The sequence below is a fragment of the Rhinolophus hipposideros genome, assembly GCF_964194185.1.
Source record: "Rhinolophus hipposideros genome assembly, chromosome: 8".
Taxonomy (NCBI): Eukaryota; Metazoa; Chordata; class Mammalia; order Chiroptera; family Rhinolophidae; genus Rhinolophus; species Rhinolophus hipposideros.
This window is the reverse complement of record NC_138054.1, coordinates 90,500,553-90,644,731: the sequence shown is the minus strand read 5'-3', so window position 1 is coordinate 90,644,731 and position 144,179 is coordinate 90,500,553. Positions and strand designations below refer to the sequence as shown.

At 42.5% G+C, this 144,179-nt stretch overlaps 3 protein-coding genes and 2 long non-coding RNA genes across 11 annotated transcripts; 2 read left to right on the top strand and 3 right to left on the bottom strand.

The window, feature by feature from the left end:
• Nucleotides 1-2,514: 2,514 nt before the first annotated feature.
• TNFRSF9 (TNF receptor superfamily member 9) lies at nucleotides 2,515-13,085 on the bottom strand (the record flags this gene model as incomplete). The annotated part of the gene is made up of 8 exons (XM_081054905.1): nucleotides 13,063-13,085; nucleotides 12,174-12,346; nucleotides 11,323-11,430; nucleotides 10,803-10,940; nucleotides 10,303-10,369; nucleotides 8,507-8,637; nucleotides 7,912-8,046; nucleotides 2,515-2,603 (listed from the first exon to the last, which is right to left on the bottom strand). Exons 2-8 carry the CDS (start codon nucleotides 12,274-12,276, stop codon nucleotides 2,515-2,517), a joined length of 771 nt encoding a protein of 256 aa, XP_080911031.1. The 5' UTR covers nucleotides 12,277-12,346; nucleotides 13,063-13,085.
• Nucleotides 13,086-20,921: 7,836 nt separating this feature from the next.
• On the bottom strand, nucleotides 20,922-23,136 carry LOC308501039. 2 transcript variants are annotated; one of them, XR_013993821.1, is made up of 3 exons: nucleotides 22,795-23,136; nucleotides 22,207-22,452; nucleotides 20,922-21,791 (listed from the first exon to the last, which is right to left on the bottom strand). It is a non-coding gene; the product is annotated as an uncharacterized lncRNA (long non-coding RNA). The 2 variants fall into 2 exon arrangements; XR_013993822.1 differs by having other exon boundaries at nucleotides 20,923-21,791; nucleotides 22,654-23,134.
• Nucleotides 23,137-27,152: 4,016 nt separating this feature from the next.
• Nucleotides 27,153-44,446, top strand: PARK7 (Parkinsonism associated deglycase). Of its 5 annotated transcripts, none has more exons than XM_081055346.1 (7): nucleotides 27,153-27,674; nucleotides 28,875-28,987; nucleotides 30,322-30,423; nucleotides 32,705-32,764; nucleotides 33,636-33,705; nucleotides 38,186-38,272; nucleotides 44,096-44,446. In XM_081055346.1, exons 2-7 carry the CDS (start codon nucleotides 28,898-28,900, stop codon nucleotides 44,254-44,256), a joined length of 570 nt encoding a protein of 189 aa, XP_080911472.1. In that variant the 5' UTR covers nucleotides 27,153-27,674; nucleotides 28,875-28,897; the 3' UTR covers nucleotides 44,257-44,446. The 5 variants fall into 5 exon arrangements, with proteins under 5 accessions (XP_080911472.1, XP_080911471.1, XP_080911470.1 ...); XM_081055345.1 differs by having other exon boundaries at nucleotides 27,153-27,712; XM_081055344.1 differs by having other exon boundaries at nucleotides 27,673-27,849.
• A 25,161-nt stretch (nucleotides 44,447-69,607) lies between these two features.
• ERRFI1 (ERBB receptor feedback inhibitor 1) lies at nucleotides 69,608-83,160 on the bottom strand. 2 transcript variants are annotated; one of them, XM_081057121.1, is made up of 4 exons: nucleotides 83,005-83,160; nucleotides 73,248-73,441; nucleotides 73,067-73,143; nucleotides 69,608-72,226 (listed from the first exon to the last, which is right to left on the bottom strand). In XM_081057121.1, exons 2-4 carry the CDS (start codon nucleotides 73,367-73,369, stop codon nucleotides 71,049-71,051), a joined length of 1,377 nt encoding a protein of 458 aa, XP_080913247.1. In that variant the 5' UTR covers nucleotides 73,370-73,441; nucleotides 83,005-83,160; the 3' UTR covers nucleotides 69,608-71,048. The 2 variants fall into 2 exon arrangements, with proteins under 2 accessions (XP_080913247.1, XP_080913248.1); XM_081057122.1 differs by lacking the exon at nucleotides 83,005-83,160 and adding an exon at nucleotides 82,558-82,905.
• A 13,146-nt stretch (nucleotides 83,161-96,306) lies between these two features.
• Nucleotides 96,307-108,373, top strand: LOC308501192. The gene is made up of 3 exons (XR_013993850.1): nucleotides 96,307-96,469; nucleotides 103,197-103,256; nucleotides 108,230-108,373. It is a non-coding gene; the product is annotated as an uncharacterized lncRNA (long non-coding RNA).
• Nucleotides 108,374-144,179: the final 35,806 nt, after the last annotated feature.

Here is a 144,179-nt window from a genome sequence, read left to right as displayed (position 1 = left end):
TTTATAACACATATAAGTGACCAATGATTATTATTTAGATTAGATTATTTAGATTATATAAAGAACTTCTGTGAATCAATATGAGAAAGACAAACGAGCATTTTAAAAAATGAGCAAAAAACATGAGCAAGCATTACACACACACGTACACACATACACACACACGTACACACATACACACACATACACACACAAGTTTAATGACAGGATGCTCTTAGTAATCAAGGAAATGCAAAACAAGGCCACAGTGAGATGCTGTCTTAAATCCACTACGATTGGCAAAATTAAGCGTCTGATGACAGCAGAGGGTATGGAGGATGGGGATCAATGGGACACTTTAGACACTGCTGAGCAAAGCATACATTACAACGACCACTTTGAAAAGCAAGCTGGCACCACAGCAGCCTTTTTTATTGTTCAGAAATATTTTCTGCCCCTTCCTGTGTGGAGATGATACTCTCTGCCCTCCTGATGCCCAGCTTGGCTGTGTGACTTGCTCTAAAAGTTAGCATCTAACCCACTGCATCTGAACTAAGTGTGTCCCTTTGTCACAACACCACCAATGTTCCAAGCAGAAGCTGCTCTCTCCACCTGAATCCCAGGGGCAAATGACACTGGAGAGAGCCACAGCCAACCTGCAATGGTCATCTAATGACAGCAGGAAATGCACCTCTGTTTTGTGGTAATCCATTAAGATTTGGGGGGGGTCATTTGTTATTTCTGCATAACTAAGCATAACTTACTGATATGTGTACTAGCCCAGATGCCGTAAGATCCAGAAATACCACCTTAAGAAAATTTCCCCCGAAGCTTCCTTACACAGGAAAACATTTAAAAGGACATGCATAGCAATGTTCATAATTATAAAAAACCTGGGAACAACTCACCTGTCCTTTGCTAGGAAATGGATTGATAAATGATGGTATATTTGTAAAATTATACAGCAGTTAAAAATGAATGCATCTAGCTACACACAGAAACGTGAATGAGTCTTACAAATAGAATTTTGAGTCATTAAAGCAAGGTTCACACAGCACAATACCATTTTCAGAAAGCTCAAAAATAAAAAACCTCAATAAAATAGTTTTAGGGTACATAATTATATAATAAATGATTTTTTTAAGCCAGGAAATAATAGATTCAACATTCCTGAGGGAGGTTGGCTGGGTGTGGGAAAGCAGGCAGAAGATGAAGGAGAGAAGCGGCGCACAGATGGGTGCTCTGACCATGACTTCGCCCTGTAAAGGGTTAGACATTAAATAGTTCGTGTTTTGTGGGCCTAGAGTCTCTTGTCACAACTATTCAACTCTACTGCTATAAGGCAATGGCTGCCGTAGACAATATGTACAAAACGGTGTTTTCCAATAAGACTTCATTTACGGACTCTGAAATTTGAGTTTCATATAATTGTACATGCCATGAGATATTATCCTTTTGACTGTTTAAAACCATTTAAACATGTGAAAACTTACTTAGCCCCTAGGCTATACAAAGGAGCCTGGCATCTCAGATTTCACCCGGGGGAGTTTGGCGACTCCTTCCCGAGCTCTCTGGTTGGGCTCAGGGGTCTTCATTCCACGAGTGCATCATACCTGTTTCATGCATTAGTTTATGTGTATAAATATTATTTTAAAAGTCTTTAAGAATTAAAACGAAAAACGTAAGCCCTGGGCCAGCCAGTTAGCTCAGTTGGTTAGAGCGCAGTGCTCTTAATAACAAGGTTGCCAGTTCAATCCCCACATGGGCCCCTGTGAGCTGCAGCCTCCACAACTAGACTGAAACAACTACTTGATTTGGAGCTGATGGGTCCTGGAAAAACACACCTAAAAAAAAAAAAAAAACCGAGAAAAAAAAAAACACAAAAAAAACTACGTAAGCCCTGGCTGGGATGGGAGTAGGACATAGGCAGAGCTGTGGGGCTGGAGAGAAACACAGGATATGTGAGGACATTTGAACTCTTTCCAAAACACTTGAGATTTTTTTTGCTCTTGACCCAAAACTTGGTCACTGTCGTCATTCTCCCCTGACAGTGGAGGAAGTCATTATGTTGAATGACTGAACTAATGGAAAATTTGGTTAGGGATATTTCCCACACCTTATGGCTTCTTGTAATATATTAGCGTGCGTGTGTGCGTGCGTGCATGCACACACATATATACACACACACAGTCTTGAACTGATTTTGATTATAACTTTAGCTGGACCATTGGTCTATGTGATTAAATTTAAAATACAATTCTCTTTGGATTTCAAAAAATCTAGCCCAAACCTGTCAAGCAGTATCTAAAAAATGTCCCTTTTACCACCAGCCAGCTTTGTCCCATCTTCTGTTCTGTCAAAAGTGGTACAATTTAAAAGGCCAACTCATCAGCATTTAGAAGAAGCTTGCGGGGGGGTTAACACTGGGTGTTATCTAGGATGGTGGTTTTCAGTGTAGAAAGATGAAAACAGGGTCATGTGTATTTGTCCTTTGAGTCTTCTCAAGAGCGTCCCCACAGCTTTTTGGATTTCAGGTCAGAGTTCACATTCTCCTTCTTCTTCTTCCGGGAATCGGCAACTACAGGCATCTTCCTCTTGGGCAGTTCGTACTGGCTTCATAAATGCTAAAAAGTAATTTAAAAGATATTTATGTTTGGTTGTGTATTTTAATCAATTAACATTCACTTTCTATAAATCACAGTCGGGGGACATCTCTAAGTAGCAGACATTCTCTAATCATCAGCAAGAGAGGTCATGACAAGAGTGAACTTTTTCTCAGGGTTATTGGATTGAAAAGTGTTTTTCTTTTGACCAAATACTTTGATTGGTCCTGAAAAACTGTAGTCTTTATTTTTGACACTGGCTAGAAACAGTCTTGAGCATGAAACGCATTAAAATGGTCATATCCCAAACACAACTGTAGTTTCAATGTTTCAGATAACGCATTAGAGACTCTTTCGCGTGAAGTGCTTATGGCACCAGGATGTGAAAGATACTCCCCCTCCTGCCATCTCTTAGTAAGTAAATGACTGATTTGTGCATTTGCTCCCAGGTTTTCTTTTACATGTTACTGTGAAATATTTGTGTTACTGCTGAGCAGCTTTTAATCCTGAGCAGATGTTTTTTATAGCTTGATAAAGCAAAAGGCCTTACCCCAATTTTACATGCTTGTTACCAAAAAAACAAAAACCTAAACCCAACAACTGCGCTATCTCTGAGAATTTATGAAAAACTGCTAAGACATTCAGAAATACCAATAGGATGTCATGTCCCAACCGATTGTATGAAGCCGGTAATACCCTGCTACTAAAACCAGACAAAGACAGTACTAGAAAATATACCTATAGACTAATATCTCTCACGAAGATAACTGCAAAAACTCTTAACAAGGTATCAGCAAATAGAATTCAGCAATATATAAAAAGAATCATATACTATGGGCAAATGGAGTTTAGTCCAGGAATGCAAGGGGGAGTTCAATATTCAAAAATGAATCTAAAAAAAATAAAAAAATAAAAAAATGAATCTATGAGATCCATCATCTTAACAAAATAAAGAAGAAAACCATGTGATCACTTCAGTTGACACAGAAAAAGCATTTGACAAAGCTCAATGCTCATTCATGATTTAATGGGGGAAAAAATTCTCAGAAAGCTAGAAATACAGGAGGAACTTCCTCGACTTGATAAAGAAGATCAACTGAAAAATCTATAGGTTCCGTCATATGTACTGGTGAAAAACTGAATGCTTTCCCCCCAAAATTAGAAGCAAGGGAAGTATAGTTACTCTCATCACTCTTATTCAACATAATACTGGACGTTCTAACCCATGCAGGAAGCCAAGAAAAAGAAATAGAAAGCATACAGACATGGAAAGAAAAAATAAAACTGTCCCTATTTGCAGATAGCATTATGGTCTATTTAGAAAATCCCAACAAATCTACAAATACTCCTAGAACTAATCAATGAGTTCAGCAAAAATCAGAGGCTACAAAATCAATCCACAAAAATCAATTGTATGTCTATATATTAGCAATAAATGTGGGCAAATAAAAAACTTAGGATACAATACCACCTGCAGTTGTTTAAACAAATTGAATACCAAAGCTTAAATTTAACAAAGCATGTACAGGACTTGTACACTAAAATCTACAAAATGCTGATGAAATAAATCAAAGAAAATATAAATGAATGGAGAGACATACTGTGTTCGTGGATTGGAATACTTAACATAGTAAAGATGTCAATTCTCCCCAAATTGATGGACAGTTTTAACACCATTGCTATCAGAATCCCAACTGACTTTTTGTAGATACAGATAAGATTATCCTATAATGTATATGGAATGCAAAGGAACGGGAATAGCTAAACCAATTTTGAAAAAGAAGAATAATGCGGGAGGAACATTCTAACTTCTACCAATTTTAAGACTTGTTTTATAGCGACAATAATCACAACTGTGTGGTATTGGCAGAAGAATAAACATGTACATTAGTAGAACAGAAGACAGAAACCAGAAACAGCCCCCACACAAGTACAGCCAACCGATTTTTGACAAAGGAACAGAAGCAATTTAATGAAGGACAATGTTTTCAACAGATGGTTCTGGAGCCATTGGATATCCATAGGAAAAAAAAAAAACTGACTCTAAAACTCTCACACTTTAAACAAAACTTAACTGAAAATGAACCATAGATTTCAATGTAAAACCTTTAGAAGGTAACATAGGAGGAAATCTAAATCTTTGTGACCTAGCACTTGGTGAAGCCATCTAAGATATGATTCCATAAATGAAGAAAAAAAAAGAAGTGGCAAATTGGACTTCATCAAAATTTTAAAAAACCTTTTTCTCTGCAAAAGACACTGGAAAGAGGATGAAAAGGCAAGCTACAGACTGGGAGAACACACAAACCACAAAGCTGACAAAGGACTTATATCTGGAAGATATAAAGAACTCTCAAAAGTCAACAGTAAAACAAACTAACAATTCAATTGGAAAAAGAAGCAAAAGACATGAAGGAACATTTCACTGAAGAAGACATACAGAGGGAAAATGAGTACATGAAAAGAGGTTCATGGGAAAGGGAAATTAACCCTTAGGGAAAGGAAAATTAAGACCACAAGGAGTTGTCACACTAGGTACCTATTAGAACACATGAAGTAAGAAACCATGGCAACACGAAATCTTGGCAAGGGTGAGGAGAAACCGATCTCTCCTACAGTGCTGGTGGAATGTGACATGTACAGTTCTCTGGAAAATAGTTTGGTGGTTTCTCAAAAACCTAAGCATATACTTACCATAGGACCTAGAAATTGCACTCCGGGGCATTTATCTTAGAGACACAAAAACTTAAGTCCACACAAAAACCTGTACCTGATTATTCATAGCAGCTTTAAATGCAATAGTCGAAAACAGCCCAAATGTCTCTCAGTAGGTGAATGGTGAAACAAACTGGCACAACCACACCATGGAGTACTAGTCAGCAATTAAAGGAAAAAAAGTAAAATATAGAAACACATAATGACTCGGATGGATCTCAATGGCATAAAACTGAGTGTAAAAAGCCAGTCTCGCAAGATCCATTTATATATTGTGTGATTCCATTTCTATAACATTCTTGAAATGACAAACTTGTAAAGACAGAAAACAGATTCGTGGTTGCCAGGGTTTAAGGGTGGCAGGGGCAGGGGGAGTAGATGTGATATGACAGACTGGAAGGAGGGAGATCTTTGTGGTGATGGAATCGTCCTGTATTTTGATTGGACTGGTAGTTAGGACCAATGGCATGGTTTTGACATTGTACTGTAGTTACAGAAAATGTAACCCCATGAATGGCACATGACACTTTTCTGCACTCTTTACAACTTCCTGTGACTCTAATTATTTCAAAATAGAAAGTTTCTAAAAATGTCCTAAAAAATTTCTAAATAGAATATAGTTCCATTGCAACTCACTGATTACTCACAAATACTTTTGAAAATCGTGACAATCAAAGAGCAAAGGTTCATGGGAAAAGATAAGGAGTAAGGATTCCTAGAGATTCATAAGGATAGACAGGCAACCTAATAGAAAAATGCACAAAAGACTTGATCAGGCACTTCGCAAAAGACGAAATCCCAATGGCCACTAGAACATGAAAAAAATGTCTCATATCACTAGAAATCATGGAAATGCAAATTAAAACCACAGTGAAATCTATCCACCCACCAGATAGATAAAAATTAAGAAATCTGATAACACCAACTTATTAGAGTAAAAACCAGCAAGAATTGGAGTAAAAGGAACTCTTCATATGCTGCTGGGAAAGTGCAAATGAGGTCCCAGTATGCTGGAAAAGAGTTTGGTATATCTACTAAGGACCAAACATATCCCAGCAATTTTGCTTCTAGGTTAAAAACAACAACCACACAGAAACACGTTTATCTATTACTACTACGGAGATAAGCAGACAAAAACATTCAAACACCACTGTGTGTAATAGCCCCAAACTGGAAACAACACAAGTGTCCACCAGTATTGGAATGGATGGACAACTGATAGTATAGTGATTGGATAGAAGAGTATTCAACAATGGAAATCAACTAAGGTAAATGCAACACTCGGATGTATCATAATGATACAATGTTGCATACGAGAAGGAAAATACAGAATAGATACAGTGTGATTCCACTTGTGTAAAATTCACAAGCAGCCAAATTAAACTGTGCTGTTAGATAGCAAAACTATATAAAAGAGCAAGGAAATAAATACTATACAAATCTAGATGTGGTTAGCGTTGGTGGTGAGGGACGGTTTTCATCTGGAAGGACATGCAGGAAGCCTTCTGGGGAGCAGATAACGTCTATTTCTTGACCCCAGTGGGGTAATGCAGGTGTTCATTTTACAATTTGTTCAACTTTACAAGCACGTGGTTTTTTTCTTGTATATTTCACAGTGTAAAGAGGTGTTATATTGTTTTCAAAAGAACCTTTATACGAATTAGTGCAGTGCAGCTGTGGATAAGACTTTAGTAATAAGTGTAACAACCTCCCAACGGACCCCCTCCGTGTTAGGATGATGTTTCCGGTTACACTGTAGCACTCTTGGAGCACTCCATCTATCCCTCTTATCATAGCCCGTATCTGTGGTTCTGTCCTCCAGGAAAACAAAACCAAGCCCAAACAAAAACAAAAACAAAAAAACCCAGGTTGCCCCATCTATAAACTTTTTTGATAAAATATTAATAGGTATCGTTTAGTGAGTGCTGAGTCTTGCCAGGCACTTGACAGAGGCATGCCGAGTTCCATATGGAAATAGCATCTCGTTCAAAAAGGGAATCCATTATAGAAGTTTCTCATTGAATCCAGATTGGTGCCGTAATAATCCATGAGGTTCAGCCCACTTCCGTCTTCCTCTGCGTTCTCTACGCCTCCTCTTGTTTCGCGTCTGGCTCAGATTAAGACGGTCAGTGCTCCCCGGGCAAACCTGATTTTCTGATTCCTCTTTGCCAGTGTCCTGTCTGCACAAGGGACTAGCTGTGTGTGTGCGCATGTATCCAAGACGGCAGCCTACTTAGATGGTCATTTTTCTAGACCCCTTAGCGGGGTCACGTCCTGCTATGGCCAGCTTTCTCCCCCTCAGCTCTGTTGACATGTGGGGCTTCCTAACTCCTCGTTGTGGGGCCTGCCCGGGTGTCACAGGATGTGAATCAGCGTCACTGACCCCTCACTGGATGCCAGTAGCACTCCCTCCCCAACCCCAGCTTGGGATCCCCAAGTGGTTTCCAGATAGTGTCAAATGTCCCCTGGGGGGCAAGGCTGCCTCTGCTCAATAACCACCGTGCTATGCTAATCTAGTTTCTGTCACTTACAAGAAAGCCACCACCTTTCTCTTTCTACTGTACACAACCTTGCCACAGGGATCTGGTATCCAGTACACTGGTGTTAGTCTTACGTGTCTTGAACATATACAGGAGTTTCTTCCTGCCCTGCTGGACCACGGAGAAATGGAGCGCCAGGAAGAACATCAGGACCAGCGTTGTCGTGGATGTCAGTGCAAGAAAGAAGACCAGGACCTGGGGCGGGGGACCTTGAAAAAAGAGCAAAAGGAGAAATGCATGCAGCCGTGTAGTTTTGCGAGTGTAGTACATGTATGTTTACATTTGTAAACCCCTGATTACGCAGAGAAGTGGGGCCTTGGGCATCTCCAGCCAGCGAACTTAGTAAGCTTGCCTGCACGTTAAGAAAACTAAAAAACAAAAACAAAAAAAGAAAAGAAAGAAAAAAAACCATTATAACAAAAAACATTAATAATCTTCCCAGAGGCCTTCCCCTTTACTCGGCATTATCTAAGGTGTAGTATCTGTTGGTACGTCTCACCTCGCTCTGTTGACTCATGTGTATCTCAGACTAAATGACAAACCCCTCAAAAAACGGGAGGTGCCTGCTGCAGGCCGAGGTGCAAGACCTCGTGGTATTGGGGTGCTTTAGGTTCCAGGGGGACAACCATGACACAATCACAGTGATTTAACAGCCAACACACCAGCTACCTGCATCTGTTGCAGAGACAGGCGTGGTGACAGAGGATGTCCCTGGAGAGAAGTCGGTCGAAGTTGGTCCACATACCACGTCCCTTTCCTTTGTTCCATTCACCAGTACAGACTTTCCATCCAAAGAACAGCTTAGACAATCCAATGAAAAGGGTTCAAATAATTAATTCAGGTACAGATCAGTGTAATTAAAAACATTGACATTTTCCACCCGGTCAAGCAGCCTAGTCACAAAGATTTGTGGTTCTGAGTTCATAGAGATATTCTGAAAATCCTCCACTTGACCATCTGGCTTCCTCCAACTTTGCCGCAGCTTTCGCTGCTTTCCACAATTCACCCCTCCTCTACTCACCTAACAGAACTCTTCTTTTTCCCCAGGCTGGGAGCTTTGTCCTGTGACAACTCGGTTTAGACTGCTTCACCTGGTTAGTCTCTCACCTCCTCTCCACCTTCCTTCCCCCACCCCACTCTGTCCAACTTCTTAAGCATATTGGACCATCTCTGGCACAAATGAACTTCACCTAAGGGTTAGGAGTTCCTAACCCTCTGATGTGTTCTCATCAGACACACCAGGCTTTGAGCCCTGGGTCTGCCCCTTAGCAGAATGACCTAGGGCAAGTTAGAAAGCTCTCTAGGGCGTACAAGTGGCTCAGTTAGTTAGAGCGCGAGCTCTGGGCAACAGGGCTGCCGGTCCGATTCCCACATGGGCCAGTGAGCTGAGCCCTCCACAACTAGAATGAAGTCAATGAGCTGCCGCTGAGCTCTCGGATGGCCAGATGGCTCAGTTGGTTGGAGCGCGTCTTCTCAACCACAAGATTGCCGGTTTGACTCCTTGACTCCCCAAGGGATGGTGGGCTGCGCCCCCTGCAACTAACATCGGCAACTGGACCTGGAGCTGAGCTGCACCCTCCACAATTAAGACTGAAAGGACAACAACTTGACTTGGAAAAAGTCCTGGAAGTAAACACTGTTCCCCAATAAAGTCCTGTTCCCCTTCCCCAATAAAATCTTAAAAAAAAAAAAAAAAGTTTCCAGGGCGGCTGGATGGCTCGATTGTTTAAGGCGCGAGCTCTGAACAACAGGGTTGCAGTTCGGTTCCCACGTGGGCCAGTGAGCTGCGCCCTCCACAACTAGATTGAAGGAAAACAACTTGGAGCTGATGAGCCCTGGAGAAACACATTGTTCCCCAATATTCCCCAATAAAATTAAAATAATTTTTAAAAAGTTTCCAAGTGCTTTTTCTTAATGCCTATAGCGCTCTGGCTGTGTGGACAGAGGGCAGCCCGTCAGCAGGCGAGCACCTGTCCCCAGACCCCACTTTGAGTAGCTCTGGTCTGGGTCACATAAGTCAACAGGAATATTCCCACATACACAGCTGGCAGCTTCTACTACCTGTGAGGGTCATGTTTGCCCATGTCCATGCTATGTTTTGGCGGGTAGGACATGTACTTTACTCTCTTTCTCAGTGCTGACACTGCAGGCTTAAAGATGAGCTGAGCAGTGGGGGCAGGTCAGAGGCAGCAAAGGGAGCAAAAGAACACAGAAGAACACCCAGGGTGGTACTGAGGTTCACTGGCAACTCGGGTCTATGCTCTGGGCATCATTTCTGGAGAAAATGCCCACTTTGTGTGTCAAGTCACTAGTACCCATGCTGTTCCCACTGTTCCCACGCTGCCAAATAGCATGTTATCCTATGTCTATACTTGATAGATTTTTAAAAGCTTCAGTGATAACCTTCATTGTCTTTAAAAAAGTTAACCCAGGTTGTTTTGTAAGGAAATGGAAATCATACATACTCTGTCCAAGGTCGACAGATGCCATGTTTCTGATCGTTAAATGTCCCAAAGTCACAGTCTTTACAACCTTGCGTAAAAATGAAAGCAATAATAAATAAAAACGGGAGATTTTCATCATTTCACAACTTTCCCAGTGATGAACATAAATCACATCATAAAGTCAGTAACTTAATTCAATCTACACAGATTGTTCAACCATTCTTGAAACAAAACCCCCACAAGACTGCAGTTGTTTTCTAATTGTACACAGTATGGCATCTGTATGTGTAGAAAGTATGAAAATGCATGGTCCTGGGGAATAACAAGTGTCGTGATTTCAAATTATTTCCACTGATTGAAAAATAGTTTGTAAATATCCTATACGTGACTCAGCAGTTCATGGCTTGTTACTTTAAGGGGCTACAAATCTACGTGTTATTTTATATTCAAAGGACCAGACCTCGCTAATGACATGTGTCTAGTTAACAAACTTGTGCTAGATTGCAGGTGGCCACACCTACCCTCTCTGGTTAACTCTTGACCTTGTTTGCAGTCGTCTTCACACATGGTGCACCCGGCCCCCAGGCAGTGGAACCCTGAGACACACTCACACTCGGCATCGCTGGTCGGGGAGCACAACTTCTTAGTCCTGAAAACACCTACAAAGCCCCCCAACATTACAGTACATTTGACCTCCAAATCTCGTATGTTGTGCAATAAAAACCAGGCTCACTCTACTTATGACGGTCCTGGTGACCTTAGAGTATACAGTTTACTGGAAAAAACCCCAATAGAAGACATTTTTACATTTTGCTAATTAAAATTTTCTCTCTTATCAAATGAATGTTTCCTCTAAAATTGAAAAAGCTCAATCCACAAGTAATTGTTATTACAGTCAGTAATTTTACTGGACCTGCCTCTTGACAGGGGAACCAGCATCTCTGATACTTAGGACTTTCAGTAGAGACCAGTACACTAGGGAATAAAAAGCTTGTCTTCCCACCATGTACCCAGGTGAAGAATACATCGTTTAAATCCTACCTGCACACTGCCTGCATATGTCACAGGCCTTTTGTCCACTTGTGCTGGAGAAACTATTTGTAGGGCAGGGAACGCAAATTGGATCCTTGTTTTTCCCACAGAAAGTACCTAAAGAGGGTAGATTACAACTGTACACGTTTGACAATGGACTGTTATCACCTGAAGCATTGTGAGGTTTACAAGAAAACTAGACTATGAAACAATGATTAGTCTTCTAGGGGCCACAGTGACAGACCTTATTTTGTTGATTGACTTTTTTAAATTATACACTTGCAAGATTGTCCTCAGCCTAATCACAGAATTAAGAGTAACAGAGTATAGCTATTGCAACAAAGAAATCCACAGAAAGAAAATGGTTTCCTTTATCAAATGAAACAGAACGATTTCTCTTGATTGATCCAGGAGATCAACATGATGGGATTCAGGAAGAGATCAATGTCCTTTATGGGTACACTAAAACTTAAATGTGGCTGCCTTTCCCCACTCTGTTCCCCCTGCTGCCTGCTGCTTATACCCTGCTGTGCCCCCAGATCAATCTCAGGTCCTCATACCCAAAGCTAATATTTACTGAGGTCTTACCATGTGCCGTGCACTGTTGTAAGCCCATCTCATGATCCTCCCAACAATTGTATAAAATAGGTTCTCTTTCTATCCCCAGATGACAAAGCTGGGGCACACGAGATGAAGTGGCATGGCTGTGTTCACATAGCTAAGCTGTAGCATGCCAGGGATACTTGTAAATGAATGAATAAGAGGTCATTGAAACAGAGCCGTTAGGCTCTGACTACCAGACTACCAGAACCATGTTTTCAACAGAACAGATCAAACACACATGTTCATTTGGTTCTTACCAGCTGGGCAGTTATGACAGGAGTCCTGCGTTGATCTCGTCCTCTTCAAACTCATGACCAACAGCACAATGGCCACCACATTGTAATAATAGCCACTTCCCATGATGAAATCTCGCGTGAACACACTACTAGCAGAGCAGATTCCGAAAGAATTTGAATCCACAGATACCACTCTGCAAAAGGTAAACATTTCCAAGAATGCGATGGTTTCTCCTTTCAGACTTACCTACATTTCAGCCATTACGTGTACAATGCCACGAGAACATCACTCAGGGTTTTTCAGGAACAATTCATGAAGGAGAATTGTGGGACAGACAACAAATTCACAGAAACTTCTGTGAAGACAAGCACAACTAAACACACAGCTTGTGCATGTTTGCCAAAGGCTAAGGGTTCCCTTGCCAATACGTTTTGCTGAAATGCAGAAAAAACAATAGCAAGAATTTTGGGGACTTTCATGGCTACTTAGCATTAGCATACAGGTTTCAACAATGCCAGTTACTTACTTGCTGCTCCTGAAATATTAGCCCTTAAAAAGAATGTGTCAGTGGCATCTAACAGTTCAGCTCAATGAGAAGGGATCTCATTTGTCTGAACAGCATGCGGAAATTTCAACACTTAACGCTCAAATGTTGAAACACCTCTCTGCTCAACTCATTATCCCATTTTTCTTAATAGACACATATTTGCCCATTTTGAGATTTGAAGCTTGGAATAGTAACAAAACTAAGAAATAAAAAAAACAACTCTCTTCAGGCTAGGTTCTTGATCTTTTTTTAATAGGCTCTGGAAGAGATGTTATCAGAAATTAGGAGGGGAAAAAAGTGGAGAAAAGTACAAAGAAAACGAAGCTTCTATTACCCCATCTCGAGTCCCCCAAAGGACAAACCTTGAGATCTTAGCGCCGGTGAAGAACTTTCCACTTGATATTCAAGCCTGGAGTTTCTGCAGTGAGAGTCATTTGCAGGTTAGACACACACACAGGGGCGGCAGTGGCTTGTCAGGGGGGCGGGGCTTCGTGGGAAATCCCCAGCGCTCTTTGCTATTCACTGACCACAAAATCGCCCTTTCCCCACTTATTTGAAATAATGGTATTTCAAATCATTTCTTGGAAGCTTCTCATTACTGTTAGGACATTTCCTCAGACGCCTTTGGGAAAAGGATTTTATCACTTTATGTAGTGTTTAAAATACTAGAGATTTGACAGATGAACATGTTCCAAATAAGGATCAGCCCTTGTGCCACACAGGGCCCCCTCCCTCTGTAATAGTGTTGCTGTAGCTATAGATGTACCAGGCATTAGGTAAGCACTTTCATGAACACTATCCTCAAAAGAAGCCAAGAAATTGATATTACTATTATTACTTTTTTTTTTTTTATCATTGAAACGAATCAGCAGGATGTGGAGTGGGGATTAGAACCCAGGACAACCTGACTCCTTTATATCGTGCTCCTTGCCGTGTGGGTGAGGTGAAGGAGGAAAGAGAGAAACCGAGGGGAAGGGCAATAAAGGGAGGCATAGAATTTATATGGCCAGGTTACGTTGGTAAAGTTGAGATCTAGGAAGGCTTTTTAGAAAAGCATTATTTTAAAAAGAAATTTTTTTTTTTTTAAAAAAGAAGAGGATGAGAGAAGGAGGGAGGAGGAGGAAAAAGGGTGTTTGAGAGGCTGGGTGAACCTGTCCTGCATTGAGTGTCCTCAGGAGGACATCCAGAGGAACTAACAACAAGAGTGGCTTTGACGGGGCCGGCCCGGTGGCTCAGGAGGTTGGAGCTCCATGCTCCTAACTCCGAAGGCTGCCGGTTCAATTCCCACATGGGCCAGTGGGCTCTCAACCACAAGGTTGCCAGTTCAAGTACTCGAGTCCCACAAGGGATGGTGGACTCTGCCCCCTGAAACTAAGATTGAACACGGCACCTTGAGCTGAGCTGCCACTGAGCTCCCGAATGGCTCAGTTGGTTGGAGCGTGTTCTCTCAACCACAAGGTTGCCGGTTTGAATCCCGGTGGGCTGCGCCCCCTGCAACTAGCAACGGCAACTGGACCTGGAGCTGAGCTGCGTCCTCCACAAACTGAGACTGAAAGGACAACTTGAAGCTGAACGGCACCCTCCACAACTAAGATTGAAAGGACAACTTGACTTGGAAAAAAGGCCTGGAAGTACACACTGTTATCCAATAAAGTCCTGTTCCCCTTCCCCAATCAAATCTTAAAAAAAAAAAAAAGTGGTTTTGACTAAACCAGTGGGTTTTCCAACAGGATGGGAGGCTTGGTCTTGAATTGGGGGATGAAGGGAGAGGAGGAGAAAGCTAATATGTATTAAACATTTGCTATGTGCTAAATAAGCACTTTATATGATTCTGTCATGCCACTGACCTTAGAAACTTTCAGTAGCTCCCTTTTGTCCACAAAAGAGAACCTGGACCCCTATAGTCCAGTATTCAAGGACCTCCTGGATCTGACCAAAAGTTGCCCTTTTTGAAAAGTAGATGTAGTTCATATAACTAAAAGTCACCATTTTCAAGTGTACATTTCAGTAGATTTTGGTATATTCATTATGGTGTACAACTATCACCAGTATATAATTCTAGAACCTTCTCTTCGGTCCAAAGAGAAACTCCATATCAATCCCTAGTCACTTCCCAGTCCTCTCCCCTTAGGCCCTGACAACCACTAATCTGCTTTCTGTCTCTATAGATTATCCTATTCTGGATATTTCATATTTGCTCTTTTGTATCAGTTTTACTTTTCTTAGCACAATGTTTTCAAAATACATCCAAGTCATAGAATGTATCAGTGCTTCATTCCTTTTTATGGCTGAGTAACCTTCCATCGCATGGACGGACCACATTTTGTTTATCCACTCAACAGCTGATCGTCGTTTGCGCTGTTTCTACTTTCTGACGATTATGAATAATGCTGCTGTGAACGTTTGAGTACAAGTTTTTGGATGAACATGTTTTCAGTTCTCGGGTGTAAACCTAGGAGTGGAATTGCTGCATTGTGTGGGAATTGTTTCACTTTTTGAGGAATTGCCAGACTGTTTTCCACAGCAGCTGCACCATTTTGCATTCCCACCAGCATTGTATAAAGGTTCCCATTTCTCCACATCCTTGCTACCACTTGTTATTTTTCTGTTTGTTTTTAATTTAAAAATTTTTATTACAACCATCCTAGTAGGCTTGAGGTGGCATCTCATTGTGGTTTTCATTTGCTGCCCTTACCCCAATTTTACCACCCCCTCCCCCATGTCATGGGAGCAGTAGAGTACAGCACATGGTTAAGACGCCAAGTTTCGCTGTCAGTCTGACCTGGATGGAATCTAGGCTCATCGTGACCACTGATGGTCATAGGACCTTGGGCAACATTCCTAACCTCCCTAAGTCTCAATTTTCCCAACCATACCTTACAGATATAGTAACATTGTATCTCATTCTCATTTAGTGAGGAGAAAATGAAACAATGAACAGGGTGTACTTAGCTCAATGCCTGGCATGGAGTTCTCAAGCACATAATCATTATTAATATGAGATTTATTGTTTTGAAATCTTTCTGTCCTAGTCTTTCACACTGATCACCAGCAGAACAACCCAGAGCAGGTAGCAACAGAGGAGAAAAATGCATGGACTGTCTACAGAATTTATTCCACAATTCTGAGAGTCACTTGCCCTTTGGTAATTGTGGGACCCACTCCAGTCACGTCAGTGGAGTTGGCTGAATGTAGGATTACAGTGCTGACGACCTCCTAACACTTTCAAAGTCACGATCTAACCAAGTGGCCTCCTCATTTACATGTGGTACTTCGTGTTTAACACGGCAGCATGACATTTAACGGCTATACTTTCAGCACTAAATGCTACTCATCTACGTTTTGGGTATTCTGTGGGCAGAGATATTACCTCCCCTGAAAATGACGTATGCAGTTTCCCAGCACAATAATTAGCTCACTGTTTCAAGCTGAGCCAGTGACATAAAAGTCTTCATGGAGCTCAAAGATTCTCAAGATTAGTTTCACCAGCCTGCAGTTCAACAAAATTCAGCACTTCAGAATCAGTCTCCTGAAGTCCATGACAGGTCATGCAGGTGTTTAAAGACTTTTATTAACATTCACATACCGCATTCTTGTTTAAGAAAATCATCATAGGAAAGCTAAGGCAAATTCTAGAGTTAACCAGGTGTACGTACTATCTAAGTGGGCAAATGTGTACTCTTTCGGTACAACTTTCATTTGCTTTAAAATACATATCAAATTGCTTTATTCATTTTAGTGTTCTAACCTTTCAAATGCAACCAAAAAGTTCACCTCTTCCATGAAGGCTTTCCAAACAAATCAGAGATGACCCCAAGCAAACATCAACACTTCAGCCGTTCTCGCAATAATATGTTCCATTGCTTTCTAAACATCTCATCCTAAGTCAAAGAATAGATTTTTTTATTTTTACTGACTACAGGTCGATTGAGTATTTCAAGGGAGTACGAGTATGTTTTGAGGCCAAAGAGCACGAAGGCTCAACTACTCTAAACAAGACAGAGGCAACATTTATAAGGAGAAGGGAAAACAGCCGCTCAAAATAAACTTACTATAAAATATGCTCTCGTCATCCCAGGACACATCTTAGAGGCAATCTTATCCGTGGATTGCCCACTACTTATACTTTTTATTTCCCGAAAGATCGATTCTTTCAATACGCAGTGTCCCGACCCCTACGCCTAGCATCCATCCAGTCCAGGCAATTGTCACTGTTAGAGATCTACGTGTATGACACCTGTGATGCTGAGGGGACTTCTGAGGCAGGGGAAGGAGCACATTACAAAGGAATTGGAAAGAAGAAAATGAGTGGAAAATGAGAAAAGCGGAAGGGGGTGGAGTAGGGAGAGAAGGAAGCGTACATTGTAAGGAAAGCTGGGATGTTAGCAGTCATCACATTCACTTGTCCTCCCCTGTTCACTTTCTCTGTGTGACGTCCACGTATATGTTCATGACTCATAAATTTTCACTTCCGACTTCAGACCACTTCTGACACTGCACATCCAGGGCAACAGTGCGAATGTAGGCCCACGGCCCACGTGTCCAAATATTCAGATGGTACATGTCAAGCTAAGTACACTGTTAAATAAAATACGTTCTGTCCAGGGCAGGGCCTCACAAATTTCAGACACACACACACACACACACACACACACACACACAACCAACGGGAGCCTCTGTGGCTGGAAATCTGGTCCAGGATGCGGACTCTCTCCTCGGCTCCATTGCCCTCGGAGCTAACACTGCCAGTCACCAGGTTCTTGTACTGTGTCTCGGAAACACCAGGGGACAGCGTTTCTGGGCTGTGCGCCAGAGGCACCGCCTCAGAGAGCAGGGAGAATACGGTGCTGGAGCAGGGAAAAGGCACACCGGTTTGTCAAATCCTTCTCAGATTCCAAGGACTGAATAGATTCCTGCATAATCCATGACGGCAAGAATCCTGTGGAACGTATAGTTTCCCAGAAGTCCCACGTGTCCACCTGCTCGATCCCATTTATGTCCCTGTTTGCGGTTCTGGAAGTCCTTGTGAATTAGCATGGAATTAACCACAGTTGCTCTTGAAGTCTGAGGAAGCCTTTGCAATATGAAAGTTCCTAATACTCTGACGCCTATATGTAGTAAGTCACATCAGAACTGTAATATGGGTTGTGTGTGTTGTAGTTTTTTGCAATTTATTTGTATTTTTATTTTTTTAAGGAGGGCGCAGCTCACAGTGGCCCATGCGGGGATCGAACCGGCAACTTTGGTGCTACCAGCACCACGCTCTAACCAACTGAGCTAACCAGCTTCCCCTATAATACAGGTTCTTTACTAAAATCGGCTACTAGAAAGACACTGAACCCCAGAACGGCACAGCTTTAATTATTATAGAAATATTTAATAAAATTCAATTAAATTTCTAACAGTAAAAAGCCTTATACTTAAACAATTTTAGATATTTCATAGTTATCAATTCTATTTCATTTGAATAAGTACTTTTGAAACTTTTAGAAGAAAAATCTTTTTAAAAGCAAACATGAAAAATAATTTTTAAATTCTACATACTTTTACATTGCCTACATACAAATCCTGTATACTTTGAGTAAACAATTATATTTTATTTTTTAATCTCTTACATCAGTACTATCAACAAATTATGTGAAATTCTCAATTATAACAAATGAAATGAAGGCAAGAAAAACAAATTTTATTTACTTTTTAAGTGTGCCATAACCACCCATTCAAACATTTCCAGGCCATCGAAGAATATTCAGGCACCTGCAATAATTAATCTGTCATCTTTGATATTTTCCAAACTTTGTCACATACAAACAATAAATTTTTTGTTATTTTGAAGATTTCTGTGTTGAAGCAGGTGAACAGAACATGTTTAACACTTCTTGACTTGATTTGCCATTTTTTAAATATTGAGACGTTTGGCCTGGGAGCCTCATTTCTCCACCTGCTCCAGGCCCCACAGGTGTTAGTGAAAGTGTTGAAAGGCACATAGTAGGCATTCAAGAAACCTTTATTGAATGAATGAATGAATGAATGAATGAATGAATGAATGAATGAATGAATTTAACTCCAGTCCCATAGTATGCCAACCTCTTCACAACCTAATGTTTTATTTCTCTCTCCCTTGGGAAATCATCTGGCGTGTAAACCCCAACCTGCGCTGTATAAATCCTCTCTCCTGTCCAGTCTCACATCAAATGCTTTTCTGCTACTGGCTGATTTACTGAGGGCTTACTACCCACAAGGCACTGTTCTGGGTGTTGACAGTTTCCTCAGGTGTACTGTACAACAGCCTTCAGCCCTGTTTTACAGAGGAGGACACTAGAGCAACCCAGAGAAGCTGAGTGGCACGCCCAGGTCTCCTGGCTGGTAAGGAACAGAGAAAGGGTTCAACCTTTGCTGTCTGGCTCTAGAGTGCACACTCTTACCAAGGGCTCTTAACTTTTCTGCGCCCAGGACCCTTTCATCTTGTGGACCCCATGCTTGTGGATCCCCCACAGAATAATGTTCTTAAGTTTTTAAAATATAATACAAAGGATCACAAAGAAAAGCAATTGTATTGAACTGTACTTACCAAACGTTTTAAGAAACCAGCTTGCACTGTGGTAATACATGGACTTCTTCATTCACATCTCCCTGTCATAATTTGAAATGAATCTTGAGTGTAAATGGTATTTTGGGGATATCTGCAAAAACGGTAATGTGACATGAGTGATTTCTACTGGCACAACACCTTTGGCTATGCTTTGTGAATTATTAAATTCAAAACAGAAGAAAGTGAATTTCCATTAGAGATTAGTGAAAATAAAAGATGTAATTGTCCCTATCCCAGTTCACAGATGCCTGAATTTTATCTGTGCCTTTCACGCTAAGGGAAGTGTCTTGTTTTGAGACAGACACTCAATCTTTAATTAGTTTGAGCTCTGGGAACTTGCTCTTAGTCCAAGAAGAGTCATTTTCACTTTATTTCTTCTTTTGAATTCTTATATTAGATTCCCTTTGCTGTACCTTCAGGCAAAAACTCTACCTATGTAATTTCTATCCTTGGCATCTTCACCAAGATGGCACAGTTTTATGGTTTATCACTCTCTGTGTTCCTCTCCCACGGGCCCTTCAGCACTGAATTTAAACAGCTTGTGACTATTGATAAATGTTGTCTACTACTTAATAACAGCTCATACTTATGGGTTGCTCCCTGCATTACAGAGGTGTTCAGCACAGTATTTTATTTAGCCGAATCAAATCTACCCATAAGAACTACCATTACTCTTCCAATGTTGAAGAAACAGAAGCTCAGCGAGTTCAAGTACCTGAGCGAAGTATTAATGGCAACACTTGAGAATGTACTATAGGCCGATGGTCTGGCTTTCGCCCTATTAACTCCTTTGATCCTCAGAACAACCCTTCGAAGTTATCTGTGTTGCACAGACGGGGAACCCAAGGCATGTAGAATACGGGATTCAGTCAGCGTCATGTAGCCAGCCTGGGGCAGAGCCGGACTTAAACCCACACTCAGAGCGCACGTACTCTCTCCCACCACACCATCCTGCCACGTTTCAGGAACAGAGAAGTCAGAGATGGAACCCAGGTCTCCTCATTCCAAGGCTACCTTAACCTTTGGCCAAGCGTTATGACTGACTCGAGAGCTACTCGTAATGGACCTCCTCATTCCTGTGAATGAAAAACAACATGTAGTGACTCAGCAGCCAAGACGGTCAAGTCAGTGCTTTGAGAGCTGAATCAGAAACCACATTTGGGCTCCTCTACGTGATGGACTGCTGACTCAGTCAAGTTCAACTTCAACAAATGTTATGGAGAGCGGAACCGATAGCCCATGGTAGCCACTTTTTAGAGGGAACCAGACTAGCAACAGCGACAAAAATACTGTAACCAAGAACTACTAAGTAAACAAGTGTTCTGTATTTTTTAATTCTGCTGGAGAGAGATAGCTGCCACATGCCACTAAGGAGGAAAATGTTCTTTGGGATGTAAGGGACAACTGTGATCGAAGCAAGATCACTCCAATAAGCAACGGTACCCTGAAGGCCAGGTTCAGCCTGCAGGCTGTTGGCTCCCTATTCCCTCGCATTCACCTTAGTCCATGGGAAGGAAAGTGCTATTACAATTATAAATATATAAATGTGCCCACTTATTTCATAATCCCAGCTTTTGTCAACTAACATTGAAGTATTTTTTCCCCAAAACACGACACAACATCAGGAGTAGGATTGTGTTTCCTTCTGAACTTTTTAATAGTCATCAGTATTATCTACCAAATAATGCCACTCACATGTCAATCGATTTCTTCCTCCACAAAAATCTGCCTCCTTTTCTTCTGGGTTTACACGATAATGGAAAAATCACTGGTTTTCATTTAGATTTGTTTCAGCTAAATGTCACCACACTAACTAAAGGTTCCGATGTACGTGTGTGTAAGTTGTGAACACTTTATAAATGGCTACTGGGTCTATCCCACTCCAGCCATTTCCAAGTTTCATTGTCAGTATCACTAAATTATTCTCTATCCCTTATTAATTCCATAAATTCAATTCCACAAGCATTTACTGAAGGTCTGATGCAAGTGTTGGCATGATCTGACTCGGTTACGTCTCCTGCCTCGCGTCCTGCCAACTCCCCTCTTGCCTGAGGCCCTTGCTATTCTTTAAGGTGCCAAACGTAGTCCTGCTTCAGGGCCTTTCCTTTGCTGCTCTCTCATCTGAAACGCCCTGCCTCCTGCTTTCTATATGACATGTTCTCTCATCTTATTCAGGCTTCCTCCTCAGAAAAAACAAAGCTTTCCTTGACCACTCTCTAAAAGAATACCCCTCCTCCTTATTCTCCTTTCCTTCCTTTGCTCTCCTTCTCAGTACACATTACCACTTGGCACCTACAGTTTTTGGTGCTTTGATGTATAGTCTCCTCCCTACGAGAAGATAAGCTCTAGGAGAGGGGACATTGTTTTTCCTCAGCTGTATCCCTGGAGCTCAGAGCAGTGCCGGGCATGTGACAGGCACTCAGGACATGCCTCTTGAGTGAGTTTCGCTGTCTTGCGAGGCATAGAGAGAGAAGGCACCACGCCAACAACCTTCACAGCCTGGAGAGCAATGAAGAAGTTTACACAAATAACTCCGATGAGGCCACACAGCCTTACAGATTCTCTAATAGGACAAAGAGCTATGGGAACGCAGAAAAGTTTCCCGGAGGGATGGGTGCTGCAATTGGGTTTTGCAGGAGAGCTAATAAATATTTCACTGCAAAGCTGGCACGGAAGCAAAGGGCATTCCCGGTGGAGGAAACCGCTGTTCCGAAGCACGAAGGAGGCGAAGTACAGGGTATATTCAAGGAACAGAGACAATGGGGGAGCGTGAAAGGTAAGAATGCGGAAGGCAGGGAAGGAACGATGCCTGATCAACAGCGTGGAGGGATTCGTCGTTGGCACCCCTGCTGGTGACCCTGCCTCCGACACGGGGGTGCACTCACTGCCCAAGGCAGCAGCTGCCCACACACACCTGCGCAGACGTGCGAAGTCCCCCAGGTACCGTGTGGGCACGCTGCGGGCAGCCGGTGTACCAGTGTGCGGGGTAAATGGGCCCCAAGCGAAGACACAGGTGCGGTCACACGAGCGAGGCCGGGGGTCGGGCAGGTCTGCAGGTGGACACGTGCTCCGCTGGGGCCTCACCGACGGCTTTGCCCGCGGCGCGAAGGAAAGGCTGGCCTGGCTCCTGCGTCATTGCAAGTTTCCAAGATACTGGAATCTGAAAACGTCATCCAGGCAGAAGAAGAACTTTTAAACACCACGACGGGAGATAATGAAAAGGCACTCAGCGCGCGGTGTCCCCACGACCTCCCCGGGTCCTGCGAAGCCACCCGCAGGCACCAGCCCTCGCAGCTTGCAAGGGGAGCGTGGTGTTCAAGCCTGTGATGACCCCCCCGTTGGAACCCTCCTCAGCTCTCACTCTCCTTCCAGAAGCGGAACACCCGTGCCGGCGGGTCACGGCGGGTGTTTTGCGGGGTGAGAAACAACACGTCGCTGCCTGAGCCGCCCATGAAATAATTAATGCAGCAGAGCCCGGACTTAGAGGCTTCAAGACACGCACGTCTCATGGGGCCGGGAACGGGTTCCCCGTCGTCGCGGCCCTGGGCAGCCGTGGGCTCGGAGAGCAGGCCCGTCTGGGACGCGGCGGTGGGACAGGCCTATTTCCTGCCGCGCGCGACCTGCCCTACAAGTTCGCGGGGTCGCCGAACAGAGGCCACGCCCGGGCAGCGGAGACCCCCACAGGACGGGCCGGGTCGTTCACAAACTTTTCGCCTCCCACAGGGAAGCGGCCCTGCGGGCGCTCTCGGCACAGGTCGCCCCGGGTTGCGGGGAACGTGACCCGAGCCCGCGGCGGGAGGCTCCAGAGCAGCGCGCAGGCGGCGCGGGACACGCCCCGCCCCTCACGCCCCGCCCCCTGCGACCCTCTCGGCCAATCCCGGGCGCCGCCGGGGGCCTCGCGCGCGGCCGTCGGCGTAGACCTGACGTCACTGCGGGTCGGCCAGCCCACTTCCGGCGCCCAGCCGGCCGTGGGTGTTGTGCGACGTCCCGCTGGCTGGGGGCGCGTTTCACACGGGTGGGGAAGAGGCGAAGCTACCCCCGGCCCTTCGCAGACCTCGGCGTCAGAATTTCCCCCTGGCGCCAGCGCTGCCTCAAATGTCAGGGCTCGCCCACTCTCCTCCGGTCTAACCTTTCGGGGGCTCCGGAGGGGAAATTCGCTGCTTCTGCCGGACCTTTCCGGAACGTGCCCTGAACCCAGCCTTTGGTGGATGTGGAAAAACACGTGTAGTTAGTGGCTCAGATGCCTTCCTTATGCCCGGTAACTTCAATGTAGCACCACTAGCCCCTCGTAACGAATAGGAAACAGGTGAACGTGTTCACTTCCTTGCTGTACAGGAAATTTCCCACTCACCGTCCGGGGAGAGGACTCGGACGTGAGGAATACGATGAAAATAGGAACAAAAAGGCGGTTGCAATCACGGCGTAAACTGTAGTGTTACGCGAATGTGACGTATGAGTCTAGAGCCGTGTGCAAAGAAAGGAAGGACCGTCCTGTGCGGTGACGTCAGGACGATGCGTAGCATTTATTGAGCACCTACTGTGCGCCAGGGAATCCGCGGTGACCGAGACACGCAGGTCCTGTCATCACGGGACCAAGGGGAGGCGGACAATAAGGACGCACAGGACAAGAACACACTACAATAAGTGCCATCGGCGAAATAAAAGGAGGCATTCATAGGAAATAAAGTGTGTCATTTACTAAGAGGAAGATTCAGTGACCCATGAAACCAGACACCTGGCGGCAGTTTGTTTGCTCTACGGCGATCAGGCTAATTCTAGGGAGGGCTGCTTTTGGCAGCAGGATCAGAAAGGCCGTGGGTGACTGTTGCTAATGTCAGGGAGGCAGAAACTTTACCTCTGCTTTCTCAGGGTCTCCGGCTGGGTCTCAGAATTAAATTGACCTGAAAACATTAAGAGGAGAAAAGCAAAGGCGTTTATTTAACACAAAGTTTTACGTGACCTGGGAGCCTTCTTAAGGACACGAGCACCCAAAGAAGGGGCAAAACTTAAATGCTTACACCCTGGGTTGGACAAAGAGTAGCCATTGTGAAAAAGTAATGAAAATAAAATGGGGAGACTAAAGGAAGGTCAGAGTTAGTTTTAACCAGGTCTCTTTGTGCCAAAGCTGCCAGCCCCAACTCCCTCTCTTTTCTCCTGGCGCGGGAAGGGCTGTTCTCACATGCGAGTTTCATCCTCTGCTTTCAGGAAGAGAAAAGTGGGGAGCAGAGTGCCTTGTTGGCACCTGTGGTTTTCCAAATGCCTTCAACTCGAAATAATTGATATACTAACACCGTATAGAGGGGGGCAGCATGTCCTAAACTCCTTCACTAATGTCATCAACACCGTTTCGCCCTGGTTGGCTTGTGAGCTCCACAAGGCAGGACAGCATTTCTTAGTTAAATGTTCCATCTGCTGCAAGACGCTGATTATTTTAAGCTCCTGGAAAATATGGAGAGTCTTTTAGTTTGTACGTCCCACAATGTATAAAGACTTGTCAAGTGTTGAATAAAAAGTGTAGTGGATAGCACACATTTGTTCTACGTGGAAATGAGACCAAACTAGGAAGTGTCTTCGTTGCCAGTCTTAGAGCAATGTTTTCGGTAAATGGTTTAAATTTTTGACTTTGTTCTGTAAACTTGTGATGACAAATAGGTATCAACTCTAAAGAGAGTGTAATGAGTGTTGCTGACTTCTTAATAAGTAATACTGATAGAGCCTGTGGTGGGTAGAGTGTGAAATTTGGCATCAGAATATCTGAATTTGACCAAGACTCTGCAGGACCTTATATAGTCATTTCACCCTAGACCTCAATCTCTGTACCTGTGGAATGAAAATTATGTTAATACCTGCCAGGAAGTCAATATATAATGTCTAAAACCAACAAACGAGAAGTAACAGTATTAGCATATTGTTTAAAAATACCAAGATAATCACCAGAAGAAATAATAAAGAGTTGAAAATCTGCCTCTGGAGAGCAGAGCTGTGGGGGGTATGAAGGACTGAGTCAGAAGGCTGTTGTTTTTCATTATGAGCCTTTTCATGCTGTATCAGTGAGCTATTGCTGTGTAACAAAATCTGAGTCCTACCATGTGCCATTTTGCTATGGTGATCGGCTTCCTGCACAGGCACAGGTTGCCTGGGGCAGCTGCTCCACACATGTTCATTTTGAAACCCAGGCTGAGAGGCTGAAAGCACCTTCCCTGGGGGAAAGCTCTTCCTATGGCATTGCAAAAGTACAAGAGAGCAAACCTAATCATCAGGTCACGCTTTCCAAGGCTTTGCTTTGGTCAGGTCATGTCTGTTAACATTCCATTAGCCAAAAGGACAAACCCAGAGTCAAGGGGCAGTGCCCTCCGTCCTTGCAAGGGAAAAGAGGAAAGAGTGAATATTTCTGAAAAATAATCTAACCTACCATGAGTAACATCTGGTTTTTAAAGCTGTGTGCATGTATCCATTCGATAAAAATTAAGGCTGACTTGGGTCCCTTTCAGATCTGGATGGTGCAGATGTCTCAGGAGTGTTAACTCAGGTTCATTCTCTGTCTTTCACTGCTGAACCAACCATTTGTCTTGCTAGTTTTATTCAGTCATGGTGATCTCATGCTGCAGCAGGGCCACCCGCATCGTTTTCTCCTTACAAGTTTACTATGGGGACTAGAGCAAAACAGCCTGTCTTCTCTTGGTTTTCCCTCCATCTCCCTAAACCTCTCCTTGGTTCTTGAAGCGTACATCTGACCACTTCCCTCCTCTCCCTTTCTGACTCTATTTCCCATTCTCTTTCAAAGCTAAAAGGCGAGGCTTTTGCCTGCTTCCTTTGCAAATAGCCAAACGTGAAGTTATTCCAGAACTCCTAAAACGTTTTCTTCTAAAAATGTGAAATGATTCCAGACACTTAAGATTTTTGCATGCGTGCAGTGTTGCATAAATTAACCTATTTAGTTTTTAAAATTAAATAAAAACTACTCTCATCATCATTGTAAGGCTCACGTGAGATCTATTAAAGTGCTTTGTAAACCAACAAAGAAAAATAAGTTTATTTCTTTTAAAAGAAACATGGTTTGAGTATCTAAAATTGAAACTTTAAAAACACTGACATACTTCAAATACTGTTTGATCTCATATATTACTGGTGAGAGTGCTAAGTGATTCAACTTGCATGGAGTTGCTCAAGTGTATTTCCCACTTCTGGCAATTTACCCTCCAGTTACACCTGCACAAGTAGGACATATTAATAATAAGGTCATTCAGGGCACTGCTGTCTGCAGAGAAAACGATTGGAAATAACCTGTGTTGTCAGCAAGGCATCAGTAAATAAACCATGGGACGTGACAACAATAGCCCACTTATCTATCTGGGGGGCCTGGGGGGGGGGGGTTGGAGGAAGTACTTCTTGAAATGGAAATCTCTCGAAGATACTCAGTAAGGCAGTGGTGGCGGGAGGGGAGTACAGAACAATGCATATAGTCAGCGACATTTCTATGAAAAAGAATGAAAATAATGGTATATGTTTGTATTTGCTTGTGCTTGCATAAAGAAATACCGGAAAGATGCCCAAGACACTATTAGCGTTGTTTCTTGTGGGGGTGGGGGTGGAGCTGCACGGGGACAGAGACAGCAAGGGGCCTGTCCGTTCAATATAACCCTTATCCTCTGGGTGTTTGAAAATGGCAAAAGTATCAATATTCAAAAACTTTCAAAAATAAAGTTTGAGATTATAATTTCAATACATTTAATCAAGTACTTGTTCGATGTATGTCCTCAGCATTGCTATAATCCTGAGGATGCAAAAAGCAGCACTGGGATCTTTAAAAAAAAAAAAAAAAAAAAACCTGAGAAACTAACACACGTGAAATGACCGTGCGTAACTAAATTAGTTTCACGCGGACTGGCGACCAAGCGTGGGAGAGAGAAGACCGGGAAGCCTTTGAAGAAAGAGTCCTGCTAGAGCGGTAGGCGCTCCAGGGAAGAGGAACAATGCAAGCAGAGACCGGAATGCACAGAGGAAACGTGAACAACAACTCTTAGGAAAGCGCTTGTTGGCAGCGAGGAGCGCCAGCTCCCGAGCCGCGCTTTGCGTTTACGGGTCGCGGCAAGAAGCGGGCTCAACCCTGCGGGTGGTGCGGGCAGGTCGGACCGCGCCATTCGGGGCGGGGGTGCTTTCGTGAGGATGCGTGGGCCCACGGGATTCTCTTGGCGCCGGGTGTTCCAACTGGAACCCTCCTAAGCGAACAATCGGCACGTGGAAAGGCAGGCCCTCCTCGGATTTTCTCGGAGGTGGGTTCGGCCGCCCGGACGTTACGTACGCGATACGAGCGGCGTGCGACTGCGCAGTGAGGGGCTGAGGGACCGGGCCTGGCGGCGCGCGTCTGCGCAGTGAGGGCAGGTGAGCAGGCCGGCGGAGTGCGTCTGCGCAGTGCGTAGGTGAGGGCCCGAGTAGGCTGGCGTTCGAGTGTGCTCGCGTGGGTCCTCGTTTGGTCCGGTTTGGGTTCATTTTTTTCCCTGGCGCAGAAGTGCCACCGAAGGGGCGGAGGAGCCGCGTCCGTGGGAGGAGAGGCGAGGTTCGGGTCGGGGCCTGGGGAGCGCGGCGCGTGCGTAGGCCGTGGCGCTGCGGGCGGCGAGGGGCCGCGGGGCTGCCGGGCTGGACGGTCCCTCGCGGCGGGGGCGGGGCCTCGGCAGGAAGGCCCGGCGGGCCGTGTCCCCGAGCCCACGCGCACCCCAGCCGGCGGCTCGCGGCGTCGGCGGAATGTGCGGCTTTCTGGTATTAGCCCCTGGTTGGACTTGCATACGCTGGCGGAGGAGCAGCCTGAACGCTTCCAAAATTGTGTGCACAGCGTCCCACCAGTGGGAACTCAGTTAATCCTGTGTGTGTGGGAATCGTTTTATTAAAGTCTATTTTGCATGGACAGCAAACGACAGGAAAAGAATAGGCTGAGACCTATTGAGACCCTGGTGGAGCAGCTGCCGTTGACAATGACGGAACGAAGTGCGAAGAGAGTCTACAGCCGGGCGGCTTTCAGGGAGGGGGGAATTCCAGTTTTCTCCATTAACAATAAAAATGTGTTCACATATTTTAACACTGATACCCCCCCCGCACCAAGTGTTTAGTACAGTTATTGGAACTAGAAAAATCCCCTCCAAAAACCTTAGACTAATTGCTAAAAACTGTGTATTTAGGTTTTTTTGTCCATGAATTGACGTTTAGTCGTTTCTCTGTAAAGTAGTTTTATCTTTTATCTTCCTGCATAATGTAAAATACAAGACCCCATGCCCTTGTGTTTTAGAAAATTTCATTTGCATTATATCATTAGCAATTGAATTTTAAAATCATGGTAAGAAATTAATTCGAACACGTGTTAGCAACCCTGTTTTCATCTCAAAAAGACACTAATTGAAATTTTATTCCATAAATCAGTGTTAACCTAAAATGCTTTTTTCATATTCCATTGTGTTTATCAGAACTTTTCCGTGGGAGGCACTTAGTTACTCTGCTTTAAATGTTTGTAAACTTAAGAATTTTGTCTAGTCCATGGTCGCAATGAAAGATTTTTGAAAAATCTTTTTTCTTTTTTTTTTTTAAATTAAGTCTTTAAAAACTACAACGTAAAAATGGCTTCCAAAAGAGCTCTGGTCATCCTGGCTAAAGGAGCAGAGGAGATGGAGACCGTCATCCCTGTAGATGTCATGAGACGAGCTGGAGTAAGTCCCTCAGCGTTTTCTAGCCCTCCCCCTTTTAAAAACTTTTTTTAAAAGTTATTTTGAATAAAACAATAACTTATGAAATATTTCCAACATACACAAGAGACTATAATAATAATTAATTACCTGTTTATTTTCTTCCTATATTAATACTAACATTTTGCCACATTTCTTTCAGACCAATTTCTTGAAGAACAAATGCTTTAAAGAAAGAAAGCATTGCAAATCACTATGTAAATTTCCCCAGTCCTGTTTCCCTTCTGTCCTGGGAGGAACCTGGGAATATGATTCCCCGTACTTAGCTGTCCACAAATGTGTAGAAAATGTTTATTATTTTTTAGTAAGTTCAGATATTTCAATGGAGATTGTGGAGTGTTAGCATTAGACTGTAGTTCTCATAGATGTATGTAGTATATAACCCCCTAAACACTTAAATAGCGTTTACTGAGTGCTACGTATCATTCTTAGCACTTAGATAAACACACAAACTTGTTTAAATCTTACAACAACCCAATGAGTATCACCATCCTCATTTTACAGTTGAAGAAACAAGCACAGAGACACTAAATAAAGTGCTCACATCGTTAAGTCGAAGAACGGGGGCAGACCAGGGCAGTCTGGCCCCAGAGTCTGTTAACCCTCCATTACTTTGGTTTTCACAAGTGATGATACATATGGGTCCAGGTGGTTTATTTAAAATTGCTGCTTAGTATTATACTGAATGAATATGCCGCAATCTAGCTTTCTGAATTTATTATTATTACTTTGTTTCACATCATTACAATTCTGTAATATTCTTGTACGGGCTTCAGGCTCTATGCCTAAAAGTGGACTTCCTAGGCCATAGGACAGCCCCGAGTTGGTATGACTAGATTTTATCAAATGGCTGCAAAGAAGCAACATGGGAGACCACTAGCAGTGACAAAAAATTCCCATTTTCCTGTAGCAGCTCTTAGTATTGTCAATTTTGTAAATTTTTGCAAGATTATTTCTACCTTAAGAAAGTACCATGAAGTTGAAATGGCAACAATAACTTTAAAGCAAGATGGATTATTAATAGAATAATTAAGTAATTTGTCGGCCAAACAAGAACACTTGTAGGAGAAAGGACACTAACCAGACAAGGTGCCGGGACATGTCTGTAAAACAGCATTGTCCCAGGCAAACTGGGACAGACCTAGTTATTAAATATAGTTTGCTAGTTTATTAGCTTAAAGGCAGCATGGTTTTGTTGTGGGATTTCCTGCCAAGTTATTTTAAAACACAGGGCAGCTGTGAAAATGTTACTCTATGTTTCATTGTTCTTAAATATCATGATGATGTCTTTCTCTTAGATTAAGGTCACGGTCGCAGGTTTGGCTGGAAAAGACCCCGTACAATGTAGCCGAGATGTTGTCATTTGTCCTGATGCCAGTCTGGAAGATGCAAAAAAAGAGGTTTGTTCTCCAAACTTGGAATTACTTGTCTTACTGCTTTTTTATTAGTTTCTCGAAGTGTCTTTTGACTACATCTAAGGCTGTTGTTAGTATAGACTTGTTTTAAGAAAGTTTCTTTGCTTGAATGTCTTCTCCACAATGAGCCCTGGGAAGTGGAGCCCTGAGCCTTTTACCTCTCTGTATCCACAAACCTGGCAGTTTCCTGATTCCTCCTGCGCTCAATAAGTGGGTGGGGGGGTGGATGGAGGCTGGGACGCTTCCATCAGTATTCTTCTGGCTCACACTGGCAGCCCTTCTTCCTGTTACAACTTGGACTTAAAAGAATCAATGGCCACATTCCCCATTCATTTCTGATTCTTTATTTGAAAGCTATTTTTTACCTTTTTCAGTGACACAGAAGTAGTTAGTGATTCATTTCATGTGGGACAGTTCACACTTGATTAGTGGTTGGATTAAGGGAGGAGGAGGAGTTCTACTTAAATTGTGTCACCAGTATTTTTAGAATGATGGTTCTTACTATTGAGGGCCAACTGTCAAACTCTGCGGTCTCTTTCCTCAGAAGCTTGCCCGCCCACATGTGCACAGACACTTTTGCACGCCCTTTCGTGGGGTGCAGGCTTACCTGGCCTGTGTGAAGGGAATGAGGGCTGGATACCCTCTTGCAGCGGAGAGTTGGCGGGAAAGGAGGCAGAGCCGCTCATGGATGGTCATTTGTTTCCTGGAATGATCCTGGAGTATGGTTCCCCGTACTTAGCTGTCCACATATGCATAGAAAAAGGTGTATTACTTTTTAGGTTCATTTCAGTGGTAGATTGTGGAGTGTTAGAATATTGGCGTTTACATGTAAATTGTTGAAACTTTCTAAAGAGCACGTTGAAAGGGACAGTGGAAGTAAACATTCCTTCTCTTCCTTTTCATCCTACCGTGTCTGGGTGTTTTAGAACAGTTGTTACCTTTCATGTCTATTCATTTGTCAGTTCGGATTTTAAAAGGAGTGAAAGAAATACTATACTTTATATATTTTCTTTTTAGTTTTTAATTTTGCTTGGTTTTAAAACAACAGTAGTATATTTATAGTCGTTAAAAGTAATTCTAAATACTAAATGTTACTCTAAATATCTACTAAATATAATTTGCTTAGTGACTAAATTTTTTTTTAAAGATTTTTTTGGGGAAGGGGAACAGGACTTTATTGGGGAACAGTGTGTACTTCCAGGACCTTTTTCCAAGTCAAGTTGTTGTCCTTTCAGTCTTAGTTGTGGAGGGCGCAGCTCAGCTGCAGGTCCAGTTGTCGTTTTCTAGTTGCAGGGGGCACAGCCCACCATCCCTTGTGGGACACGAGGGGTCAAACCGGCAACCTTGTGGTTGAGAGCCCGCGCTCCAACCAACTGAGCCATCCGGGAGCTCAGCCACAGCTCAGCTCAAGTTGCCAATCTTAGTTGCAGGGGGCGCTGCGCACCATCCCTTGTGGAACTCGAGGAATCGAACTGGCAGCCTTGTGGTTGAGAGCCCACTGGCCCATGTGGGAATTGAACCGGCAGCCTTCGGAGTTAGGAGCATGGAGCTCTAACCGCCTGGGCCACCAGGCCAGCCCGGGACTAAATTTTTAAAACAAAATTTTTTAATACCTGAAAGTATTGTTAAACCAATTTCCATCTTGTAATTTCAGATAATTTGAAATTATTAGATTTCTAGGATGTTTAGATGTTTGCGATACTGAAATATTGTCTCCTCCCTAAGTTTTATTTTTCATCAAGTTAAAAAAATTTTTCTGTGCCTCTTACTTAAAATTTGTTTTTGTTTTGGTTATATTTTATTATTATGCACATTCTTGTTGAAAAACAATTCATACAGTATAGAAATACACAAAGTCACAATATTAAATGTCTCTTTTCCATTCTCCCCTCCCCTCCATGCTATAGCACACCCCTTGGTCTCTGAGTGTCTGTAGACTGTGCACATATATCAGGGGGTGTATGTAATAGACACGTACATCTCCATGCATATAGTTTTTGTTTTTACTAGAATGAGATCTTGCTGCACCTGCAGTTCTGCAATGTGGACGCCCTTTCATGTTACTGTAGACAAATATTCTGCCTTTTTTGCTACGTAGTTACAACAATATTCCATGATAGGGATGCACTTTAATTTATTTAACTGTTCTATGAACAGTTTCTTGCTATGAACCATACTTAAAATATGGAAGTGTTACTGGCTGTCACTTTAGTGCACATTTCAAATGAAAATGTTTTTACTTTTTTTATTTTTTAAACTGTTGCAGGGACCTTATGACGTGGTGGTTCTGCCAGGAGGTAATTTGGGTGCACAGAATTTATCTGAGGTAAAAACTATATAAAGTATTTCCACATCTGCTTGTGTTCTGTTGATTTTGTTATTAAAATATTTCAGGAAGGAGGCTGTGAATAAAATAGGACTAGGTGAAATTAACAAAATGGTGTTCTAACTTGATTTTAAAAAACCATTTCTAATGGCATTTAGAAGTAAGCTGAATCGGTGGAACAGTTATATATGAACAGATTTGGTGAATACAATCCAAATGTTAGACTATCCCCCCCTTCTTCCCCAGCAACAGAAGAAAAATTGTGTGTTTTATGAAGGGTTAAGCATAGAAAGATAGGAGATTGGCTGTCTGTTCAACAATTGGGATTTAGGAGGTGGTTGCAGGAGTGAGAACTGCCAACTTGAATGAAAACTGGCATCCAAAAAGAACACTGCTTCTTCATTTTAAGCCTTAGGTGAGGAGTCAGCCTACAGGAAGAGAGAGAGGAGGGCGGGCAGGGCTGACCAGCTCAGAAGCAGGTCTAATTGGACATCTGGGACTGTAAGCCTTCCTGACTGTGCCATGAAAACACCGAGCCACCACATTTCGTCACTTCCATGTCTTTTCTCCTTAGATACAAAATGGCAAGGGTCAGTGTGCCCAAGGAAAATTGCTTTTCTCATGTCATCCTTAAACATCTTTAAGAAAAGGATGCCTTTCTCTTCCAGTAAATGCCTTGATTGGGTTCAGGAATGTACAAACATTATGAGTTTGATAATTTTTACATTAGTAATTTAGAAATATTGTTGAAAAATGGTTAAATTTAAGATCTTGTGGTTTAAGCTAGAATCTGATTCTTCCAAAGGTTCTAGCTGGAGGTTGGCTTGTAGCTTGATGTTAATTCGATGTGTTTTGGGTTTTCTTTGAGTAGTCTTCTGCTGTGAAAGAGATACTGAAGGAACAAGAGAAGAGGAAGGGCCTCATAGCCGCTATCTGTGCAGGTAACGTGCAGACCATTCGTGTTTAAGTGTGTCGTCGGTTTTCTTCAAAAAATACTACAAGACTTTGTTCCAAATACTTCTCGCCCTTCATAAAGCGTGAAGGGCATCTGGGTCGGCCTATTTGGTTTGGGTGGCATGAGCTGGTGTCATTTCAGTAATGACTACAATTATTTTCTTCCTCTCCATGCCTCTGGTCTACATTCTGTGAAACGTAGTGTTTTCTGTGTTTGGTTGACCTCGGAGGAAAATAAGGCCCTCTGGAAATCAGTAAACAGCTTGTTACAGCAAATCTCTGTGCCAGAAAGTATTTGTGCCAGCACCCAGTCAGCAAGAATCGGCTGGAGTAAGCATAACAGGTCTGCCCTGTGCTTGCCCTGTAGCTGCAGAGGCCTCTGGGTACTTTCTGCCCAGGCCTTGTGCTCAGAGCTGCATTGGGGCTCTGAACTACCTGCCACATCATTTGGGGTAAGCTTGTTGGTGCTTCGTAGGTGTCCCCACATCTTGCAACTTAGTAACATTTTGATTTTTGATCCCATTTTACGAGTAAATCCATTCTTGCTCTAATATCAGATGGTGTTCTGCCATCTTGCATTCTTTCCATAGTGTAATTTTGACCAGTGCCTGCCTTACTAAATATAGGTCTTTATTAAATGTTCGTCAAGAGAGTGAATAAATAAATGACTGAATGGATGGATTTGATAAGATGGCACGGTGTTGTTTAGTAGGCTTTTTAAAAGAAGTTACAGACTAGGGATCCTGGGGACTGTGCATTAGAGCCAGGGTTCTCACTGTTCATTCAGGGGTTCGCAAGGTCAAAGCAGATACTACTAAGACGTTATTGGCCTTTGTCCTTGTTGTCACAGGAGTGTCCACAGAGTGTGACGTCGCCATGATCTGGGCGTGGCATGTGTGCTTGAGTGTTCTGTGTTGTAAAAATTTCCCAGTTTTAATTTATAATGGGTCAGTTATTGATGGATACAACCCACATAAATGCTCCAGGGGTCCTGAGACCTAAATGTGTGAAAACCACTGCTTTCGACTGGGAATGACGCAGGGGTGAGCGCCCTGCAGGCCCTGTCCCTGGGTCCTGCTCAGGAGCAGCCCGTGGGACTCAGGGATTGGTCTCTGCTGACAGCACCCCAGTCAGTGTAGCCCAAGACCCTCATCCCTTTGTGGGGAGGAAGTCACAGTGCCTGTAAGTTGTGTGAGGACTGAGTCCAATTGCCCCGCCCCAGCCTCATTGTTAGGTGCTCTCAGCAAAGGGAGAGAGGAAGGGTTTGGGCCGGGGCTGTTCTCTTAGGACTCTGCTGGAAGGAAAAATCACGAGTCAGTTTGTCCTGTGTCACGAGGGTGGCAGAATTATCACCCACATCTGGTTCACTGTTTTGTGCCCAGGCAAGCTTGAATGCTTAGACTTATAATCATTTAAATCATTAAAAAATAAACAGTGTTTGTATTGTTGAATATCCTGCACTGCTCTTCTGGGTGCTGCAAAAAGATAGGAAGAAGTGTGAGGTTAAGATGGCAATTCTTAAGTGTTGCAGTTAGGAATCGGTAGCTGTTCATTGAACTGAAAGAATACTAGCCTAGCCCGCCCCTAATAGTGAATGAGAGAGGCCGAATTGGAAGGGAGACTCTCATGAGAAGAAAATGAAATGATACTCACTCTGGGTGGGAAATGGGAAGGGGAAGGAAGCCTGGCAGTGAAGGAGCCAGCGGTTGTCAGAGGTGAGTCTAGGTACACTCTCAGGGACGCCTGGAGGGGCTCAGGGGTGGCCCCGGTGTTCTTTCTGTTAGTCACCACATGGTGGCGCTGGTGGCTTTCTCGGCTGCCAAAGTCCTCGTGCTCTCTGCCTCCTGCTCAGAACTGGATTCCTGCTGCAGACTCAGCAGCATTTTCATCCGTCAGAATTTCAAGTAATAGCACTGACGTATCTCTTCTCTAGTTTTCCAAATTGGATTTTTAAGCCTCAGAAAGCAGTAATCATGAGCTTACCGTATGAGTAAGACATGACCAGTAAATTCCTACTTTCATCTGGAACATACGTAACTGTAGGCAGCAATTTTCTCACCTGTGGGGAGCGGCCTAGCAATTCCTGACTCTGTGCGATTGCTCTCCACACTGTACAGTCGCTCTCCTCACTCTGTGTACAGTCGTCTCCTGTGGTATTCGTTCAAGTTACAATTGTGTAATAATGATGCAGTTTTTATACACTTTTAAATTTGCTGCCATACATAGCTGTCTCATATTGAGGATAAAAACAAGTAGGTGGAGAGTGATATCAAATGTGTTTGAGGCTTTTGATTTAAGGAATGTAAGTCAGGGTGGCGGATGGCTCAGGTGGTTAGAGCGCGAGCTCTGAACAGCGGTTGCTGGTTTGATTCCCACATGGGATGGTGGGCAGCGCCCCCTGCAACTAGATTGAAAACAACAACTTGACTTGGAGCCGATGGGTCCTGGAAAAACACACTGTTCCCCAATATTCCGCAATTAAAATAAAAAGAAAGAAAAAGAAATGTAAGTCAGCACTTGGTCTGAAACTGACGCCTAATACTCGGCAGAAAGCTTATGTAATTGCATATTTATTTGATCTTCCTTTGTAGCAGCTCTGATCCTGTGATTGGAGCAGCCTGTTGGTACATTACACAACTGCTTTTTACTTGGGGTCATGTTGAAAAATGGAAGGTCAACAAGAGCAAGTGCGGGGGTTTGTTGAAGCTCAAGTGCAGACTGCCGTAGGGTCTTGGCTGCAGTGCTGACCACTCGGGAGGTCAAGGTGTGGTTCTAAAGCATGGTTTTCTAGGTGTGACATGAGGTCTTATATATTTTTTTTGTGGCTTAGAGAAAAAAGTAGAATGATTACTTTTTAAAAAGTTTTAAGATAATATAATAAAGGTTAAAATCTTTTCGGTTTTAGTCCTTATTTGAGGACCATTACGTATAGAAAATTATGCTTGTGATTGTCAATGAAGTTGACCATTTTTAGTGAATACATTTTGATAAAAACTTCAAGTTAGCAACTGCGTATTTTTAAAAACTTTATTTTAAGAGGGACGGCATAGAGGATCACAAACTGGCTGTTCATGGCTCCTCACTTACGTCATTTTAATAAAGAAACGCTTCATCTGAGTGCCTTCATCTCAGACCCGTAAACATGTCACAGGTATATCTTTCAGGGCTTGGCAGTGTTCTCTTCATTTTAATAATTTTACCACCTGGTATGTTTGGATGGATGGATTAGTGCTAGCTTTATTTTCAAGTAAAAAAATAAAGTTAGTCCATAAAATAGTGAACTCCAGAAGTTTGGAGAGCACCAGTTGCCTGTAATGTGGAACTTAATTTTTCATTTGCTAAGAGGTTAGCCCTTGGTGGTTTCCCGCTGTAGTACACTGATAACATGTACTGCCTGCTCCTTGAGGGGAGGCCACAGTCTGTTTATCTGTGTGCTCTTTGGAGGGAGGTCATGGTCAGTCTTGTTGATTAAATGGTTACTGAAGTGTTTTGAGTCTGTACACTTTTGTCAGAAGTACTCAGCAAATGATGTATTCTATACTTTAGCTCTCATTTTAAGAAATGTTTAATTTCAAAATCGTAAGTATATTTTAGATAAGAGCTTCGTGAATTTTTTTTTTAAGATTTTTATTGGGGAAGGGGAACAGGACTTTATTGGGGAACAGTGTGTACTTCCAGGACTTTTCCCAAGTCAAGTTGTTGTCCTTTCGATCTTATTTATGGAGGGCGCAGCTCAGCTCCGGGTCCAGTTGCCATTGTTAGTTGCAGGGGGCACAGCCCACCATCCCTTGCGGGAGTTGAACCAGCAGCCTTGTGGTTGAGAGGACACACTCCAACCAGCTGAGCCATCCGGGAGCTCAAAGGCAGCTCAGCTCAAGGTGCCGTGTTCAATCTTAGTTGCAGGGGGCGCTGCCCACCATCCCTTGTGGAAGTTGAGGAGTTGAACCAGCAACCTTGTGGTTGAGAGCCCACTGGCCCATGTGGGAATCGAACCGGCAGCCTTTGGAGTTAGGAGCACAGAGCTCCAACTGCCTGAGCCACCGGGCCGGCCCAAGCCTCCTGATTTTGAAGAGTGTGTCATACGGGATGTCATGCGGGGTCCCAGCTCCTGCTCCCCACATAAGAATGCAGGACATGGTGAGGCCCCACTTGCTAGCTGCAATCCGCCTCTCTGCAATCCGTAATCCACACTCCGCCACGCCACGCCACCACACCACCACACCACCCTTTGCTATCTTAGCCACGGCAGTATGTCAGTGGCTAATGGCTAACCGGTAACAGCCAATGGCCACCTAGTCACAGCTGATGACCATCTAGTACCCGAGCCAGCACCTTTCTATGTGAGGCCGAGAGCCTGGAAACTGCTTTCTGGGGCTCTGTCCCCACAGAATACTTTGCTGTTGTAATTTTTAACACGTGGGTTTTTCTATATCTACATTTAAATCTTTTTATTGATCTTCTTTTTAGGTCCTACGGCTCTGTTGGCTCATGAAATAGGTTTTGGAAGCAAAGTTACAACACACCCACTTGCGAAAGACAAAATGATGAATGGAAGTAAGTATATGCTTATATTTTAATAAGACCTTTTCAAAAAGCTATAATTTGGCATTGTTTCCCCGCCTGGTGTAATCTAATTTGTAGAGATCCTCTGCGGCTGAGGTGTGGTGTGTTCCTTGCTCTCTTTGCGAGGATTTTAACCAGAGAGGGAGCTAAGCGGTGGGATAGAGAGGCCTGTCTGGCTGTGCCCTGGTGGGGGTAGGGGGCTCTGCCAGAGGCCAGCCGGATTCCTGACTGGCACAGGTTGAAGGGATTATGACACACATTTAACTAGTATTTTTACTAAATGCTTTGCTGGCAGCCTGAGGATAAATTTTAAATCTCAACTGAGTTTCAGAAAGTGCCCTTTGCCTCCAGTCCAGAGTAAAATGGACATTGTTTTCTTCCTTCAGAGAGTGCCCAGGAGGCAGGCCTGCTTGCCTTGGTGACATGTTTCTTTTCTAAATACCAGCTGGACATTTAACTTCTATTAATTTATTTTTATAATAACTTATTTTCATGGTAAAAAATGCAGACAGTGTAAAAGGGGGTGAAGTAAATACATGTTCCTTTTCTCTAACTCGCCACCCCTTTCTGCTTTTCAGCGGTAACTTCTGTTCAGGTTCCTTGTGTATCTGTACACGTCTCTCTGCACACACTCATTAGCCCTCATGGTTTCACAGTTTTACTCAAATAACAACTACTAAATACATTGTTCTGCACCTTGCTTTTTTAACCTAAATCTTAGATTTTTTTTTTTTGTAGTTTATCAAATAGTTCTCTAGTTCTCTTGTGTTGCTTATTATTTGAGACTGTAAAAGAAGCATGATATTGTCTCTTCCAGGAGTTAACAGCTTGAAGAGACATATCTGTCAAATTTTAAAATACAGGGCAGCATATAATTAACAGCAAAACAAGGTATAACACAAGCACTGAGTATACAGCTATGTAATGATCAGAGCTTCCCCTGTAACAGCTCCTGACATTCAGAGCACCAATCAGGTGGCATCTTTGTCACACAGGTGGTGTCTTCCTCTGCCATCTGAGTCTGGAGTGCACGTAACAGAGAGGCAGAGACCCTGGGACTTGCAAAGGGAAAGATCACACTAGTATGGATAATTGCAAGAGAATCAGAAGTTTCTAGTTAGAAGCCAAAAGTGGTGCACCTGGCATTCAGCTAGTGAGGAAACTGAGTCACTGGTTCTGTTTAAAACACCAACCAACCAAAAATCAGTGAATCAATAAGATGAAATAATACCAAAGCTGATTTGAAGAAAACTGCAACCGATACACTTTCTCCCCTATCAGTCTTGTTCTGGGCTTACCCTGAACTAAAAAAGTAGAGCAACTAACATCGTATCTTTTCACAGCAAAGAAAAGTAATGCAGTTTTCATTACATTGCTGTTTTTTAAAGTCATAGACAATGTGTTTTAGAGCAGTTTTAGGTTCCCAGCAGAAAATCCAGGAAGTCCCGTACCCCACGCCCCCCACGCCCCCCACGTGCGCAGTGTCCCTCACACGAGGTGGTACGTTTGTTACAATGGGTGAAACACTGACACGTCATCGTCACCCAAAGTCCATAGTTTACATTGGGTTTCCCTCTTGGTGTTGGACATTCTGCATATTAAATTTGATCCAAAATAGTATTTTCTTGAAAACTGACACTTTTTTATTTTAATTGCTAGCAAAGATACTAGGTTATCAAAACCATCTATGTGAAAATTTAAAAAGGCTCCCGCTCCTGGGCATTTTTTAATGTGGGAGTTTAATTTACTCTGAGGTAATGGAGAGGTTTTGGAGGATCAGAAAGAACAGAATCAGGCTTCCTGTAGTGGTGACATATTAGAAGGAAGGCTTGAGTGGAAGCCATCCCTCCATCACTTGATGGGGTATGTGTTGTTTCTGTGTTCTTACAATGCCCGAGAACATTACGGTCGGCTGGGAGTAGAGGAAGATTAGACTGTAAGCTCTCATGCGTTCGGAGTACATTCACAGGCATGTTCTCCGTGGGGTCTCACAGTCCCCAGTGCCCTGCAAGCGTGTGTTGGAAACAGGCCCAGAGAGGCCAGAACTCAGGCCCAGCCTCTGCCCCAGTGAGGTTCCCACACGCCTTCACGTTCCCTGGCATTGATGGCTACTATAAGGAACAAGTATTTGAAGTTTCTGCCCTTTCAGAACATTCTGCGAGGTGGAGCTGTGATTACTTCTTAGAGGTATCTTTGGGTGAGGCCCTTCTGGTCGTCACCTTGAATTTAATACATGAGTGGGAAATTTTTACACAAATAAGCAGTCTAATCCGAGCGCAAAGTCTTTCCGTTTCTCACTTTTTAAGTAAGTTGTGGCTTTAATGCTTCTCAGTTCTCATCTGTCCGTTGTAGTAAGCCTCCGAAAATGCCTGTCACTGAGCAGTGAGGAGGGTGTCTCTGGAGCCAGAGGACCACTCACTGTGCGACCAGATGGGTTCCTGAACCTCTGAGCCGCATTTCCTCGTCTGTCGTCCGAGAACAGTAGCAGCTGCTTCTCATGGTTATTGATGGGCTCCTGAGTTAATGGGTTTAATGTACTTAGAGCCTTGCAGCGCTCCGCCATGCTGGGACACAGCGGGGACAGGCTGCTCTCACCCTGCCACTCTGTGCCAGCGTTGGTTTGATTGGATTCCCACGAGTCCTGTTAGGTTGGTGACATCCCCATTCTACAGCAGAGAAGAGTGAAGCTCAAAGAGGTCAGGCAGCTACTAAATGGCAGACCTGGGATTTGATCCCAGACCCACTGTGCTCAGGGGTCAGCGGCTTTTCCTTAAAGGGCCGGATAGTAAGTATTTCGGGCTTTCAGGGACTTCAGGTCTGTTGGAGCTCTGAAGGAGCCGCCGACCAAATCCGTGGGGGTACCCGTGTTGGTGGCTGACCACTTGCCCCTGGCCTCCCCAGTTGCTTTTTCTCTGAAGAGACTTTCTGCTTTGGGGGTGTTTGCTTAAAGTTAGAAGAAATGAACGCCCTGTGCCAGATGGAATATGAGGCATGAGTGTGTTCAGTTTCCCAGTTGGAATGAACCCGGCTGGGTGGTGAGTGCGTGTGCGTTGCTTTTCTTTGTCTTCGCCACTAGGAGGCGGTAGGTGATAAGTGCAGACCTTTTGTTCTTCCTGGTTGAAATTTTGAGAAGAACCGTGGACCATCTTTAAACATCTTTAACCAGTTTAAGCTGTATTTGTAATGTTTTACCCACAAAGAGGTTGTTCAGTGAACCCTTTAGCGCTGTGCCTGGTGTTACCACAGTCAAGCAGCTCATCCCACAGCTCTGGCAGACCCAGCTCAGCTGGTTTTCTAGTTTAGCATTTAAAATGACCTTGGCCTGCTTTCTCCATCAGTCAATGAGGTTAGACTATGAAACCCTTCCCCCTCAAAGCAGGGCTCCTCTTTTTCTCCACAGTAGTGACTAGGAAATTATTGACATAGTGTGTTTCAGTTTTTTCCCCTTGGTTATTCATGATAGTAAGACAAATTATCACAGGTGGTGTTAATCCACTTTGAAAGACACGGACACCAGTGCGTGGGTTCTGGAGCCCATCGTACCAGTCGTCAGGTGACGTTTTCTGTCTGTACTGATGGAACAAGGCTTTCCTGAGGTGCTCCTTAGGCTGTGGGCGACGGCATAGCCGTGGTCTGCACTGCCTTGGGGGTGCCGGGCGGAAAGTGGTCAGCAGAGTGCCTGCCTGGCTCTCCCTGCAGTGACAGGACGTGGTAGGATTTCACAGAGGAGCCTCCTCAGTTTTAACCCCTCCCCTAAACCTGTTTGTCCTTCGTGTCCCATGTCACTACGTGCCACCACTACCCACCAGTTGCGCGGAGCAGACAGCTGGGAGTCATCCTTGACGCCTTCCCGTGTCCAGTTCGTCACTGAGTTCTGGGCATTTTATCGCCAACCCTTCATTTCCTCTCTATCGCCACTGTCCCCTTCCAGGTCACAGTTAGCTGCCACCTGGATGGCAGGTTCTCTTCTGTCTCCCTTCCGGTCCCTTGTAGTTCAGCCTCTATGCAGGCCAGACCCAGGGGGCCCGTGCCCCAGGACATGGAGTTCAGTCTTTAGGTGCAGGAGAAAGTCGACCAAGGGTCTGGTGGAGAGAACTGGATAAGCCCTGATTTGCACTTGGGAAAGGTCACCTCTTTGGTGACGCCGAGCATGCAGTGGTAGGAAGGCAAGGCAGAGGGGCTGTGAGGCGAAGATTGTCGTTAACGGCCTGGGCACACGCAGAGGGAACGGACGGACTTGCCTTCGCCTTTGCCTTCATCCTCCTGATGTGTGGGCGCCTCTCCTTGGTGCCGTCGATACTCCAGGCCAGGCAGAGGCAGGTGAAGGCCCAGCCTTTACAGAGTGGGCAGTAAACAAGGAGACTGACACATAGTTCATAGACTGTGTCCATGCTGGGGGTGCTATAATTTGGGTGACCTGGTTTCGAGGGCGGTCACAGGTCCCACCTCCCAGGCGTTGGTGCGGAAACCCAACGAGCACGTTGCTGAGAAGAGCTTTCTGGGTGAGGAAGCAGCCAGTGCAGCCCCTCCTGGTGCAGGAACAGCCAGGGTGCTCAGTAACCAAGAGCTCCAGGAGGGGAGTGATGGGCACAAGTGGGGGCATCTCTGTGCAGTGGGCCGCCTGGGGGCGGGGCTGGGGGGCCAGTTGGAGGAATCCCAGTGGTGGGAGACTTGCTGAATGTGGGAAGAGCACATTTCCTATTATTGTATTTACAACAGTGGGGCCAACTGAGGGAGGACACAGAAGGAACATAGTACCTGAGAAGGGAATATGGCTTCTCCCTCCACACAACTTCCCCCGCCCCCAAAAGTTATGCTGTAATTGTTTTCGAGACAGTAGAGAGTGTGTGTGCATCACACAGGTAGTTTCTACCTTCAGCACTTTAACCCTCATCCCTCTTTCCCTCCAGTGTCTTGTAGGGAGGAAAAACAATTTTCCCTCTACCCTTCTGAGTCCTTGGCTGAGAGCCCTGTAACAACAGACAGATTAACAAGAGAAAAACACACAGAAGTTTACTAACATGTCTGCCTCCTGAATCCATGGGAGATACCCAGGGAGAATGAGGACTCGTGAGGTGGTTTGGAATTCCGACTTAGATATTATCTTAGTAGGGAAAGGGGTGGGGGGCGGAGGCCTCTCGGGGGAGGGAGTGGTTTTTAGGGAAGGCGACTGGGCCTTAGAAGAGCAGATGGGAGGTAGGATCGATTGTGACAAAGTCTGGGTGTGGTGTCGACTCCCGCTCTCCTGTCCTGTGCCAAGAGTCCATCTTCCCTGGCTGATGAAACTCCGGGAGGCGGGGAGGGGATGTATGACCATTGAGCTCCTAGAAGATCTGCGTTCGGGCTGAAAACGGGGTTCGGAGAAAGCCTCTCCCTGCATTGGCTGGTTTTCAGGAGACTTCCTCTCAAAATACTATGTCAAAGCCACATATTTGCGGTGTCATGTGCTGAACTCCTGCAGTCACTGCTGCCCTTCAGTTTACAGAATTGATGCCGAGCATTTATTGTGATAGGAGTGTGAGCAATTCGCATTTACCGGGAATTACTAAGCAGCTGCTCTCGCCTTTCGTGTGTGTTTGTTTCCTGTCCCAGTTGTTGGTCTGGCCCTTTGCTGTACCAGCCTCCTTCGTACCCACATGCTGCCCTCTGAAGGGTTGGGAGTGCCTAGTTGTTTCTGAATGGCTGCCTGCAGTGGTGTGTGTTTTCTCATTTATCTAAGTGAGGCCAGTGACGCGCTGGGACGGCTTGGCTGCTAAGTGGGAGTCACTGTTGGCCAGCGCAGCCCGTCAGGATGTAACCCTTTTCTCGTCCAAGGTCATTACAGCTACTCGGAGAATCGCGTGGAGCAGGACGGCCTGATCATCACGAGCCGGGGGCCGGGGACCAGCTTCGAGTTTGCTCTCGCCATTGTCACGGCGCTGAGCGGCAAGGAGGTGGCCGAGCAGGTGAAGGCCCCGCTGGTCCTTAGAGACTAGAGCACAAGTACCCCCAGTGGGTCACAAATAGGCCGCTTGTCACCACTTTCACTGAGTTCACTTTAAACAGAGGTGGGTGGTTACTCTGCGGAGACCCGTCGTGAAGTGACACCTACAGATTCCTTGCCCTACAGTTGTGTCCCCACATTTCTGAACCTTGATTGCAGAATAAACAACACTTAGCAAACTATTGGTTGTTCCTTCATTTGTCTCCCGTTTCTTTTGTGACACTAAACTCATTATCAGGTTCATGTGCAGCTCTTAAGTGTTGACACAGCGACTGATATAAAAGAACAGTGAACACTGTTATTGTGATACTGGGCTTTGTAGTAAATACCGGGGTGCCAAAAAGATGTATACAAGTGGACACTTGGGTCAGCGTTGCTCAAGCAGGAGTTCGCCGTCATCAGAGTTGTCTGGACGCTGATGGGAACCGCTTGGAGCACCTCTTGTCATTGCAGACATCAAGCGTGAGGTGTATTCATCTTTTGCTATCGGTATATATTGAGTATTATAATTGTAATAGTTTTTTTCCTTTCTTAAAATGCGAATCCCTTGTTTTGGCACCCTTTGTGTGTATTTGGTCTTCTACTTGCCTCTGGCACAGAGCTCCCAAAACCTTGGAATTTCCTGAGCCCTGAGAGTAATCAAGTGTTTCTTGTCATTTTAATAAGGTGGCTTTTGGATCCCACCAGAGGGTAGGGGCTGGTTGTCAGTGGAGCCAACCATGTGGTTAGAGGGTTGGAACTTTCAGCCACACCGACTTCTGGGGAGGGGCTTGAGGTTGAATGAGTCACCAACGGCCAGTGACTCAGTTATGACTGTAATGAAGCCTCCATAAAAACCCAAAAGGACAGGTCCCTTTTTCAGAGAGTTGCCACATTGGGGAACCAGAAGGCTTCCACATGCCACCATGCTGGGCCCCAAGCTCTGCGAGGACAGAAGCTCCTTCCATCAGGACCTCCCCTGTGTGTCTTCAATCGGCTGTTAATTCATACCCTTTCATTTTAACACCTCTTGTAATAAATCAGTAATCTAGTGAGTAAACGGGTTTTCTTCTGTGAGCTGTTCTAGCAAGTTAATGGAACCCAAGGAGGGGGTCAGACCCCAGCCGGTAGCTGGTTGGTCAGAAGCACAGGTGACAGCCCGGGCTTGCCAGTGGCACGTGCAGTAGAGGGCGGCCTTGGGTGTAGCCCTTCAAGTGTGGGATCTCCATCTGTCTCTGGGTAGTGTCAGAATCCTGTGGCTGCTCCGACACCTGCTGCTGTCTAAGAATTGCCTGGTGTGGGGAGGCCTACACACACACACACCCATGGGAATTGGTTCTGGGGACCTCTCCCAACACATTTTACACATCAACAACAGAAAGCATGAAAGCAGAGATTTAAGAGGCTTGTGATTTCTCTCCCATTCAACCAATGAAGTTGGCCTTGATGGTGAATTTTGGTCAGCCAGTACTTCTTTTTCCACAGTAGAAAGTCCTCAAGCTTTTCGAGGCTGTTGCAGCCTCTGTTTCCCTTCCTCAGGTAACAGCTGCCAGCTGTTCACTGGGTGAATCTGCCCAGCTCCCACGGCAGTGGATAAAACACCAGGCAGGGCAGAGCCTTCTCTGCCCCGATCACAGACCAGTCAGCCAGGGGGACTCAGGTCGGGGGCCTCTGCCCAGCCTGGCGCTGTTCTCTGTGCTGGGAACCCGGAGCTGCTGGCAGCCACCTGGTCTCTGACGATGGCTCCAACACGAGAGGTGGACAGCTGGGCTGTTCCTTGACCCAAGATCCAGCTGTACCTGAGCGAGAACACTTTCTGGACTTATGGACAGGAGCCGACAAGTTCCCGGCTTTCGTGTATGTGAGACCTTACTTGTAAGTGACCGACAGTGGCGGAGGAGTTAAGTAACAGTCAGGCTGCTGCGAACACCTGAGCTACTACCACCGTGTTGCCCCGAAAAGAAGACCTGGCCGGACCATCAGCTCTAATGCGTCTTTTGGAGCAAAAATTAATATAAGACTTGGTCTTATGTTAATGGCATTGTTATATTAATGGCACTCTGCTGTACCCCCTAGTCACCGCTGCCCTTTCTTGGCCCCCTCTTGTTCCTTCCCCACCCCCGTCCTGTGTACCAAAGGAGGATAGTACCAAAGTCAGCAGACTTTCTGAAAAGCCTAGATTGGAAATATTTTAGACATGTGGGCCAAGTCCCTCTCACCACTTCTCTGCCCTTACAGCCGGAAAGCAGCCACAGATACTTCATGTGATAAGCATGGCTGTGTCCCAACAGCTTCGTTTACAAAACAGGGGTGGAGGTGGGGGGCCTTGGGCTGTAGTTTGCCAACCCCTGGACCAGAAGGCAAGGCAGATGTTAATTTTTTTAATGTGAACATGTTATTGCACGTTTTGATATGCGCTGTCACAATACAAAGAATGCTAAAGGACAGAGAGCAGGAGTGGCTGCGTGGGGGTGGGGTGGGTGGGAGGGCAGGTCTCTGAGGACCGGACATTGGAGCTGAGACCTGAGGTCGGAGTGGAGGTTGGATTTCATTTCTTCAGCAGCTCTGTTTTGTCCCTTCTACGTACCAAGCCCTGTTCCTGGGACTGGGAATAAACCCCTGAGAGAGAGACTGTCTCCATAGAGCTTATATTGTGGGAGAGAGAAAAATACAAATTTGAGAATATCTACATTCTATGAAAAGATGTAGGGTAAGAAGGCAGTGGCGAGGCTATTTTCTAAGGGTGCTGAGGGAAGGCCTCTCTGAAAGGAGACCTTAGAGGAAATGCAGAGATTTAGGTGTGAATGAGGCAGGTGTCTGGAATGCTGAAGGGCGTCCAAGCAGAAGAAACAGGCCCTGAGGCAGGAGTGTTTGGGATGTGGAGGAACAGCCAGGGGGCCAGGTTGAGGGGGACTCGGGGTGAAGCTGGAGGAGAGCCGGAACCCAGACTTTGGGACAGACTGGGGATGGGAACGACTGGAGGCAGCCCTAGGCCTGTGGTTCAAAGGCTCAGGGGTGAGGCCCAGGGTGGGCGGCTGGAGGCCCAGGAGGATGGCAGAGGGGGGCGCCCATGTGGGTGTGAGATGGACAATCCCCACATCTCTTCAACACAAGGTCAAACGGAAATTCCAAAGCTGTAAGGTGGGGTAGGTGGGTTTAGAGTTCAGGTAGATGGGTTTGAAATGTCTATAAAATATACCTTTAATAAAGGAAGAAAAACTTGAGACCTGTCACATGGAAAGTGACAAATTACTGCTGACCCCTGAAAGTCAATTTGGGGTTCAAGGTGAGCATCTGTGTCTCCCGAATTACAGGGTGACTCTCCCCCCTCAACCCCTATCTCTGAATAAGATCTCAGGAATTTTAGAGGGATCTGCAGGAAGGGGGCTGTTGAAAGCCATTAGCTCTTTGAATTTTGATTATCTCTTTGGATTGTTGTGCCCTTGGGGCAGCCAGAAAAGGTTGTTGGGCAAGATGAAAGCATTTAAGAGAATCTTTAGCCCTGGTGTGGTAGTGAGTATTTTTTTCCATAACAGTGTTTGGGGTGGGGCCCCAGGACCGGCTTTATCTACACCTTGGGCCCTTTCTGACCAGGTCAAGAATTACTGGCTTTAGGCATGTTGATAACGTTTAAAAGCCCCCGCTCCGTATCTGTCCACTTTTCTATGCTAAACACACCTGCTCCCTTCCTTCTAGGAAGTGAGGGGCTTTGGGGCAGGGTGTTACGCAAACAAGGAAAGCTTGGGAACTGAAGTAGGAGGGGTTCTGTGTACGTTTGAAAGTGACCTGGAGTAGGAATTGAGGTGTGTGGCCCCTCCAGCTTGACTGTTCTCTGCGTGAGCCTGGGTGGCTCAAATCGGGGGACTTGGGGCATCATTCCATTCCTCACATTTGTTTCTGGAGCTCCACCTGTTTGCCCATGGCCACCTGGAGACTTAGGGGGCAGATCACGTTTAGAAATCACGTCTGGAGCCCAGAGCTCAGCCCCCTCAACCGAAAGGAGAATTCCTCGTATAGGATGCGCTCAGAGCCCTTGACCGGCTCTTGGCCGTTGCTTTCCCAGTGCGGGCAGGAGCTGCCAGGCTCCAATCCCTAAGGCCCTGGCCAATGTTGCTCTACAGTGTTGCTCTAGGGAAGTGACCTCTGAACTGCCCTTCTGAAGGGAGAGTTAGTAATTGACTTTCAGATACTAGGTCAAAGCCACACAAATGAAGGGTTTGGAGCGATTTGTTTCCCAGGTGTAAGATAGTTGAACAGGGAAGGGAGTCAGGGCTTATTGAGCACCTACTGTGTACAAAACATCCAGCTAGGTAGCTAATTGCTTTCACACTTGACAAAAGGGATTCTATGTCACTGTTCTGCCTCTTGGTTTTTCACTTATTGTATCTTATAGAAATTTTTCCTCTAGCTATTAGGTTGGTGCCAAAGTAATTGCTGTTTAAAAGGTTAAAAATAATTGCAAAAACCGCAATACTTTGGCACCAACCTAATACATCATTCAACTCAGCCGTCAGTGACAACCTTACAAAGTGACCATTGTCATCCATTGTCAAAAGGAAAAGAAAAACCTAGTCTCTTTAAAGGTCAAGAACCTGTCTGTCCTGTGCTGTAGGATTGTGGGAAGGACCAAAGGCCACAATAAAGGGGGATGCACGTTTCGTAAACTGTGAAGCATTAAATGAAAAGTGGCGTTTCACAGTGGCCAACTGTGTCATCCTGGAGTCTGGTTACTTGTTCTGTGTCCTAGGGTGTTGGTTCCCTATGAAGTGAAGAGAACCAAAAAAAATTTAAATGTTCCTGCAGAATCTTTGCATAGTGCTTTTTTGGATTTTTTTGTTTGTTTTTTGTGTTTTAAATCCCCTGTCTACTCTTAGGGACCTGGTGTCCAAGAAGCAGTACTGCATGTAGATAGCCACTGTCACTCACCGTCTCGTTCTAGCCACAGCATCTTCCCCTCTACAAGTGGAATCAGAGTCAGTGAGGTGCCAGGAAGGGGCCACAGGAAATCCTGTTTGCATCTGGGCTGGACACACCCCACTTGCTCCTAGTGTGGGGTCCTTTCAGAGCTGGTGCTTCTCCCCAGGACCTGGAATCCCCTGGGACCACACACTGAGGAAGTATTCACCATCATCACCATCACTGTCATCATCACTATCTGTCGCCATTATACTGTCGACATAAAAATTGTCCAGACCTGTAGAGAATTTTTATGAGTTTATTTGAGCCAAACTGACAAATGCTGGGAAGCAAGGTCTCAACTGCCCCTGAGAATAACAGTTTTGCAGCTTCTTCTATGCATTTGAAATGAAGAAAAATGACATGGAGGTGGGAGAAAGCAAGGGGGGGATTGGCTTACAGGAGAGTAAAGATCCTCTGCTCCCTCTGCGGTGGTTAGGGCTCATTTCAAAGGTGTGTTAACCTGGGTGGGCAGAAACAATGGACAGAGCTGGCTGAAGACAAAGATAAACCTTTTACTAAAGAAGCTGCATGCCTGGGGCGTGACTACCCACCTGACCGGCCCAGTTAGGAATTTCTGATGGGATCACCCTGGGAGTCTACTTTCCGGAGAACCCTTTTTCAATCTTCAAAACCATCACTCTTATCCTCCTCCTCATCATCTTCACTTCCTGCAGCCCCCAGGGGCTGTTTCAGTTCCCCAAACAAGTCCCAGGCCAGCCAGAACCCCTCCACCCCCCACTGGGCCTCACAGCTCAACTGCTTTCTGTTGCCTTTTCACTTCCTCATGTGACATCCTCAGGTCTTCTCTTTTAAAAAAGTATTTTGTTTTTGAATCCAGCCTGCTATTGGAGATTTTTGCTTATCTTAAAAATAACGTTCGAATGAAAAGTTCATTGTTTTCAAAAATGAAGAAGAAAAAAGTCGTAGGTGACGGAGGAGTCATCTACAGACTTGGGTCACAGAGCTTGGGTGGGAGGACAGAGTCTGAGTGAGGCAGCTGGAACCTCACAACTGTCCTCATCTTAGCTGGAGCGGTTTTTTAAATGCCAAGCAGAGTGAGTGTGCGGTACAGAGTGCTTGGCTCAGGTTTCTTTTTTCAAAGGGAGAATAATATTTCACGGTTTACTGCAGAGAAAGTTGTGCTTTGTTTTTTAACCCAAAAGGAACACAGCCAGTGCCAGCCCTAAAGTCCAAGCGTCCTGTCCCCAGGGTTTGTCATTCCAGCCGCCCTTCCCTCCAGGACTTAGGGTGAGGTTTTGGCCCTGGCTGACTTGAGCCTCTGCCCCCCAGGTGTGTGGTCAGTTTCAAACAAGAAACAGAATTCTCTGCATTCACCCAGAATGACTAGCCCTGGGGACGTAGGGTGCTCAGTGGCAGCCTTGACATAGAAGGCAGGTAAAAGGTGATGGTATGGAAACTGCTGCTCAAGCCTCAGAGCCTGAGACATCCCTCCGATTGGCAGTAAGCCGTGAATCAATGCAAAAATGAACTGCAATTCACCAGCAGGATGAGATCACCCTCTTCTAATACTTGGTCATGCTTCTGCATCCCTTCTCCAAGAATGACAGCCACTCCGCGTGCTTCCGACAGAGTAAATCATCTCCGGATTGTGGATAACACTAAATTGTTAATCCAAGAGGCATCTAGCTCACTGCCACCTGCGTCTTAAAACACTTTTAGGAATTTAATTATACAAAGGCTACATCAAGTCAATCCCAGCTCATTGGAAAAGATTCAAATGATACGTGAATGCAACACTTGAAAGTTCCGTTTCATGTCCTCCCTCCCCCACAGCCCCTCCCTTTCCTCCAATTCACACTCTGGGGTCTCTTCCAGTCTGTTTTCCATGAACTTACAAGTGTGTAATCATACACATTCATACCCACACACATTACATTATGTTGTAATATAAATATGCACATTACAGTTTTAAATATTTTAAAATAGATAAGTAGGGTCCTATTGTGTACATTCTTTTGCAAATTGAATTTTTAAGAACTTGATATGTCTTAGAGATCTGCTCATGTCAGGTTGACTGTTCATGTAACAGCTGAACAGGATTCCACAGCACAGCTGGATTAGAAATGATTTAACCATTCCTCTACTAATGCATTTCCCCCCGATTTTTATTGTGGTAAAATACACATAACAAAGTTTATTATCATCTAGCCATTTTTAAGTGTACAGTTCAGGGGCGTTGAGTACATTCATATTGTACAACCATCATCACCATCCGTCTCCAGAACTCTTTTCATCTTTTAATAACACTGACACTCTGTCCCCATTAACCACTCACTGTCCCTTGCCCCTCCCTCAGCTGCTGGGAAACCCCTTTCCACCTTCTGTCTCTGAATTTGACTACTCGCGGTACCTCATGTGAGTGGACTCGTATGGTATTTGTTTTTGTGACTGGCTTATTTCTTTTATCAATAATGTGTTCAGGGTTCATCCATGCTGTAGAGTGTGTCAGAATTTCCTTCCTTTTTAAGGATGAGTAATAGTCCATTCTATGTCTGTACCACATTTTGTTTCTCCATTCATTTGTTGATGGACACTCGGATTGCGTCCGCGTTTAGCTATTGTGAATAATGCTGTTATGAACATGGGGGTACAAATTTCTCTTTTGAGACCCTGCTTGCAGTTCTTTTGGGTACATACCCAGAAGTGGAATTGCTAGATTTTATTGTAATTCTAGTTTTAAGTTTTGAGGAACTGCCAGATTGTTTTCCACAGACTGCGCCATTTCGCATTCCCAGCAACAGTATACAAGGGTTCCAGGTTTTCTACATCCTCACCACAACTTTTTGTGTGTGTTTTTTTAATAGTAGCCTTCCTAATGGGTGTGAGGTGCTATCTCATTGGCTTTGATTTGCATTTTCCTTGTGATTAGTGACGTTGATGTCTTTTCATGTGCTTATTGGCCATTTGTATGTCTGCTTTGGAGGCATGTCTATTCAGTCCTTTGTTCATTTTTTAATCGGGTTTAGTTTTCTTGTTGATATTAATGGATTTTAAGGTATTTTTACAGTTATTAAATATTTTTAAAAATGTCTTCAGGAATATACATTTGTGCAAGTGTGAATATTTTTAGAGGATTTTTCGGATCAAAGAGCAGACATGATGATTTTGATACAGATGACCAAGTTGCCCTCCAATCTGCCCGTTTCCGCCATGCTCAACAATACTGGTTATTAGCCATCTTCTTACTTAAAAATCTTCGTTGTGAAATAGCGTATAGACAGAGAGTAGGTGAAAATGCAGAGGTACAATTTTAAATGCATGCCTGTTTACCCACCACCCATGTTAAGGAAAAGAGCTTCACCGGTGCCTGATGGGGTGGTCTTCCCTAGCAACACCCCCACCTAATACCCAAAAGTAAGCCCTTTCATGAATTCAGTGCACGAATCATCTGGTTTCTCTGTTGTGCTGTTGGCGAACATTTCGGTCGTTTCCAGTGTTTTGCATGTATTTCCTGATGCAGATGTATAAGAGTTTCTCCAGGGTGGACACCTGGTTATGGACCGCTCGTTCTTTTTTTGTTTGTTCTTAAAGATTTTATTGGGGAAGGGGAACGGGCCTTTATTATTGGGGAACAGTGTGTACTTCCAGGACTTTTCCCAAGTCAAGTTGTTGTCCTTTCGATCTTATTTATGGAGGGTGCAGCTCAGCTCCAGGTCCAGTTGCCATTTTCTAGTTGCAGGGAGCACAGCCCACCATCCCTTGCAGGAGTCGAACCGGCAACCTTGTGGTTGAGAGGACGCGCTCCAACCAACTGAGCCATCCGGGAGGCAGCTCAGCTCAAGGTGCCGTGTTCAATCTTAGTTGCAGGGGGCGGAGCCCACCATCCCTTGCGGGACTCAAGGAATCAAACTGGCAACCTTGTGGTTGAGAGCCCACTGGCCCATGTGGGAATTGAACCGGCAGCCTTCGGAGTTAGGAGCAGGGAACTCCAACTGCCTGAGCCATCGGGCTGGTCCTGGACCACTTGTTCTTGATTGCAGAAGTGACAAGGGCCCTTACCTGCTTTTGTTTCAAAGATCCCTTGGCACACTAGTAAAGCCTGTGGACACCTACTTAGAATAACGTTTAAAAATATGTCAAATAAAATACATAGGATTACAAGGGAAATCAATTATATTAGAACATAGTTTTCAAAATAGTTCAAGAAAACAAATTTATGTTAAGCAATCTATGTTCTTCCATTGAACGGTAGTGTTAGCAATTGGTCTAATAGCTACCATAATTTAGAAGTTGTGATGAGCATAAATGATATTTTGAGATATCTGCAGCAAGTTTAACGTGATATGCAAAAAAGTCTGTGTTCTGTTGGCGCAAGTTTACTTCACCAATTTCCCCAATACTGCTTTAGTTTGGTTCCTAATAGAAGAAATACCAGCTTTCAGTTAGAGATTTTTGAAGATACAGTTTTTCCCATTCAAGCTCACAGCGCGACCTGAATTCTTTCCATGCACCCAGGTTAGGAATCTCTGTACTAGGAAATGCTAGACCATTTCCTGAGCGGTTTTGGCAATTTACAATCCATGAGCAGTGAATCAGGTTGACTGTTGTTCCATATCTTGACATGCTAGCTATTGTCCAACGTTTTAATTATTGCCAGTGTGGCGGGTGTGAAAGGCTTTTTTTTGCATTTTCCCTATTACACGCGAAGCGTCTTTTATATGGTTTCTTTGTCTGTGTAATGAATATCTTTTGCTCATATTTCTGTTTTTTTGTCTTTTTCTTTTTGACTTGTAGGAATTCTTTATATATTCTGGATATTAATCACTATTATTGATATGTGTGGCAAATATCTTCTTCCAGACTGTGGTTTGCCTTTTCACTCTATGGTATCTGTGATAAACAGAAATTCTTAATTTTAATGTAGTAGAATCTATCGATTTTTGCCTTTATTGTTTGTGCTAAATTGTTTTCTGTCTCAAGATCATAAATATGTCCACTTGTGTTGTTTACTAAATTATTTAGTTTTGCATCCCACATTTAAGTCTAAGCCTCCTGGAATTAATTTTAATTTTGTGTGTGTGAGATAGGGATCTGATTTCATTTTTTTCACATAGAGTTCATTAGTCGTCCCAGTGCCAATTAGTGAATCTTCCCTCTTTTCCCCACCAATCTGCAGTTCTGGTTCTGTCCTAAATCAAATTTCCATAGTTTGTCTTCATCTGTGGGCTGTTTGATCAATCCATTGGTCTTTGCCGGCATCAGTCCCCACCGGCTAACTTCTCTTGTGGAGGTAATTCTCCCGACTTCTTCAGGAGTATCTTGGCTATTCGTAGCCTCGGCTCTTCCAGGCAAATGTTAGAAGCAGCTTATCAAGTCTTCACAAAAAATGCTGTTGGAATTTTTATTGGGATTGCATTAAATTTGGGCAATGTTGACATCTTTCTTATATTGAATCTTTTTATCCAAGAACATTGTATACTTACCATTCATTTAGGTCTTTAATATCTAATGTCTTTCAATAAAGTTTTGTAATTTCTTAATAAAGGACTTGCATATCTTTTATTAGATTTATTATTAGGTTTCTTTCTCTCTCCTTTCCCTCCCTCCCTCCCTTTTGATATTGTAAATACATTTTAAAATTTGTTTTCTGGTTGCTGCTGATATATAGACATGCAGATACTTTTATATACTGATGATGTATTCAGCCTTTTAAAACTCTCTTATTCTAATATAATGTAGCTGTAAGTTATTTTGAATATTTTATATAGATATTCATATCATCAGTAAAGACAATTTATTTCTCTCTTTCCAATCCTTAAATGTTTTATTTTCTTGCCATTCTACCCTTGTTAGGATCTCTAGTACAATGATAAATTCAAGTGATTAAAATGGGCATGTTACATCATGTTGGATTATAAAGAGAATTAAATATAGCATTTACTATAGAATTTTAAATTTATTTTTATTAAACCTTTAGTGTTTTTCAGTCTCACTGAAAATCCACGATTTGTGGATCTCTTTCTTTCCTCCCTCCTTCCCTCCCTCCCTCCCTCTCTCTCTTCCTTCCTTCCTGTTAATCTATAGGAATTTATTAGGATTTCTAGATTTGAACCTTGGTATAGTTCAACAATTCTGGAAATTTTTCACTCTATTACCTTTTCCAATATTGCTTCTTCCGCATTCTCTCTGGTCTCTCCTTCCAGATAATCTGATTTACATCATTTCATTTTATCTTTCGTATCTTTAACCTCTCCCTCATATTTTCCATCCTTTTTCTTTTGGTCCTTTATTCAATGTAATTTTTTCAGATCCATCATCTAGTTCATTAATTCTTCACCTGTGTCCAATCTGGTGGCTGACACATTCATTGAACTACTAATTTTTTTTTAATTTAAGTTTATTGGGGTGACAATTGTTAGTAAAGTTACATAGATTTCAGGTGTACAATTCTGTATTACATCATCTATAAATCCCATTGTGTGTTCACCACCCAGAGTCAGTTCTCCTTCCATCACCATATATTTGATCCCCCTTACCCTCATCTACCACCCACCTCTCTCCTTACCCTCTGGTAACCGCTAAACTATTGTCTGTATCTATGAGTTTTTGTTTCTCATTTGTTTGTCTTGTTCTTTTGTTGTTTTTGGTTTATATACCACATATCAGTGAAATCAGGGTTCTCTGCTTTTTCTGTCTGACTAATTTCGCTTAGCATTATACTCTCAAGATCCATCCATGTTGTCACAAATGTTCCTATATCATCTTTCCTTAAGGCCGAGTAGTATTCCATTGTGTATATATACCACAACTTCTTTATCCATTCGTCTATCGAAGGACATTTTGGTTGTTTCCATGTCTTGGCCACCGTAAATAAAGCTGCAATGAATATTGGAGCACACGTGTCTTTATGTATAAATGGTTTCAGATTTTGGGTAGATACCCAAGAGAGGGATTGCTGGGTCATATGGTAATTCTATTCGTAATTTTTTGAGGAACCTCCACACTGCCTTCCATAGCGGCTGCACCAGTCTGCATTCCCACCAACAGTGTATGAGAGTTCCTTTTTCTCCGCAGCCTCTCCAACACTTGTTACTATTTGTCTTGTTGATGATAGCCATTCTGACTGGGGTGAGGTGATATCTCATTGTGGTTTTTATTTGCAATTCTCTGATGATTAGTGATGTGGAGCATTTTTTCATATATATTTGCCATTTGTATGTCCTCTTTGGAGAAATGTCTCTTCAGGTCCTCTGCCTATTTTTCAATTGGATTGTTTTTTTGTTGTTGAGTTGCATGAGTTCCTTGTATATTTTGGATATTAGCGCCTTATCAGAGGCACTGTTTGCAAAAATCTTCTCCCATTCAGTTGGTTGCCTCTTGATTTTGTCGATGGTTTCTTTTGCTGTGCAGAAGCTTTCAAGTTTGATATAATCCCATTCATTTATTTTAGCTTTTACTTCCCTTGCCTTTGGAGTCAAATTCATGAAATGCTCTTTGAACCCAAGGTCCATAAGTTTAGTACCTATGTTTTCTTCTATGCAGTTTATTGTTTCAGGTCTTATGCTTACGTCTTTGATCCATTTTGAATTAATTTTGGTAGATGGTGACAGATAGCAGTCCAGTTTCATTCTTTTGCATGTAGCTATCCAATTCTCCCAGCACAATTTATTGAAGAGGCTGTCTTTTCTCCATTGTTTTTTTTTTTTGTTTTTTTTTGCTGCTTTGTCAAAATTATCCATATTTATGTGGTTTTATTTCTGCGTTCTCAATTCTATTCCATTGGTCTCTGTGTCTGTTTTTCTGCCAATACCATGCTGTTTTGATTATTGCAGCCCTGTAGTATAAGCTACAGTCAGGGAGTGTGATACCTCCAGCATTGTTCTTTTTTCTTAAGATTGCTTTGGCTATTCGGGGTCTTTTGTGATTCTAAACAAATCTGATGGGTTTTTGTTCTATTTCTTTAAAAAATGCCATTGGGATTTCATTAAATCTGTATATTGCTTTGGGTAATATGCCACTTTAACTATTTTGATTCTTCCAATGTATGAGCACAGAATGTTTTTCTATTTCTTTGTGTCTTCTTCAATTTCTTTTTAAAAATCTCTTACAGTTTTCAGCGTATAGGTCTTTCACATCCTTGGTTATGAACTATTAATTTTAATTACTACATATCCATTTTCTTTTAAAGTGTTTTATTCATTTTCAAATCTATTTGTTCTATATACACATTTATTTATTTAAACATACTAAACACATGTATTTCATGTTCTGTGTCTGGTAATTCTAAAATCTGAAGTCTTCGCAGTTCTGTTTCTGCTGTCCGTGGTTCTTTTTTTTTTTTTTCTTTTGATGCATATTTGGTTTTGCTGGGGGTCAGGGACAGGGCGGGGACATTCAGGGCTTGGCTGCCATGGTCTCCTTCATCCATTCCAGGAAGGGCGGAAGTTGGTGAAGACGCCGGGCATACTGGGTCGGGCCCAGGATGTGATTCACATCCAGGATGTGGCCCCAGGATGTGGTTCCTTGGAGCACACCATCACAGATCAGCAGGCCCCCTGAGTCACCCACACAGGTGTCCTTGCCACCCTGCAAGTGGCCAGCACACAGCATGACATCTGTCACCTTTGGAGGCCGGCTTTGGCACACACATCATTGGGCAGGAGCTTGAGGTCCACAGTGGAGGACATCTGGGTACTCGACTACCAATGGATCCAGTTTGAGGTTGCCCCACAGAGGCATAGCAGGTGCTCCCCAGTCGGGGTTCCTGGGTGAGCAGGTCCAGGACCTTCACAGTGTCTGTTATCTGGCGGGCTCTGCCAGGTGGAGCAGCCTGAGGTCGTGGCTGCCTGTAGTCGTCTCCTGGATAGGTGGGGTGGTTCTTCAGGAGGCCAGGTTGCACTGAGGGTGTGGGAAGCTCTCACTGACCTGGACAAACTGTGCTGTGTCTTCATGCTCAAACAGGTTGTGGCAACCCAGCCAGAGCTGGTAATTAATTACTGGGGAGAGGGACCAAGGGAATGAGAAGAGAGGAGGGGAAAGGGAGATGGGGCAGGGCAGCATGGAGGCGGATCCCAAAGGAGAGAAAGAGAAACAAGGAAAAAAACTGAGCATGAAAGCTTTAAAATCATGGAGAAATAGAGACAGTGAGAAAGCAAAAGAATGTGACAGTGGGAAAGGCAGATCCAGAGACAAAGAGAAAGGGAGTAAAAAACAGAGAGCTTAAAAAGATACAGGGAATGAGAAAGGCAGAAGGGAAAACAGAGATAGAGGGAGCAGAAAGGAGGTAGGGTGAGGAGGAGAAAAGACAGAGATGGTGAGAAACAGACCAATGGAAGAAGCAGGAGTGAAAGAACAGAAAAAGGGAGGAGAGTGAGAAGTAGGCAAAGTGGGAAAGGGATGGAGGAAGTAAAGAGAGAAGGAGAAACAGGCCTTCGTGGTTCTTGCTATCCTTATTTCCTTGTGGGTTTCGCTTGGGAAATGTTCATTTTCCTCTTTTATTTTTTCTGCAGGAATTCTCCGAGGTTTGGGCTGTGGTTAAGTTCTTTCAGAGAGGGTTTACATTTGCTACTGAATGTCACCTGAAGGCCCTATCATTCCAAGACACATGTCGTGTGTGGTTTCAGTTTTAGGGGACTAGAAACCATTCAATGTAGAGTGAAGCAAAAAGGGGTTTAAAATAGGGAATTGGGTGTTTATAAAATTGCTGGAAGAACTGGAGGAGTGGTCCTAGGCTGCTGTTGAAAGCCACATGACCATAGTTTTGGCCCAGGAAGCGGGGATTGGCGGTCACTGCTGCTACTGCGGCTGACACCCTGGAACGCTGCATCTGGCCCCTGCCACAGCTGTCTCTTACACGTGTCTCCACACCCTGATCGCCAGTAGAGAGAGCACCTCTGCCTCACTTCCATTTACCAAATCTCATGCAGGTCTGAGCAATTGGCACGACCGAACTCACACCTAGAACCTCGCTGCAAAGGAGCCTCAAAAACTAAGCTCTTGCCAGCCTCTATGATACAGGAGTTGGAGGCGCGCTGAGTCCTGGGAACTCCCAGTAGTTTCTGTTCTGTAACAGCGCGTCTCTGGGTAGCCTTTTGTCAGCATTTGCCTGGTGTATCTTTTCCATCCCCTTATTTTAAACCTGCGGGAGACACTTGTGACCGGCTACTGAACACTCATTTCTAACTCCCTTCTCACTTGTATACTTTTACTACATAGGCTGCGGGTGACTTGCCTCTCTTGCCAGGTGACAACAGTTTTGATTAATGAAACACAAGCAGAAGTCTATTGAGAGGTCTGGGAAGGTTTTTGGTTTTCTTGAAAAAGGAAGCAATGGGACCACTGTTGCTTCATCCCCCTCCCTGCCTTCAATGTGGACATGCCTGGAGCCTTGGCAGCCATTCTGTGACTATGAGGAAACATTGCTGGGATACCATCCCTATCCTGCAATACCAGCAGCCACCTGCTTCCAGACTTCTGCAAGGAAAATAAACCCACTTTGTTAGCAACTGCTAGTTGGTGTTTCTGTTATTTGTATTTAAAATATATAAATTTGTTCTTACATGTGTCTTCTATGAATAACGTAGATTTTGTTGTGCTTGCTAACTTGAAAGCCTCTTGAATTTTTAAATGGGAATTTAATTCATTCCCCTTTTGTGATTACTGATATGTTTTGACATATTCCTGCAGTCTTATTCTCTGGGTTTTTTTAAATATTACATTTCCCCCTTTTTCTTACCAATTATTAGATCGATCTTTTTCTTCGGGTGGTTTAGAAGTGGACATGCAATTTCCACTATCCCAACTGAGATAACTTTCTGATCTTTTTTTCTTTTTGTGTGCTGTACTTTGAGTACTTATCTGTCTTTATATCCATGTTATAATCTTTTGCAGTATCCAATCTGCTGTCAGTTCTCCAAAACAAAAACTTTTTCAGATGTAGCATTTTTCAGGTCTAAGATTTCCATGTGGTTCTTTTTTGCAGTTTCTATATCACTCCCAAAAATTCCCTATACCTTCTCACCCACAGTATCCATCTTTACCTGTAATAGCTTTGACATATTTATAATAATGATTTTAGAATGTTTGCTAATTCTAGCATCTGGGTTCTCTGTGGGTCTGCTTCTATTGATTGCTCTTTCCTCTTGACTGTGAGTTGCATTCTTCTGCTTCTTTGCATGTCTCATAAATTTTGATCTGAACATTATGGATGATATACTGTAGTACAATGATTTCTGTCATTTTCCTCTGAAAAATGATGAATTTTGTTCCAGAAGGCCATTACATTACCGGCAGATAACCATGCCCCTGTGGCAGCTTGTTTCTAGGCTTTGTGAGGGCAGATTTATTTCAGTTTTGCCCTCAATCTACGATGTGGCCCTCACTTCTAAAATGTGGCCCTTCTGGGGACTTAGTCAATAGCCTAGGAGGTTCACCAAACATCTCTAACTTGGCTTAACTTGAATGCCAAGCTTTGTTTCAGGAGCTGAGCAGCTGCTAAAATGTCTCCTCAGTCTTTTGGCTTTCCAGTTGTCACTTTCCAACAAGCCCTTTTGGAGAAATGACCTGTACATGCACAGTTGAGAATTCAGCCAAGGGTTTTAGGGGTGTTTGTACACAGACTTTAGGACTTCATCCTTTCCAATATCTGCAGCAACCCCCCCTCCATTTCCCAGCTACTCTGGCAGCCCCGAAATCCAAATTCTGTTTCTTTGGCCTAAAAAGACTGCCACTGTGTGTTTGAACTGTATTTCCTGTGCTCTGGGAAACTTAAGGAACGTTCTTGGGGGAAAGCATGTTACACGTGGATCTCCACTAGTTTGTTTCCCGTCTTTGCTCTCCAGTACCTTCACTTAGTTGCTCTTTGTATTCTGTCCTGAGTTTCTAATTGCCAGAGGCAGGATGGTTAATCTGATACATGTTTCTGTGCTGTTACCTGAAGTGGACCTTACCCTTTAAAGCTTTAATGTACATTTAACAGTATTCAGTAATATCCAGAATCAACCAGTTCTATCCTGTTGTCCAAAAAGACAAAAATCTTAGTCTGTTTTCCCTTCCCTCCTCTTTTTCCTCCTCCTTGAATTAACCTGGGACCTTAGTTCTCTATTATTATTCATTTGTTAGTTTTGTTAAGCGTGAACCATGATGTAAATGTCACTGGAAGTTGTGATGGCTTCCAGTCTGCCACTGCCCACCAGCTGCTGCACCTTCCTCCTTCTTAGAGTCTCTTTGTCTTGCTGTGTTTCCATCCTTGAGTTTTTCAGAGAGCAAATCTGAGTTTGCTCAGAAAATCATAGACTTTCTGAGGCTTATATGCCCCAGATATTTTATTCTGACCTTTTATCTGAATGTGAATTTGGCTAAGTTCAAGTTCACTTTTTCTTAGAACCTTGATGAGATCGCTCTATTTTCTCCTAGGGTCCTTTGTTGCTGGAGCTCATATAATTCTTACTCCTTTGTAAGGTCACTTTCTGCTTGTTTTTCCCTTTGGAGGGTTTTGGTGTTGTTGTTCTTGTTCTTGTTTTTGTTGTTTTATCCTTGGTATTCTGAAGTTTTGGGAAATGTGTTTGGGTTGGTCTTATTTTCAAGTGAATAGTTTGGCATCAGAGGGTCCTTTCCACGTGAAAGCCTGTGCCTTTCTTCAGATCTGGGAATTTTTCTTCTATTATGTTTTCATTATTTTTTTATGCCACTTTCTATTCCTGTCTTCAGATTCTAAATGCCTTTTAACTTTCTTTCACATTTCCCCCCCAAAATAGCCTATTTTTGTCTCATGGATGAAATATTCTGTCTAATCTCTGAGGATTATTTTAACATCTGCTTGTGAAATGTTTGCATGGGTGCTGGTCACTGTTCATTGAGTTTTTTGCTTTTCTCGGTATTAATGTTCCTCAGATGTTTGGTGATTTTAAACATCATGTTCTTATTTGTGTTTGAAAAGCCCATCCCCCTGTCTGTGGAGGCAGGCTCTGATGGCATGAGCTGGGAAGAGGAAGGCCTGTGCGTCTGGACAGAGTGTGCAGCTGGGCTGGCTGGAGGCTCTCATCCAGGGGGGCTTCCCATTGCGCCCAGAGTTCTTGCTCCCTGAGGCCTTGCTGTGTCTCGCTAAATCCCATGCCCTGGCCTGTAGGTATACTCACGGATGCCACTGGGCATAGGTGGGGGTGGGTGGGGTGGGGTGTGCTGGGGGAGGAGCTGGCTGGCTGACACTCCAACTGTGGTTCTCTAGGTAGTCAACCTGACTACCGCCCCGGGCTCTGTCCCGTTCCATTTCCATCAACACCGATCTTTCTCAGAAGTCTTGGAACTGCTTTCACAGAAATCATGTCTTACGAATGTTTTAGCCTTTCTTTTCCTTTGATCCTATTTCTCCATCAAACCACCCCTATCTGCTCTGTATCTCTCACGAATTCCTGAAATGGCCTGGTGTGCCAGTAGACATTTTTGTTTTTTTACGTATAGATTTATTCTTAATATCAGAAGATTTCAGTTGTTTAGCAGGGAGGCAGGAGGCCTGCGTGCATTCAGCTATGGGTGGACTCTCCATAACTATTCAGTTACATTCCTGGCTACAAACTATAGAACAGGAGAGCTGCCCCACTCTGAATAGTGTTGCTTGTCTTGGTTGAGGTTCAAACCAACCACTTGGTTGAGGTCTTAAAGGAGAAAGACCTGCCAACCTCAGGATTTGTAACCACAAAAGGAGTTGAAAAATTGTCCTCAAAATTAGCAAATTTTAGAAGAAAATTGTAGAAGAAAAATTGAGAAGTGTAATCCCCGCCTGAAACCAGTTATGGAGAAGCAAAGTGGTAAACAAGTCGAGGGAAATGCACGTGGACTTCTAAGTCAGCCATGCTTGTGTCAGCAGGCGCTGATGTACAAATAATATGGCAAAGTTTTGTGTGCAACTCTGGGTGTGGCGTTTATGTATGATTCAGAAAGGATAATATGAGTTTGTATAGGTGGAAATGGGCATTTGGGTGGGGTTTAAGCAAGGACGGAATTATAATGCATGCCGGGTGGGTGGTAACGCCTCTTTTGGCCTATAAGGCTGTTCAGAGAAAACTCTGCATCCAGAAAAGTGCCTTTCGGGAATACTGAGTGCTTAGACTCCTTAAGAATACGATCTAAGAAAAAAACATCCCATGACTTACGGTCCGTAGAAATTATCTACGGACTGACACTGCAGGATTTAGAGGAAAGCATTTTAAGTGAGCATTTCAGATCCGTAAATCAATTTCTTTATGAGATCCTTATCAACGACAGATGACACGTGGCAATCTATTTATTCTTGTTCAAGTTTGTGGATCCTTGCAAAAGGAACAATTGAACTGATTCAGCATCCACTCAGCTTGGAAGGGGAAAAAAAATGCAGCTTCAAAAACAAAAACAAAAACAGATTTCTGGCTGCTGTCCTTAAAATCCTCCTACACAGCTGATTAGTGACAGGATCAACAGCTGTTGGGTTCCACGCTCCCACAGTGCGACTTTCCTCCCTCAGCCTCTGACTGGCATGTGCCCGCCGCAGGTTTGGTCTTAGTGACAGTGACGTTAGCGCCGGGCTCCGTACAGGCGTCCTTTCTTTTGAATGAAGCCTCTTGGTTCTCAGGCCGAGTCGGGTGACGTCACACCACAGCGCTCCTTTCAGGGTGCCCAGCACTGCGCCGGGCACATGGCCGGTTTCTGATACCTGGCCCCTGTCAACCCCCTGCGAGCAAGTTAAATAAGCCCAAGTTCCATCACGCGAGACAGCTTGCAGGCTGCAGCGACACTGCGCGGAGGCACACACGCGGCTTGGGGACGCGACGTTGTGCGTGTCCGCCCGCTCGCTCGGGGGCGGTGCCACGCGGCCGGTCCTGTGCTGGGTTAGGGGCAGGCGGCAAGTCGAGGTGAACACTCCCAAAAGGTAGGGGCTGGAACGTTGATGGCAAGATAAAGTGGTGGCAATGCTCTGAGAAGAAAGAGCTGCCAGGTTAACTGGACTCTTGCTGTGCTCGGAATGTGGTTGTTACAAAGTGCACGGCCGTGACGCGCGGAGCGCGGCGCCTCCCCCACCCGGCTGCGCGGGCAGTGAGAACCGAGCCCGCGCGGTCTTCACAGTTCTGGGGTCACGGGAGCCGGCCACCTGGGCTCCGGCAGGCCGCAGACGTGTAATTAGGGGCCCCGGGCCCGCGTGATGCCAAGTCCTATCACGCGCCCGCTGCTGTGGCCGCGCGCCTCCCGGGCAGCGCCGCGCGTCCCAGCACCGGGGTCCATCCCCAAGGGGAAAGCTGCGCCAGGACAGCACTTGGTGCACCAAGGCTCGCACAGCCGCGGATTGGGCGCCTGCTTCCTGCGCGCCGTGCCCGAAAGACAGACGCATTAGCCTTACACAAGAAGGGAGTGTGCAGAAGTCGTGCAGTCCCCGGAGGGAGGCGCTGGGCTAAACCCTCCCACTGTAAAATGAAGAAATGTGCACGCCCCAAGCATGTGATTAAGATGTTTATTTGACGTGATCCAAAGTTATTTCCGAGGAATGAAGGTGGTGTCTTTCTCCATAAGGACACCAAGTCGAGGTGGCTGAGCCACACATGTTCCCAAGGACGGGTCCCTCCCCCTCCCCCTTTTACGTAGGGAGGGCATGAGCAACAGATGTATGTATTGTCCTGGATACTGTTTTAGTGAACCTGCTGCAGGCTAACTTGCTTGGGGTTCCTGGCAGTTTTCTGGAATCACAGGCTGAGGGATGATGGGCTTTGAGAGGCAGCTCTTTGTAAGCAGGTGAACACCAGGACTTGGAAAAGGCCTTGGGTCTGTTCCCAACCCTCTCCCCATCTCCAGACCCCACCGGCTGCCCCGCCAGGTGGTGGAACAAAGGGTTGGTGCAGGGCGGGAGGATTCCCTCAGGTGCAGAGACCCATCCATCCAGGCCAAGTGGGCTGCCACTGAATCCTGGTAACATGGAAGCAGAGTGGAGCTTGTTCAAACATGCTCCGGCGAAGTGATTCTCAGCAGCTCAGGCACAAGTATCTGAAAGGTCGATACTTTCAAGTGAAAAGAAAGCATGAAAATGCACGTCCCTCAAATTGCATTGACATAATACCCCCCTCAAATTTCACTGAGTGACAAGGAGTAAGAGGCGAGGCTGGCCAAGTTTGGATGCATTGGGACCTTCTACCCTATTCTCTCCTGTCTCTCCTTTCCCCAAATAAAACCCAAAGCTTCTCCTAAAAGTTGTGATGTCCGTGCCGAGACGGAAAGGGCCAGAGCATCTGTCCAATGATCCAGTCTACAAAGAAAACGTGCCTCGGAGTGTATTTTAGTTCGAACCAAGCTTGTTTTCCTCAGGACAAGAACACCTCAAAACTCTAGTCCTGGTTTGGAAATTCAGCTCTCCTCCTGATTTGTTTACACATTTCAGATCGAAAGATGTGGACACTCAAGGCTGTGTGTATCTAAAGGCCTTTAAAAGACACACCATTCGCAAACCCTCAGAGTTTGAAGTACTCTCTTTATTACAGCTAATGCAAATTAATCTTGCAGAAGATCTTGGCAGATCGAAGTTAACATGTAGTTTATCTTCTCAGTCACCATGACCATAACGTATAGTTACATGGCAACATACAAGGTGTGCTCAAAAAATATGGTGAATGTTTAAAAAAATGTATTACAGTAAGACACATTGCCACTAATCCCCCTCAAATGTTCCCCCTTGCTTTGAACACACTAATCCCGTCCTTCTTGCCACTTTCTGAAGCAGTTCTGCAAGTCCTCTTTCATGAGTGTCTTAATTGTGCTGTCATGGCTGCCTCGATGTCCTGAATCGATTCAAAACGTCTTCCTTTCATTGTCATTTTGACTTCGGGGAAGAGCCAGAAGTTTCACCATGCCAGATCTGGTGAATAAGGGGGACAAGGACACATCGCAATGTTTCTATTTGACAGAAATTGCTGTACCAGAAGTGACGTGTGACACAGAGCCTTTCCATTGTGATAAAAAAAAATATGGTGAGTGCTGCTGCCACGTGCCATCCAACGGGAAGTCAGGGATCTTCAATAAGGGAAGTGGCACGTTGAACCTTAGTAACAGTGTGTGACAAGTGTCAACTTGTTCAGTGCAGTCAGTCAGGTGTGAGCTATGGTTGAGAGAAGGTGGATTTAAAGTGTGCTGTATATCATCCTCCATCATGACAATGCTCTGTGTCACACATCACTTCTGGTACAGCAGTTTCTGTCAGATAAAGATATTATGGTGTGTCACCATCCACCTTATTCACCGGATCTGGCATCGTGTGACTTCTGGCTCTTCCCCAAAGTCAAAAAGATTCAGGACATGGAGAGAGCCATACAGCACAGCTAAAGACACTCATGAAAGAGGACTTCCAGAACTGCTTCAGAAAGTGGAAAGAGGGGGCGGCCGGTTAGCTCAGTTGATTAGTATGGTGCTGATAACACCAAGGTTGCTAGTTCAATCCCGCATGGGCCACTGTGAGCTGCGTCCTCCTTGAAAAAAAAAAAGTGGCGAGAATGATGGGCTAAGTGGGTTCGTAGCAAGGGGGAGTATTTTGAGAGGGATTAATGACAATGTGTCTTTCATTATAATAAATTTTTTAAATTTAAATATTCACCATATTGTTTGATCATGCCTCGTGTTTTTAAACCTTTGTTAGCTTTTCACAGAATGCCTAACAATGCCAAAATTGATTTGTAAATTAATTTTAAAAGGTAGGACCCAAGTCCATTTTGATAGTAACTATTTCGAGATAAAATACTTTGAGTGTTATGACATTTCAGTTTCCTGGTTTTGATAATGGACTATAATTATATGTTATCATTGGGGGAATCTGGATAATGGGTACAGGAGATTTCTCTGAAACTTTTTGGGAGTCTATAATTATTTCAAAATAAAAAGGTAAAAAAAAAAACCCTGTATATGCAATAACCATGCTAGAAGCTTATTTTTAAGAAAAAGTCTCCATATATATACCCTAAAATTATAAATTATGTGATGAAACTAGAACTAAAATAACTTAATATATATTGTGATTTTTGAACCAGCAGGCAGATGGATGTATGGATGTAATTCTTTAACTATGAAACACTCTGGAAGAATGTATGGGCCTTTTTTAGAATAGGGCCCCTAGCAGTGAAGACACATCCTCTTAAAGATCGTTCTTTTCTACATAGTTAAGACATCACTTGAGACCTAGAGAAAAATAGTCAACATAGAAACAAGATTAAACTTCCAAAGCATGTGGAATTTAATAAAAAGATAGGCTACACATCCTGATTATTGCAACCTGGGCAGACTTAAACTTTAGCTTTATCCAAATTCTGAGTTGACTTACAAATGAGTCTTTCTGACCACAACGCCTGCTTTCTGCCATAATTCCTAATAATACATCCCCTGGGTTCGTATGGTGTTGTGCAGTGCTGCAGCAGGGTCCCCCATTGATGGAAAAGTGAGGCTCAGGGAAGCTAAGGGGACCCTTCACACAGGATGTCCCGACTTCAGGACAGTACTTTGTTACTAGGGGATATCCGCCTTCAGAGAATTGGGCAGTGCGTCAGGGGGCGGCTAACAGCTGTTTCTGCACCGGCACTGGTCTCGGCAACAGCTAAGTGTGTAGGGTGGGGCTGACCTATGCCATGAGGAAGCTTTAGAATTCATTGTGCTTGGCGTTCTGGGTCAGGTCAAACTGGTGACCGGTGCCGTGGACGGTTCCGGTCACGTGGCATTAGCATGGCAGCACAAATCAGCATGGCCAGGAAAAAATAGGAACGTGTATATTCTCCCCCAAATCAAAGAAAAGCCCCAAGTGAGAGGGAAAATATGGAACTAGATAGTCTTGACCACAATGCAAAAAGGCAGTGAAGGGGGAAGGGCAAAACGAGGTGCAGAGTAGTGGAAACGTGTTCAGACCGTCAGACATTCTCTGCGCTGTTGGGGGGAGGACGCACAGCTGGAATCTCAAGTCACGTGCTGCTGGTCTGCCTCTCACCTGAGGTCCCAAACCTGCCGTTTCTCTCTAAGTATCTTTCAAAGCCAGTTTTTCTCCATCTCCACCTCCCAACACTCATCTCAGGATAGCGTGTCCTGAAGTCTCCCCGTTTTCCAATCTGTTCTCCGCAACAGCCACTGTCATCTTTTTGAAATAAATCAGATCACATCACTCCCTTGTGTAGATCTTTAAGGAGCGTCCACTACCCTTTCCCACCGTCCATCCTACTCCTGCCCTAACAGCTTCTAGCTTCTGGAAAAGGCCCAGCCTTTTCTTTGATGCCCCAGGGTCTTACCCTTGTTTCCTTTACTGTTCCTCCCTCTTCTTCACTCGCCTCCTTCAGTGTCTATTCCAAGCCTTCAAATCTTACACCTCAGAGAGGTAGGAGCCCTTGTCACCGCCGTACACTGCTTTTTAGCATTTACCATAAATTGTAATTATGTTGCACTTTAAGTTCTGTAAGGGCAGGGGTGTGTTTGTTCTCAGTCAGCATCCAGCATGTGGCTGGTATTCAACAAATGTCTGTTGAATGAGCTCCCCAAGCCCATTTCTTCATCTGTAACAGGCCAGAAAGGACATCTGACTTTCAGGATGATGGAGAGTAACAGATGATCACCACAGTAATTATTGTGGTTTATAGGCAGTTGTCAGAGACTAGTCCCTATTGTGGGTATTACCCCTCCCCCCATTTTACCAATGAGAAAACTGATGTGCAGAGATTTTTAAGAATCTGCCCAACACATAATCAGAAAGAGGTAGAGTTGGACTTTCAGCCCAGATAGATTTCCGAGTCCTCATTCTGGACTCTAGAGAGTATGGAGCACCTGCACATGCTCATTTAAGGTCATCAAGAGCTTCAGTGTCACCAGGCACCCGGAGTGTGTTGAGAGCAGGAGGGAGAGCAGCTTGATTTTAGCTACAGGGCAGAGGAAACTGAGAACTGGGCGACCTGCTGAGTGCCTTCACGGAAGGCATTCCAGGTTCCTCCTGCATCCCAAAGCTGCCAGGTGGACTTGCCAGCTCTGTGAGAGGCGGGGCAGGCCGGGGATGGCCTCCCATCAGGCAAGAAGCAGAGCCTCCCAAGGGCCCAGAGTCATCCGGACTTAGTCTTAAAACACCAAATGAGTCACATCAAGTCTCTCAGAGCCGGTTTCTTCCGGTTCCTTCCCCTGGATGGGGCCGACCCTCCCCAGATGACACCTGTTTTGATAGTAATATACCAGCCTCAATTCACATTCACTTTCTTATTAAAGGTAAATACAAATAGCTCATTTTCACTGTGCATTTGTACATTTGAATATAAATTGCTCAAATTATTTGTCATTTTAGGGAATGACAGTAAATTTCAAGTTTAACATGTTAAACTGCGAAAAAACAAATCTTCCCTTCTGCTTACAGATGTAATGTTGTCAAATTACTTGAGACATAAAATTCTGTTGAGTTTAGGCAAGAAACATTATTAACGGTATCATAAATAAGTATTATAACTTTATTAAAATGAAAAGACAATATTCAAAATAATGCAACAAAAATGAATAAAATCCTTTGTCCAATACTGTACACATAATGCAGAAATCAGTGCATTTTTCTAAAGCACGTTTTTAACCTTCATTTAAGTTCATACTAAAATATAAGCTTTAAATAGCTCAAATAATATCATTCAGCAGTTTAAACTGTAAACAGTCTGTTGAACTGTTAAGAGAACATTGCAGTAATGTACCTGTTAGTGAGCACCTCCTCTTTTGTGCTTAACTATACACGATAAATACACCGAAGCTGTGGGAGTGGGAGCGCCAGCCGTGTATCTTGCTGCAGCCAAGGGGCGCGGCCAGCTGTGCCAGTTTTCAAAGGAAACGGTGCTGATGTGACCTCTGGTATTAAGACACACTGCGCTCTTGGTCAGAAGTGTTTTACTGAAAAAGCAGACAGTCCCCAGGAAATACTGAACAGGAACCAGCAACACAAGGCCAGCTTGTGTTGTGCTTGTTTATTAATACAGTCTAAAAAACAAAAACAAAAAAACCACAACACACATCCCCACACAGTAACTCTCAATCATAGTGACTCGCTTACGCCTGACGTTCTCAACACTGGCGAGCAGTTCGGGTGCCCCGTTTCTGTAAGGCGCATGTGACAGACAGTGGGCCGTTTCAGTGGGTGGAACAAAGCAGGAACTGTAAGGAAAATGGACTCATTCTCTGATCTTCTCAGTTTTCAAGATGTGAGACATGTACAGGTGAAAAATATGGTTGCCAAATAAACCGCTATCCCTCCCCTCAACCAAACAGGAAGCCTTTCGGTCTTGGGACAATTTTTAAACTAGGTAGGTAGGTAGAGAGCCACAGTGAGAATGTACACTCTGCCCTCCATGGAAAAGACAACTTGCAAAAATAAATGAAACAAAATATGACAGGCCAAAGAGCCAGAAATCTTCAAACTTACTAAGCAAAAATAATTTTTTTAATGATTTTGATCTAAACACTGCATTTTCCTCCGTTTGCTCAATTTTCAGTCTATCAGGAGCCATTCTCCAGCTTGAGTTTTTATCATTCTAAATATATATTACTCTAAGACAGTAACTAACTGGTTAACCTGCAACTACGGTCTCCGATTACACCCCGAGTTTATGCAGAAGGTACAGGACGTGCGCGACGGAAAGGCCTCCCTCTGCCCTCCCCGCCGGCCCAGCCCCAGACCAGGCCAGACTCTTCTCGGTGCTAACGCTAAGGAAAGCAGGAATCCTCAGCACAGCAGTACCTCACACCGGCTCTCGGCCTCGCTCTTTAACAGAGAGTTCAACTGTTTTGTTCTGTAACCTGAAACGTTTTCCCGTGCACGTCAGCCACACTGGAAAATCGCTGGAGAACCGTCCGCTCCCGCGGAACGTCTGCTGACCCACGAGCCAGAGTCTAGGGAGACACGACGTAGGACGAGTGTTTCCGCTTCACGTGCCCCCCCAGGTCCACTTTTGTTTTGGAGTCCAGCTTTTCTGTGGCTGAGACGACACTGCAGTCAGCAGGTAACGGCTGGATTTGGGCGCTTGTTTCTTCTGCTTCCCGAAAGAATTTTTCGTATTTGTCCAGGTACGGTGGCCTCTCAGGTAGTAGGTAATAATGTGTTGAACTGACCTTCTTCCCATTTTCAATGATGGGCAGGATGCAGGGAACCTTACTGGCAGAGCCTTCGCTGTTCTGTCTTTGTAGAGCTTTGCTGCTGACGTACTTGGGGTCGGGGGCAAAGCTCTGTGTGGGGGGCATGACCCCATTGAGGTAAGACGGCAGGCTTTTAGGACTCGGCGTGCGGGAGTTACTCCGGGACAGAGGTTCCCTCGGGGGCACTTTCGGAGGCCGGTCTTCGTCACTGTAGGTGCTGGACGTGACCTCGGCCGACCACCTCCTGTAATCTGGCTTCAGTGGCCTGGGAGGGATGGGCACCCGCGGGGGGACCTCAGGTTTGTCCTCGTCGGAGTTGGGAGAGGCCCTGTGCAGGTAGCCGGATATCCTAATGGCGGGCTTGTGAAAGGACCCAGCCGGGCCTGAGTGAGACCGCCGCAGCCTGCGGTGGCTCTGGGGCGGGGCGGGGTGAGCGCTGTGCGCCCCGGCGCCCGGCTCGGCGGCCGGGCTGAGCCCCGCTGCGGACGCCGCGGGGGCATCGAAATAGGCGTAGTTGATCTGGCCGCAGCCGCGGAAGCTCCGCCGGCCCGGGACGTCGTACTTGAGGTCGGACGGCGAGCAGGCTTCCAGGAGCAGGTCGGTGTCTGAGCTGGTGAAGAACTCGACCTCACAGTCCGTCTCGTCCAGGTAGAGGCCTTCGGGCACGGGTAGCGGCGGCAGGGGCCGGGACCCCCGCTCGCACAGGGCCGGGCAGGGGAACACGGAGGGGCCGGCTTTGATGGGAGTGAGCGGAGGGGGAGAAGCGCACACCCCATTGAGCGAGAGTTTCTTAAGACCACAGACAACTCGATCCTCTTCGTGTGGTCCCAAGTGCTCACCTGGGGGAATGAGGAGAGGGGGCAAGCTGGGCCTCTGAGCGGGGCCGTTCTGTGCGGAGCAGAGGCCGTTCATCGCAGCAGACGTGGAAGCGCGCCCTGGAACCAACGAGAGACGTCAGTAAGAGTCCCGCCGGCTCCCACCCGCGACCACAGCCCCGCTATGTGTGCTCCTACGGCTTCTGCCTAAATGAACAGAGCGCCGTGCCTGCGGGAACCGAGAACACCCGTGCCACAGCCACAGGCGTAATTAGAGGCTGGAGATTGTTAACAGCGATCTGGTTCAAAGAACAGATGATCTCGTCTCTCTCGGACATGTGCACGGCACACACCCACGCTCCGCGGGCAGGTTTTGTGACATGTGCAAAATTCGCAGAAGATGAACAGCATGTAATTTACATGAATGCCAGACTCGGCCAGCCTAGTCATTTACTGTGCGATCACACCAGGTGCCATCGGAATCCGGAATCCTGCGAGTGAGTGCACTGTTTGCCATGTGATAAGCAGCTCTTGATAAAAATCTAAGGCACATAATGTTCGCCATTAAAAGTACTATGTGGTGTATCATATACTTTTCTAAGTTTTTTAAATAAACGCTTACACTACTTCATCACTTCCGAACAGGCAATACTAGTAACAAAAGTGAGAGGTCTTGTCCAGTACCTGAAAGTTCAGTGTGTTTCATAGGTGGGGTTAGAACTGAATTCTGGATTTGAAAAGATCACACTTCCACACACATATCAGTGAGTGGAGACCTGGTACCCATGGTTTGAGAACAGGTTATCTCCAGGATCTGTTGCCACTAGGGGTCAGACTGTTGTTGGAAACAATTCAGATCCTTTCCTCATTTAAAAAGTCATGCTGGAGGACAAGCTAACAGCCCAGACCACGCCACCTTCTGCGCCCAGGGCCAACTTCCCGGATTTGCAGAACACATACCGAGAGATGTTAGGTGCGCCTGACCAGGAGCGTTCAGACTGTAGGCCATGGTTATTGGGTCAATATTGAAAAAGTTACTGAAAGGAAAGGAAAGACATCTTGGTCATAAACAAGTCGTGGTCCTATTCTCCATCTCATTTCAATATCCCAAGATTCCGGGGGCACGGGGTCCCGTACATACTTTTCAAACTCCCTGCGACTGGCCCAGTAGGACTTCATGTTCCCCATGGCCTGGCCATCATGTAGAAACCCAGTTTTCAACGGGACCCGAATCTCCTGAGCAGCCACTCCTGCAGAGGACATCGTGCCTTATTCTGGGATGACTCCACACTTGGGATCCTAGGGGTTTGTTGGTCGACTGGTAGCTTTCGTTCCCTAGAGGGATAAAGAAGAGATGAGAGCATGAAGGAAACAACTCAGAAATACCCACGAATAGCTAATATTGGAGATTTGGGGGGGATGTTGGAGAGAAAAATTTAGTTACAGACTTTCACTTAATTCTGACATTTTTACACTCATTCTTACTTCTCGTGAGGGTGTTTAAAGGTGGACGCTAAAAATACTGTTTTTCATAAATACTAATCCAAGATGTATAATGTGTTCAGCAAAGCGAGAAATAATCGACCGCCCACAAAAGAGGGCCTCCTGGTGCAGACTGACACTTGCACAGCAAACCCTGCTCGCCTGCCAAAGCACACAGACCTTTCTCCAGCCTCCCGACACCGACCTCCAGTGTGTGCTTGCACTGGGAAAGGAGTTCATCTTCCCCTGAACTAAAAGAGGAATTTCAGAAACCACTGGATCCCATACTGCAGAACTCCTACTATTCACTGCAACCTGATGACACTTAGATCATAGGAGACTCTCCAGCTGGCACCTGATTCCCCCACAGCCCAGCATTTATTTGGATTCTCTATTTCAGGGTTGGCCCTGGGAAGACAAATTCTCCAGTTATTACTTGTTCACAAGAATAAAAGAAATATATGAAGACACTAATTTCCATTATCTTGTAAAAATCAAGTTCTGCAAGATTACTGGCTTCGGTGGAGGCCTGGGACAGCTTCCTCCTCCCTTGTAGAGACAATCTTAAAGGTACATTCCTCACATTGTCATCTGAAGTACCTAGCTGCTGCGAGGCCTGGACGACAAAGGCTAAGGAAGTGCAAGTTTTCTTAATCTAGTAGTTCCTCCACTTTAGGGACCACCCCCTCCTCCAGTCAGATGTACCTGTCTGGGGTCCCCACAGCCTTTTAAATTCTCCTTTTATTACTCATTATAGCATCAATGCTAATGTTAATTAGCATCATCTTGGCTGTCTTCAGATAATTCAAGTTTGCTTAGAATACGGTTAGGACATCATGTGTCAGCTATCTGTGTAACACTGACCCCTTCTGAGATGTATGCACATAAACTTGGTAACACTTTCATTCTCACCAAACATTTATGCACAGGTTTTGTTTTGTTTTGTTTTGTGGACAAATCTGTCACCTGTTGCTAGACTGTGAGCTCAGACAAGAGGCTCCGTCCCAATCATTAATTATCCTGGGCACATTAGCAGGAGTTCAAGAAGGGAATGTTTGTTGAATGAATGTTTGTACAACACCACCTATTATTGATAGCAATTGTATGTATATAATGTGTAAGGCATGGGGTTTTTTTCTTTTAGCTAAAGATCTAAACAAATACTTTGCAAGTGTTTATTGTTTGTTTTTTCCACATAAGAAGGAATGGAGGGACAGTAATGTTTCAGTGACAAAGTAGGGATGGATTCCAATTACTGAGTCTCAGGTTTTTGCTCTCAAAGTCAGCTGTTTTGACACACTAGGCAGAGATAAATACGTTTAAAGTAATATTTCAGATAGTCACACATTATTTTTCTTTAATTGGTCTCTCAGATGTGATTAAACGGAGGGGAAAAACCCGTCATTTAAGAAATCTAAGTTATTGGGAGGTCTTTTATTTTTTTTAAAGGTCGCTTTTTAGATTATTGAAATGAAGCAAATGTATTTTTCCCTTCTTTACCTGACTCAAGTAAAGCTATACAAAAATTTAAAAACCAATTTTTAGGAAAAGATCGCTAGGCACTCCCTCTGTGTACTGAGTCCTATGTTTCCCCAGGTGGTGTTTCCCAAGCACCCCACAAGCACTGGAAGGCTGTAGGGAAAGGATCTGTGGAAATACAAAAATGAAAGGCCAGATAGGAAGGAGAATATGGTATTTAAGTAGTTGGAAAGCACACGTTTGAAGATGGTTCATCCAGATTACAGGAAAATGCTGCGGGGGATTCTGGAGGCCCAACCCCCACCTGTCTGCAGGCCAACAAGTACTACGAGCAATTACTGTGTGTCAGCCTCCTAATGCCATCTAACTCTTAGCTTTCAACAGAGCGATTGTGTAACTATCGCCTCTGCTGAAATTGCCTCAGAATTCTAAACTTACATTTCAATGGTCCCTTAAAATTATTTATATGGTCTAAAAAAAGTTATTTTTTATTCATTGTTTCCATCACCTACTTGTTAGCTTTCTTAAGAAAAAAATTGTTTTAGTATAAAAAGAATTGTGTTCACTAAGCCAGCTCACTTCTGACCACAATAGTGTCTTTGTGTATTCATAGAAGGTGACCTGCCTCTACCATTTCAATGGGGAATTGTGAATGGGCCATGTTATGAAACCGTCGGAACTTCCTACTTGCTTTCATGGGAGAAGACAGAAGGGCAATATAATTGCATGTTTTCTTCTTTTAGAAAATAACTTCAAACCGTACACTCAAAAAGGGTAACCTGCCATAGGTTTGGAAGCAAACTTTTAAAATGTATCCCTTACATTGTATATGGAGGGTATGGAATCACCTGAAATTCTTTTATACCTCTCTCAGATCTCTTAAGTATTCAATATATATGCTACTGGGGGGGGGGAATCAATCAATTTGGTCAACCTCAAGTTAAAAAGAAACACACTGCTTAAGTGACATTTAACTAACACTGCAGTGTCTCAAACTGTTTCCTCTTAACCGTAAACCTAGCTCTGCCTTATAGTTCATTAGGACGACAGCTGCAAAAATATACCGATGTGGGAAAATCAGCATCAGTACAGGATGGGATTCTGTTATGAAATGCAAACATGAGAGCTACTGCTGATCCAGGCAGCATGGGACAGACCAGGATCTAACTTACCTCGGGTATAACAACTTTCCTAAAATGCATAAACTAATCTTTCACCTTTAAGTGTGTCCGAAACAGTTAAATCCCAGATGCGAACGACTTTTTCCTGTTAAACATCACTTGATTTATTTATTTGATTCAAGAAAAAAAAAACCACCCTAAAACCATTTCTCTTGAGATGGTCCTTTTATTTTCTCTCTTTACCCCCATCACCTCCCTGGGTTCTGATCCACTTGTACAGCTTCAACTCTTCATCGACAGCCCTGACTCAAGCTTCCACTTAGCATTTCCTATTGTCTGGTGATCTTCTTTCCACTTGGACGGTCCTCTGGCATCCTCAACTCTACAAACCAAATGCCTTCTGTCACTTACTTCACATCCCTTCCCCCTTCCCAAACCAGTTCAGGGTCCAGGAGGACCACACTTCTCCTGGAGGCACCATTTTTAACCTGAGTTACAGCCAATACGCATTCAGTTCCTGAGTCCTGTGGCCCTACTGCTCCATGGTTTCTCAAATCTGTCTTCCTTCTGTGTTCACTGGACTGCTCTGCCCTGGGTCTGAAAGCAGCCAATCCATCCCACACACCAGTCCCAGATCAATACTCCTGAATTACAGTGGAAGAGCTAAGATCTTCCACTGCTTAATATCTAAATAAAAGGGCCTCAGTCTGGCAGTGAGGCCTCTACTATGAGGCCCCAATCTACCCTTGTCGAGCTCTTGCTTCTCTTTCCCCCAGAACTCCACTCCTCCTCTACGGCCATCTCTTAGACCACTTTCTCCACAAACCCGCCGAGCAAAGCCTGCTGTTCTTGGATTATTCTGCGCTGTGCCCCCCATTCCTTTCTCATCCTCCAAAACTCCTACGACAGGACCTGTTTGTCCCTGGAGATCCTGGCATCATTCATTTCTAACCAATATTTATTAAATAGATATTGAGAAAATATTCATCTCATTTTTAAAAAGTTACAATGAAAACTTCACATGTACTGTATGTAAATCAGTGAGGAACTAAGGGATAAAAACAAAGGATTGTAAGGGATAAACTTAATGTGTGCTGTAACAAGTTTAGGATATGTAGCAGGCAAGGAATTTTCATTAAATTCATTTCCAAAATCCAAAGTGGACAGTCTGCAGACTGGGTAAAAATTATAAGTTTAAATGGTTAACAATGTAACTTTCTAAACTGGTTTCTGTTACTGTATATTTACTTAAGGCAATCAGGGGAGTGCTTTCTGAAAACTACAAATTTCACCTTCCCTTACACACTACTCCTTCTGGATTATATAGTGCATCTACTATGTTTTTGGTGTTAAAAACAGAAAAGCACATTGCATATTCTCTTTTTTTTTTTAATGTTCAAAATGGATTTTTTTTTTTGCATTCCTTATTAAGGTGAAATCATATGCCTTTATCTTGAGGCCAGTCTCTTTGAAACTTTTTTTAACAAACCAGGCTACCTTAAGACAGTAACCTAGATCTGCTCACCTTGCCTCCAGATCTCATTAATAAATGTCAGAAGCAATCCCCAAGAGGAGGAGGGGCACATTTTTGTCACACAACTCATCCAGCTCTGCCCAGTGCTTCCTTATTTAAAAGTGTGATGTAATTTCCTTCTTTCAATCTGGTTTTAGAACCTGATTTCTGTTTATTCAGGGTGATAAATGGTCTTTTCAGCGGCATTTAACAATTACCTACCTACCTATTCCCATACCCAGGGAGATACAAGGTAACTATATTTAGAGCCAAACTTTGTAAAAAGAAACCGATTTAGGAACATGACAAATCCTGATTTTATTTTTTTATGTTCCTTAGTGGAGTTTTATTTTACTGACAAATCCCATGATTTTAGATCCTCCCCAAATAAACCAACACGTGCATGCTTGCTTACCTTCCTTTTGAAAATGGCTAAAATAATCACGTTTGGAAAAAAATAACACAAACAAACAAAACCTCGCCATTTTTATTGTGATTCATGTCTAAAGCACTAGTAGCCAAGCTGAATATTCAACTGAGCTGTTTCGTAGAATTTCATTTATTAATATAAGAAAACTTACTGATTCGATATTCACCTACATACTCAGTGTTTACGAGTTGTAGTGTTGTGTGACCTATTTCCTGAAAGCAAAAGACTTCAAAATCAAAGGCCCCCATTTGATTTTTTCCCCAGGGTTTTTAATAGGCTATGGCTTGGGGAAAACTTTCCTTCACTGTACCTTGCCACTGTGAAAAGCATAAACAGCCTTCACATTAAAAGTATAGGTGACTTAATATAATCCATCAAAAAAAAGCATAGGTGACTTAAAACATGTTTTATATTATGTTAATAAATTGTAATTAAAATCCTCCGGCATGAATTCAAGCTAAACGTGCTGGTTTTACTAAAGATGGAAGAGTCCAGCAGGTCTGGATGGGCATTTTTGTCCTCCGTGGCTCCACCCCTCATTCCTCTTCAACAGGCCTAGTACACAACAGCCCATTTGTACGTGGTGAAAACTGAGGCAACAAGGAAAATAATTTATCTTCCGATTGTCAAAATCAAAGCTAAGTGACATAATTTCTTGAATAATTTGGACTATTTTCTTGCTAAGTATTTTAAGAAATGGCAAGCTAACAAAAAACCTATTTGTTGAATTTCCATAGTTATCAATAGCCTTTTGATTCACTTAGTCTCCTACACAATTTTAATGTGACAGCAGATACATTCTTTTGTCCTTTGTAGTTTTCCTACAGAGTACTACAACCAGTAGCAACACACACACGCGCGCGCACATGATGGAGAAATATTATTCCTTTTAGACACACATAATAGATTTCTCATTATAAAAGACAGGTGAATTCTGTTCCAATTTTAACAACAAGTGCAATGGCCTAATGATGGATGGAAATCGGGTCTTTAAAATCTCAAGTTTACTTAAGGAACATTTAAGTCACCCAATGGGTAACTTTAGATTGTTATAATGAACATAACCAGTAAGAATAATAGCAAATTCACTGGACACTTATCTGACAGGCATTGTTCTAAGTGCTTTATGTATATTAACTTATTGAATCCTCTCAACAACCCTATGAGATGGGTTACTATTGCTACCCTCATTAACAGAAGAGGAACTGGAGGCAGTTGAGTAACTTGACTTGGTCAAGGTTGAGTGGTGGGGCTACTTAAACCAGGGAAGGCCTCTCACCACCACACCAGCTCTGCAAGCCCCCACACACTTACACCAGGGGAAGAGCTGACCCACTACAAAGCTCCAGTTCTGAGGGGAGCTCAGACAGACTTCTCTGGCGATTTGCAGCTTGGTAATAGTTTTTCTTGGGTAATCCTTAGACTATGAAAATTCCTGTTTTACTTCAACTCCCTCAAATTCTCCTGTAAAAGTTATTAGTTGCAGATTTGGCCTATGTATCCTTTAAAAAGGGTGGGTTCAAGTATTACTTTTACATTCCATGCCTACTTCAAACAATTCTTCGGAAGCCCTCAATCTTGAATGCCCCGACGCCCCACCATCATGTATCCATTACCCTGGCGTATTTGACATAACATAAGCCTGTCTTGACCAGAAAAAGGGGCTACTGCATCTCCCCACAGGCCTCCTGTAACACTCTCCCAGCATGCATCCCAATGATGCCATTACAAATATTCTGTGTTTGTCAAGCACTCGACAAATTACAAAGCACTTTCTAATCATTATCTCACTTGATCCCCACAACATCCCTGTAAGAGGCAGGGATTATAATCTCCATTTTGCAGATGAGGAAATGAAGTGAGGTTAAACATCTTCCTGTTACTAGCAAAAAGGCCATCCCAGCTCTTCTGCCCTAGAACCCAGCATTTTCCCCACTAAACTTCCACTGCCTCACCTTTCCAGTGTCTTCATTTCAGGCAACCACCTCACTTCTCCTAATAGTTTATAAATGGGGAAACTGAAGCAAAGGATGGCTAACTGAATGCTCAGGACGTAAGCGTTAGTCAATTTCAGAGAGAAAAACAGGAACTCAACTCATAGTAGTTAACTGACAAATTCTTAGTGGGCAAAGATTAATTATTTTCACAAATGCTTATTCTGGACTAGATATTATGCTTGGTGACAGTGACATGGCTGCGGCCGGATGAAGCTTAGTCCAGTGAGGAGAGCAACAACAGTAAGAAGCAAACAACAATTTCAGATGGTGGTAATTTCAGATTCAGTAGGAGGGTAAAGAGGCAGGAGAACATACTTACCCCGGTGGTTAGGGAAGGCCTCTCCAAGGCGACTTTTTATATTGAAATCCAAAGCATGGAAAAGAGGCAGCCATGGGAAGTCAGGAGAGCTCTCCATGCACAGAGAGTAGTATTTTTTAAAGACAACCTGTAACTCGTGGATTTTCCCATTCCGTGGGCTTTTAATAAGAGCTATTGGAGCCTTCTAATCCTCACCGTCCTGTTTCCTCTGTTAAACTATAATGTTTTGTTGGCACTTTGGAGTTGAAAAGGCTTTTTCAGATAGCCAGAGCCCCATTATTTTAAAAATATTGAGGCTTGGAAGATTGGCCTTTTAGTAATACTGCCCAATTTTATGGTATAAGGAACTGGATTAAAGTATCAACAATGACTCTGAATTGCAGAATCTTTTGTTTCCCTTCTGAAGTCTGAACCCCACACTAACTTTTCCCTACCTTAAAACTACTCTTTTAGACTTACATTCAGAACCCTGAAACTCCCCGGTTTTATCTCCCTTCACAACACATGTGTTTATACTGTGCAAACAATGCTAGAATGCCACAACTGGATTTTATCTAGGGAGTTATTCATTAGCTTTTATCAAGTATGGCCAAACACCAGCACCAAAAGATGCCACAGGAATCCTGATGATGAAGTAGCCACTCACATCTATTCAGATTGAGAGCAGAGCTGTTTCTCTGGTAGAGGGAGCCTCTGACATTCAGATTCCTGGAATTACCCTCGGCACCACCTCCTCCCTCCTCTGCTCACCTTTCTAAAGCAACCGATGGTATGTGGACATTCAGGTCAGTTTCAAGCATGTTAGAGTGTACCTGTAATTTAGCAACTTGCTTTTAAAAGCTACCATCAGTATTAGCAGAAAGGAACTACTATCTGGTTCAACTTCTGAGAAGCAGCAGTTAAGAGTATTTTCACACAAAAACTCAAGTCTACAGTATAATTTTTAAATCTCATAGAAAGATGTTTCTGCCAGTATCTTCTGCCAACTGGAAGTAGGAAAAACAATTCATTGAAACAGTAATTTTATCTATCTGTCAAAATATGAATAATTCAGACATTTCCTAACAGTCATAAAAAAACAGATTTGCTTTGCAACCCTTATCAGTGATGGATCCAATCCTGCTGAGCTTTAAAGTATAAAATATGCTTTCGTGCAATTATTTATCAACCATCAACTATGTGCAAGGGTGCATAAGATAGAAGCTGGACAAGGCAGAGTTCCTGCCCTTAAGAAGTTTGCAATCTACTACATGTTAGGTTATGTAAATCATTAGTCCAGCATCTCTATCACCTAGTAGCCAGTAGCCACTGGAACACAGATGAAAATAAAGTCGAGTGAAGGGAGGGGGATGGCAAATAGTGTCTGAAGTCCGTGCTAAAACCTGTATGGATTTCTCTGTACCTATTTCCTAATACCTGGACGAGAGCTTGGTTACTAACATACTGGTAACAGTCAGTCAGCATGTTAACAAGAAACCAACTTTTATTTTGGTCTTAGCAAAATCTGGTCATTTCCTGAAATGGGTACCTTGCCGGTCTTTGGTCTGTTTAAATAAAACTTCACTTAAAACTATCATTACAGACATGCAAAAAAAAGAAAGAAAAGAAGAAAAGAAAAGCAGTTAAAAAAACAAACAGCAAGACTAGGTATGGTGAACTTAAGATGTTTCCGTCTCCACAAACGTACACCACTGCATTCTTACAGATCGGTAAAAGCTTAAAACTTTGCAGAACACTTGCTCTCCAGAAAAAAAAAAAAAAAAAGAAAAAAAAAAAGCGTTTCAACCTCACCTTTCTTCACCCCTGACAGTTGCCTAGAAACCAGTCCTGCCCTACCTGTGTTGCAGGTGTCCCTCAAGTCACCAACACATCTCTTTTAAAGCTACAAGTCTCTATTCTGACTGCACTTAAGTTTATGACTAACAATCTATTCATATTTTTTATCAGGTAGGAGACTGGTTTCTTTGAAGCAATGACGAAACCCTAATAAAGACTTAGCGAGGACCAATAGGACACCAAGCGCGGCTAAGGAGTCATCTCATCTGTAATGAGACTGCGATACACGGATAAATGCACACGTACACACGAGAAACACCCGTGGAGCGCTCACGTTTGGAACGGAATTCGGCGGTTCCTTTCCTTCGGAAGCGGTATTTAGGCAGCTCCCCGCAGTCACACTGCTGCGAGGGGAGGGGGCCCGGCCGTGCCGGGGGGGCTAGAGAGGACCGGCCGCGGGCCACTGTCGTCGCGGCGACGACGCGGTGGGGCCAGAAGTGGGGCCGGTCTCCGGCCGGCGACCAGCCCCCGCAGCCTCTGGGATGGGGCGCCGCGCACCCGGTGCGCACCCGCGCGGGGAGGACGGAGGACGCCCGAGGCCGCCGCCAGCCCGCGGGCGCAGGACCCCGGATCGCCGCCCCGTCCCCTCCGCAGCGGCCCATCCGCGCGCCCGGGCCGGGCCCCCCCTCCGCGTCCCCGTCCGTCCCCGGAGGCTCCGCGCCGCAGAGCCCGCCTCGCGCCGGGCGCCGCCCTCCCCGGCCTCAGCCCGCAGGCCGCTTACCCCCGCGGAGCCGCGGCTGCCCCACGGCGCGGCCCCGCGCATGTCCGTCCCGGCCGGCCCCGCGCCCGGGCTCAGGGGCGCCGACACCGCGCAGGCGCCTCGCCGCTCGCAGCCGCCGCTCCCGCTCCCGCTCGCGCTCCTCGCTCGCACTCGGCCGCCGTCGCCGGCCGGGCCGCCAGCCTTTAAGGCAGGAGTGACGTCGTCGCCCCGCCCCACCTCCCCCGCGCGGCCAATCCGGGCCGCGAGCTGCTTAAAGCGGCGACGCCGCGGCTGGGCTCGAGCGTGGGGTCCACCCGCGTCGCGCGGCCCCGCGGGGCCGCCTTTGTCTCCCAGACGTGTCTGCGGGGCGCCGCGGCCGCTGCCGAGCCCGGGGACGCCGTACACGGACTTGTCCCCCGACGTGTGCGGGCAGCCCGGCCTCGGCCGTGGCTCCTGCCTCACCCCAAGGCGGCGCCGTGCCTCGCGCGGAGTTTCCCGTCTTTTCCAGCCGCGGGGACGGTTTTTGCGTGTTTCCTTCTGTCGGCGGGCCGCCGCAGCGTGGGGGGGCGGAGGAACCGGGAGAAGGAGCGAGGAGGCTTCTCGGACGGGTCTTAGTGGGGCCGCGTCTGCCCCTCTGCAGGCCCCACGGCCACCACGAGGCCCGCGGGCCGCAGAGTGGGAGGGACAGCGAGGGGGCAGCGTGGGACAGTATGCGGTCGCAGGGGACAATTAGTGTGACAGTGTGGTGCGGCAGCCTGGGGCATCGGGACAGGGTGGGACAGCACGGGGCAGCGCAGGACAGTACGGGCCGAGTGGGACGGCTGGAGACTGCAGGGCAGCGAGGCCACCTGGGTGAGGCCCTTTGATCGAGAGTGGGGAGGGTCTACCCAGCCACCTCCCCTCTGACCACATGTCTGAAAATCCAAGCCAGACCCTCGTGGCAGTTGCTCTGGCCCGGGCCGCCCACGGGCTTCCAGAAGGAGCACCTTCACTCCCAACCTGGCGTTCCCTGGAGTTCCCAAAGTTGAGTGACCCATGCCGACCTCCACATCTCCTGGCATAGGGGCAGCCATTGATGCCTCAGGACAAAACGCCAGCGAGCCCGTGGGAGGAGGTTTCTTGGCGCGCCAGTGATGCAACTTAGGCTTATAGTTTAACCGTAAAATAAATAATAGAAATGATAACAAACCAAGAGCAACTAAAGTAAGAAAAAAAGCAAACAGACAGAAACCCTCCAGTTTTAACTAGAACAAATGCCCTGAATTGTCCTCTATTGAGTGGAGGCCAGAGACCTCTCGCTGACCTCTTTAGTCTCCGAGGAGCCCCTTGTTGCATTTCAGCAATAACGCCTGATAGCTGTACATTTCGCACTGCCTAATGGGGCTAGTTTAACATATTGAATGGGAGATTCCAACCTCATTATCAGGTTAACTATTAACTTCGCACTCCATGAAACCATTTGCCTTTTCTACCCTATTATTTACTTACATTCTCCTGAATTTAATTCAAAGGCCTAATTTTGAATCCAAGTCCTTAACACACACACACACACACACACACACACACACACACACACACACACACACACTCCTCTGAAGTATCCCTTTGCCCTCTTTCAGTTGCAAGATAAATGAATGTTTAGCAGAGATAACGCTATCCTTTCTGACCGGAGGGTGTGGGGGGGGGGGCCTCCTTCTGGACTGCAGAGAGGCTTTGGGCCATTTTCATGCCTAGTCTACTTATCAACAACGGTAATTTCATCTTTTTGTTAACTTATCTTCTTACTTCCATTCATTTAGTATTATTTTAGGATGATGGAAATTAGTCACAACTAATTGTGGGTTTTCTTTCCCATTTAACTAGGTTTTTTGATTCACAGAAAATCCTGCCCACCCCCTTTTGGTGTCATTTATGTTGATGGCTTACCCATATGCTGTTATCAGTGTAAAAAAAGGATCAGCGGGAAAAGTTGCCAGAGAACATCTTTTCAGACTTCACAGTGCAGCATTTACTGAATGGGGGCCTAGATGAGCTCAAGTTTCTTCCGAAAGGAACCCTAGTTACGCTACTTCAAGTTGCTACAATACAGGGGTAATTTGTGCTGGCCTTATTGGCATGCTTTTACATCTCCCTATTCATAAAACAGTGATAATCACCAGGGCAACCATCAAACACACCCCTTCTTTAGAGAAAGAAGATCAACAGGATACTTACTATATGGTTGTGAGCTGTATGATGTGCTAATGTTTGGGTAAATTGTCAAAAAACATGAAATCACATGAGTAATATGTGATTAATCTGATTTTTTTCTTCTGCTCTATTTTAATCTTGCAAAATAAACATCATGATTTATTCATTTGGGGGGAAAATCCAGTTGTAGCTGATAGCCTACTGAATTTTGCCTACAATTATAGTCATATAATGTGGCTCTCTCAGCTGTGAATGAATTACATGAGGAAACTTATACCCCACAAGTCTTTTATCTAATAGTCTACTAAGGATATTTTGTAATACTATACATATGTCAATAATAGAGTATCTGGAGGGAATTGAAAGGAAAATGCTAAGCAACTTGAAATATTAACAAATTGCATTTATCAAGTGATCATTCATTGACTTCTAACGGATTAGAATACTAGTTTGGAGGTTTAGGGGAAAAATATTCTCTTTGTACTGAACCTAACTTTTAAAAAATTATCTCCAGTAAGAAAGAAATTTAAAGTCGGACAATGTTTATGTTTTTTTAATATCTCTCGTAGTCCATTTAATTTTGAAACCACTTTACAAGGAATTTATATTAGCTGATTGTTTTTCACATTGAACCCCCTCAAACATCTAAAACGTTAGACTTACATCACATTGACCCAGATTGTCACTGCACTTGCCCTTCTTTCAGTGTAAGAAGAAGCTGTCCTTGGAGTGAGAACAAGGGGAGGTTCTGGCTCAGAAACCCTAGACTCTGCTTTCCTAAGGACATTGCTCTTTTCTCTCTTCTCCCAGTCATCCCACAAGTCATGCGTAGCTGTAAACATGCTGGACAGGGAACTTTCAACGCTTCCAAATTTACATTTTGATACTATTTGAATCCCACAGGCGTGTACACATTTTGGTATTCATTCTTTTTGATTATAAATGATGTTGTGTTCCTCCTTTTGAGCAAAGAAATATTTTAAAATGAGACACTTTCTGCATTACCCTTAGTCCTAGAGCCTTTACTTTTGTTCATTCACAATATAAATGTAACTATGCACTTTTTTTTTTTTTTTACTAATTTATAAATAAGTGTGCAGTAAAGAAATACATGACAAGGGAAGAATTGCATTTCTTAGAGGTCAGTTTGTTAGTATGCCACTTTCTGTTTTGGAAACATCTGGGCACAGATACATATATTTATATATCCAATAAACTTTGTGGATTACTTTAAGACACACATGCTGATAAGAGCCAAGATTCATTCATGAGGAATGCCTCATCACAATCGAAGTCTCCACTGAGCTTTCAACTTTAGCAGCCATTTGAAAAGTGGCACAGAAAAAGATTTCTTTAAAATTTCAATTTTCCTTTATGTAATTAGGGATACTACACCCCTTTCCTCGCTTTTCCTCAAAGAAAGAGAGAGAGAGAAAGAGAGAGAGAGAGAGAGAGAGAGAGAGAGAGAGAGAGCAGGCTGGTTTTAATTTATCTATTGTTTTATTCTCTATTGTTTTAAGTGTTAGCTTAACTACTTTTTCTTAGTATGTGTTTTACAGAGGCTTTTTGTATAGTTGCTTATTTTTAATTAAGCCACTTTTCACTTAATATTCCCTCAATACACATTTGATACTGTTGGTGATTATTGTGTTTCTGGTTCTATTCCGTTTCTAGAACTTATAACCATCAGAATTTTTTAGGGCCCTATAGATACATTAATTTAATATGTACACGTTTACAAGACATTTTTTTCAAATTTCTTTTAAATCCTAACCTGAGTTTATTCTTCAAATGTTAACATTACATTTTCTCCCAAGTAAGTGCTGTAGTTCCTATTAGCTGGCCAGTAGGGGGTGCTCTAGTCCCTTGCAAAATAAATAAATAAATAAAACATTAATGTAAACTCTTCATAAGAGATTTCAGAAATGTATTTCACTCCTTCATTGCCACCAACACAGATGAAATAGGTTTATATAGATGCAAGCAAATAGTTCGGCATATGTATGGAAAGTAAAATTGTCATATTAAGAAAGGAAACTTTGAGATGTTCATTTCTTTAAATTTAGTTCTAAAATAATTTGGTATTATTTTACCAAATGGATCCCTTGGTAACAGATACTTTCCTTCATTCTGGATAAAAGAAGAATAAGAAAAATGGTGCAGTGATGGAGAGCCCAGGCTCTGGAATCAGAGAGTTTGGGTGTGAATCCCAACTCACTGGCTGTATGACTCAGGCAAGCGACTTAACCTCTTGTAAGCTGGAGATAACTGGTTTTTACTCCACAGGGCTACTGGACAGATAAATGAGATTATACATGTAAGAGTGTTTGGAACATGGCCTGGCCCCCATCAGGGTTCGATAACTGTTAGTTGTTTTTATCAACATGGTTATTCTCATTGTTATTGTTCTGTATTCTTTGAGAGATTTTTGAACACCTTTCATTGCAAGATTCCAAAATTCTCTATTGCTTATTAGTATGCATGATTTGTCAAGGAGATTGTTTCATTAAATTCCAGGAGCATAAATGATTTAAAAGATAAAATGTCTTACTTTATCTGCAGTATTTCCACATAAGAGGCTATAAAATCTTAAGCCAAAGAGAGGCATCAGTCATAGTGAAATTTCAGGCACCAGCAGTTCTTGGGGAGATATGCTATGAACAGGGAGAATCTTCTAGCATCTCTCAAGGGAAAGTAACAAGTAGCCTTATGTCTAAGAGCATTTACTTATAAGCCCATACTCATAAATATCCACAGACATGTTTCCTTTAAAAAAACAGATTTAATTTGTGCATAAACTTAAAGTGTCTGAAGAACTTTTCAATTTGAACAGCTTTCCCACATTCTCTGGAATGCCAAGACAAAGGGACCTACCCAGCGACTAGGTACAGTAGTATTGAACAGAACTGAACAAGTGCCAACACTTCTTGGTATTTCTAACTTTATTCATTCATACATTTATTCATTCATCCATCAGTAAATATTTATTGAACTCCTACTACATGCCAGTCCACGTTAGGTACCCAGCAGTGAGCGAGAGAGACACAATTACTGTCCTCAGAGAACTTTCAGTTGTGGGGGTTATGGATAAGCACAGGAGAAGTGGGGTGTTATGGTGGGATAGGGGGCTGGTGATATGCTATGGGTCTGCTATTAGGACAGGCATCAACCCAGACCTGGGGGAGTCGGGAGAACCTTCCAGACCAAGTGATGTCTTCAGCAGTGGGAAGATGAAGGGGGATGAGGAGGAGGTTGACAGGAAGGTAAGAGAGGAGGCTGGACAGGTTAAACAGAGGCCCGATTTTACTTGACTGTATAAGCCATGCTAAGAAGTTCAGACTCTGTGCTACAAGTAGGGGAGCCATTGGAAAAGTCTGAAGTGGACAGTGACATGTTTAAGTTTCTGAGTTAGAGAGGTCACTCTTGTGGCCATAGGTATTATGTGACCAAAAGAGTTGTAATTTTGGGTTGGGGTGCTACGTTGCCTTCTCAGTTCTGACTTATCATTTCTGGCTAGGGCACTGGTTCTCCTAACTCTGTGACATGGAGGCTTGAAGTAATTCTGAAGCAGTTGAACAACAAGAAGGGGGATAGAGAGAAAGAGAAACAAATGCAGGGTTTAGTCAGTTCCTTGGTCTTTACCCACTTAGGGTAGCAGGAGTGGTGTCTGTGGCTTGTTTGGGGAAATACAGGTTGATGTGCATGGTCTACAATTAGTCCTTCGGTATCTACAACACTGGCCAAGTTACAAATACCCAGTGGAGACACCACGAGAACTCAGGGCTTTAGGTTTAATATTCCTTTTATCAGGGAGGATATGAAGTTAAATCTGTTACAAAGGTTAGATAAATGTTGGTTGATACTTTAGTTAAATTTTGCCAGTACATTTGTCACCAGAATTTCTTTTGAGTTGTGTCTGACCTCTTCCTTAGTCAATCAAAGACTATGGAATTTAATTTCCAGGTTATACTTTTCTTAAAATAATGATTGTGAATGACCCGTACTTTAAAGGTAGATTTTTTTTCTCTATAAAAAAGCATATTTGATTTTGTAATTAAGACAGTTGCTATCCTTCTGTTGTAAAGCATGTGATTGTATCATTAACCTGAGGATGCTGTGATTAATGAAAGCTGTTTAAGAAAAAATGTGATTAAGAAATTTAATAAAATCTACCCCTATTAATGCATATTGGCATGTCCATTAGAGGGCACCTCAAGATATCCAGGGTAAGCATTATAATCATTCAACACATTCTTGCTGAGAGTCTACCATACTTCTGAGGGTTTCTACTTTTTCAAAGTAAAATTCAGAAAAATGTCCACTCATTTGAGCTTTCTGGTTGCTTGTATTTTAAGTCTTCTTTAACACTTTATAAGCATTTGCTTCATCTCATTAGAGTATCTGATCCTTTACTTACTATTGTTTATTTTCTGTCTCCTATTGTTGACTCTGTTGGTCATAGGTACAAGCTTAAGTTGTAGGAGGGAAGGCTTGGTGAGTGCAAACAGCCTAACTGACACAGAAATGCAAAAGAGTCTTCAGAGCAAGGCTGTAGATTCTACCTCCTTAGAAACCTTTAAGAATCAAACAAATTCCCTAACCAATATTTTCACTAGTACTCTAAACTAAGGAAATAAACATAAATAGAGAAAGCTATTTTCCCAAAGATGTTCAATGCAGTTATTCACAATAGTGAAAAACTGGCCTGTTAGTAGGACAACTGGTCAAGTAAAATACAGATTATCTATTCAGCTATTAAAATGATGCTTATCATGATTTTGTACTTAGAATAGTCACTAATAATAGCTAACACTTTTATAGCATTTACTAAGAACCAGGCACTGTTCTAAGGCTTTATGTATATGAATTAATTTAACTTTCACAACAACCCTATGAGGTACATGCTTTTCCTATGCCCAATTTATGACAGAGGTTAAGTAACATGCCCAAAGTTACAAAGCTAGTAACTGTGGATTCAAACCAAGGCCATTAGTTTACTTTTCACAACTATAAATTCTCCCAGTATCATGTTTACTGAAAAAAGTAGAATACAAAATTGAATATAGAATATCCTCATGTGATCAATTAGGATTTTTAAATTTGCTAATGACAGAAAACCCAACTCAAATTTGTTTAAGAAAAAAAAAAGGAATTCAGTGGTGGTTCAGTAACGCGAAAGCCTAAGGGTGTGTAGCTGTATGTACTGCTTTATTCAGGTGTTCAATGTCCCCAGATCAGGACTTTCTTTAACTTGTGGCTTTGTCCTCTTTTGTATTGATTGTGTCTTGTGATTCCTCAGTGGCATGTTGGCTGCCAGCAGCAACAAGAGGTTAGATGGCTGTAGGGAAACCCCAGGGTCATTCAATTAAAACAACAACAAAAACAAAGATCTCCTTTAGTGGTTTGAACAAAAACCTGGGCCGGATTCTCACTAGTACAAACTGAAGGCCAGAGAATGCAGGGCTCTGATTGGCCCAGCCTGAGCATAAGCCCACCCCTTGGAACCAACGATAGAATCAGCTCCATCTGAAGCACTTTGAGAGTGAGGAAGTGTTAGTTTCCTACCGTGAAACTGGAGAATGGACTTGGGGAAAAGAGAGACAGATGTTTCTAGTATACATCAAGTGTCCACAACAACCATTTTTTAAAAAAATAACTATAAGATAAGCATTTAAAACTGTGAACTTACAAATTTCTTGAAGTTTTTCTGTTCTTTGACCCCAATGACACTGCCCTGTCACACCTTTTTGATGCCTCCTCTGTCCTTTTCAGTTGTCTGTTCTTCTCTTTCTTGGGTGCTTAGCTGTAGGGAATTCTCTGAAGCTATCATATGTGTTTCTAACTTAGCCATCTCATTCAATTCCTGACTTTCATTATGTGGGGACAGAGCCCCAGAAAGCAGTTTCCAGGCTCTCGACCTCATGTAGAGAGGTGCTGGCTCGGATAGTAGATGGCCGTCAGCTGTGGCTGGTTGGCCATCAGGTGTAGCCATTAAGCCATTGGTCACTGATATAACTGCCGCGGCTACGGAGGGGAGCCGAGGAGAGTGAAGGAGGAGACTGAAGGAGAGTAAGGAGAGTCGAGGAGAGTTGGTCGGTTGGCAGCAAAGCGGACAGCAGGCCGCAAGTCGTGTAAACCCAGCCTCAAGTGAGACCATAGTGGTATGACTCCCCTACCTATGGATCCGTGGGTGTTCCCTTTTGGCCTCACCATGTCCTGCATTCTTATGTGGGGAGCGGGAGCAGAGACCCCTCAGGCCGCCCCGCCAGACACCCCGCACGACACATTATTACCTCTATATGAATTGCACCCAAATCTAATTGTAGCCCTGTCTTCTTTCTCGACTTTTAATAACAAATTTTCCGTTTTTTACCAGTGCTTCTCCTTTGGATATTTGTAGCAGATTGGCTTGCTTGGGAAGCAGGCTTTGAGATGGAGTATGTTATTAGAGTGTGCTCTTAGGCTCTGTTGAAGGGAAGTGGAGAAAGCAGATTTGGGCAGAAGTTGAGCTGTGATGCAGGCCCAATATAAATACATATATATATATATATATATATATATATATATATATATATTTTGTAGTGGTTATCTAAAAATTGTGAAGTCCATATTTAACATAGCAAAGTATAAAACTAATATCTCTACCCTCCTGAAAAAATATAAGAAACACTATAAGAACATGTTAACTCACATCACTGCATCCCAATTTTCATGTTCTTGTTTAGAATTTTAATCTCTTTAGCACCACTAATTGGACATTATCATTATTGTTTATATAGACAGCCAGTACTCATTTAGATTTAACCGTAGATCATTTTTGTTCATCATTCTTTCTTATCTCTCAGATATCATTTTAGGGTTAGTTTTCTTTCTACAATAAATTTCTTTTGGAAGTTCCTTTGGGAATAATTGGTTGGTTGAAAACTCTAAAAGTAGCAGGTCTTGCTTGCTTGAAAGTGTCTTTTTTTTACCCTCCTTCTTGCAAGGTAACTTCATGTATATACAACTCTACACTGACAAGTTTTTCCTCAGAAATTTGAAAGAATTATTTCACTGTCTTCTAATATCACTACTGATGAAAAATTTGTTTTTGGTCTAATTGTCCTTTTTTTTAAAAATTGTCCTTTTATGTAGGTATTACCTTTTCTCTCTGTCTTTAAAGTCTTTGTCTTTATTGGTGAATTGCAATTTGTTTACAGTTGGTCTATGGAAGTTCTTTCATTTGTATCTGAGGATTATATTTGATCAGTTCTAGAAAATTGTGAGATATTATTTCTATTGCCTCCTCCCCATTTTTTTTTCTCCTTCTATAACTTTGATTAGATGAGTAATAGACCTTCTTACTTTGTCCTTTGTGCGTCTTAACTCTTTTGTATTTTCTATTCCTGCCTCTCTCTGGGGATTTTGTGTAATTTCTTCAAATTTATCTTCCAATTTGTTATTACTCTCTTTAACTATATCTGTTACTTAACATTAATTGACTTTATAACATCAATTATTATATTTGTCATGTTTAGATACTGCATTTGATTTTATTTCAAATATGCTTGATCATTTTTTATAATCTCTTTTTCCTTCTCTAAAATTTTCTTTAATTTCTTAAATTATAGTAAACATAATATTTTATATTTGGCATCTAATAATTCAAATATCTGCAGTCTTTGTGGGTCTGCTTCTGTTGTTATTTTTTTCTACTTAGTCTTATTTTTAATAACTTGTTTCCTCAATCATTTTGTGCTTTTTGATTCGAAGCTTATATTCTTTGGAACTTTATCTTTGGGAATTCAAGGTTGGTGTTTGTTTATGCCAGACACCTAGAAGCAGTACAGAGCCAGGATCACTTGAATAAACTATATTTTGGCTAGGAGTTGTAGGGTTACCACACAGAAACTGTGGGTTTTGACCTGTGTAAGGATGGGCTTGTGAATTCTCAGTGGAAATTTTTTTCCTTTTCACCTCAGCCAACATAGGAACAAGCAAGTACAGTGAGGTGCCATTTACGGACGGGGATACATTCTGAGAAATAGGTCATTGGGCAACTTAGACATCGTGTGAACGTCATTGATTGCACGTACACAAACCTAGATGCTGCCTACTACACATTTAGGCTACATGATACAGCTCCTAGGCTACAAGCCCGCACAGCATGTTACTGTACAGAACTACATGAGATTAAATCAAGCACAGGAGAAAATGATGCCATCAAGAGACGTGATAAACGTGAGCTGTGTGAGGCTGCTGCCAGCATAGCAGGGTAGACTATTTTACAGCAAACTTTTTTTATGAGTAGAAAGAGCACACTTTAAAATAACAATAAAAAGCATAGTATAGCAAACACACAAACCAGTAACATAGGTGTGTATCACCATTATCAAGTATTATTTACTATGCATAATTGCATGTGCTATATACCTTTATATGACTGGCAGCGCTGTAGGTTTGTTTACACCAGCATCACCACAGACACGTGAGTAATGCATTGCACTATGAAGTTACAATGGATACGACGTCACTGGGTGATAGGAATTTTTTAGCTCCATTATAATCTTAGGGGACCACCACCATATAGATAGTCTGTGCTTGACCAAAACATCATTTATGTGGCTCCTGACTATGTGCCCTTCAGCTCCCTCTTCAAACATTTTCCTAACTCCTCACCTTTTAGGCAGACACCTCCAGTAGATGAATTAGGAAATTCTCAAGTTTATGCAGTCTTTCCTGTGGCACCTCACTCCATGCAGGTACCTGGCTTTGTCTCACCAATCCCACAGACTCAGCCCACTAAAACTCAAGGCCAGGAGTCAACAAACTTTTCTATAAGGGACCAGATATAATCATTTTAGGCTTTGCAGGCCATGTGGTCTCTGTTGCAACTACTCAACTCTGCCATTGTAGCATGAAAGCAGGCATAGACCATACATAAATGAATGGGTGGGGTTGTGTTCCAATAAAACTTTATTTACAAAAACAGATGGCAAGCTATATGTGATTCGCTGACCTCTGCTCTTGTTCATCAGGAATTGGCACATGCTCTCAATTGACAGATGCCAATTTCCTTATTTCCTTACCTATTTAGAATCGTACTTTCTTCTTAGGTCAGGTCTCTGAGGGTTTTACTTACAATTTTGCAGTCATGCCTTTATAAAGATGTTTTAAATGCAGTTGAGTTGTTCTGGGCCAGGAGGGTTTCTCTGGATGTCTACTCCATCATTGGTACAGATTTTCTCAGACTGTCAAGCTGCTCAGAGACCTTTAATAAACACACTTGCTTAAAGTATTGAGTTCAGATTTCTCAGGTGGGCATTTAAAGTTTTTGATTATCTGTCTGTAGCTTATCTTTCCAAGTCTTAGTTTCCTTACAATTACTATGTTTTCAGCCAAATTAGAATACTCACGCTTTCTTGAATAAGCCTTCCTCTCTCCCCATCTCTCTCCCATTTTTATGCTGTACGCTGTACTATCCTTACATGTTTGTTTTCCATGGCAACAGTAGCCAGTTCAAAGATGCTTTTATGTTCAGATCTCACCTCAGATACCATCTCCTTTATTTTCATCTCAGTTGGATGTACTCTGTCTTTCCTCAGTGTTTTGCCCTATGTTATGATTATTTGTAAAATTGTTTTGACCACCTCTGCTAAATTGTAAGCTCATTGAGGAGAGAGAACATTCCTTATCCAACTTTGTAGATTTTCTTATTCCCTCACAGAGTACCTAGCATTATATTTTAAAAATAGCATGTACTTAAATATTTGCAAAATGAATTAATACATAACATTTTTTTTCAACTTGGGAAAACTCAATATTTTATTGTAAGGCCCATGTTATTTTTCAAAGGTCGATCTTTAGTTCTTCCTTAGGCTTATCAGTCACTCATTACAGCCATCACATTCCTTCAGAAAGAATGACAGTCATGCTTGTGTCCTACAATACAACCCATGTACAATCTCTTTTCGTGGTGTCTGAAGTTATTGCTGGCAAAATAGTGACAACATCCAAAGATAACTACTGTTAACAGTGTACATATTGTTAACATTTCCTATTGTATAAGCACTCTTTCACAATATGACGTTTTGATGGCTACTTAGTAATCCATCATACGGATATAGCATGATTCATGTCTGACCAATCCCGATGTTAGACTTTTAACATAATACAAGATGTGATCAAACAATGTAGTGAATGTTTACATTAAATTTATTACAGTAAAAGACACATTGTTCTTAATCCCCCTCAAAATACTGCCCCCCCCCACTTCGAACACACTTCTTGCCACTTTCTGAAGCAGCTCTGGGAGTCCTCTTTCATCAGTGTCTTTAATTGCACTGTTGTGGCGGGCTCCATGTCCTGAATTGATTCAAAATGTTTACCGTTCATGATAATTTTGACTTTGGGGAAGAGCCAGAAGTCTTACGGTGCCAGATCTGGTGAATAAGGTGAGAATAAGGTGTTTTCTGATGAGAACACACCATAATGTTTTTATTTGACAAAAATACCAGAAGTGATGTGTGACATGGAGAATTGTCATGATGGAGGATGATTTACAGCACATTTTAAAACACACCTTCTCTCAACCGTAGCTCACACCCAACTGACTGCACTGAACAAGTTAAAACTTGTCACACACTGTTATTAAGGTTCGATGCGCTGCTTCCCGTATTGAAGATCCCTGCCTTTCCATTGGATGGCACTCAGCAGCATTCACCATAGTTTCTGATCATAACGGAAAGGCGCCATGTCACACATCACTTCTGGTACAGAAATTTCTGTCAAATAAACACATTACAGTGTCTTCATCTACCTTATTCACCAGATCTGTCATCGTGAAACTTCTGGCTCTTCCCCAAAGTCAAAATGATTCAAGACATCGAGGCAGCCATGACAGCACAACTAAAGATACTCACAAAAGAGGACTTCCAGAACTGCTTCAGAAAGTGGCAAGAACGATGGGATAAGTGTGTTTGAAACAAGGGGGAGTATTTTGAGGGGAATTAATGGCAATGTGCTTTTTACTGTATTAAATTTTTTTAATGTCAATATTCACGGTATTTTTAAATCATACCTCATATTATTATAAATAATGTTATAATGAACTGCCTTGTATGTAATTTTCCACTTCTCTGCTTATTTCCTCAGGATAAATTCTATCAAGTGAAGGAAATGCTGAGTCAAAGGGACTGAACATCTTTAAAAGGCTTTTCTCTTGCCAAATTGCAACCAAAGTATTGGACCAATTGGGACCTCCACCAGCAGTACAGTGCCCATTTAATGATACACTCTCCAGCTTTGGATGGTTTTGGTTAGTTTCAGTTTTTTTCTTTATTTGTTTTTGAGTGCAAATTTATCAGGTAAAATTTGATCACAGTTTTAAGAAAATGTACGTTTCTCTTATTGATACATGTATATGTATACACACACACACACACACACACACACACACACACACACACACACACACGTCGACTAGCCCTTATACATTTTTGTTTTTTTGTTACTTGTTCATTTATCTTTTCTATTGTGACATTTGTCTTTTTCTTATGACTTATATATTAAGGAATTGATTCATTGTCTATCATATAGGTTACAAATATCTTCCCATTTTCACATATGTCTTTTCTTTTTGTTTATGACAATTTTTTGCCTTAAAAAATTTTTAATTTTGACATAATTTCAGACTTACAGAAAAGTTATAAGATTAGTACCAAGAATTCTCAGATACCTTCATCCACAGTCCTCAAATGTTAACATTTTATTACCTTTGTCTTATTCCCTTCTCCATTTTTATCTATTGATATCATTCTCTGTTTCTATCTATTGGTATATATTTGAACCATTTACAAATAAGTTGTAGTCACGAAGCTATGACATTTAAAAAAGTAGCTGTAAGGATTTTTAAAATAGACTTTATTTTTTAGGACAGTTTTAGATTTACAGAAAAACTGAGAAGATAGTACAGAGTTCCCACATACCCTGTACCTAGTTCCCTCTATTTAGCATTGTACTTAAAATGAATGAACCATGGCAGTTTCTCAGACTTTCCTTGTCTTTGATAATCTTGACAATTTTGAGGAGTACTGGTCAGATATTTTGAATGTCCCTCTTTTGGAATTTATCTAATATTTTTTCTTAGGATGTTGTTGGTTCTGGGGAAGCAGACCAGAGAGGCAAAGTGCCATTTTCATCACATCAAGGTGCACGCTATTGACATGATTTGTCACTGTTGATGTTTACCTTGACCTAAGGAATACAGTCTTTTAAGGCCTATGTAGACATAATCAGTAGTATTTGGGTCAGGTCAGCTATTCTGAACAAATGTTGGAGGTTCAAGTTATCTTTGAATCATCATGAAAACTATACAGTAGCCAGAGAACTGTTGTATTCATTGAAATTCATGGAGCTGAATAATATGTGGATGGGAATTCCCTCACTGTATGATTAGATTTATACAGTGTGTGTTGGTAATGCTACCATCTAGGAATTAATGTTAAAACAGAAAGTCTTAAGATCAGTTCTTTAATGCGTGTAGCATATGATGTGAACTGCACACATTTTTGCATGCATCCATATGGAGGTAGGGATGTCTGTGTGTCTGTATCCCAGATGGAGCCTTTGATTTTCTAGGATTGTTTTGCAAAGGAACACATCTTATCTAGAAATGATCTAGCTGTCTTGTTTTGACTATCCTTGTTTCCACCCACTGAATAAAACTTTTGAATGCTTGAGCAGTTAAATTTCCCACATCCTCCATTTGATCATTTCCAGGAGCCAATAAGAAAGTTTAGTAAAGTTAATCTGAATGATTTATTTGTACAGAAAGAATGAATTTCCTCTTAGTCGTACATCCGACACCCACACGATACCTCATCTGTGATGCTGGGAAGGAACACTTTCAGGAGAAATTTGATGCCCAATTAGTGTGTTTTAATTTAGTCAGTGGAATTTCCATCTGGCTCTAATGTGTATTCTGGAGGGTTTGACTAGAACAGAGTTAAACAGTTTATTAGTTTGTGAGATGGGGTCAGTAGGCACAAAGGACTTTCCACACAAGCAGGATTTTATAAATTGACTGTTTTCCCTCATTTTGGTAGTGGCAGGATGACCAGGGACAGAGAGAGCATGTGTTACTTATTTTGTGATTAAAAAACCTTAATATAAATAGTTTAAAATAAGAAAGAATGTCACAAAAAATGGATGGTAGATAGATGTCTTCTCTTCTAGAGAATTTGGAAATTTACAGGTACCTAGATATCTGTCAGATAGATAAATGTTTCCTTGTTCTGGACTACAAGGCACAAAACTTTATCTACTTTAGATAAGTGCATTTTGCATAAGTAAAAAGTATGTGTTTAAAGAATTTTATTTTGTATCTATATATATAGAGAGAAGGCGAGGGTCAGAGAGAGAACCTACTCAACTTTCAAAACTTCCCTATGTTGGGTACATTCACACACTAATATTGGAACTAATAACTAAACTCAACCATCGCAGAAATATCTAAGATAAAATAAGCCTTTTATAAAAGTGAAGTTTTCACTGAATGTTTTGATTCCTGTTCTACCTAAAAACAGAGGGGATTCCAGAAGTTTCGGATCCTGGCCCAAAAATCCTGTTTTCCATGTTGTCACATGTATCTTTTTAGTCCATGTCAAGCAGGCGTATATTGCGTTTAAAGGCCCTCAGTTGTTCAGTTTCCATCCACTTGCATGTGGTCTTAGACGGACGATATGGTCCGTGCACTTCCCTAAGAATTACGCTTTCTTCTTGGGCTCCCTCGTTTCTGGTCGTTCTGTCCCACTGTTCAGTAACTTCCACACTTGGTTATTTCTTACCATTTTCCCTGCTGTGTACTTAGAGCCACACTTATGGTTTAGATTTTCTGTTTTTCATAAAGACATCATAATGCAATCTCCAATGATTGTGGCATATTCCGTTTGAATAGGACGTCTGAGTGTGATCCTTTTGACAGTTCGTCCTGATTTCAGAGGATTATGAACTCATTCTTTTTAAGAGAAAGGTGATTGTATACCCCTAAAACTTTTGAAGGTGGCCTTTGCTAACTTGCGAGTCCGATTGTGTTTAATCATCACTACTAAGATATAATTGAGCAAGCCCCAGGCAGAGGCGTTTCCCACAAAAACATTCAGACCTTCCAGGAACAGGACCAGAAATTTCTCCATATGTCTGTAGACTGAACCTCAGGATGTCTGCGAACAGTTTACTGTTTCCACTGTACCCTTAAGTTTGTTTCCCAGCCATGAAATTGCCCATGAGAAAGAGTCGTGCAACTGCTCACTGTTAGTCATTTTATATTTCCTGAATATTCCCTGTTTAATTTCCCTGGTAGCTGGCAATAACATCCAGGATTTAAGTTGCTAAAGGGAATTCGGGAAAACCCACATAAATGTCTAAGATGAGGTTTGGCAAGCTATGCCTCTTGGTGACATAACAATGTCATAACTAGAGATTTCATCAAACAGAGGAGGCAGGAAATCCCCACCGTTGCCAGACACCCACTTAAACTCACTGGAGTCTGAGGATCATCGTTTGTTAAAAATGGATTCTACACAGTTTTAAATTTGATTATCAGGCTCCTGGAATACAAATTTGGACCTGGAGTTTAGATGCACTGAGATTTCTTTTAAAATGGGCATCTTAACGGATTTCTTAGACAAAGAAAAGAAAACTTAGTAAAGTTCCTGTAAGGGGAGCAACGGCTTCTCCATGAAAAGCCTGGCTCTGCTCCCTCCGGATGGGGCTTCAGCTCCAGGGACAACACACTGGGCCTCAGCAATCAGGGTGACGACGGAGTTCCCAGGCTGACTTTTCTCATGCACATGATTATTAATTTTATAAATTGTTACTTTATATATTGTAAAAATTAAATTTATTGGGGGTAATATTGGTTAATAACATGTAATTTTCAGGTGTACAAGATTATAATTTGACATCCGTATACTGTGTGCTCCCCACCCAAAGTCCAGTTTCCTTCAGTATCCAAACTATATAAAGAACTCACACAACTCAAGAACAAAAAAACAAACAATCCAATGATTTTTAATTTAAGACAGAATTCTATAAGTTGAGGTATTAAATTTATCTTTATCTCTGTAAAAATGGTCCAATGTGTTCTGAATTTTATCCCATCTTCGATGTTTTATAGTTTGTAAGTTTTCATTATTTCAAGGTAACTTTCCCTTTTGTTCCTTTTTCTGTTTTTATTGTGGTTTGGATCTAAGAATATGACCAAATTCTATTCTAGAATTTGATAACTTTTTATTAGAGAGACCTGTGTGCTTGAAAAGGAAGTTCGTTGTTCTACTCTTTAGTTCTCTCCTTTTATACTTGCTAATTCTGTCCTACTTATTGTATCATCCTGGACTACTTTCTTTGATATTTAATTATATCGCATTGGTAAGTATTGAGGTCACTGGTTACCATTATATATGTCTACTTGCTGTATTTCCTCCATTTATGACATTTTTATTGTATTAATTAGATTATGAAATGAGTTTTATGTTTTTATTGTTTAATGGTCTACCATTACACAGTGATTTTATCTGTTAATGCTTCTTGCTGTGGCATTGATTTAATCTGATACTATGGTGACCTGCTCTGCTCTTCGTAAATTTGTGCAGGTGTCTTAGAATGCAGACGACATTGTTATTTTAAAAGTTGACATCAGTCCATGTTTACGTAACTCCTGTTGACAACGGATTGTTGAATTTTGCTGTGTAGTGAAGTCCAGTCTATTTGCTTATGGTGTTATAATTATATCTCCAAATTTACATCTTCAGCCCTAAATTCTCCCCTCAACTCCAGATCTTGGATGTCTCATAGGCATCTCTGTTTGTTTCCTAGAGTTCCCTTGATAATGTACCACATGGCTTAAAACAATAGAAATTTATTGTCACATAGTTCTGGAGGCCAGAAGTCCAAAACCAAGGTGTCAGCAGGGCCAGGCTCCCTAAGACTCCCGGTAGGATCCCTCCTCGCCCTTTCCAGTTTCTGTTGGTGGCTGTCAATCGTTGGTGTTCCTTGACTTGCAGCTGCGTCAGTCTCTGCGCAATCTTCAAATGCTTGATCTTTTTATAAGGACATCGGTCAGATTGGATTAGGGCCCACCTTACTCCAGTGTGATCCCATCTTAACTAATTACCTCTTTAAGACCTCTTTTCCAAATAAGATCTCATCTTAAGGTACTAGCGGCTGGGACTTCAATATTTCTTTTTGGAGGACACAAAATTTTTGTATAATTTTAATATAAAATTCTTTAAAGTGTTTTTATATAAAAATTTTTAAAAGGTTTGTATAATTTTTAACAGCTTCGTTGAGCTATCTTCTTGTGGTGTTTTGAGATAGTTTTGCCTTAAGACCTAAGTATTTGCTTGTCTTTGCCTCCATCTCCTTCCCCTAATCTTCTTGTGGCTTCCTTAGATCACTGAACTCTCTGCTCAGAACTTGCTTCTTCAAAGAGACCTCTACTCACCACTCTCCGCCACTTACACTGTTTGTTTTTTTAGCACATTTTATGTTTGTTTAATACTGTCCATTTCCCCAGCTAGGAAGTAGGACCTAGGAGAGCAGGAAATTCATCGTGCATCTGACCACTATCTCCCCAGGAACAGTGCCTGGCGCCCAGAGGGCCCTCAATAAGTAGGTGCTGAATTAATACAAGAATGACTATGATTGTAGCATCACCCGTTTCCCGGTTGCTTTATTGAGCAGAGATCTGAATCAGAGGGAACAGGAAGATGTAGGGGAAGAGTGTTTACTAAGTAGACTGTGGGAGGACAGTACGTGCAAAGGGCCTGAGGCAAGAGTGTGTTTGGCATGTTCATATAACAGTGGGGTTGGCCATGGAGTGAAGGCAAGTAGCAGGAGATGTAATCCGAGAAGGGGACCATATCACGCCGCTCTCCTCTTGCCCATCACGTCTGGCCACCTGGTGTTCTTTCCCCGGTTGTTCTAATGGTTGTCTTCTCATTTTTGGTTTAAATGTGACCTCCCTTTCGTTATTCTGTGTCACAGCACCATACAGCTTTTATCACCAGCAGTAAATCTGTTTACTCTTTATTTTGTTGCCTTACTACCCCAACTGGCACATAAGTGCCATGCAGGTCAAGACCATATTTGTTCGATAATCGTTGTGCTTCTAGGATCTATTATGGTGCATGTTCCCACAAGCGTTGGTTAAATGGATGAATGGAGATAATCTCTATTGGTAAATGAGCTCCCTTGAGTAGTTTAATTCAGTTTATAAAAACGTTGTCTCTCTTTTACTGGGAGGAAAGAAAGAAGAAAAAGGCAACTATATCTAAATATGTCCCTACCTCCCATATTTATTACCAAATAATATGGTTATATTTCTGGCATTCCCCTATGTGACATTTCTTGATTCCCATGACCTTAGAGCATATCCCTTATGAATACTAAGGCTTTGTTTTTCTCTTTACCACATGTATCAAATTTTTATCCAAAATATTTTCCTAGTGTTTCTTGATTTTCTTCTCACGTATTCTTCATAACATTAACCTTATAAGTAAGGCATGTAAATATTTCTAGTCTGAGCTTAAACCAGAAAAAAGTGAAAATTGCCTACAGTTAATAAGTATATCAAGGAGCTTTTATTAAGTGGTTTGTTTACTGATTTTGCACCTATTTATTTTCTGCATATTACTATATACTAGGCACTGGGGTCCTGGGGTGAGCCGAGCTGGAGAGACACAGTTCCTACTTTCCCAAAGCTTATGTTCTATTGTGAGATAGGTATTAAAAATTATTTACATGAGAAATTATTGAATTACAACTTACATGTAAGTGACACACAAAGGAAGAGTGAGTATACAATGCTATGAAATTACCTTACAGTGGAACCTGAGCTAGTCTTAGGGGTCAAGGAAAGCTTTGCTGGTTGCCTCCCAATAATCATTTGTTCCTTTTTTGTTACCAACAGAACCCCGATTTTATTTGGATCAGCAGGGTAGCCACCTTAAAAAACTCTATTTTTGTACCCCCCTTGCACCTAGGGATGTCCAGTGATGACCCAGGCTTAACCAGAGAGATGGGAGAAGCAGACGGAGTGCTGGGTGAGTGTTGTTTTCTTGCTATAGGCACCACCTTTCTGTCCTCAGCTCTTCCTTCCACTTCCTGCCGCTAGGAGATGTCCCTGGAGTGACTGAGGATTGAAGTCCTGTGCTGACAATGCTAGAGCCCAGGGCATTCTGACATCTAGGACCTATTGCACCTGGCCTGGATTTTCTGGCCCTGCTTCTTGTTCGTTGGTGACAATGAGCCCCTTTCTGACTAAGCCACAGGAGATGGGTTTCTACTACACACAGTCAAACCAATTCCTGATGCGTACAGCTTACTTGAGGATATGACATTTGAACGGGGCTTTGAAAGGTCTGAGTAGCAACTAACTTGGAAAAGGGGGCCAAGGAAAGAGTACTTCCCAAGGGCTTTGCTCAGACCCGGGGCTTTTGAATACCATGGGTTCATTGTCCAATTTCGACAGTATTGGATTAGGACTTCTTAAACACCTCTGAACTTGGCCTGGGGGATGACCTGCTGGAGAGAAAAGTCTAGTGGTAGTAGCAGCAGCAGCAGCAGCAGCAGCAGCAGCAGCAGCAGCAGTAACAGTAGTAGCAGCAGTAGTAGCAGTAGTAGTGGCAGTAGTAGCAGCAGCAGTAGTAGCAGTAGTAGTAATAGCAGTAACAGTAGTAGCAGTAGTAGTAATAGCAGTAACAGTAGTAGCAGTAGTAGCAGCAGCAGTAGTAACAGTAGTAGCAGCAGTAGTAGCAGCAGTAGTAGCAGTAGTAGTAGCAGTAGTAGTAGCAGCAGTAGTAACAGTAGTAGCAATAGCAGCAGCAGTAGCAATAGCAGCAGCAGTAGTAATAGCAGCAGCAGCAGCAGCAGCAGCAGCAGTAACAGTAGTAGCAGCAGTAGTAGCAGCAGTAGTAGCAGTAGTAGTAGTAGTAGTAGCAGTAGTAGTAGCAGTAGTAGTAGCAGTAGTAGTAGCAGCAGTAGTAACAGTAGTAGCAGTAGTAGTAGCAGCAGTAGTAGCAGTAGTAGTAGTAGTAGCAGTAGTAGTAGCAGTAGTAGTAGCAGTAGTAGTAGCAGCAGTAGTAACAGTAGTAGCAATAGCAGCAGCAGTAGTAATAGCAGCAGCAGCAGCAGCAGCAGTAACAGTAGTAGTGGCAGTAGTAGCAGTAGTAGCAGCAGTAGTAGCAGTAGTAGTGGCAGTAGTAGCAGCAGCAGCAGTAGCAGTAGCAGTAGTAGTAATAGCAGTAACAGTAGTAGCAGTAGTAGCAGCAGCAGTAGTAACAGTAGTAGCAGCAGTAGTAGCAGCAGTAGTAGCAGCAGTAGTAGCAGTAGTAGTAGCAGTAGTAGTAGCAGCAGTAGTAGCAGTAGTAGCAGCAGCAGTAGTAACAGTAGTAGCAGCAGTAGTAGCAGCAGTAGTAGCAGTAGTAGTAGTAGTAGTAGTAGTAGCAGTAGTAGTACTTACTAACACTTGCCGTGTACCAGGCACTGTTCTAAAGGATTTACACGTGTTACTCATTCAGTCCTCACAACAACCCTTTGAGGAACATGCTGTAGTTGTCCCCATGTTCCAGTTGAGGAATTGGAAGCAAAGGGAGTTGAAGATACTTGCCCCAGGTGGCATAGATGGTCAACGAGAGGTCAGGGTTGGACCCCAGTGGTGGGGCTCAAGAGCCTGAGCTCATTTGTTCATGACAGGCAGAGCTTGACCCAAACTCTGAACTCGTTCCTGCGTCCTTCCCTTTGATGACGAACAGGAGTCCTGAGATGTGTGCACAGACATAGGAAATGTTGACTGTTCTGACCGAGGAGTGTACTTCTGGATTCTAGTCCTCAGCAGCCAATAGGCAGTGGGTTTGGAAAACTTCACTGAGATCTTCTCCTTACTATTGCTTTTGGGATGCCTACTGAAAGACTTGTTCCCTTGCATTTTGAAAAGCAGGTATGTCTATACCTATCCCTATAGATATATCTATACCCTGCTTCAAATTCTACTGGTTTGTTCCATTTCTGATAAAAATAATTATCCCAGTTCATGCAGAGCTTATTCCAGCATCTAGACCCTTGCTTTGTCCATCGTCCACTCCTCGTTCTGGAAGCCCCTCGAACAATCTAAACCTACCTCTTTAGGTCTGAGTAATCTTTAGGATTACTCAGAGAGTAATCCATTGACTACTAGTTCAAAATTAGTTCAAAAGCTGTTTGTTACTGGTCTGCAACAAGATGAGTAGAGGTATTAAGAGTAAGCATTTAGAGACTTTTGGGCAATTTAGCATTACCCAAAAATCCAGGCACATGGTTCACGAGTGAGTATGTGGACAGGGCATAACTCTGGGTGCAGCTGAACTGACATGATGAGTGGATATACCATGAGCTGTGCTGCTGTCTGGGCAGTAGGATCACTTGTTGGTTCACGATGGATTGAAAATTAAAAGTGATCCTCGCCATCGAGAGTTTGAGAATCACTGCTCTAACCCATATCTGTTTTTCCCACTTGTGAGTGATTCATCCTGGTAATTCAGTTGGTGTCATGTAATCTCACCCTGTACCATATATACATAATACATATATACGACACACACATATATGACGCACATATGACATGTATATGACACATATGTGACATATATAACATATATATGCTTTATTCTAGTTGTTTCATCTATGGAGGTCTCACCTCCTTGCTTGTATTGCAGGACCTCTGATGGCAGACGCCATCCCTTCTCTTCTCTTGTGTTTCCATAGCACTTAGCACTATACTGTCTGAATACAGTAGGCACTCAGGGTTTTTTGCTTTTGCTATGATTCAAATTATAAGATGAGGTAGTATTGGACAGGCAGAAGGAGAAGAATCTACTTTGCCTCACCTGGTGCTAAAAGGGGGGAAAATCCCTAATAATTCATTTTTTAGAAATACAAGGTCAATAAAGAACCTTCAGACAAACTATTGTAATGACCATTTATGGGAGCTGGTTGTGTGCCAGGCATTGTGGTAGATTTATTTACACACATTATTTTATTTAATCTTTATACCATCTCTTACAAGTAGGTATAATTACCCCCATTTTGCAGATGAAGGAAATGAGGTGTCAGGTTGAGAGACTTGCCCCAGGTTACAGAGCCCCTAAATAGTAGGGGTCTGTCTGACTTCAAACACCTTTTCTTACTCCCATTAACACAGCAGTTATTGGCAAAAGGGAATGTTACTGGATATAGATTACACTTTAAATGTACTCTATCATTTTTTTCAAAAAACAGCTTTTTTTGTAATTGCTTTGATGTCTTATATTTCCATTAAAGCTTTTCCTTTATATACTTAACTTTTACTTCAGAAGATGGTGCAAAAGCTACGCTCAGTCTCGGCCATCTAGCAAACTACAATTCCAGCTTTACCTTGGAATCTCCTGGGAATAGAGAGAGACAAAGCCTTCTTCTCTGGGTGTAATTAGCCTGTAATTCAGCCTCCTCGCCAGGGAGGTCGGGACATGCAGCTTTAGCAGAGATCTGAGTTCTGCCGTTGAGAACAGTACATGCGTTACATGCCTCTCTGGTGTGTCATCGTACTGTTTCTAGTATGGGGTTTTCAGATGCCGCTTTCGGGTTCTGTGGGGATAATTGTTTTTTAGTGTTTTCAGGAGTTTCCAAGGCTTCTATTATTTAATTTAAGTGTGTATTTATTGGTTCTTAATAGGATGTCTTTGAAAATTATTTTGACAACTTGCTATCCTGAGTTAGAATTGAATCGCCGTTTTGATAAGACAAACGCACATTTACTATTGACTAAGATAGTCCACCTGGTCGTTTATCCTCCAGAACATGCATTTATAATTGTATACGTTTAAGTGTATTTTATAAAATTGAAATGATCACTTAAAGGATAAAGTTGGATAAGGGTAAAGTGAAGACTTTTTTTTTTTTATGGTATTTGAATTTCTAAATCAGAATCAGGTCTATCCTTTAAAAATGATTTTTGTGTTTTCAAAAACAAGGTTACCAGGAATTGTCTGTATTCAGTTGAGTTCTTGGGTCCTTAACAAATTCAAAAGAAGTTTAATTATGGAAAGATGGTTGAGAAACAAATTCTGTCTTTTGTTTGTTATGAGGCAATTTAGTAATTAAAAAAGAAAACAGAATAAATGTGACTCAGGATGTTATTATAAGGAGGGAAAATAGAAGGAAGGAAAAAAGTGAATTTTCCTCTTTGAAATTTAAGTGGTCTGCCAAAACCTAGTTTACTTAGTGTGGTACCTCTTATGTTTAGGAATTAAGTAATGTAGTCAATTATCTGCTCGTCACTGTTCCTTTAATCCCTCACATCTAATTGGTGATCCTAGCCTGAATTCTATCTGCCAAATGAAGCTCTTAATCTGTCCCTTCCTCTCCAATCCCACTGCCCTGCAGCTACTTTATCTCTTGCCTTTTACTGGTCTCCTTGAGCCCAGGAGCTTCCATTCTCCAATCTACACTACTGCCAATCCAAACTACTGATGGTGTTTTCCAAAACATATAGCTCGTCACCTGATTCCCACTTAACCTCCTTCCATCTTCATTTCTCATGGGAAGAAACAAAAAAGGACAAGATAAAACATAGACACAAAATAAGGGTAAGGACAAGATGAAACACAGAGGCCTCACCTTTGAACTCTTGCCCACCCTCCCTTCTGCATCATCGCTGGTATTTGAGCCTCAGGGACAGCCACTTAGTCCTAGGTCTGACCTCTGGGTCACACGGGGCCTGGAATGTTCTTCATCAGCCTGCCTGCCTGCCTGCCTTCCCCGAGGCTCCATCACCTCCTTGATAAACTCGATTTGACCAAAATCTCAGTGCATTTTCAATATCAATCTAGGTTACTTAAGCTTTAATTATTACATTTGTATCTAATAATTGTATTTTAATAGCGGTGTGGCACCATGGTTGAGACCTTGGGCTCTGATGCCAACTGCCTGCGTTTCAAATTGGGCTTTGCCATTTCCTAGCTGCGTTGTCTGGGCACATTGCTCACGCAATGTGTACTTTCAGGTCGTTCATCTGAGTATGAGGATCACAGCTGTATGTACTTCAGCAAAGAGTCAGTGAATCAGTGCACAGAAAGCTCTTGGAACACTGGCTGTGACCAGCTGACGTTGACTGAGCGATTTGTTCATTCCATGAAGAAGCCATGATGTGAGTTTCATTGATTTTATTTGAGAAAATGCTTTAAAACTTCATGATTTTTGTTATTGCTGAATTCATTTGTAAGATAAAGAAGGGGATAAGGTTAAAAATCAATTGTAACAAATTGTTATTCGTTGGTAGAGTTTTACTCAGGAAAATGAAAAACTGAAAGGGCTTTTATACCCTTGGGCAGAAATGTTCAATGCAGTTCTTGAATTTTAGTAATTTTAGTTATTGGTAGATAATCTATCATTTATTAAACTCATTTGCTGGGTTGCTGAAGAATCCATTGCTCATGTGAAGTCATGTTCACGTACACGGCAGACCCAGACTGAGACGGAAAGATTCTGGAGCCTGGTTCCTTGACCATCGTCACCAGGGAATTACAGTTGAATTTTCCAGTTTTCCCATGGTGGAGTCCAATTGTCACCATTCTAAATGATGTTGAAATGAACTTCCTTTACCCCAAAGTTTTGTGCATCTTTAATGACTTCCTTAGACCATACTGATCAAAGCAGAATTATCAGATTAAAGGAAATAACCGATGAAATCTTTGGGTACTAATTGCTACTGTACTTTCCAAACAGGTTGTGTACATTTACACCCTTATCAACAGCATTTGTTTCCTCCATACTTTTGCTATCAGTGAGTGTTTGTCTTATTTATCTTTCTTAACTTCTTAGGCAAAAAGGAGAAGGAGAAAGGGGAAATGGGGACTGTCTATCTTATGTCTTGCTCTTGTAGGGGAGGAAAACCTGCACTCTCACTTGCATTTCTTTATTAGTTTTTAATACAAGATTTATGTTTCAGATGTCACTATTTTTCAGATCACAGGAATTTTAATAACTAAAACTTTTCATACCTAATGTTTTAAAAAATCTACATACATTAAACACAAGAGGAAAAAAAACCTGTTAGATATTAATGTATTAAGTATGATTAAGAAGAATCACAAGACTCCAGAATCTAAAGACTGATTTTTAAAAAGGACAACAATTTATATCAAAGAAACTCAGTCTGGAACTCAATGTTTTCGTTGACTGGTGGGAGTGTGGAGTTCAATGAATAATAGACAGACTTTAGATAACTGAAGAGACATCTGGTACATATTGTTTGTGGACCAAATTTCATGGTGATATAGTTTGAAAAATGACCAGAACTATTAATTTCCTTCCTCTTTTTATCCAAAAAGGTCTATGAATTAGAAAGATTAATATACAACTTTGTAATGATTTGGTGTCTCTATTACCTCCTACAGTTTTCTTTTTAGGTACTTTCTGGAATGATTATGGATGTAAAAAGGGATATTATGCATACTTATATCTAGAAAGTATTTAGACATGAGGATTTTCACCAGAAATAGTAATATATATTTTTAAAATTCAAATAACCTTCATGGTATTGGAAGGTGGAATTCTGGAGACCAGAGAGAGGGAAGGAAGGAGTTAAACATAGTTGGGGAGCTGGGACAGGCCTCTGAGCGACTGCTCATTAGGAAATCTGGTATTTCAGGTTAGACTGGGCTTTGGGAATGGCTGCTCCTTTGTTTAAGAGAAAAAGTGCTTTAGATCTGGCTGTGCTCTGGGAGGGTGACTTTGTAGAACATGAATCCTAAACCTTTCTAGCATAAGAAAGTCAGGTGGGGCCTTGCAGTGGCTGGAACAGACCTAACCCTGTGAGTCCAGGATGGCATCTCTGAATTCCTAAGATCACACATAATCACAGCCCGATAACCAAAGCTAAGGCCTCGTGCCACAGTGCACCCACGCACACTGGGAATAAATCTGGAAACGTGGCGAAATAGTCCACACATGTTTGAGTGTTCGCCTTTCTTGACTCAGAGCTATTTATTTCCTTCACACTTATTGTGAGATGAACTTTTTGGTAAAGTGATATTGAAGTTGTCGTTTTTACTTTCAGATGATTTCATTTTCTTACTTTTCATAGTTTGAGATTCATTTGTTTATTTCTCTGATGACCGGCATGTGTGTGGGGGTTTCTACTTGCAGTGTTTTTTGTTTTTTTTTTTGGTGGTTGCTTCACTTAACCTGTGACTAAGTGGTTAAAAAAAACCCTCCTAAATTGTAGGAGTACATGTTGTTCCAGGCCTGATAAAAAGGAGTAAATTGCACTCTTCATTCCTGTCATTCTTTACCTCTCCCCTTCCTTCAAAATCATCATCAAAAGTCAGTTGGAAAGTTCTTAATTAATCCACGGTGAGCCCTGTATAGGTTTATTTTGCATTGGTTTCTTTAGGAGTTCACCTACTAAGCATTGGGGGTGGCGGCTAAAAAAAATAACACTTTTTCTTCCACCTTCTAAGTTCTTCTAGCTGGGCTAATAATCAAATTAACAGAAACAGATTCACAGGAGAAAATCAAATTTTAATATATGCAATGGGGAATTCACATAGGCAAGAAAGTTCCAAAGACAGGGAGGCAATATTGGGTACATATGACATTTTGGACAAAGGAGAAAGGGGGAAGGGGAGATCTTAGATTTCAAAAGTGAGAATGGGTGATTTGCAGCTTGTCGAGGAAGGCCAAACACACATGGCAGGTAAATTTTTGCTGGGCAGCCAGAAACAATGAATCACAGGGTGCAATCTAGTAAACAGACCCCTGTTTGACGTCCTCCCATCCATCTGACTCGATTCAATTCAGGCTGCTACGGGGAACATCCAAGATTCCCTTCCTGGAATAGGTTTTCCCCTCTGAATCTCTGAGGCAGGAAAGTGCGGAGGGTCCAAGGTTCTTTCTGATTCTTTTGTTTCTTAATAAGCAGCTTAAAAATTAAGATCCCAAAAAGTTTTGCCAACTCTAGGGTGGCAAAACTTTGGTCCCCTTCAGCACTAACTGATATTTTGTTCACTGTGTATCAGTCTGTAAATGTTCCCACCCTTAGCTCATGGGCTTCTTAAGTTCTCTAGTCTATATACAGTGCCTGCCCCAAGGGAAGAAACTAGATAAGAGAAGGAACTGGTCGGGAAGGAGGGAAAGAGTATTGAGACTGATAAACCGGGAATGTAAAATAAATAAGAAATTTGTGATTTCATGGAAAGGGTAGTAGACCAGAAATCTAAAATCAGCTCTCCTCTTATCAGTTGTGTGAAATTGCACAGTTTCATTTAACCTTATGAGCCCTGTTTTCATCGCTTGTGAAGTGGGAATTATAACACCTGTGAGGCCTCTTTCCCTAGGATGGTTGTGAGAATCAAATGAAATTCTATATGCAAAATCACTTTGTAAGCTCTAAAGCTCTCTCCAAGAGTAATATGTAATTATCATTTTGAAAGAAAATGTAAGAGACAGGCAGGAAAGTGCATCCAAATTGGGAGTTCATTCTGGAATGAGGTTTTTGTGCTCATTGGGAAGAGTGCTCCTTAGAGAATAAACTAGAGGGATATTTGGGGAAGAATGAACATTCCAGGCAGAGGGAACAGCAGTGCACAGCAGTCTCCAAGCAGCACTAAGTCTGTGTGTCTTTCGATCTCTTCTGAGTGTCTTGTAGGCAGCATATGTAAGGGTCTTGTTTTATTATCCATTCAGCCCCCCCATATTTTGATTGGAACATTTAATCCAATTACATTAAAAGTAATTGTTCATAGGTATGTAGTTACTGCCGTTTTCTTATTCATAGTTTTGATTTTTTTTATCTTAAAGAAATCCCTCTAGGATTCCACATAATACTGGTTTGGTGGTGATGAACTCCTTTAGCTTTTTCTTGTCTGGGAAGCTCTTAATCTATTTTTTCATTCTAAATGATAGCTTTGCTGGGTAAAGTAATCTTTGTAGGTCCTTGCTTTTCACCATGTTGAATATTTTGTGCCCATCTTTTCTGGCCTGCAAAATTTCTGTTGAGAAATCAGCTGCCAGTCTTATGGGAACTCCCTTGTAGGTAACTAACTGCTTTTCTCTTGCTGCTTTTAGGATTCTCTCTTTGTATTTAACCTTTGGCGTTTTAATTATAATGTGTCTTGGTGTGGGTCTGTTTGGTTCATCTTGTTTGGAACTCTCTGCGCTTCCTGGGCTTTTATATATCTGTTTCCTTTGCCAGATTAGGGAAGTTTTCCATCATTATTTCTTCAAATAGGTTTTCAATTCCTTGCTTTCTCTCTTCTCCTGCTGGTACCCCTATAATGTGAATGTTGGTATGTTTGATGTTGTTCCGGAGGCCCCTTACATTCTCATTTTTTTCTTGAATTCTTTTTTCTCTTTGCTGTTCTGATTGGGTGTTTTCTGCTACCTTATCTTCTAACTTGCTGCTTTGATCCTCTGCTTCATCTAAACTCCTGTTGATTCCCTGTAATGTATTCTTCATTTTTGTTATTGTGTTCTTTTTTCTGTTTTCTATCTCCACTTTTCTGTTTTCCTATCTCTTTGTTGAGGTTCTTCCTGAGATCAGTGAGCATCCTTATAAACAGTGTTTGGAACTCTGCGTCTGGTGGATTGCTTGTCTCCATTTTGTTTATTTTTGTGGAGCTTTGTTCTGTTCTCTTATTTGGGATATATTTCTTTGTCTCCCCATTTTGGTTGCTTTTCTGTGTTTGTTTCTATGCATTAGGTAGGACTGCTGTGTCTCCCGGTCTTAGTAAGTGGCCTTATGTAGTAGGTGTGCTGTGGGGCTCAGTGGCAGTTTTCCTGGTCACCTGAGCCATGTACTCCAGGTGTGTCCCTTGTGTGGGCTGTGTGTGCCCTCCTGTAGTAGTTGAGCCTTGGTTGCTATTTGCTCATCAGTGGGAGGGACTGACCCTTGGGCTCACTGGTTCTGAGGACTGGCCTTGACTACAGTGGAGGAGCTGTGGTGCAGGGGCTGACCCTACAGAGCAGGATCTGCCTCAGCAGGGCTCTGGTACCTGTCCAGTCTGCCCCTTGGGTGTGTCGTCCTTGGAGTGGCTGGGTGCTCCAGTTTGTTTTGAAGCTGGCCACTGGGCATGCCAGCCCCAGGGTCACCTGGGATGTCAAATTCGACCACAGCTCGTGCCCCAGCCAGGGCCACCTGGTAGGCCCCGCAAAGCAATCCTGCAGATGGCAGCCACCTGTGCAGTGCTTGTAAGTGCCTGAAGGGGCCAAGCTGCAAACCAAGGCCGGTTGCCGCTAATGCTGGGCTTGGGGCTGCTCAGCCCAAGGTACAGGACATGCTCAAGCAGATGCTGCTCATCTGGGTTCCATGAAACTTTGAGAAACCCTGGCAAAGTCTGCAGCATGAGCCAAGGTAGGTGGTTTGTATGAAAAAGTCACTGGAAGTGGCTTGAAGGTACCTGAAAGTTGGGCAGGGGTGTGGTCTCAGAATCACCAGGGCGGGGCCAGCTTAACAGAGATTCAGGGATGGGGGAGGGCTCAACAAAGAAACTTCCACCAGCTCCTCCTTCCGGGATGACACTGCCCCTCCCACCCTCTTCCTGAAGCCAGATACCTCAGTACCCCCACCATTCCAATCCCCATATGTCCCTGTCTCCTCTCCAGCTGCTGCCCCAGCATTGGAGCTCAAAGCCAGTGATTCCGTCGGTGAGTACGTCCATCAGAGAATAAGTCCGTGCACAGTCCCTTTAGGAGGAGCGCCTGGAGCTCCAGCCGCCCTCCGTCTCACTCAGCCACAATCTCTGCTGGTTTTCACAACCAGAAATTATGGGGACCTCTCTCTAGGACACTGGAACCCTGGGCTGGGAGCCTGGTGTGGCACTGGGACTCCTTGCTCCTTTGAGGGGAGGGGAGTACCTCTGTAGCTGAGATATACCTCCCGATTTTTAATGGTCACACGTGGGTGTGGGACCAGCTGGTTCTGCATCTCTGCTCCTCCTACCAGTCCCGAGGTGGCTTCTTCTGAAGGTCCTTAGTTGTAGGGCTTCAGTTCAGGAGACTTCAGGGAATTCTTAATGGCGGTTGTTTTGTCGTTTAGTTGTAATTTTGATATGGTCATGAGAGGAAGTAAGCACAGTGTTTACTTTGCCATCTTGGCGGGAACTCACAAATACTCTGGATTCCGTTTTAGAACTAATAGAACCGTTGTACTTGTTTGATGCTTGCTTTATTATGTAAGGAACTTATTTTTATAGTAAGCTTTTTGAAAAAAATTGTAAAGTGTTACTCTACTTCTAGCCATACCTAAGTAAAATTACATGAAATGCAATTTATCTAATTACTGAGGTCTTGGGTCATCATTTAGAACAGCAGTTGTCCATCATCCGTCAATGAATGCATGCTGAAAGTACTGTGTGCTGGCAGCTTTTCTATCCCCTTACAGACAGGTAGATGTCTGAGGTCTCTTGAGAGTGTTAGAACTTTTTGCCTCCAAACTGGCTTTACATTAGTAGCTTTTTTCCTCTCCGGGCAGTTACACTTGTTTTCCTTGTGTCTGTTCTCTGTGCATAGGCCATTTAGTGCATTCTCTTTGTCACTGCTATTTGAATATCTTTTTGTTTTCCCTTTGCCTTCTCAGCAGAGTTCCACTTAGCTGAGGTTGTCATGTAAATGATTCTCAGATAAGTGAGATATTACAAATTTTACATGTTCTCTCCTATGTTTAGTCCAAGGAAGCTACAGGACTGGGATCATGCTGAAAAGCTGCAAGTCGAACAGATCTGACTGGGTGAAAATAATCAAAACAGCATATTCATTACTTCCATCTGTGCATAGCTAGTGAAGGGAACCAAAGTTTTGCCACCCGAAAGCTGCCTTTTTGGGATATTGATTTTCAGCTGATTATTAAGAAACAAGATTCAGAAAGAACCTTTGGCCCTCTTCCACTTCCTGCCCAAGAGATTCAGACAGAGAAACTTGCTTGGGGAAGGAAACCTTAGGATGTTCTCCTTTAGACTAATTTGAATTAAGTCTGATAAATAGCAGGGCTTTAGGCAAGGGGCCTATTAGCCAGATACCCCTGTGTCCTATTGTTTCTGAGTTGCCTAGCGAGAGTTTACCTGCCAGGTGTGTTCTGCTCTTCCTCTCTACCTGTAAATCTCCCATTCTTCCTTCTGAAATCTAAGACCCCATTTCCCCCGCCCCCCCCCATTCTTCTTTGTCCAAAATATCTCATGTACCCAGTGTTGCCTCATTGCCTTTGGAACTTTCATGTGTCTGTGAATTCCCCATGCACATGTATTAAAATATGATTTTCTCCTGTGAATCTCTCTGTTAATTTGATGATGAGCCCAGATAGAAGAACTTAGAAGGTGGGAGGAAAAGTATTATGTTTTTAGCCCCCACACTAGTTTGTAGACTTTTTCTCAGCTGGATTATAATTTTGCTTATATTCTCTACAGGAACAGCATTCTTTACTTAGGAACGCCCCAATACCTGTTGTTGATAACTAATATCTCACAGAAAAAACCAGCTCCGAGGAAATGTTACTGAAACAGAAAGACTGTGCATGCCACAAAAATCAATGTTAATAAACTAAGATATGTTGCTAGATATTTGTGTCCAGAGAAATGGATTTACCACTGAGCTAACTTAAAAAAATATATTGCCTGGTCAAAAAATTACTTTTAATTCTAAGCATTGAATGATAAACCTTTGTCCCTAAAATGTATTCATCCTTCCGACAGCTGATCATTCAGGATTTTTGCTAGAATCCAAGTGGTTTTTCCAAGGAAATCGCCCGGTTTCCTGCTGAAGCTGTTCACACTCTTTTGAAGTCAAGAAAGGAGGTGTTAATTTGCCTTCTCTTAGTCTTGTAGAGTTCTTGCTCAGTCCAGCGGTGTTTGATGAGGTCCAAATTTTAGTTTCAGTCACACAGATGACAAGACTGAATGACATTATGACGTGTCTTGGTAGGACGAGGCACAATCTTGCCACCGTATCAACTAACACTAGCGTAGTCTGTTATCTGGTCTCTCAAAATGGCTGAATATGCAGTGTGCGAAAGGATCAAAGAAATACACTGAAATGAAATTTTTTGAGCTGTGTGTTTAATGACGGATTTTTGTCATGTTTGGTGTTACAAGAAGGAGTTGGAGCTTAGTATCACTTTAAGCTGGGGTGTAAAGTGATAAGTGAGGCAAAAGAAATGAGTCTGAAGGACAGAAACGCACACATGCTTGGGGACCTCCCTTGTCCCGAGGATGGGAAATGACTTGGCAGGAGTGCTTTGGGACAGTCCAGAGGGAATTGGTTTTCCAGCTGCTGTGTTGTATTTTCCTTATTAGTCTTTGCTCCCACGGTCTAAAAGCAAATACCGGATCTCAGTGTGTACAGCACTGGCTGAGAACTGCAGCTCCCCTCATGGGTGACTCACAGACCCCAGCAAATCACCTACTGTAAGGGCTGGTGGCGAACCACGGCCCGGCTGCCGCACAGCTGCATTGAACTTGACCTCCTCACTTTGCTGTTGACCATTTCTCTCATCTTAACAGGATCATCAGGGTGGGGTTTAGACTGGGTCCTGCGATTCATTTGTCCTCAACTGCATTTCTCCATTGCTATGAAAACATTTGGGAAGACATATTTAATATTTACTTCAAATTTAGGAGTTTTGCAGGCTAACACAATGGAAAGTTCCGCAGCATATACTTTGGTACCTCAATGACTCATTCTGTGGAGGGTAAAAGTTTTGGTTAATTCGAGGCTTGGTTATTATTTGCTGCTATTTCGTGATAAATAGCCAGTGAGCCACCTTTACAAGAACTTGTTCCCTAAATAGGATGTCCTCTTGCCTCTTCTGCTCTCTGCCAAACCTCTCCTCTGCTCAAAGGCTCATTCTTGTGGCTTCACTAGAGACAGGCGAAATATAGTTCAGCTGTGAGTAGGAGGCTTCCACACCACTTGTGAGTATGGATTAGCACACGAGTGCCATTGAACCACGAAGGAGTACAAATGGGATGCAATTTCAGAGAAAGGAAAGAAATTCTTTTTGCCTCACTTTGTACCCTGATGCCTGTGTGTTTCAGCCCAGCATTTTACTTAGTATTGTTTTTTAAAAAATGTTCTACTGGATTATACACACATTGAGTCAGAGGCCACGTTATTTTCATCTTTCTATCTCCTCCCTGTTCTAGTACACTCCCCCGACACGGGACACAGCACTTTACACGTAACATGTGCCTGTAAGTATTTGCTGACATAATTGAATTGGAGAAGGCTTTGTTGAAAAGGTACAGCTTGGGCTCTGCTCGTAGATAGGTGACATACTACCCATGTATGAGTCATTTGTTCTGGGCCTTGAGGAAGAATTTGAAAAGTCAAAACAGAGTGGAGACGCATGCCAGGTTGGTGGAATGACTCGAGCAGAGCTGAGTGTTAGAGGTCAGCGGGGAGGCCAGCCAAGCTGTTGTTTTGGAGAATAATTGGGATACGAGGGTGGCTCCATGTAATAAGAGGGCCTTACACAAGTGCTGGGGTTCGAATTGATGCCAAATGAATAGCTTTTTTTTCTCCCTGTTTCATGCTGAGGACGCTATCTTCTTCATTGGTCCCTTAGCACATTTATTATACCTGTGGTGGCATTGCGAGGTGGGTGGGGTCTGCTAATCTGATGTCATTGTCCCTCTTTTTTTTATTTGTTTATCTTTTTATTGGGGAAGGGGAACAGGATTTTATTGGGGAACAGTGTGTACTTCCAGGACTTTTTTCCAAGTCAAGTTGTTGTCCTTTCAATCTTAGTTGTGGAAGGTGCCGTTCAACTTCAAGTTGTTGTCCTTTCAGTCTTAGTTGTGGAAGGTGCCGTTCAACTTCAAGTTGTTGTCCTTTCAGTCTTAGTTGTGGAGGGCGCAGCTCAGCTCCAGGTCCAGTTGCCGTTGCTAGTTGCAGGGGGCACAGCCCACCATCCCCTGCGGGAGTCGAACCAGCAACCTTGTGGTTGAGAGGACACACTCCAACCAACTGAGCCATCTGGGAGGCAGCTCAGCTCAAGGTGCCATGTTCAATCTTAGTTGCAGGGAGCGCTGCCCGCCATCCCTTGCGGGACTCGAGGAATTGAACTGGCAGCCTTGTGGTTGAGAGCCCACTGGCCCATGTGGGAATCGAACCGGCAGCCTTCGGAGTTAGGAGCACAGAGTTCCAACCAACCGCCTGAGCCACTGGGCCGGCCCCCATCATTGTCCCTCTTTTTGAAGTGTATACATTTTATTTTTAATTAGTTTATTCTGGAATTGGTTGGTTTTCAGGAAAGAGGTTGATTGCGTTTTGAAAGACTATTTGAACATTGGATTGAGAAAAATTAAAGTTTCGTTTTTATTTTTCTGGGAAGGAACCTGGATGACTATAGAGATATCATGGATGAATCATAGGAATTCCTTAAAATCAGAAAGATACCTTGCTGGAGATAGGAAAAGCAGGAAAAGACAGCAGGGGGAAATACATGAGTTTCCTTGGACAGTGCTGGTGGGACATCTGGGAAGAGATAGAAATGGCTATTTGAAAATAGGACTAGAGTTCAAGAGTCGTTGGGGCTAGGAAGAGAGTTAGCAGACAAAAGCAGTAGTTGGAAGTGAGAGCCGGTGCCTAGGAGCCCAGGTAGTATGGGCTCCTTAACTGGGATCCAGGGTGGCCCAGACAATTGGGGTTCACAGGTCTATCGCCACCAGAAATTATAAGCAATATTTTCTGTGAGTTTCCACTTGGTGTGCTGGATGGAGTGCGTCCATAAATCTGATCAGATTCTCAGAGGTATCCAAAGGTGAAGAAGTCAGTGAGATAGACTGGAAAATAAGAGCAAGAAGTTCAGAACTCTGAGGGGAACTCAGCATTTAAGGAGTGAGGAGAGAGGAGCCAGGGAACTGGGCCAAAGAGATAAGGAGGACAGCAGTCCACCCAAGAGGTCAGGAGGACATGGGAGGCAGTGGAGAGCGTGGCCAACAGGGCTCAATGGTGCCTTCACTGTGGGTCTGTTTAAAAGAACATGGTAGACTGACCGTTAGGAAGTCATTGGCGACTTTCAGAAGAGCAGAGTGACTGGAAGGCACATTGTGATCAGCAGAGAATGGAAATCAGGGAGCAGGAACAAGGTTAGCCTTCTCTTTCTGGAATGTTGAACTTTGACAAGAGTGAATGTTTACTGAGTTCCTGAGAAGGGTTAGAACTCATGCCATTCTTTGTGGATATAAATGTGAGTAAGGTGATGATTTGCCATCATGGATCTGAGGGTCTCGTGGGAGAGAGGCACTGATCAAATGATGACACAAAGTGAATGTGTCATCACAAACTGGGGCAGTGCCTTGGCAGGAAGAAATATGGTGCTAATTGGGGGCCAAAAACATGACCTAATCGGGAGGCCAAAAAAGGATCCCTGAGGATGTGAAATTGGAGCTTATACCTGAAGGGTGAAGGGGAATGAAATAGTTGGGGGTGAGGGTAGAAAGCAGAATATTCCAGGCAATGAGGAAAGCAAATGCGAAGCCTAGTGCGTGGAGAGAGCAAAGGGGACAGTGACAGGAGTCCCTGCTGGGTCTTCTGAATGATCATAAGGATTTGAGTCTAAGAACAATGAGGAAGGATTTGAGTGTAAGAACAATGAGGAAACTGCTGACCTGTGGAAGTTAACACACGTGAATTGCTAAGGCAATCAGTTTTGCATTTTCACATAAAGTAGAAGAATCCAGGTGAGACATAATGATGGCTTGGCCCAGCATCCTGGCGATGAAGAAGAGAAGCAGATGGGTTAAGAATTATGTAGATGCTGAAAGAGCACCAACAGGTAGGAAAGAACACAGGGACATAGGGAGCTCCTGCAAGAGGTCAGAGGTCAAGGTTTTCTTTAGGTGCTGAATAGTGGAGCTTCTGTGTAGGCAAAGGGGAGAGAGCAGTGGAGAGAGAGAGCTTGAAGAAATAAAACCCAGCAGGGACCATAGGGGAACGAGAATCAGAAACACTGGTCTTCTACGGTGAAAAGAAAGACAGGTACGTTTATAGGTTGAAAGGAGGAGGCAAGTTGAGGCTTGCAGCCTTGATCCACAAAGGGGGAGTAGGATGTGTGTGGGGGTGAGACTGTAACCCCCCAAATAATAGGGTAGCCTCTGGAGGAAGAGCAGCAAGAGGTTCTGAGATGGCTCACAGCAGGGACGGAACAGCCATTTGTGTTGCACAAATGGTACCTGGCCCTCATTGTACCTTGCAAAGTCCATATTTCAATTTTATAATTAGAAACGGAGTCAGGGCATTTAAATGTCCAAAGGTCAAAGCAGATATCTTGAGCTCTATGAAGAAATCTTCTTTTTCCTGAATGCATGGTGGTTTGCTCTACTGTTGAGATCAGGGTTGGCTGGGCGGTTCCCGCAGAGTGAGGAAGAGATTTGCTCAGAGACTTTGCTTTCTTACTCAGGAGAACTGAATCACTGTTCTGTAAAACAATGGTTTGCATCTTCGTACTAACAATGCCATCCAGCCATTGGAATGCCAGTGATATCAATCCTTGTGATATCAGTCCTTGATTGATATCTATCCTAAAAATAGGCACTTGTTTGCTTTATTAAGTTGAACATGGAAGATGCAGTGAAAACCTGTTGTGTCCGATCTAGGAAACTAAATGTGCTAATTTCATGTCCTACTTCAGAAAAAAATCAGAATTGACGTCTGACCTTTTAAAAAATTATCTAAAGGGATTAATGTTCATCTTCCCCTCTTTTTAAAAATATGGTTATGGAATACCCGTTAGAATGGAGTATGCTCTGAAACCGACTGTTTTTAACCATCAGATTCTTACTGCAGAACCTCTGCGTGAATTTATGTGTTTGTGGCATCTTGTACTCTTTTCCAGGCACGAGTACAGTTTGCCACAAAAGGACTTTTCTCTATGAGATGCCTGTCCTTTGAAGATCAGAGAAGAAACGTGGCATGCGGTGCCCTGTTGCATTAGACATGAGTAGTCCAGTACTGTCTGGAGGACTGACAATTTTGAAATGAATACAGCTGAAATAATTTTTGATTCAACCCTTGGCAAACCTTCAGTGTGTACAAGAAAGAGAGAGAGAGAGAGAACGTGCGCGCGCGCGAGAATACTGTTGAGGAGGCTCAAAATAGTCATCCTCATATCTCTTAGAATTGCCAGTAAACAGTAGGTTAGCGTGGTGTCCTGTTGGGGTTCAGTGAGCACTCTGGGAAGAAATTATTATTATTGAGTTACTCCATCTAGTTGCAGAGCATAAGGCCTGGTATACTGAAGTGTTTAAAGGATATGAGCTACTAATGTTTTTCAGAATTATTATTACTTAAAATTATTAACATGCCAGGATTCGATTTGTACCTGAAAGGGCCTTGATCACAGACCAAATTTCCTTCTCTCCACATACGGCCTATCAGTTCTCGACTGAGATATCCAAGTTTTGTACGTTACACATTCAAAGAAGACTATTCATCATTGGGGAAGATTTTTTTTTATTTCTATTCCAGCTTTGAAACTGACTTCTGTGTTACCAAGTTTTCAAGCCGTCACAGTTTACTTGTAGAACCAGATAAGTTTAGCAGCCGATGAAGTCTCCACCTTCTGGGTCTGATTCCTTTCTGAGTTCCCTGGAGGACGAGGTCTTGGAATTTTCCCTAAATGTCTATCCTCCTAGGGCTGAATCGGACTTCTGGCGTTTCCTGTTCTATACTGGGAACCAGAAGCTTTCTGAATTATCTCATAGGATGTTTCCTGATCTGTGAATCTTTAGTGCATGAAGATCATGTTTTTCCCTTCATCATTGCCCTGACTCTCAATCTCCAAGGAACATGTGTGTATTTCATTACAAGTCCACCATTTCCCGCATTCAATGATAAACATGTGGGTTACAGTGTGTACATTCATGCAGCACACCAAAGGTTACCAGTGCACGTTTATTGCTTGTTATGTCATCATTTTACTGCGGGGCTGATTCACAAAATCAGTTTGTTTAGCAATTAACTAATATTAAGTAAGGCGACTATACCAATTTATACCAGCCCTGGCTTAGCTGACTCCACCACCTCCTCCCTCTTCTAATCAGGAGCTTGATAAGGTCACCCTTATCGGGCCTTGAGTAGGAGGCTAGAAGGAGCTCCTTCATAGGCCAGATCTCTACCAGAGCACAGCTAGCACCAAGCAGATTCTATGCGCCTAAACATGTAGGCTACCCTGTCTTGTTAATAATTACATTCAGTGAAGGTTTTGAGAGTTCTTCTCTTGCTATTGTTTACTTGACCCTTTGTGGCTTAGATTAGATTGTTCTGATTCCTAACTCCAGAACGTGGTCTTCGTCCCAGTGTCACACCGCGCGGCAAAAGTCACGTTATTTTACCTTACTTGTGTCAAATTCCTGATTACTTTTGCTCTTTATGTTCAATTAGCAGTAAATAAGTTACCACCAGAACCAAAATTAAATTTGGTTTATTAATTGGATGTTTCCAACATTTTATTTTCAAAAGTTTCAAATATACAGAAAAGTTGAAAGAACTGTGCAGTGAACACCCAGTACCTAAAATCTACAAGTAGCATTTTAATGTGTCTGTTTATCACATCACCACCTATCCACCCATCAGCACATCTTTTTTTTTGTTAAATTTTTATTTTGAAATAACTTTAGACTTATAGAAAAGTTGCAAAAGTAATACAGAGCATTCACAAATGCCCTTCACCCGCTTCCTCTAAAGTCAGCATCTTACAAAAACCATCATGCAATGATCAGACCAGAAAATGAACATTACTACTAAGGAATCTACACATCTTGTTTAAATTTCATGCGCTTGCCACTAATGTCAATTTTCTGGCCAGCATCCAACCCAGGACCCCCGCCTGCATTTAGCTGCTGGGTTTCCTCAGTCTCCTCCAATCTCTGCCAGTTTCTCAGTCTATCACTGCACAAGGGGTTGTGCGCCAGGTTTCTCCACTGTAAATTTACTATTTTTCACTTTGTAAGTAGTAAGTGTTTTGGAGGAGATACTTTGAGACTATGCAAATATGCCGCATCTCCTTAAACTTTCGCGTAATTAATTTTAGCATTGAAGGGTTGTTTCTGCAGCAATTATTTCTAATTCTCTAATGGCACTTTCCTGCGTCCCTCATTCTTTCTACATTCATTAGCTGGAATTAAACTGCAAGGAAGAGGTGTCCCTTCTTCCCCACTTGTTTATTTATTCAATTATTTATTCATAACACAGAGTCAGGAATATTTATTTTCATCTTTGGGTTAAAATCCGGTATTATCATTATTTATGTTATTGCTCAGATTGTCGCAGTTTGATCGCCGGAAGCTTTCTTCAGATTAGCTCAAGTCCTTTTGACATACCCCATCATTTTCTGAGTACTTTCTTACTTGCTGGCCCTATGAGATATTGCAGGCTCATTTTTTATTTTCCCTAGTTTTTTTCCTCTAAGGAGCCCTGTTTTTGGGGTTTTTGTTTGTTTGTTTGTTTGTTTTTGTTTTTTGAGAATGGTACTTACAAACCAAGATCTGAATGCTAAGTGTGGTTATTGCTACAGAGGTGTCACTGTCTTCAGGCTCTCCTAGAGATGGAACTGGGAAATATATGTATGTTTACTAAGACCTATACACATCCATGCACACACCTGTATTTCTCCATCTGGTGTGAGGATATATGTGCATATATGTATTCATATCCATATGAAATCATGAGTTCATACTGATGCCTTTGAGACCAATTCAACAGCACGGTTTCATTCTGGACCATCCCTTTTCTCTACTAGTAACTTCTATCTTCATCAGTGAAAAACGTAGCTCTCATTATCCACAATATATTTACTTATTTGGTCAGTCCTAGTATACACGCAAAGTAGATTCAGAATCGCTAATCCATACCCCTGTGAGAAACAAATTTGCGAATTAGAGTATGATATTTGTACACAATTCTTTTGTTTTTTAGCATTGTAATATAGAGCCAAAATACTGTTTTCCCAAGTCACTTGGCTTAGTTCTTTTCTTCCCCCACCCTCTACTGGTTGGATATGTTCCTCATTTCTAATACAGTTAGGTTCATCTGTTACTGTTTGTATTTCATTGTAGGTTTCCTCCACATCTTGGTTGGTTTTAAATATTTACATTTACTTTGTTTTTGGTGGTGGGGGGGAAGGGATCAGTATGTGAAACACATTGCCCTATTCTAAAGTCGGAACTATGAAGAGAGGTACACTCAGGGAAGGGTTGCCTTTCCTCCATTCTTTCCACTATATTCCATCTACTCCTTGCAGGAGTAGAATCTCCTTGGTTTCAGGTTTATCCTTCTTGTATTTCTTTTATATGCATCAGCAGATCCATGAACATTTCCATGTATCTCTTTCTTTCTTATGTGAATCTATCTTTTTTTTATGCATCTCACAGTAAGTTGCAGCTCTCAGTACACTTTGCACCAGATGATTCAGCATACGTCTCATTAACTAGAGTTCCATTTTTGTGTGTGATTTTTTTTTCTTTTTCGTAAAATTCTACCTTTTCTTCAAGGTAAAATTTGTGTGCAATAAAATGCGTGAACCTTAAGTGTACCAAGGGATAAGTGTTGACGAATGTATAAACTTGTGTCATGCAAACCCCTGACAAAATGGAGACCATTACCATAACCTTATAACATTCCCTCACACTCCTTTCCAGTTGCTTCTTGCTCTAGCCACCGAGATTACCTGTATTGTTTTTTTCTAACATCGACTGGTTTGGCCTGTTCTAGAATTTCACAGACACGGAATCGTGCAATGTGTAGTCTTCTGTGAAAATTCTCTCACTCAGACTAATGTTTTTGAAATGCGTCCATGTTGTGGTGTGGGTCACTAGTTTATTCTTTTTATTGTCTGTTTTATTGTCGTCCATTGCACGAATAACGCAATCAGTTTTTGAAATGTGGGGACGAAAAGTGAAGATTTTCTGTTCATGTGCAGTTAGCCTGTTTTTCATCTGATGCTTCAGATTCTTCTGACATTCCAATGGCCATGCTACATGCATTTTAAATTATTTTAAATAATTCAGCTTTGCGCCTATTGCCAAGTGTATCCACCTATGCATACTGTTCTTTTTCAAAAAGCTCAGTATTAATACACAACTAGATTCTATGTGGACAAAGAAATGCCCTTTAAGATATCTAATGTTGAAAATTTCATCCCACAGAAACCTTAATTCAGTAATTATTTCTTGAACATTTATTATATGCAGGTTACTGCATTAGGCATTTGGGAATGCAGGCAGGAAGAAGACAGAACAGCCTGGTTAGTGGATATTTTAGTGCATTCAAGATACATTAGGATGATGTCAAAGAGAATTTTCTGTAAAGAATCTCGATCATCATCTCATGTGTTTCCTGCAAATCTTGTGAGAAATACAGTGATATTCAAAACCAGTAGTTTTGTTTTTTTTTTCCCCCCCTTCTTCTGCCTCCCCCCACCCCACTCTGGTTCAAGCCATTGTTTCTTAGTCTAGTCCCTACGGCAGCACAGCAGCCCATGTCAGCACACAGCAGCCCACTGTAGCTCACGCTGACCTCGGGCTGCTCATGGCAGCCCAGCTACAGGGAGAGCCCTTGTTCACAATCTTAGCTATAGAGGGCGCAGCTCACTGGCCCATGTGGGAATCGAACCTGTAACTTTGGCGTTAGGAGCACGGCACTCCAACCACTGGAGCCACTAGACTGGCCCCAAAACCAGTAGTTTTAAAGAAACTGGACCACCTTCTTACTCCATATACAAGGATAAATTCAAAATGGATTAAAGACATAAATAGTAAATAGTAAGACCTGAAACCATAAAACTCCTAGGAAAAAAGCATAGGCAGTAAACTGTCAGACATTGCTCTTAGTGATATACATATATATTTCCTCTGGTAAGAGAAGCAAAAGAAAAAAAACAAATGGGACTACATCAAACTAAAAAAGTATTTGCACAGCAAAGACAACCATCAACAAAACAACCTACTGAATGGGAGAGATGTTTGTGATGATGATCCCAATAAGGGGTTAATATCCAAAATTTATAAAGAGCTCATAAAATTTATCACCAAAAAAAACCAAACAGTCAATTAAAAAATGGGTAGAGGACCTTTGGAGAATAGACATTTCTCCAAAGAGGACATACAGATGGCCAATAGACATATGTAAAGATGCTCGATGTCACTAATCATCAGGGAAATCCAAATCAAAACCACAATGAGATATCACCTCACTCCGGTCAGAATGGCCATCATCAATAAATCAACAAACACGTGTTGGCAAGGATGTAGAAAAAGGGAACCCTCGTGCACTGGTGGTGGGATTACAAATTGGTGCAGCCACTATGGAAAACAGTGTGGCGGTTCCTCAAAAAATTAAAATTGGAAGTACCTTATGATCCAGGAATTTCACTTCTGGGTATCTATCCAGAGAAATTCAAAACATTAATTCAAAAAGATACATGCATCCCTATGTTCATTGCTATGCTATTTACAATAGCCAAGATATGGAAACAACTTAAGTGCCCATCAATAGGCAATTGGATAAAGAAGAGGTGGTACATACTCATATATACAGTGGAATATTACTCAGCCATAAAAAAGAATGAAATCCTGCCATTTGTGACAACATGGATGGACATAGATGGTGTTGTACTGAGTGCAGTAAGTCAGACAGAGAAAGACAAATACTATATGATCTTATATGTGGAATCTACAGAATAAAATAAATGAACATACAAAACAGAAACAGACTTATAGATACAGAGAACAAACTGATGGTTGCCAGGTGGGCAGGGGATTGAGGAACTGGGAGGAAAAGACGGAGGGATTAAGAAGTACTAATTGATAGTTACAAAATAGTCATGTAATATAAAGTACAGCATAGGGAATATAGTCAATAATATTGTAATAACTCTGGCTAGTGCCAGGTGGGTACTAGACTTATGGAGGGGTGAAGGATCACTTCGTAAGTTATATAAATGTCTAACCACTATGCCCTACACCTGAAACTAATATAAAGTAATACTGAATGTCAACTGTAATTGAAAAAAAACAACCCAGTAGTCTGATAGTAAAACCATGCGCACAGTAAAAACCGTAGTTTTTGTTCTTGTCTTGTGGGCTCGGGTTGTGGAGAGGAAGCAGCCGGCAAGAGTGAGAACACAATGGAAGCTGACATGGGCCAGAGCTCTGCTGCCATATGGGTGATGGTGTGAGGAAGAGATTCCTGTTGATTTGGCGCCAATTCTGACCTCTGGGGGCAGCTGCTGCCAGGCAGGTAGAGCAGAGTTGTTGCTGAACCAGCAACTGAGCACTGCACAGCTGCCTGCCCTCCGCACCCCACTGGATTTCGTGGGGATGGAGCGGGGCATGCCTTCCGCGTCTGTATAAGTAGACAGGCCCCTTCACCTCTTATTTGTGCACAAAATAAGGCAAAGCATGGCTAAATCGTTTCCCCAGGCTCACACCCCGGAAGGCACTCAATGCATGGTGAAATTAGTTGAATAGTTGTGTTTATTTTAAATCTCTCTCTTGTTCTTTTTAACATCTTATTGAGTACCTTGTAAGAAACTTTTTGGTATCATACAGTAACTCCTGAACTTGGAAATGACAAATGCTTTTTTTAAAAAAATGAAAACTATGAACTGGAATGAACACGAACTTCTTCCAAAACACTTTAAAGAAACATATTATCATGTGGAATCTCATTTTAAATGAATCAGAGTACAGTAAATCTCAAAATATCCACTACACTGTCTGCTGTGGTTTACTAAACAGGAAAATGACTTCAGCAGGATGGTCTTTTCTCCCAGATCCACAGCAGGCAGCCTTTTGTGCTGTTCTGAAAACATCTTAATTCTCCCTCAAGTACCATGTTTCTTGGAATTACTCACCGGAAATTAATAGTATTCTGAGTTTTAAAGTCATTCAAACCACCAGTGAGTATGTAATAGTGCTTAGCAGTCGTATAAAAAGTGATCGAGCACAGTTTATGATAGCATTAGTCACAACTGCACATTATACCCCCACCCCATACACACACACACACACACACAGATGTATGTTTCTACTCCACTGTGCTCACAGGGCTCCTGTACCGGGTAGTGACAACAAACAAAATAAATAAGTCAAATGTGCTGGAGAGCGTCAAGTCCGAGGGAGAAAACCAGGCAAAGACGGGATCCGGACCATGTGGGGGTGGTGGGATTTACAGCTCGCGTGGTCACTGAGGGGGTGACATTAGAGTGGAGACCGCAACACATCATGTGGACATCTGGGGAAGAACATTCCAGCAAAGGGCGTGTGCAGAGGCCCTGAGACAGGAGTATGCCAGAGGAACGTGAGGGCACAGCTAGAACGTAGTGAATGGGAGGAGGGTGGTTGGGGATGAGGGTAAAGCGGGAATAGGGGCCACATCAGGAAAGCCTTCGCAGTCAGGACTTCGGCTTTTCCTCCAAGTCAAGGGGGAAGCCACCAGAGGGTTTTGAGGTGAGAGGTGACATGATCTGACTTGTGTCTTTAAGTACCCAAAGCAGAGACAGAAGTTGAGAAGCTCTGGTGAACCAGAGACTGCAGCCCAGAAATTCTTTTGAGGGAGGGAAAGGCCATTCCCAATGTTTTAGAGACAGGTCAGTTCTCCTCAAAAACAAATAACTCACAGCAATTGTTCAGATAAGTGAGCAGTTGGGGACTAAATATGTGATGTTATTTTTAGAAGATGGCATTTTTTGTGTTTTTTTAATGCCTTGTTGCTGGTTTCTCGTTGTATCTTTTAGAGCACACCATAAGGAAAGATAAGGAGGCATGACCTTCTTAGTATAGCACTGAATTAGAAGACCTTGTTTTCAGTTTTGGTCTTGATTTTGACCTTGTAAAATCCTAGGACTAGTTACTTAATTTTTCTGAGCTTTAGTTTCCTTAGTGGAGAGCATAATTGTTAATTACATTATGGAATTATTATGTCAATTAATGACATGCTAATAATCTAATGGCCATAAAGTGTCTTTGAAATAGGCATGACATAAACCCATGGTGGTGACCAATTAGTGTCACCATTACAAGAAACACATGGCACTTTAGCACCAAAAAGTTCACAGACAGGAAAACCTGTGGGCGAGCGGGAGGAGACTGGTGTGAACTTGGAAAGAGATGAGTGGTGAGGAGAATGACATTTAATTTCAGGACATTTTGATGTTTGTGAACAGGGATTTTGCAATGCTACCTAATGAAGGGACGCATACTTCGGGAGGATGCGGGGAAAAAGAGAGCGTGTGTGTTAATGCAAATCCCCTTCTGGACCCAGACGCTGGCGCGTAGCACATGTGTCACTTTGCTATCCTATTAATCCTCAGGTGCCATATCTGACTTGAATATCTCGAATTTTTAAGTAGCGTTTCCAAAGGCTGGCAAGGTTGACCTCTGATGCAGATGCCGTGGGTAATGGTAGACATATTACAATGTGTGCTATTTATTTTCCTATTACCCACTAATGTATCACTCAAAGCTGTGAAATCGCATAGGACTTGTCACAACTTTTAGTGAATAACGCGGTGAACCCACGGGGATCTTTCTCAAAGACACGGGATGATTGGTATGATTGTTGGCCAAGGGGAGGGCGCTCAAGGACCTCGATCAGTTGGGGTCAAGGTGTCTGTTGCTCTGATAGGGGCCCTTCACGGCTTTGTGTATTCATCCAATAGGCATTTTGTGATAATATCCTGTGTTGGGTGCCACGGGGCATAAAAAGATGAGGGAGACACCAACCCTGTCGCCAATGAGCTTATAATCTAACAGGGAAATAACTATAAAATCAGGCACTTTGTGATGATGTGTCTGGAGCTGTCATGAAGGTGCTGCAGAGGGAAGTTGGGAGTGGGGAGGGTCCTGGCTCACAGGACAGGGTGCTTTGTGCAGGAGCTGGCTAGGGGTGGGGGCAGGGCAGCAGTGCAGTCAAATTCGGGTAAAAAAACCAAGGGATGGTTGGGTAAGGCTCCTCGGAGGACGCGCAACTGCCAGGTAGGACTTCACAGACACAAAGGAGATAAGAGGAGGACTGCACCTGCCAAGCGCCAGGCCTGAAACCTGCTGGGTGTGTGATGGGGGTGGGGTAGCCATCAGTTAGACTGGAGCAAGGGAGTTCCAGGAGAAAACCCCCGCGAAGTAGATTTGGGCCAGACTTTATGTTTGAAAGTCAGGCCTGGGAGTTTGCAGGCAGGTACTAAAGATCTCTGCGTGAGCCGTGACGTTTGCAAAGGGGGTTTTAGGGACATCAACCTGGCAGTAATGCGTAGGGTAAACTGAAAGGAGAAATGAGTTGGCTATCGCAATAGTACAATGAGGTGAGGAGAGAGGATCAATGGGAATATAATATAACAGAGAGACAGGCAAGGATGAGTGTTAAAGAAAAAAAAATTAGCATGACTTGGGGACCATGAACCATGAAAAGCAACCCAAATATCAGGGATTATCCAAGGGAAGGGGGAGGCAAAGATTTTCCTAAAGGGTTGAATCAGTGGGAAGCTGGAAAACGGTGAGCGGGAAAGGGAAGTTCATAGGTGTAATCTCAATCTGGCGAGTTATCATCACCTCCCACCGCCAGAGTGGTGGGGACCAGCCTCCTGGTCGTTGGGTACCTTGACTTCTCTCACTCAAGGTGTGTGGTTAATGGAAGGACAGTGTTTCCACTCAGTGCCATCTAACCTCTGTGAACATGATCAGATGTCTGGCTCCTGCTATTTGAATTTATTCCCCCTGGTTGTGTGTGTCAGCATGGAAGTAAACGTTTATGCAGCTTTGTAGAGAATAAAGGTCATGTACATACGTGTTTGTTTCTAAATGAGCTGTAATTATATTCACAGCTCAGGACTCCATGACTCACCTCTGCCCTCATTAACTCCACCCAATGAAGCTGCCTCTTTCCTTCACATATGAAGTCACTTCATCCACTTCACTTTTTAAATCTTGGCAAGAAATTTAATGATGACTTTTTTTTTTTTTTTTTGGAAAGCAATCCAAAAGTTTGGATACCACACTCTCATGAGAGCCACCAAGTACTCATAGGGAGACACATCCGCTCCCCAAACATGAGCTGGTTCCATATTTCTCACTGAGACTCGGTGATCTCCACATCATCGCTGGAGGTGAGAAGGGCAAAGGGTCCATAGGTAGTGAGTATGTTTGACACATTGAACTTCAACCAAAGATCAGAAAGCACTGTGGAAATTTTGGTTTCTTAATCTCAGTCAATCTAAATGCCCGGTCAGAGGGGAGAAGTAAAACAAATACAAACAGAACATCCTGCCTTGAGCTCTGAGGGAAGCAGCTCACAGGAAAAGGCTATAAATCAGGGGAGGCCGACACTCATCCTGTGGCCAGAAGAAGCGACATTTTCCACAGGGAGAGAGCCAGAGTGAAGGAGGCAGGAAAACACTGCAATCCCTTCAAGTCCCTTGCTGTAAACACTCGTCTCAACAAGTTTTTTTGAGTATTTGCGATGGTTAGAAGATTGTTTTCAGGACCAAGGCAACACAGTTCCTGCTCTTGGCATACAATAAATTTATTTACGTATAATAGTTTCTGAGGTAATTGGAAAGGTTTGCAGGTATTTAGAATCATTTGTTGATGTGCGATACAGTCTTTACAAATACAGTCGTTGAAACCAGTATCCTTGGTAATTACACTGAAAATATTATTTTTTGAGTAATTGTGAATTTTAAAATAATTTTAACCATGAAAAGAATGATTCTCGTTAGCTTTAAGATTCACACTGGCTAAACCTCCATGGGGTGCCCACATCATGCTTTTCCATATCTTACCTTACTCAGTAACTACAACTTTGTGCTGTCTTTTGATCACCCCCATTTTAGAGATTAGGAAACTGAGGCCCAGAGAGGTTGAATAACTTCCCCAACTTCATACTAGTCAGTGGCAGAAAAGGGATTAAAACCCAGGTCTTCAGGTTGCAAGTTCTCTGTTTCTTCACTGTACCAAAGCTACTGCCCCATGAGAAAATATACCTGAAACAGACTCATCTCTAGGCCTGTGGAAAAGAAATTCACCTCTACCCTGAAGTGAAGGGAATTTAAAATCCTCTGGACAAGATTCATAATCCCTTCTCACGTACCCTTCTCATTTTGGGGTTTAATGTTCAACGACACTATCACGTGGAAATCCAGCAAGCAATCCTAGGAGATTTTCAGACTCAATTGTAAAACCCATAATGTTTACATGGCCTAGATAAATTTTTATTGCTTTTTTATATTTCAATTTCCTATAGTAAAACTGCCCTTACATAAACATGCAAAAAAATTCCCAACACTCAAATATTATTTTGTATTTACTTTCACTTCTCCAAGCTTTCCAGTCAGTTCAGAAAATGTATTGTCTCTGCTACTACTTTCCTTCCCTTGTTCCTGAGCCTGTACGTAAGTCTAAGCTTGTTCTGAAGTTAATGATTAAAATCTTGGGGTGGATGTTATCATTTCTTGGGAACATTCTTGGGTCATCTATTAGTTTCTGGTTCTGAAACAGCAGAATATAGATTCTTTCTTTTATTTTTTTAAATTAAAGTTTATTGGGGTGACAATTGTTAGTAAAGTGACATAGATTTCAGATGTACAATTCTGTAATACATCCTCTATAAATCACATTGTGTGTTCACCACCCAGAGTCAGTTCTCCTTCCATCACCATATATTGGATCCCTTTTACCCTCACCTACCACCCCCCTCCCAGAATATAGATTCTAAAGCAGCATTATATAGATTCTGATTTCTAGAGAAGTCCACCCATTGTTAATGGTTTTTATATAATGCACCACCTTGTAGATTTCTACTTTGAACATTTCTCCCTCTTAATTGGTAGTCTTGTTGTCAAGGACACTTCTGCTGTCAGATTGGTTTTCAACTAGAGTCTTATTTCAAGGGAGCTACCTTCTAAAGAAGGATTCAGAAATATACATTTCTACTATAAGAAATTTTTGTATTTTTGTGTAATACCTGTTTCTAATACATTTTTCTAAACATAATTATTTATGTCATCGAGGCTCATGGTACATTCAAAAGAAATCTAAAGCAAATCAGGCTTTTTAAAACAAATATTTCTAAGTAATATTTTATAGAAGTTGACCTATTTTAGTATCACCAAAAGGTTATTTCAGGTCAATGAAAAAGGATATGCTAATGAACAGCAGAGGCTACGTTTGTTGATTCCTAAAGGAGAACTCAGATTTTGTGAGATTTTAAGGTTTTTTTTAGTGATTCACAATCAGTTTTGCAATTTGAAAGCAGTGTGTGAGTCATTCAGTTTATGAATCTGTTGTCACTTCCTTGGAAAAGGGCTTCCTTTCCTTATGGCTTTTTAAAATTGAATTCAGTTATCTGAAAGCTATCATTTTGACTGCATTTTTCCTACTTGAGAAAGAGGACGTTAGATACCAGTTTCATCTTTAAGGGAATAGTGATGTAAATTATTTAAGACATCACTATTCTGGACTTAGAAGTCACAGTAGAATTGATAGTTATATTAATTTAAAAAAAACTATAAAAGTACGAGTCATAATTTTCCAAGTTCTAAATATGAATTCTGTTGTCAGTTATCTTGTTTCTGCTTCCAGTAAAACTCTGGCCACCTGTGGGACAGGGGGTTGATTACGGCCTTTCACTGTGATGAAAGAGCAACTTTAACTGGAATTCTTCAACACAAAACAAAACACCCTGGGCTAGTAAGGAATGCGCTCTGGTGGACTTCAGGTGACAAGGCCTCTGAGAAGAGAAGAGATGAGAAGCCTGTCCTCAGGCCTAGACAGATCTATTACAGTGTTTTCAGATTCCTTTTTTGATCAGGAAATCAGATGGACGTCCTCGCAGGAAAAGGTTCATTTGGGTCACAGGTGGGGCCCTTACTTAAAGTGTCTATTTCATAGTCCATATTAGGAAACAGGAACAGCCTGAAAGGCATTTCTTTTTCATTCTGTGTCATTCAACCATAAATGACTCAGTTCTGATATTATTTACCATGCTCTGCTGAACTCCTAGGAAAGGCAGCTGTCGGACACATGTGATGCTAATCTGATCCTCTCAGCAGGAAAGACTGTGAGTGACAAATAAAGGGGTTCGTTTTCTCTAAGATCAAATTAATGTAATAGCTGCCTCATCCCCTAGGGACTTGATGGACTCCTCAAAATACTTCATTTCTAAAATAATATAGTCTTAATCTGAGTAATTTTACTGTCACCTGGTGAAGATTATGAACTGTTTAAGGGGGATTTAAGAAAGTCACACTTGAAACCATATGGGATTAGAGAAACTAAAGTAATTCAGTAGCAGCAACAAATGTGCAAATATTATTAAACATTAGCATTTGGAATATCACCAAATCTTATTATTGTTACTTTTTAAAAATAGACTTTATTTTTATTGTAAGTTTAAGGTTCACAGCCAAATGAGCAGAAACTGCAGAGTTCCCATGTACCCTGTCTCCACACAGGCCCAGCCTCCCCCACAACACCCTCACTAGAGTGGTACCTTTATTATAATCGATGGACCTACATTGACACACCATCATCTCCCAAAGTCCACAGTTTACATTACAGAGTCCAAGGTTCATTCTACGGGTTTTAACAAATGTGTAAAGACTCGAATCTATCATTATAGTATCATACCCCCTAAAAACCTCTGTGCTCTGCCTATTCAGAGGTCTTACCTTTTTTTGTTTCAAATTAAATGATCTAAATCTGAGTTAAAATCCGAAAGTTTAAAAAAGCACAAAGACCCACGTGTTTAACTTAAAATTAATGGTAGTTTAAAATCATTAATGTTTTTGCTTAAAGTATACAACATTAAATACTAAATGTCAACATTAGTATTAAGATTTTATTAATTCAGAACATGTGTCTGAAATTGCTGGCTTAGTAAATTAAATAGTTTACGTGTCTGAGAAACTTTCAGCCAAAGGACAGTACCAACTATTACCAGTCTCCTGCCATCTGGAACTTTGCTAAAATTAAGCACATAAACAACAACAAAGGACAAAAAAAAAAAAAAAAAGAAAGAAAAACTCTGAAAAATCTCCAAATCTTAGGAAAATAAACAACACATTTTTCAATAACTCATGAGTCAAAGAAGAAATCACAGCGAAAATTAGAAAATATTTTGAACTGAATAGAAATGAAAAGATAATATATCAAAATTTGTGACATGCTGTTAAGGCAGTGCTTAGAGGGAAGTTTGCAGCATAAATACATATATTAGAAAAAAAGAAGTGTCTAAAATTAATGATGTAAGTTTCCACCTTAAGAGACTAGAAAAAGAAAAGCAAATTAAAGCACACATAAGTACAAGAGTGAAAACTAATGAAATAGAAAATGTTAAAACAATAGAAAAAAATCAATGGAACCAATAGTTGGTGCTTTGAAAAGGTTAATAAAATTGATAAATCTCTAGCCAGAATGATCAAGAAAAAAGGGAAAGTGCAAATTACCAATGTCAAGAATAAAAGAAGGACTTCACCATAATACTACAGATATGAAAAAGATTACAAGGTAATATTGTGAACAATTAATGCCAATAAATTCGAAAATGGACAAATTCTTTGAAAAATCATAAATTACTGAAACTGACTCAAGAAGAAATAAAAAATCTTAACAGCCTTATAGCTATTAAAGAAATTAAATTTGTCATTTTGGTTCTGACAAAGATGACACCAGGCCCAGATGACTTCCCTGGAAAATTGCAGAAAATATTTAAGAAAGAAATAATCCCCATCGAACACAAACTTTCGGGAAATAGAAGTAAAGGTAACACTTTCCAACTCATTTTATAAGGGTGGTAATACCCTGATACCTAAACCAGACAAAATTATTATAAATAAAATTGTAGACTAGTATCCCTTACTAATATAGCTGCAAAATCCTTAACAACATATTAAAACATATGTTGTTATATAAACATACATAACAACACATTGTATGTAACATATAATAATGTCTATATCATATATACCTATGTCTATAGAGAGAGACTAATATAGAGAGATGTTATACAAGTGAGGTTTATTCCAGGAATTCAAGATTGGTTTAATTTTCAAAATCAATATAACTCAAAAAATAAAGGAGGAGAACTATGTGATATTAATGTTGGCAATCCCCAAACCACCTCCAGATTCGATGATTCTTTCTAATCATGCCCCTGAGACCCATAGGATTAAGCATATAGTCTTATGCATAGCTAGGGTTTATTACAGTGAGAGGATGGATATAAGTCAAAATCAGCAATGAAGTAAAGTCTGGAATAGACCAGGTGTAAGCTTCTAAAAGTCCCCTCCCTGTGCTAGATTCCTGCAAGCATCAGGTTGTGACAACAGGCATGAAATGCTATCTAGCACAGAAGCTCATTAGAAACGCTTTTTATTGGAGGCTGGTCACATAAGCAACCTCTGCTTAGCACATACCAAAATTCCAGACTCCAAGAACGGAATCAGGGTTCAGCTTAAACCACATTGTTTGTACAAACAGTTTAGGCACAGTGAACCACTTTTCTGAGTTCTGGGAATGGTGGGGACCCTCCCGAAATCTAAGTCCTCAGATGGCAGCCAAAGGCCAACCTTGCAAACAGGCCTTTCCAAGGGTAGCAGTCTCAGGCCTGCTATGTTAACTGTTTTCTACGCAATATCTCCACAGATGCCCCCTACCCCAAAGAAAAACAAACTTTTGACAACATTTAATACCTATTCACAAACTGTTGGCAGACTAGGAACAGAAAGGAACTGCCTAATAAAGGATATCTATAAAAATCCCTAGCACTAATCTTAATGGTGAAACACTGAATGCTTTTTCCCTGAGACTGGGAACAAGACAGGATGTCACTCCCACCTTTCCTATTCAGCATTGTACTGAAAGTCCTAGTCTGTGCAATAAAGCAAGAAAAATAAATAAAAGGTATACATATTGGAAAGATGTAAAATGATTTTTATTCACAGACAACATGATCTTGTACGTAGACAATCCTAAGGAATCTACCAAAAATGTTACTGGGTATAGCTGAATTTAGTAAGGTTGCAGGATACAAGGTCACTATACAAAAATCAATTGAATTTTTATATACTAGTAATGAACAATTGAAAATTCAAATAAAAAATACCATTTATGATAGCTTCTAAAATCATGAAGTACTCAGGGATAATCTTAACAATTTATAAAACCTGTACACAGAAAATTATAAAATATCACTGGCAGGCATTTTAAAAGATATAAATAAATAGGTAGATAGACCATATTCATGAAAGCAGACTCAATATTTAAAAAAAATGTCAATTATCTCTAAATTGATCTGTAGAGTCAATGCAATCCCAGCTAATGCTCTACCAGTCTTTTTTATAGAACTTGACAAACTGATCCTAAAATTTATATGGAAATGGAAAGAGCCTACAAAAGCCAAAATGATTTTGAAAATGGAGAACAAAGTTGGAAGACTCACATTATTGGATTTCAGGATTTAATATTCATCTATACTAATAAAGACAGTGTGGCATAAAGACAGACATCCGGGTCACTGTAACAGTATGGAGAGTACTGAAAATAGACCCATCTATATACAGGCAATTGATTTTTGACAGAGTGGCCAGGGTAACTCAGTTGGGGGAAAAGAAGACCTTTTCAACAAATTGTGCAGGAAAAACTGGGTATCCACATGGAAAATAGGAATCTTGATAGTTTCTCTACACAAAATGAACTTGAAATGGATCATATCTCTTACGTAATCAAAAAACTTGTTTATGAATGTATAGGAGAAAACTCTTTGAAACCTTGGGATAGGCAAAGATTTCTTAACTAGACCCAAAAACAAAATACATAAAAAATTGAAAAAAATGGACTTCATTAAAGTTAAAAACTTTTACTTTTGGTAAGACACTGTCAAGAACATAAAAAGGAGACAGGATCTACAATACAATAAGCAAGAACATAAAAAGGTACTCGGCATCATTAGGCATCAGGGAATTACAAGCTAAAACCACATGTAGTACCTACACCGAGAAAGGCTAAAATAGAGCAGGATAACATCAAGTGTTGATAGGAATGTGGAACAACTGCAACTCATACATTGTTAGTGGTCATGTAACATGGTAAAAGCACTTTGGAAAACAGCTTGTCAGTTTCTTGTAAAGTTATACATGTGATTTAATCCCACCCCTCATTGTGTACCCAACATAAATGAAAACAGGTCTACGTGAAACATGTCTTGTGCACGGATGTTATAGCAATTTTATTCATAACAATTGCCAAAGAACTAGAAGCAACCAAAATGTCCATCTACAGATAAATGGATAAATAAATTGTGATATATTTATGCAATGCAATATTATTTTGCAATACAAAGGAACACTGACGAATTTTGAAAACATGCTGAGTGAAGGAAGCCAGACACAAAAGAGTACCTACTGTATGAGTTTCAGTCTCCAGAACTCTTGTCATCTTGCAAAACAGAAACTCGATATCCATTAAATAATAGCATCCCATCCCCCATTCCTCCAATCCTGGGCATCTGCCAATCTACTTTTTGTCTCTTTGAATCTGACTACTCCAAGTACCTTGTGGAAGTGGACTCGTACAGTGTTTGTCTTTTTGTAACTGGCTAATTTCACTTAGCATGAGATCATCAAGATTCACCCATGCACATACACCTCTGAGGGGCCCTTAGAGTGACTTCCTCTCTGCCACATTGCTGTGTCCCTCACTGCACTCTTCCCACTTCCTGCATTGACATCACTCATTGTGGTATTAGCTATCACTCTTGTAATTTCCTGGTGTCACCATCAGAACTCGTCTGCTCTCACCACTGTTGTCCTGCAGGGAGGACACTTTTTTTCTCCCTCAGAAGTTGAAAATTGGCTGCAGCATAACAAAGTCCACAGGCTGGGAAGAAAGAGGAGACATAAGGGAAGGAAAATTCCTATTAGACAGAAAGAGGAAGAAATCCTTTTACTAGGGGAAGAGAAAGTCAAAAGGAATGAGATTAGGATTAGGCCCTCAGGGACTCAGTGACCTCCAATGCTGTGGCCAGGTCATCTGCTTTCTCAGACACTCCTTGATATGCCTGAATTCACAGCTTGACATGCAGCTAAGACACGTGTTCCCAACCATCTACGTCCATATTGTCATTGGCACAGAGGTTTCATAGCAGTGAGTAATTATAGTTTGTATTGACCATATTGAGGTACAAAGGCAGCTGCCACACTAATTTTTTGAAGTCAGTGGTTATCCAGGATGGAATCTGTTATTATTTCAATGTGTATCGAGTTCCCTAATGTGCTAAGCACTTATTAAGATTACCAAATAAAGGCACACCATGGAGAAGTGGTGTGGCCACAGCGACTTGCAATTTCAAGGGAATTTCAAGGGCCAGTTGCAAGGGCAGCGTGAGCGATTGGACAAACAGTAGAAAAGCATCATGTGGAGAAGCATACACTACATCGATTTAAGGAAATATAATCTAAACTATATTTAGGATGCAGATGCAGTCCAAAGTGTTGATTATAACCCAGGAAGGAGAGCTATAAATTAGAGTTACCAAGTCCAACAGAATGCTGGGGTCATCTGGAAGGATGTTGGAAACAAATTATATGATCATGCCACTAAATGAGTGCATGGTAAATGAGCAAACACCTTTAGCCAATGACTTGTCTTCCCGGCCCCCAGACAAACACAAAAACATCCTTTCTGTTTAAAACGGAAGCCACCCCCTCCTGCCACCCCTCCTCGACCCAAGACTTTCAGGCATGTAGAGTCTGTCTTCTTAAGTTTGGTTTCCAGTATGAGGCCCTTTGCCTGGAAGGCCATAATTGACTAATAAATGAATCATCTAGCCCAGTGGTGATAACCTATTTTACATGAGGTCAAGTCCTGGAAAAGAAAAATGTATTCTGGGATTTTTTTCCCTCCCCATTTAAAATCAGAATAGATTTGAGACCCATGGCATATAGGTAGACTTTTTAAAATTTACGTTACCTTCCTGATTCAGTAATAAAATGTCAACCAGAAAAATGGAACTGTGTTAAGATCTGGGCAAAGTTGGTATGTAGTGAAATGAAAGACTATTCTAATCTCATACCCAGAAATTAGATCTTGGCCTGTGTGATGACAAGAATTAGTCTACAGCCTCTGCCTCGTGGATATAACCCTTTGTAGCTTAGGGTATTGGCTATCACTGTCACCAGTGACCTCTGCCAATCCTCCCCCCTCACACCTGTCCAAATAGTGTAGCTTTAAATAAGATATTTAATGATGGGGACAAGACACAATAATACTGTAGCCATATTTTACATAACACACCTAACCCTAATGTATATAGCCATAATATACACGTGAGAATTACCAACATGCTATAATCAGAGAATCATGCGTTATTTGTTCATTAAATATGTGAGTGCATGCCATGTGCCAAGCACTGCGCAAGATGGTGAGCAGAGAAGAGAGAGCACTATAGTCTAAGACAAATAATAACAAGTGCTGTTGAGGTTGTAGAGAAACTGGCATCGTCCTATGTTGCTGGTGGGGATGTGAAATGGCACAGCTTCTTTGCAAAACAGTTTGGCATTTCCTCAGAAAGTTAACATCGAGTTACCATATGATTCAGCTATTCCACAACTAGGGAAGTGAAACCCAAGGAAAAGGAACACATATGTCTGCGCAAGAACCTGTACATGGGTGTTCATAGCATAGTTATTCATAAAAGCCAAAGCGTAGGAACAACCCAAATAGCCACACACTGATGAGGGGATAGATAAAATGTGGCGTATCCTTGTGATGGAGTGGTATTTAGCAGCAGAAAGGAATGAAGTTGTGACTCACGCTACAAAATGGATGAACCTTGAAAACATGCTAAGTGAAAGGAGCCAGTCACAAAAAAAAAACACTTATTGTACACTCCCATTTATATTAAATGTCCATAATAGGTAAATCGATAGGGACAGAAAGTAGATTTGTGTTTGTCTAGGGCTGGGGGGGTTGGGAATAAAGTGTAACTGCTAATGGCCATGGGTTTCTTTTGGGCGTGATGAAAAGGGTCTAAAAGTGATTGTGATGGTTGCAAACTCTGTGAGCATACTGAAAGCCATTGAATTGTACACTTTAAACAAGTGAATTGTGTGGAATGTGAATTATATCTTAATAAAGCTGTTAGTTGTTTTTTTAAAAAAAAAGACAATGAGTAAATAAAACAGACACAATTTCTGCCCTAATAGAGCTAGTTGAGACTAGTAACAGCAAAGCCAGAGGTGAGTGAAATAACGTCTTTGGTATGCTGACATAAAATAACTTTCTCTGTAGAAGTGCAGCTCTACTGAAACGATCTTTCAAGGATGAGTGTAAAATGAAGATACTGATCCACATGGTAAATCTCTGTAAGTGTCAAAGGACTGGTATCATACTGTCCATGTTTTTTTTTTTTTATCACAATAGTAAGTTTTTTTTTATTTTTATTTTTTTTAAGGTTTTTATTATTTGGGAATGGGATCAGGACTTTATTGGGGAACAGTGTGTATTTCTAGGACTTTTTCCAAGTCAAGTTGTTATCCTTTCAGTCTTCGTTATGGAGGGCGCAGCTCAGCTCCAGGTCCAGTTGCCGTCCGGCAACATTGTGGTTGAGAGTCCATGCGCCAACCAAGTGAGCCATCCGGGAGCTCAGTGGCAGCTCAGCTCAGGTCAAGGTGCCGTGTTCAACCTTAGTTGCAGGGGGCAGAGCCCACCATCCCTTGCTGGACTCGAGGAGTTGAACCGGCAACCTTGTGGTCGAGAGCCCACTGGCCCATGTGGGAATCGAACGACAGCCTTTAGCATTAGGAGCAGGGAACTCCAACCACCTGAGCTACTGGGCCAGCCCATAAGTTATTAATGAATAACAAATAATGTATCTCCTATACTTTGAGAAGTTAATAAAAGATTTCTGCATAACTTAATGTAAAATAAAGTATAATGGAAATTAGGAATTACTTGACAGTGACTGATAAAAATACTACATGTTAGAACTGAAAGAATGTTGCTGAAGCAATAATTAGAGTAAACATTTTAGCCATAAACACTTACATTAGAAAATAAGAACTAATGTTAATTTGTGAGCCAAGTATTCTGGGTGACAAGTTAGAGTAAAGACTGAAGAATAAATGCAAAGAAAGTAGGAAGAAGAGAATCCTCAAAATAAGAAGATTAATGAAATAGAAAACAAAGATATGGCATAAAAGATTAATAAGGAGAAGAATCGGTTATTTGAAAAGATCGAAGAATAAATAAACTCGCACTCCAGTAAAATTGATCAAAACAAGAAGAGAGAAGGTACAAATAGACACTAAGACTGAATTGGCATACAAATATAGATGGAGCAGAGCTTAAAATGATAAAAGGATATATGAACATCTTTAAGATTATAAATTGATAAATTTCTAGAAATATTTAACTTATCAACAGCGACTCAAGAGGAAATATTAGGGGTGGCTGCTTAGCTCAGTTGTTTAGAGTGTGGTGCTGATAACACCAAGATTGCTGGTTCTATCCCTGCATGGGCCCCTGTGAGCTGCCCCGTCCTTAAAAAAAAAGAAAAAGAAATACTAATCCTGATTGGTTCTAAACCCATTAAAGAAATAGAAACACAAGATAAAAATCTCCTCCAAGGAAATGTCACACCCAGATGATTCTGTAGATTAGATTTACCAAACAGGCAAGGAAGAAATAATTGCAATGTTGCACGAACTCTCCCAAGTCACAGAGATGAAAGGAACACTCTTTAACTAATATATTGAAACCCAAATCAATTCGGATCATTATGACACCAAATCCAGACAAGAGTGGTACAAGAAAGCATTCCCGACCAATTTCACTCGCGAAGATAGCTGTAAAAATTCTAAGCAGAATATGGGTAAACAAGCAAGGAACGTATGAGAAAGAAAAACTGGTTGCCTCAGTCAGTGCAGAAGAGCAAATGATAGCATTTAACATTCATGCACGATTAAAAAAAATCTTAACAGCCCACAAGGAGAGAATATCTGTAATAATGAAGACCATTTATTTACAAAAACAAACAAATTTACAGCAAATCTTAAACTTAATGATGAAATATTGAAAACGTTCTCTTTAAAATTAGGAACCACTCAGACACCATCTGACCCCTTCTGGTCCACGTGGTGACAGAGTGGCCATCAACGCAGCAAGATAAGGAGAAAAGTCACAGAATTGGAAAGGAAGAAGTAAAACAAACCATTCAGAGATGTATTTGACGGGCTTCTTAGAAAATCCTAAAGAATATAAAGACAGATTAATAAAGGATTTTTAGAACAGTTGCTGTAAAATCAAAACAGAAAGATCAATGACATTTCTACAATGTTGCTGCAGCAACAACAGTCAGTGAAAAATAGGGGATGAAAATGATACTATTTTTTGATAGTACTTAGAAAAAAACGCAATAAAAATGAGCAAGACATTTATTGAGAATTTTATATTTGCCTGACAGACATTAAAGACCTAAATAAATGGAGAGTTATTTCATGCCTTTGAAGCTCTAACTCCCCTTTTTTGCTGCCCCCAACTTTATTGAGCTATAATTGACCTATAATATTGTATAAGTTTCAGGTGTACACGTGTAGATTGCAGTATGACCACCACGAATATATTAGTGTTACCTATCACCTCTGTCATGTCACATCATCACCATTTCCTTTTGTGGTGAGAACATCTAAGATCTATTCTCTTAGCCACTTTCAAATAGACCATAGAGTATTGTTATAATATACAATACTGTGCTTTAGATTCCTGGAACTTACTCATCTTATAACCGGAAGTTCATACCCTTTGACCAACATGTCCCCATTTCCCCACCCCCAATTCCTGGTAACCACCGTTCTACTCTGTTTTTATGAGAGTAAAACCACGTAAGTTTTTAATGATATTATGTTACATTTCCATTATATTACATATACAAACACTGTATTTGTCTTTCTCTGGCTCATTTCCATACCTCTT

Excerpts from the sequence above, each read along its gene's own strand:
- PARK7 (XM_081055343.1), top strand. The coding sequence starts at position 28,190 with ATGGACAGCAAACGACAGGAAAAGAATAGGCTGAGACCTATTGAGACC. Across the intron at positions 32,765-33,635 it reads GTGCACAGAATTTATCTGAG|TCTTCTGCTGTGAAAGAGAT; the intron begins GTAAAAACTATA and ends TTCTTTGAGTAG. Across the intron at positions 38,273-44,095 it reads AGACAAAATGATGAATGGAA|GTCATTACAGCTACTCGGAG; the intron begins GTAAGTATATGC and ends TTCTCGTCCAAG.
- ERRFI1 (XM_081057121.1), bottom strand. The coding sequence starts at position 73,369 with ATGTCCTCTGCAGGAGTGGCTGCTCAGGAGATTCGGGTCCCGTTGAAA. Across the intron at positions 73,144-73,247 it reads AGTCGCAGGGAGTTTGAAAA|TAACTTTTTCAATATTGACC; the intron begins GTATGTACGGGA and ends CTTTCCTTTCAG. Across the intron at positions 72,227-73,066 it reads GGCGCACCTAACATCTCTCG|GGCGCGCTTCCACGTCTGCT; the intron begins GTATGTGTTCTG and ends CGTTGGTTCCAG.